The sequence below is a fragment of the Leuciscus leuciscus genome, assembly GCF_965113295.1.
Source record: "Leuciscus leuciscus genome assembly, chromosome: 19".
In the NCBI taxonomy this organism is placed as follows: Eukaryota; Metazoa; Chordata; class Actinopteri; order Cypriniformes; family Leuciscidae; genus Leuciscus; species Leuciscus leuciscus.
Window position 1 is genome coordinate 30,468,628 of NC_138743.1, and position 133,621 is coordinate 30,602,248.

At 38.0% G+C, this 133,621-nt stretch overlaps 1 protein-coding gene across 4 annotated transcripts; it reads left to right on the forward strand.

Annotated features, from left to right (window-relative positions):
• Positions 1-6,467: 6,467 nt before the first annotated feature.
• kif26aa (kinesin family member 26Aa) lies at positions 6,468-85,561 on the forward strand. Of its 4 annotated transcripts, none has more exons than XM_082148369.1 (15): positions 6,468-6,742; positions 9,734-9,985; positions 35,002-35,466; positions 43,710-43,870; positions 63,047-63,236; positions 67,351-67,542; positions 69,126-69,219; positions 69,901-70,163; positions 70,915-71,098; positions 72,271-72,430; positions 72,993-73,155; positions 73,945-76,966; positions 77,994-78,172; positions 79,567-79,717; positions 83,926-85,561. In XM_082148369.1, exons 1-15 carry the CDS (start codon positions 6,608-6,610, stop codon positions 84,105-84,107), a joined length of 5,793 nt encoding a protein of 1,930 aa, XP_082004495.1. In that variant the 5' UTR covers positions 6,468-6,607; the 3' UTR covers positions 84,108-85,561. The 4 variants fall into 4 exon arrangements, with proteins under 4 accessions (XP_082004495.1, XP_082004496.1, XP_082004497.1 ...); XM_082148370.1 differs by lacking the exon at positions 6,468-6,742 and adding an exon at positions 7,610-7,856 and having other exon boundaries at positions 83,926-85,560; XM_082148371.1 differs by lacking the exons at positions 6,468-6,742; positions 9,734-9,985; positions 35,002-35,466; positions 43,710-43,870 and adding an exon at positions 57,759-58,743 and having other exon boundaries at positions 83,926-85,560.
• Positions 85,562-133,621: the final 48,060 nt, after the last annotated feature.

Below are 133,621 nucleotides of genomic sequence, written 5' to 3' on the forward strand. Positions count from 1 at the left end.
GTAAATAATACATGTTTGGAACAACATAGAACAATCCTTTTAATGTCTTTATCAATAAATCATTGATAGCTTTAACTTGCAGCCTGAATATGTCGTTTTTATTTTAAAAAAAATAGAGGGAATGTGTCCGACAGTCAAAAATGTACTTGCACAGAAAAAGAGTGACCTGTGCCTGAGTGGCTCTTTTGGGTTTATTATAGCTGTTTGACACACATCACAATTAAGGAAAAAAGAGAGAAGACAACTGAATATTAGTCAAATATTACATAAATCTATACAAATAAAAATGATAATTTTTTCATCAGTGATTATTGACTAATTAATATGTCAGGAGTTCTCAACTCTGGTCCTCGAAGTGCACTGTCTTGCAGTTTATGTCCAGACCTGATCAATCTCACTTGCTCTTTTAACCAAAAGAGCTTGATTAGCTTGTCCAGGCGTGCTGGACCAGGGTTGCCTGTTTTACCACGTTCTTATGATCAAGCAATCAAGTCATTCCAACCAGCTGTCATCAATCAACAGGTCCACTCAATCAGCATGAGTTAAACCTATAAATATACGCAGTCGACTCACCCATATTCCTCGACAGTTTTCAGCATCCCTCCACCACCCCATCTTCTCACACTTACATGGTTATCTTCCTAACCAGACACGGGGGGAGTACTCTGGGTTTGGGTTGGGGCCCGATTTCCGAGCTCGGAGCCCTCCCCCCGGACAGCACGCCAAATACGCATAATCATTTACTCTCTGATCATTCGTAAGTGTGAACTCGTGAAATTTTATTTGTAGTTTTCAGCTCACTCATTCTCATTTGTATTCTGATGACATTGAACATTTTGTTAATACATTTTGTATATTGTGTACAAAGTTGTATGTCATGAACATGTCATCTCTGTATTTTTGCAAAAAAAAAAAAAAAAAAGAGTAGACTTTGAGCTATAAGCATATCCCAGTCGGGTAACTTTAACTTTGTCACAAACGTGTACACATTTAAGGGAACTGATTCCATTTTCTATTTCTCCTTAGACTACCTTGCAGAAATTAAGTCTTGCAGAAATTACAAGAGCTCTGTGAGAACCAGCAAGAAATCCTTACAATGCAGAGAAGAATACTGGCTGCTGTGAATGTGCCAGAGGTAGAGAAATTCTGGAAAATGGGACTTGTCAAACCGTAGAAGAGCTTAAATAAACAGTTTGACACAACATTAGAAAATAAAGAGAACAGGACAAAGATGGTAAGAAATATAGCAATTGAGCTTTTCAATGTTAGCAATTAAGCTGTCAATGTTTATTTACAATAAAATGCTCACTCAGCTATGGCATCATTTTGAACTGTAGTATTGTTACATTGTGAGTTTAAGTTCATATGGTTTTATGGTAGATAACTGTCATCTTGTTTATATATATTTTGGGTGAACTACCTATGCTCCATTGGGGTACAAATCCAGGGGCAGCTGTACGCACTGTTGCGTAAGGTGGCCACCAATGAAGCCCTGAGTGCCTACAGCCTGAAAAACAAAACTAGCCTTCCTAGACCTCAGGATTTGCTCTATTACTATAGGAAAGTTTTACTCTAGCTTACAATAAATCATTTTTAAAGGATTATAAAAAAGTAACTGTTTTGCATATTACATTGTAGAATGAAATACTTTGTATGCTTCCAAAACAATACGCTGATTTCACGCAGCCGTTATTTTGAAATCGAAAGCGAGGCTCAGGTGGGAAGAAAACCGGAAGTGTCGCCTTTAATCACAGGAGAGTCGTGAATGCGATGGCGTATTGTTGTTTAATGATGTTGTGTAAATTCTAAAACTGTACATACATTTATTTTATACTTTAGACTATATACAGTGAAATTCATTTATAAATACTTTTTTTATTTTTATATAATTCAAAAAGTAAAAAAAGAAGCAGGAATGAACTATATACATATCCTATATTGGATATTAACATCCAATAGTGTAAATCGCGGCAGCAGCTTCAGGTTGGTAGTCCAAAGGCATTGTTGTTTATCTTTACTTCCGGGGTTTTTCCCACCGGAGCCTCACTTTCGATTTCAAAATGGCGGCTGCGTGAAATCAGAGTATTGGATTATAATCTACCTTTAAATGTATATACAATGCACAGCTACAATGCAGAGATGATTTGTTATTTTACCAGAGATTATTTCATTCCATTTCTGGTCCTCATCCTTGACATTACTTTGATATTCCTGGCTTGCTTCTTGTATATTTTCCTTTAACAAGGAGCACCCTTTTTAAAGAGCACCCAATGATGCTTCAAAATCTATTTCATCAGAATCAAACTATTCTTTCGTCTTCCTTATCTTCTTTCTTGAATTTTTGAACAACCACGACTGACTTTACCAGAATGTCTTCGAATTCAGCCAGTTCCCTTTGTGTTTCAACCTCTTCCTGATCCACTTCTGCTCCATTATGATCTTCTGCTCCAATATGATGATATGACAGCATTATCTTCTGAGTGTATACTTCATGAAGGGGGAAAAAAAACAATTACAAACCCATCACAACATTACAAGACACAGACTGCGCTTGTCTCATAGTGCAGAATTTTTTTTAATCCTTTTACCTCCGATGTTTAGTTCATTCATCAGCTGCTCTGAGAAAAAATGTAGCTGAACTAGAAATCCAGAAAAGCATAAGTTTGAATCAGTTTGTCCTCTTTGGTGAATTTTACTTTAAGTACTTTTTGAAGTACTCATACTCAACGAAGCCTCCCTCTGAAGCGGCGTCCACGAGCAGCTTATGCTCACAGTCCATTGGAAGCAAGTTTACTTGTGTGCTCGCAGATCATTGAAGCAGAGTCTTTGACTTAATTTGCTCACTGCTTAGAGAAGCACAGTTTTTGACTTAATGCTCACTGAGAAGCACAGTTTTTGACTTAATGTTACGACTTAAGCCGCTGGTATTGGTAACAGGAGTGAGCAAGTATTTGACACGTAAAAACTCCATGAACACAGATGTAAGATGCAAACAGTGCCTTTCTCTATTGTGCTCTAATGAATAAACATTGCTTCCAATTAGCTTCCTGTGGTGTCTCATTCTTTCAAGTTCACACCATAAGTCCATATCTTGCAGATACAGCTCACACACATTGTCCATAGTCCATCTTGTTTCAGTGAAACATAATGAAACATGCATTAGCACGTTGCTGGATGGTCAAAAACTGTGTGCTTTCATTACCCAGGTGCCCTTAATATAGGCTTACATTTCAGAGCGCCACCCAATGGACAAATATATAATTACACTAAAATGGCTCATACAGCAATTAATAAACTCACAATTCTGAGAAAATGATTTATTACTATTAAGTATTTTAAATTTTTGGTTATATTATATTCATTGTTACGTATTTGCTTTATTTCCCCCTGAATTTCATGTATCTCTTTGCCAAAGTAACGTTCTTTTTAGGCTATTATCTAGCCTACTTAAAGTACAGTATGTTTTGTACATACTGTAAATGCCCAACAATCTTGCCAATAAATATAATTGTTTAATCTGATGTCCATGTAACCTAAGTTGCCTTTTTTATTTCTTTGTTAAATTTAGATGACTGTGGTGGAAGATTGAAGAAGAGTTTTAGCATTCTTTGTGCATCTTTTTGTATACTTGGTTAAATATTTTGTGTAAATATAAATGTGTTTCATGTTGTGCTATTTTATATCAACAATTAAACAATGAGTCGACAAAGACATGGATTGTGGGCTGATAATGTATTTATATAAACGTACAGTTTTTTTATGATTAAAGTTGTATACGAATATATAAAAAATAAACATGATGAAATGGTATAGGGGAACGTTAGAAAAACGTTTTACAAACCAAGAACTAACATTCTATTTCCGTTTTCCGTTATTCCGAAAGAATACTTTCCTGGCTAACCAAAAACAAACCTTAATTTAAGTCCTGGGAACCAAAAACTAACATTCTGGGAACCAAAAACTAACGTTCTTGGAACTAAAAACTAATGTTCTGGGAACCAAAATGTGTTAGCTGGAAAGGAAGTATGAAATCAAGGCCTGCAAAGGTCAGACAGTTTTTATGCATATATTAAAAATAGTAAGGGTTGTAGTTGTAACATCCTACAAGGTAAAAAAGAAGAAAAGGATGACAGCTAGTCGAGAAGACTAGTATTCACGTTAATCAGAAATTGATTGTGTCTGAAAACGCCCCATACCCTTATATCAATATAAAATGTATTTCTAGAACACAGTTCCAGTAGTGGGATTGAATGTGAGATAACCCAATAACGTCCACAATGGTTTCGGACACCCAAATGGCTGTTCCCTCAAATAGTGCCCTATTTAAAGTCTCTGAAAAGTTTTTTGGCCTTTAGTATGAATATGTGAGCCTTACTGTTATCTATAAGCTAGTGTGTTCCAAAACAATGACAAAATTCGCATTTAGAAGACCAAACCCAATGTTGAAAATGAAAATCAGGTTAATGTCAGAATCCAACGTCAGATTGACGTCAATCTCCAACGTTGGACAGACGATGTATTGTGGTTGAAAATGAAAATCGGGTTGACGTCAGAAACCAACATCAGTCGGGTTCTGACGTCAACTTGACTTTATTTTCCAACCAAAATCCAACGTTTGTCCGACGTTGAATGTTGACGTCAATCCAAGGGCGTAGGTTTGGCCTCAGCTTTGGTGGGGACATCCCCCTCCCCCTCCCCTGGAATGAGTTTTCTATACGTAATTAAATAATGAACAAATGAATAAAATACACACGTATCATAGTATGCATTCAACACAACAAATCCATTATTATTATCTATTATTATTATCCATGATTACAGTATTCCATTAATACTAAAATTGTATCTACTATTCTATATCAAATTCTATTGATATATTCTATTCTTAAATATTAAATTCTTAGGCTACACTCACTCACAAATACATTACATAAATAGAATGTAGAAACGAAAAATGTCTCAGATCCACTGTTTATGTTGACTGCAAGATTCTAAGTTAAGGTCAGCTAATTAACATTCAGTGACTTGCTAACGTAGCATTCTATCATGATAGCGTGACTTCTATGAGTCTATCAGTGTGAACAGCCTAATCAATACTCTTAACCTTAGTTGAAAGATTGCTGCTGCTAGGTTTAACTGTAACAACATGGTAACACATACTATCACCAATCAATACTATTTTCCACAGTAGAATCTGCATTTGAAAGCCTGGTCAGTCACTACTACTGCTAGTTTATTTGTGTGGCTAGTTATTTTGCCTACTTACACTCTGATTTATGAAAAAGCTTCGTATGTCCCCTTTCTTCTTCTTGGGTGGCATAGCTGATCTATCTACAAAGTACAAAAAGTGGCAAAAAACGGAATATTAAAATGTTTTACTCTGGCCTTTGTATGTGGCAGAGAGACAGCCCTGGTAACTTACCGTCGGCGTCGTCGACGCGCGCGCGCGCACGCACACACACACACACACACACACACACACACACACACACACACACACACACACACACACACACACACACACACACACACACACACACACACACACACACACACACACACACACACCCCACCCGCTCGCTGCCAGTGCAAGCACAAAAGTAGTCCCGGCCCGCGCGTGTAGCCTGTCAGATACACCGCCGCCAATCAAATTACGCCGTTTCTTGTACTGTCGTTGTTTTGGCCGTTGGAATCGATCCAAATAGCAGCGCAAATATCCAAATAGCAGTTCAAAGGAGCTTGCTAAATATTGGTGGGGACAAATTTGTCATCTCAAAATATTGATTGGGACTAGTACCTAGCGTCCCCCCCTAAACCTACGCCCATGCGTCAATCTAACGTCTGGTTCTGACGTCAACCCGACTTTCATTTCCAACCAAAATGCAACCCCTGCAACCAAAATCATCCCCTGACTGACGTTACTACTTTCTACTCAAGGACCTTGACAGAAATGTAGTGGAGTAAAAAGTACGATAAGTTAAAGTAAAAAGTTTCCAGAAAAAAAATTATACTCAAGTAAAGTACAGATAGGCCTACTCAAAAAGTGTACTTGAGTACAGTAAGTATATGTACTACTGTCCACCTCTGAAAGTCAAGTCAAGTCAAGTTTATTTGTATAGCGCTTTTCACAATACAGATTGTATCAAAGCAGCTTCACAGTATTAAATTAAAATAATACAAAAGTAAGATATGATGTATGAGTCCATTGCAATGTCGTAAAAATTCTGGCTATAGGCTAGCCTACTGTATTATCAATAAAATAAAATAATGGTAACAGGTGAAGTAGTGGGATATGAAATGAAAATAATTAATTAAACTCATTTGAGAATGAGAGGGAGAGAGAGGCGGAGGAGAGGAGGGAGGCGGAGACACCGTCGCAGCTTTGAATTGATCCACATGGTTAACGCTTATTTTGTTTGGATGTGCTCGCGCGTTTGGAGTAAGCACGAGCAAAAGACGGAGATGGTTAAACATACGCGGAAGCATCTGAAAGACAACATAGTCATTTTAAAAATCACAATTTATTCTGATGCCTGTCACATGGTTTAATTTTTATTTTGGTAATTAGAAATTGGCTTTAAACCCCAGATGAAAACAAGAGGTTCCCATGGCTTTACGTGATTCAACACAAAATGCATGGAATATACAGCAGATGGAAACACCTGTGGAACTTGACAGTCTCCTTTTGGATACCGATACAATATTTGGATTGACCAGTCATTATCTGAAGAGAAAACAGAAGGTAATAACTCCTTGTCCGTTTGCATGTTTTGTTAACTTCATAGCCTAGCTAAGAAGCCTTCATATAGCCTAGCTGTCAAATATCACAGCTTAGCTACCTTTCAAATGAAAACATGCAAAAATATATATTTCAGCACCATGAACAGCTCCCTCGAAAAGACTCATATGTGTGTCCACTGTAACCACAGTCTATAATGTCATGTTTTACATCTCACAGACATATAAACCACTTTCTTAACAACAGTGAAGTGGGGGTAAACACAAAGAAACTCATGTATACTCAAAATGTAGTCTAAAATAAGTCTCTTAACATTTCTAGACCAATTTACGCATTTTTTAGGAGTAAAATATTTGTTATTCAACTCCACCAAGAAATAAACTTCCATAATCGACAGTTTTATGGATATGCCATTGCTGATAATGGCCATGTGGTGGCGCTAAAGTAATAGTAAATAGCTGACCACCACACTGAAATTACACAACATGATGGTGTGCCTAGCGCGCGCTCATACAGTGCATAAACACACAAAATAAATTGTGACAGAAAAGAGAAAAATTATAACGAAAAACTAAGTGCCAGTAGGTTACTGGTAATAAATAATATTTGCAATATACACTGAATATAACATAAAATAAATCGATTTTCAGAAAGACATTAGGAACTTCTCTTGTGCAGCGAATAAACTCGTGAGAATGAACCACGACTCGTGGCAAGTTCTCATGTTCTCTTACATTTCTCCCCATACTCACAAGAGAAGGATGCGCCTTCAATATGAATCAGATTCAGGAGCGCGCTGTGTGAGCTGCGATTCTGCTCCGCCCCCCAGTGACTCAATATCAGTCTAACTGATCCCTGAGTTTAATTCATTTATCGTCAACATGGGATTGAGAAGCGCGCCAACTAGCAAGACTGGAAAACCTAAACTTTAGAAAAACTAAACTTTAGAGTTATAAATTACAATTAACATCAATGAAATGGATAATTTACAAATCTCTCAGTGAGTCAGAGCACATCAGACTCTGTCTGACACGCGGGGACATTTAAAGCCAGAAACATGCACTCTCATTATTGGGTTCAAGGTGGAGGACGCAGACCAGATTTCAGGAGGTTCACGGTGAGATAATAGCATGATGAAACTTTTCAGAATGTTTTTTATTTTGTTTTGTAAGTTCTTAACATTTGATTCATGAAAGCACGCATTGATTCATGAAATATTCTAATGTTCATTCATAATGTTTATCCTACTGGGGCAAAAATGCTTAAACTAGGAAACTTAGTTTGGTGGTCTTAGCTGGTCTTTTAATTGAAATGTCTTTATTGTCCACCGGAGTTGAAATTTGTCTTTTGCTCACCAACACATAAACCAACTACTTAGAAACTAAAAAGCAATAAAACAATATATAGACAATTGATCACATTACATATAAAAGTATAGTTCATGTCACTTTCTGTTACTTTACCAATCACTGGCAGAGTTAATCATTTTAATGGCATTTGGGATGAAGGACTTCTTGAATACATTTTTATTTGCCAGAGGAACTCTAGGAGCTCATACTGGGTGAAGAGAGGATGGGATTGGGAGGTATCTGCCAGAATACTCCTCACATTCTTCCTTGCCCTTATGTGAAAAGTTGTGTTAAGGACTTCTGGGGCTTACCAACTATTTTACATTCCATTGATACAATTCTAGAAAGTTTATTCTTAAACCTACAAGTGACCTTAGGGAGATGAAAGGTTAGAACACTCTCAACAATAGATTTATACACAAGTCTTAAGATATGCTGACTAACACCAAGGCCGCTGAGTTGTCTGAGAAGATAGTCGCCGTGACCATCTTTTGAAAACATGCTCTGTATTTCCAGAGAAACTCATCTGAAGTCCAAAATTGTACCAAGATATTTAAAGTTTTCTATAGGCCAACTAAGGCCATGTCATTAGGATATTTAAATTATCTAAAGGTTTTCTCGTTGATCATAAACTCATTAGTAAAATAATTTAGGCCTGGCCAGGTTGATCTGATGGCTGGTTTTAGAAGGCTTTGGGCATTTTTCAGCTGGTCAGGCTGGGAGAACAACTATCTTAAGTCCAGTGGCCAGTTGCATAAACTGCATAGACCAGTCATAAAATGTAGTCCTCTAATATTTTTCTTCAAGACTGGTCCTAACTTTTTATTTACTTACATAAAAAGGTAGACAGATTATTACAAAAATATTTTGGCCTGGTTTAACCTGTTTAAAAAGAAAAATACTATATATATATATATATATATATATATATATATATATTTATATATATTATTAGTTGGACAGTGTTTTTATGAGGATGATATTACAGTCTTACAGTTTTTTTTCTGGTTTTTACACACTGAAAAACATTATATGATCAATAAGTTATGACAACATATGTTTATATATTGCTTTAACTCATCAAAATAAGTTAAGCAATTATTATTATTTTTTAAATATAAGTTATACAATATTCAACTCAATTTTTAAAGTAAGTTTAATGCAATTTAAGTTGAAATTACTTAACGCTGCAGTCCGTAACTTTCTTTGTGTTAAAAATTTACTAATATTTATAATAAGCGAGTACATCCATTTTCCAAACTGTGTTTTTTGTCTTATCCTGAATCACTATGGTACACTTATAGTATGTGTTTATATAAGGACCATTTTAGACTGGTACTGGTCGTACCACTGCGGAGTAGTCCAGTACCTGCGTGTCTCATCATAGACAAAAACAGAGCAAAAACAGAGAGAAGTAGCTCCGACTACAATGTTCCTCCACAAGACGCATGCAGTTCTGTTTATTAACCGCTAGAGTGCCAAAAGTTACAGACTGCAGCTTTGAACATCCAAGTTGATTGTACTTAAAAAATAGGGCAGGAACTTTTTTTTTTTTTTTTTTACAGTTCTGTATGTAGTTTATTCCATCAACCTCTTTTCATTCATCTCTCAGTTTGAATTATTTTCTGATTTTTTCTCACACAAGGTCGTTGAGGTATCAGCAAGCAGTGAATCAGTGCAGAATCCAGCACTCAATCCTAGGAAAAGGATTCACTCGGCAGAAGAAGTGCAATGCGGCAGCCGGCCAAACCCGGAGGGTGCCGGTTCAGTGTCCGTAACGGAGTTAAGTTATTCCGAGGACAAGCACGGGAGGGAAAGCCTGTGTCAGCGATGTCAAATCATCGCGAACCAACTGAACAGGCAGGCGCGTGAGCTGGCCGAGCCAGGAACTCTGAAGGTTTGTGCATTCAACTAAACCGTTAAAGCGATTCGTCTCAGGGCCTGTTACACCATGAAGACAGTGACAGTGGTGTAGAAAGAATTGTTTTAACCTGTGCAGACTAAACTGTAATTGAAGGCAATACAAGTTCTAACAATGCCCACTACAGTCAGATTAACTCATTTAGGAGAGTTAAAAACATTTTAAAAAAATTAATAAAATAATCCAATCATCCTTTACTCAGCCTCATTTTGTTACAAACCTGTTTGACTTTTCCTCTTTAGTGGAACACGAAAGAAGATGTTCAGCAGACTGGCAGTCTCAGTCTCCTCTCACTTTTATTGTATGGAAAAAATATTAAAAAGAAAATGAATGGCGACAGAGACTGACATTCTCCCTAACAACTCCTTTGTGTTCAACAGAAGAAAGAAATGGCTGCAGAACAACATGATAGGCAGGAAATTATGAAAAAAAAAAAAAATTTTGACACACACTCATACACACACACACACACACACACACACACACACACACACACACACACACACACACACACACACACACACACACACACACACACACACACACACACACACACACACACACACACACACACACACACACAACCTTTCACTGTCATTAGAGTAGTGAACTTTCTATTCATCAAAAGATCCTGATCAAATTTGATCACAGTTTCCATAAAATATTAAGCAGCACAACTATTTTCAACATTGTTAAAAATAAGAAATGTTTCTTGAGCAGCAAACCAGCATATTAGACTGATTTCTGAAGGATCATCTGACACTGGAGACTGGAGTAATGATTCTGAAAATCCAGCTTTTAAATTGCACTTTAAAATATATTAAGATATAGAAAACAGTTATTTTAAATTATAATACTATTCCAGAGTATTACTGTTTTTTTAACCATTTTTGATCAAATAAATGGAGCCTTGGTAAGCATAAGAGACTTCTTACCAACCCCAAGTCCACATATAAATACAAAAACATCTCAAATATACAATATGCATATAAATGTTGCATTGCAAGTACAAAACAGCATTTGACATTGACACCTTTTGACATATCGCTATCATTAGGGATAATACTGATCCTCTGAAGATGAAAATGTAAGACAAAGAAAGACAGAGTATTTAGACTCGTCTGCCCACTGTGATTCCAAAATACCCCTAGACAAAAAAAGTCAAAAAGATTAGTGTATTTGACACAGCCACCAGCATTCACACTGTCCACAATGATTATTTTAGATGATAGCGAGAAATATTGCAGGTAAAACAAATTTCAATGACCAGTAGAACCGTCCAACTCAGCAGGATTTTATGGTCCCATTAATCTTGAGTGATGACACACTTCGAGTGGCTATATTCAAGAGAAGAACCGCTGAGATGAATGTAAGCAGTCATGCCTATCATTGATGATGAGCGCTCTGATGATATTAGCTGTCCGGGCAGTGCATAAAGAGAAGGTTGCAGCCCACCGTAGTGTTTCGATGAAGAAGCAGCTCAAACTAAACTGCAAGAAAGCTAGGTTTATGGCAGAAACTTTTAATGAAAATCTCCAGTGCCTTTGTGACTGGTAAACTTATAAATTTAATATTAAATTGAAGCCTCTGAGCTCATTATCTGGAGTTGGAGATTAAACATTGTTGTTGACTTTTAGATTTGACTCACTTGTTTCCTTTGTTATTTCTTATATTTCTTATGCAGTGACATCATTATTTATAGGTGTTTATATATATATTGTCTTGTTTCCATGCTTGTATACAGCAGCACTTGGTTGCTATTGTTCTTAGGAACAATGCATGTAAAAGGAGGTGTAGAAGTGATAGCATCTGAAAAGGAAGTTAAAGCAACCTAACTTTTACTACTCAATGAAAGTGTGATCCTGTTGGCTTGGTAATGCATTTCCTCAAATTGCCAGAGGCTGTGCATTCCTTCACGTTGACTGGGCATATAAAGTGTTGGACCTCCTGTTTTTGAAGATTTGTCTTTTAAACTCCCGGATAACAGGGAATGTTCTCAGAACTTTGGCTAACATTCAGGCAAGGTTATGAACAAACATTATTCCAGTAACGTTAATAGAACATTCAATCAAAGTTATCTGGTCTTTAATAATTTTCTCAAAACGTTTGCACAAAAACATTATACATCATTCAATGAACTTTTTTCCTGAAACGTTATAGTTGTATATTCGTCTAACATTTTTTAAATGTTAGTACTTGTTTCAGAAATGTTTAGAGAACATTCAAAAGTTACATTCCCATAATGTTTTGGAAATTATATAGAATGTTACCCTTAACGTTCACATAAACAAAACAAAAAACAAAACAAAAAAAACTTTAAAATGACTGGAACGTTCACGAAGACATTCAGAAATAGCATTAGCAAAAATTTTTTAAAACATATTTATGTTAGACCAGCCAGCACTTTTCAAAATACTGTATCCCAGTAGCATTTTAGCATCATCTTCTCTTTGGAAAGAATATGTGTTACTTCTTTATTATGGGAGGGATTAAATAATAAAAAAAGACCATGTTTAGCTAACACTGTAAGACAGTACCACAACACAGCATTGCTGGTTCATAAAGCTGAAGTGTGCTATTCAGTCACTCCCTGTTCAATCACAACAGATTTCAAGGTTTGTTTTGGGCATAGCCATTCACCCACTTGTTATGGGAAACTTCTGCTCTCTGCTAGTTGGATCACAAAAATGTGGTTTCTTTCCATTCCCTCCCTTATGGAGCATAACAGTTTCATCCCAATACTGTAGATCATCGAGTCAGCAAATCTGAGGACATTTTAGAGGTATTTGTTTTAGATTGCCTAAGAATATGATTTGCGTTGGTCAATTATTTTGCATATCAATTGTACATTAGAAAGGCAACGTGGTCTCATTCTGAATAGGTATTTAAAGATGACTCTTCAGACAGGTTAATTGAACTGTGAAAGATTTTTATTGCAACTATTGATTTCAGTGTAGCAAAATATATATCTAATAGTGTTGTAGTTGAGAGTAAAGACTAGTGTGTGTTAAGACCAACACAAGACCAAGACTATTTTTGGGGTTGAGACCAAGATAAGACCAAGAGTAAGGCAAGGCGAGACCAAGACCAGACCAGCACTCCTTAAATTTATCTAAAAGAATGTTGAGTACAACACTACTGTTTAGTTTGATTCAGCTTTATGAAGGATTCACTTAAAAGACAATCTACAATCTAATCTCACTTTCTTCATGAAATGTATGAGGAAGTCTAGCCAAGCTTCTATTTTCTTGAAATAGTTGCTTTCTTAGACTAATTACAAGCCTGCAGATAAGATGGGGGTAAGCTGTAAAATGTGCAAGGACATTTTCTTCTCAGCTGTCTCAGACAGAGTTAAATTGTTTGTCAGCTCAGACAATCAAGTCTGAGTCCAGACAGTCAGATTAAGCTTTAAGATACTCCTGCGAAGGCTGAGTGTTCAACAAAAGCAAGACGAAAGAATCTCAAGACACTTTTAGAACACAATGATGCTGTCAATACCAGACTCCATAAGTTTGCCTCATGGAGTCGTATCTCTCAGAAAGAGTTTAAATTAAAAAGTGTAATGGCAGTCTAAATCCATTCTGACCCATCAATGGAAAACAAATTGGATTAATGGAGAGATTTATCTCAGTTCAAATCATTATGATCACATAACTATCACTTTAACTCATAACCCTATGAGTTCAAGGGATAGTTCAACCTAAAACAAAAATGTACTCACCCTCAAGTTCTTCCAAACCTGTATTAATTTCTTTTTTTGTGCTGAACACACACACACACACACACACACACACACACACACACACACACACACACACACACACACACACACACACACACACACACACACACACACACACACACACACACACACACACACACACACACACACACACACACACACACACACACACACACACACACACACACACACACAAAACATACAGTATTTTGAAGAATGTTGATATCCAAACAGTTTCTGGTCCCCATTTGACTTCCTTCGTTTTTTTTATTTTTTTTAGATAATATGGAAGTCAATCGGGACCAGCAACTGTTTGGTTAGTTACCAACATTCTTTAAAATGTCTTCTTTTGTGTTCAAGAGAAGGAAGGTTTTTATGCAGGTTTGGAACAACTTGAGGGTGAGTAAATGACAGAATTAAATTTTTCTGGTGAACTATCACTTAAAAGAATAAATCATTGTGTAGCAGATCTGCAGGGAAGATTAAGGAAGATTAACTTTAAAGAGTTCTACTCATATGGTGATGGACATTATACTATACACGTATTTACATTGTAAACATAAAAACAGCCAAAATATCATAACATACACGTAAATAAAATGGGCGTGGCTACAGCCTATATAAGCGCCCCATTTGTTCATAGAAATCAGGTTTAATCGACTGAAGCGACAGACCTGAAGTGCAGCTCATAGCACGGCTGGCTATGCAATACTTGTTCGCTACTCTCAGGGAACCAAGGTTACGTTAGTAACCGAGTACGTTCCCTTTTCCAGGCAGGTATGGAGGGGGGTCGAGGCGGGTTAAGCCTCCTGGCCCCTTTAAGGAAGCGCACGACCAGGTCGTTCCTTCCTAAGGACTGGCCGGCCACAGAAGCGTGAAAGGCTACTATGGCTGCCACATATACTTTGAGCGTGGAGGGGGTGCGCTCTGCGTCCATCAGCTCTTGTAAAAAGGAAAGTACCGATGGTATGTCACACGAATCCGGGTCAAGATCCCGAGCTGTACACCAGCTGTCGAACACTGACCATTAAAGAGCATAGAGGCGTCTGGTTGATGGAGCTCTAGCCTCTGTGATAGTGCTTAAGACCTTATCCGGGAGGTTCCCGGGTACCCATTGAGGGGCCATACGTGGAGGGCTCACAATTCATGATGAGGGTGACATATTGTTCTGTTCGCTTGCATGAGGAGGTCCCTCCTCAGCGGTATGGGCCATAGGGTCTCTAGCAGCCGCGCCAACTCGGGGAACCATATCTGGGTCTTCCAGAGAGGGGCTATCAGTAGGGTCGCACACTTGTGCTCCCTGATCCGTTTGATGACCTGAGGAAGCATCGAGACCGGAGGGAATGCGTAAAGTGGGAGGCTGGGCCATTCATGGGCTAGTGCATCCCTGTCTTTTGAGAAAAATGTTGGGCAGTGAGAGTTGTCTTTTGAGGCGAAGAGGTCTAAATCTGCCCTGCCGAAGACACTCCAGATCAGTTGAACCGTCTGCGGGTGGAGAGACCATTCCTCTGGGCTGAATCGAGAGAGCGCAGTCTGGCGTGAGCCACGCTCTCATTTGGACAGAATTGATTACTGTTCCCAGGAAGGTTATATGCTGGCTGGGGAGCAGCATGCTCTTGGAAACATTGATCCTGAGCCCAAGGCATTCTAGGTGGCCAAGAAGCGAGGACCTGTGGGTTATTAATTCGGCCTCCAGGTAATTCAAAATGCGCATTCCTCGTTTTCTCAGGCACTCAGGAAATAACGGCTGTAAAAATCTGACTCGCGTAACTGTCTCGACGGCCCCTTTCGCTATTAGACTTAGCACCTCGGTACGGAGGACGTGAGCCATGTTGCTCCTAACCGAGGTTTCGACCACAGCATGAAAGCGTGGGGGCCTGCGAGCGAACTGCAGCGAGTAACCTCGTTTTATTGTGTTTAATTCCCATTTCAACACATCGGGGATGGCTTCCCAGTCCTTTGCCCGAGTGGCTAGGGCCGCCATGTAATAGGGACCCGGTCACCCTTATATTTTGGAGGGAGAAAGTGCTCTTTTAGTGCTTTATTTGGGTCGCTTTCTTTGGGGGTGGTCCAGCTGCAGCGGAACACCCCCCTTTTCCCTCCTGTCTTTCGACTAGGAAGGCTTCCAAAGCTCAGGGTCCAACGCAATCTTGGGTCGGGGGCCCTGACGCTCTGGGAACTGGAAGCGCTTGGCAGACTGTGAAAGCCGGTGAGTTTCAGCCGCTGGGCGGGGCTGAGATGCTTGCGGTGCTGGTTTAGCTGGCTGTGGGGTCTGCGTTTTCTTAGGGCGACCCGACGCTGAGCTTGATCGCTTCGGCAGGAAGTGCCGCATAGCCTGCAACGACTTTTGAGCCTCCGTGAAGTGCTCGGAGAATCCCTTTACCGCGGGGCCGAAGAGACCAGCGCTCGAGATCTGCGAGTCCAGAAAAGCAGCCTTGTCGGCGTCTTTGATCTCTGTCAAGGTGAGCCAAAGATGACCCTCTAGCATGACCAAGCTGGCCATGCTTCTCCCGATCACCTGGGCCGTGGTCTTTGTAGCATGCAGGGCTAGATCGGTGGCACTGCGCAGGTTGAGGAGGGCGGGAAACAGGAGGGCGCAAAGGGCGGTGTCGCTCTTTGACGTAAGGAGAGCTAGCCGCGAGCGCAGAGAGGCAAGTGACATGCCGCCTTGCTTGAGTGCTGCTTCCGCGTGTCCGAGGACCAGGCAGGAAACGCACTCATCGTGGCCATCTCAGGAATGCAGAGGGGCTCTGCATGCCGCACAGTCAGCACGTGACATTTGGAACAATGCCACGAGAAAATGCCACTTCTACAAAGCGCTGCCGCAGCACGCACGTGAAGGCTTTCAAAGGATATAATTTGCCGGATGGCCGCAAGGGAACGGCGAATCAGGAGAGCGGCGCTGAGTTGCTGAAAGCAGAAGGTCGCCGTCCGCTGAGCTGCAAGGCAGAGTTGCTCGTTCCACTGCTGGGCAAGTCGACGGCGAGGCAAAGGTTTCAGGAGAGTCAGCAAAGACGTAGTCGGTCGCTGAAGGAGATTAAATCTGATCTCTATGGCAAAATGGGCTGCTTATATAGGCTGTAGCCGCGCCCTGATAGGTTCGCACGTCCTTTCCGCTTCGCCATAGGTTTGTGCATTTCCCGCAGCCTAGCCAATCAGCACGCTAGTCAGCTCTGCATTGTGCTGGCTGTGCAGCTGCACTGCGTTTTAAAATAAAGGCTTCAATATTCTCGAGAAAAGGAGTTCTTGCACTGCGTATAGCTACGCAATACGAAGTGAACATTCTCGAGGGGGAACTAAAAATCTATATCTGGGCAGTTTAAGCTAGAAACTTGATATTTAGGTTTAAATATAGTGAGCACAATTTTTAAAAAAATCTGAAAGCCATTGAAAATATGATTAACATTTTTAATGTTTATCATAAAGTTTAGGCAGTAAATACAGCTGCTCGGTGCTGTATTAGGCATGTGATATGAAGTATTTATTGGTAAGACTAACCATAGCATTATTAAGTCAGCTGTGCTGCTTTGGTTTTCACTTTGGCACAATACTAGTATATGTGGCAGTTTTTTATCATTACAGACTGCAATAATGTAATTTTGAAAGCTGGAGAAACACATGATTTCTGGAAAACTAATTTTCCGAATTTTCTTTATGCAAAGGTATTCTACCATCTATCTGCTTTCCAAGTGATAATTCTATGTCGTGTTGTGCTTTTGTTTTCTCAATTTACTGTCATCATCCACTTCAGTGATTTTCTTTAATCTGTCCTGAGGCATGATGGGACATTTGTGTGAGTGCTGGCTCTTTGAATATCCCCTCAAATGAAAAGTAAAAACTTAAATTCAAAGGCTTCTAGCATATCGTGCTTTTATGTTTACTGATAAAATCACCCATAAACATTTTCCTAGCTGTGAGCTGTAGATGACACAGTAAGCGTCTGACTGCCCTGTGCTATATAAACATAGGAACATCCAGCTCAGACAATATTTACTGAAGGTACTGAGAGGACTACTTACAGAGCAGTGCATTCTAGGTAAAAAGGATGATTACTGCAATCAGCCAGGATCATCCGAAAGGAAAATCACCTCACTGTAAATTCACTGGGAAAGTCTCAGAAGAGGCCCACGGTGGTCTCACTGGAGGGGGGAAGCAATCTCAAAGAAATAAACTGGATGGAATGATGTGCTGGTCCATGTGATGAAAATTTAAACCTGTACATGTCCCTGCTGCCTCAGCAGTCAGTCTGCCAGGCATGACCGCAGTTTATAGGGGAAAGCAAGTGGGGTATTTTCCCAAGGGGAATATAGCTTCCTTTTTTACAGGCCTGAGCCTATACCTGTACCCTTCCTCCCTCTTTGAGATTATTCTTGCAGTCGTCTTGTCCTTGGCTTGCTAGCAGGTGACCTTTTGGCACGGCAAGTGCTCTTTTTAGTTTTCCAACTGTGATACATAGTAGAAGGCAAAAGACTAAAGCTAAAGCTGTTTCTGAGGATCACATTCCTCCCTCATGTGTATCTTTTCACTCGAAATAATCTGAGTGCTTGATCTGCCATGCAGTCAAATCCTCAGTTGTCTCCATCACTGAAGCGGTTCATTATTTAGGTCCATTTCCTTCCTGTTATTTTTCCTTTCAAAATCTGGACATGGAAAAGTGTGATTTACTCTAGTGAATAGGTAATCTTCAGAACGTGACCAGATGACATATCATCACCGTGCTCTTCTCTGTCACTCTCCTCCTTCCATCCTGTGCTGATTATGTCATGCCCTGAGGGGTCACAACTTGTCCATCACAGATCAATCCATCACACTGATGGGATGTGGTTGTCATAGCAACCTGTTTAAAGGATGGAATAAGAATCACAAGGCTTTCTTGCATTTGCTAATGCTTAGTCATCCACCCATCCTCATCTGTCTGCCTGTCTGTGCATCTACCTAGTGAATGAGCAACAAATATCTTTCTTTTAATTTATAGCATCTAAAGCAGCTGTCTGTTGATTCAAATATTTGATTGTGTATTAATATATAAATCTACAATCACTTGACAAATGAAAACAAACTGAAAGTCCATGAAAACTAAACTAAACTGAACTGAACGGTTACGGTGTAATTACATTGATGATCCACAGCTCTTTTTTTTTTTTTTTTTTTTTTTTTGTGATAGTTCTTCACGAGTCCTTTGTTTGTCCTGAACAGTTAAACTGCCCACTGTTCTTCAGAAGAATCCTCCGGGTCCCGCAAATTCTTTGGTTTTCCAGCATATTTTGTATATTTGAACCCTTTCCAACAGTGACTGTATGATTTTGAAATCCATCTTTTCACACTGAGGACAATTGAGGGACTCAAACACATCTATTATAAAAGGTGAAAACATTCACTGATGCTCCAGAAGGAAACACCCCGCAGCTCTTAATGCATCGCTCAAATCTTTTGAACAGGATGAAGATGTGTATATTTTTCTTATTTTGTTTAAAGATCATATTTTTTTAAAATTAGTACTGCCCTACAGTTACAGAATATACTTACATGTTTCCCAGAAGACAAAATAATTACAATTAACCCTGATCTTCAAATTAAAAAAGTTTAATGTTTTTAAAGAAGTCTCTTATGCTCAACAAGCCTGCACTTATTTGATCGAAAATACAGTAAAAACAGCAATAATGCGAAATATTATCACAATTTAAATAACTCTTTTCTGTTTTAATATATAGGCCTAAACTGTAATTTATTCCAGTGATGATGACCATTTTTAGCAGCCAATACTTCAGTCTTCAGTGTCACATGATCCTTCAAATCATTCTAATTAGAAAGTTCAAAAGAACAGCATTTATCAATGCAAATCATGCACAAATTGAATATATACAATGTTATGCCACTTTTGCTTGAGGTTCTGTGATAATTTTATCCCTTTTCATAAATCATACAGAACAAAATAAAACAAAACAAAATGTGTTGATGGCGTGAACAAAAAAAGTGTGCTAATATTTACAGATACTATAATACAGACTCAACTTTTTTAGCATTGCATGTCCATTAATCACATTAATGAAATGTTAGCATATCTGGCCACCATGGCATTTTTGTATGCTTATCCGGCCACTATGGAGTTTTGTCTCTGGTGAGTCCAAACTAATGAGAGTGACCTTTGATTCTCTCTGTAGTCGCAGAGGCAGGGCAGGTAAAGAGCGGCTACACTCCTGCAGCTGAACACTCCTGCAGCTGAGCACAGACCTCAGATCAATGCCGCATTTGCATTAATCACTCCAGAGTGCTCATTCACGGCTAATGATGACTCGTGAATGTGTGAGTGGGAACATGTGTGAAGAGTGGGTTATAAACCGCCCAGGCTATGGATCAGAGCCAGGAGCTAATCAGGGTATTGCACTATGTTCAGAAACCCTACAAATCAGCACCTGTGTGAGAGAGACACCAAATAAGAGGAGCTGCATGTTAAAAGATCCCCAGTTTGCCACCAACAGTTGTCATTCCACCCCACAGGACAAACATATCACATAATCAGCACATCTGGCATTAAGTGATCACACGCAGGCCCAGATAAAATCGGCAGACTTCTGTCTGATTTTCGGAAATTGTGGAATTCTGCGGAATGGATTTAAACAGAGAGATAATGACTGGTGTTGTTTATTGTACGTGTTTGTTGCCTTTTTGGACTTGTTGCCTTCCACCTGCACTGTCTCTTCCTCTGTCTCCTCCTCTAATGGGCCTACCCTTTTCGCCACCTTCTCTGGGCCAGCATCCTCTAACTTGGCCTTTTTAGGGGACTTTCCTCTCAGGGCGAATGAGAGGATGCTTAATTGCTTTTTACCTGACATCTTTGAAAGACAGATGCAATGATTAATGCATCCATGGCCAGGATATAATTATAAAATATGACATGATTTTAAAAGTAACCTATAACATCGACTGTGCAATACACTTTAATTTATTTAGTGCTAATAAAATTATTAAGCCTATTTGGAGAGAGAGATGTTCATAATGTGACAATATGTCAGTCAACGTGTGATAACGAAAATATGACTAGGCCTAGACTACTTGTTCTGAGCAGGTGTTGTCAGTGAACAGGCTGTAAAACTGCTGGCTAAGTTACAGACACTCGTGAAAAACTGATGCTAATTATCTGGGAAACATTCTCTAACAGCAGTCAAGTTGTCACTGTTTGTGTCAAACAAGTTGTGCATTTGTTGTAACATTAAAACAGGAGATCATGATTTACTCTGTGCTCAAAGTGATGCTCGGAGTGGTTTCCTCTGTGGGTGAACGAAACTTTCGGAAGACGTTGTAGTAGAATCACGTGAACAATTCCAGGATATGCTTTTTTTTTCATTGGTTGTTGCTTTAAATCTTACCCAGATACAATAGTGCTATTTTCTGATTAGCTATTGTGTAGCCCCTTTCTTTTTTTTTGATTGGCTGATAAGTGGCAGGCTCGACTAAGAATTCCAAGGGAGGCCCTGTCCCAAATGGCACACTCCGGACTTGTGGACTTCCTCAGAGTCCACACTTTGGTGACGTCATGTAGTGCAGACCTATAGGGCCCTTGGCGCGAGTCCACGAGGGCGCATTGAGAGGTATTTTTGGGACAGACTCGATCGGCATGCCGGAAATAACAGTCTGGTTGTTGTTGGACAGGAGAAATCACATTTTTGTGCTACACAGCCTAATTTTACAGTTCTATATTTTGATATTGTGCATATCACCTGGGCATTAGACAATAGATATATCATGCTTATTTAAATGATGTATACAGTTGTACATAATAATACATAATGTTCCATTTGAACTAAGATTACAATTTTAAAACATAATTTAAACTTAATTTTTTCAATTTACAGGTTTCAATATTCATACTATGTTTACATATGACTCAGTAAAGCCCTACCATTCGGTTCTTTTTATTTAATGAATCATAATGCGATCGTATTATTAAACGCGCTATTATTATGTTTGAGACATCAACCACTGCTCGATGACCATAATGTTTGTATAAACTGTAGGTAACAACTGGTAAAATGTACGTTTAGGTAAAAAAAACCGTAATATTTTCTTCTCAGTCATGTCAACAATTATCCGTGAGTGAAATCTCCTCCCATCTGTTGTCTGATTGGCCTTTCGCAAGGATTCCTGGGTAGTTAAAGTGCGTGGAGCCTGCTTCTATGCGGGCTTCGTGGAAGACCGCTTCAAGGGTACAAAGGGGGCGCTGCTGAGCACACTTCAGAGCGGTAAAATGCTGAATGGGACGCCCTACGGACTCGTAGACTCAGCGAGCACGCGCAATTCAAGTCCACAAGACCGAAAGTCCGCATGAAGTGCGCCATTTGGGACAGGGCCGGAGACACGCTTGATTCCTGCCGGTTCCATAGTGAGAGAGGCACGGCCAGAGAAATTTTGGGCGCTGCGGCATATTAAATATATTATAAATATTTTTCCCGCGTGAGAAATACAATGTGTGACGGGAGTGCGTGACAAAAGACCGAAATGAGTGACTGTCACGCTCAATGTGTGCCACTTGAGAGCCCTGCTACATTAACAACAATATAATCTTATTGGCAGCTGAAAGCATAATCAAATTAGCCAAAATATGGAATAAAACCAAACCCAAATGGCATGGAATATTTAGAGACTTTTTAATGATAGGTGTTCCGATTTCTATTAAAATCTGCTTTACATAATTCTGTGGGTTCAGATTCAGTGTGTACCTGATAATGAAAAATAAATAAAAACATAAAAAATAACAACATAGTGAAGATGCAGTCACACTAGGCTTTGAAAATGCTAAATAACTTTGGACAGCGCAAACTGAGGTCAGAGTATCGGTCTCTTCGATTTGTATGCTTATAATGTAACTGAATGGACCACGAAGTCTAGTGTGATCACACCGTGAGAAAAAAAGAAAGTCCAATGGTCAAAAGAGATCTGAAAGAATCAGTTCTAGGAAGATGTGAAGAAAACGGGTGCAAATCCAACTTAAGAAAGAGATATAGAGGTTTGTCACTGTGTCCTTTAGAGTTTGTCATTAACCTGAGGCAATAGGGGTCTAACAGTGCGGTGGGCTGGATCAGCTTGAGTATTTGGGACAGGTAAGCTGATAGAAGCACACTGAAATTGATTGAATAACAGGCTAAGTGAGCTGTGAAACAGATCAATGCAGTGGTTTGGTAGCCGTAATTCAGTTCTGTCCCTGAGCCTGCACCTCAATCAACTTTCAACGTCTGGCACTGAGATAAGTGCATCATATAAGTCACACTGAAAGCCCAAGTCACACAAAAAAGAAAAAAAAAGGCTTTTCTTCATTGACAAATATCGTAAAATCTTAGCACAAAGCAGGAAGTCGCTTAGACACTTTATCCTTTCACAGTGTTGCAGTGTAACTTCGGTGTAAAGTACGCTCAAGAGAATGCTTCCGTGCGGTACCACCACAGTTTTATGCACCAGTTTGTCCAAAGAGGCCCCATACGCCTTGTCAAAGCAGGAATATTTAAGTTCTCACTGGCTTTATAACCCTCACCACACTCATTTTCAAAAGCCACTGGAGCAATAAAGCTGCAGGGTTACGGCTCTCTTCTCATGAGCTCTGGAAACCAGTGCTGTAGTAGAGCAGGGAAGCTGTCCAGTGAAGCAGACACGGGACCAGTCATTACAAGTTTCCTGGTGTTATTCCGGCTACTTTGAACTCGTGATTACTGCTTTGGGAGTGTTAACTCGTCTTTGATTAAGTCACTTCCATCAGTTGTTTGTCCTTGTTTTGACTTCATGCAACCAGGTTGTCTATGCCTTACTTTCAACCGCCTTATCTCTTTTCCAGCCACAGCCTGCCTGGCGGTCACTCTTTCAGATTAGTTGTCATTAGTGATGGCTCTAAGATTGGAATGGGAGATTTTGGTGTTTTGAGAGACGCACAGCAGCTGTGTTAAGGAGATAGCTGTATTCTCGCACCTGAGACTGAGTTTAAGCTAAGAGTACAAAGTCAGAATGTCATCAAAAGGAAACTGTCTGAAATAATTAAAAAGTTTCATAGACTTCATAGTACTTTTCTGTTAGAGGAAAAAGACATGCATTGCAAATCTGGTGTATTGATTTCTAGATTGATATCTTGTAGATGTGCACACACCCTATTTTAGTGTTAAAAACACACAAAGGCTGAAAATCTGACTAACAGTGTACAATGGTAGATCCACTGTTTTAACTAAATGTCAAACAAAATGTATGAATTTCACTGCATTTAATTGGATACATTGGATACAAAATATTAAACCAAGCAACATCTGCGGGGGGGAAAAAGTTAATGATTTTCCCAGAACTAATGTATCTTCAGCCATTTCTTTAAAACCAAAGTTTTTTTTTTGTTTTTTTTTATGAATCTCAAAGTTCACACAGATTACTTAGCAAAGTATTTCAACCAACTGTATAAGTACATTTTAACAGTAAATCTATAGTTATTATATTTAGCAAACAGTTATGATTAGCTTCACTGTGCAATCAGAAATGCAAAGAACTTTAAAATGACCTGTAAGATAATAAATAGTTCATAAAACAGCATTTGTGGTGTGTTATGGGTTGTTAACACAACTTTGAGATCCCATTGTTATAAAAAAAAGTGTTCCCTTTTATTCTGTTGTTCTCAACCTTTTTGACACATTGTTCAACACCATATTTGAATTTGAACACATTTTACTAACAATAACTGGAAGTCTTGAAATATTCAATTTGTGATTCCAGAAATTCCAAGAACTGTATTTTTTTGAATAAAAGTTATTGAATGGGAAAACATTTATTTCATTTTCCATCTTGATTATTAGTTAGCATATTAATTTATATTATTTAAACATAAATAATTTAAAGTAATCATACTGCCCCTTTGGATCTTACTGAGCCCCCCTATTGGGCCCCCGTTCCCCTGGTTGAGAACCACCAGTCTAATTGCTTCTCTAATGTTGAGGTCAGTCACACTTTCTTGTGGTCAAGTATTTTGCTACTTATCTTTTACTGCACTTGCAAGAATCTTTTAAAGTAGAAATTCAGCTTGCAGCTTTTCTGTTTTATTTGACTGGGCCTAGTGTGACATTTACCTGCAGCATATAAAATAACTGAATGCTTGAAGTTTATTATCTCATTGACATTTCTAAACAGCTTTCTCTAAACAGCAAGAGTTTTATAGGTGATCTGGTGCATTATTGTTCATTTAGCCGAGACTTGCATAAAGAAGTTTCTCATACTAACACTTGGTGATAAGAAGGAAATGTTCTTGAAGACAGATACAATTGAATGTGAGTCTAGCAGAATGCACACAGATAATGTGAGAGCCATAGAGAGGAAACTCAGCTGGCGTCCTGCTGAAAAACAGAGGACACAACAGCAGAGCTTTAACAAGTAAAAAAATATTTGCCATAACTGTTTTCTTTAAAAGGAGGTACCATCACTGTCAATTCCATGTAAAAACAGGAAACTACAGGCGGACACAGGGAGGAGTGAAACTGTTCATTTGATCTCTGTTGACTGGGAGCCTGCTATATTCAACTTTGACCTTCTTGGCTCAAAAACAAGTTCATAAAAGACGAAACCTGTGGTGAGGTACCTAAAATAGGAACTTTGACTGCCTTGTTGACATGGAACATTGAATCGTTTCTCCTGCTGTTGTGGAATACTCTTAGGTTATCCATCCTTTTTTAAAACAGATTTTAAACTTGCTAGTGTTTTTTTCTTTTTCTCCAGCACTGAGACAACAGGACCTAAGTTGATAGCTGTTTGCAAACAGAACATTTATGTGAATACAGCAAAAGAAAACAATGTTGTGTCTGCTTTAGCTCATTTTGACTATATCTGTAAGTACTGTATTTCCATGGAAGACTGATAAATATATCAAAAACATTACCAAAACGTGGACATCACAAATAAAGCTAAATTGCATGTTGATTACACTTAATATGTATGTTCGGCACATGATTGATGAAAATGAAGAGCAAAACAGTTTAAAATGAATCATAAAAACAGTCCAGTCACTTTTTGACTTTTTGTTAAAAAGTCTATACTTGGAGCACTTTGACAAAATCAGGTCATGAAATATATAGGATGGCATAAGTGGATTACCCATAGAACTGAACCGAAGAACTAAATGTAGAAGTCTTGAGAAGGTTTTCTATAAAGGAGTGTATAGATTTAGTAACATGTAGATGACAGTATTATGACTGACTAATGCAAAGTCATTTCCAAATCATCTTTGTGACAATGCAGATACGTCATCATTCTAGAGCGTGACACTATGCTCTAGCAAATGAAAGTAATCAATTCTACAATAACATTGCAGAGTTTATTCTGCCAGTCAAATATCATTCAGTGTGCTCTGTGTGTCTGAAAGAATGTCACTTTAGAGAAAGCCAACATTCCCTTTTTATCCTGCATCAAAGATGTCTTTTTGACCAAAAGCACACTTAAAACTACTGCTGATAAAAATCTTTTCCCCACTTTAATCCCTGTAAGGTTTCAAAGTGCAATTATATGCTCATCCCTAATAACATTTTCTACACATAAAACTCTGCTGCTCTTGTGGCCAGAAGATACAAATAGTTAGAAACAGGCATATGGGAGTAGGATAATATTTATGTTGAAAGTATGAAATTATTTCAGCACCATCTGAAAAATTAATTTATTCCATTCATTTATTATGACTCATTCTGCTGAATGATTGTATTAATCATTTGGCTAATTGGCTTGGCTGATATGCATCAGTGGGACACTAATGATTCTTATGAGAGTGCTACATTTTTCAATAAGGGATGACATACTTGCTCCATAATCACTGCTGGAAGGATTGTGTGTAATGTTAATTAAGCCCTCTAAAGTCTCTTTATTTGACCACAGAGCTGAACCAAAGTGAAACAAATCTTTCTATCTCGATTTCGGTTTGTTTGAAACAATCAAAGTGGCACCACCAATGGCTCCAATTTTTTAAAACACAGCTTGTAGATTTGATTCGGCAGCTCTTACCTAATCTTTATGATTTTCTTACATTCTCATTTTACCTGTGTGTATATCAACAAGCGCATTATGCAATAACCTACACAGAGGCAGCATTCCTTTGAATGCATCAGTGATGTATGTGTGTGTCATGTCAGTTACGTAACATCCTCATTACATTGACAGGAACTCGGCTTTGATACGGATGACTTGGATTGCAAGAGAAACCCAGGATAAACAAGTCTTTGCTAAGTCACTGTGGTGGAAGAGTGGCTGTTTTCTTTTATTCCTGCTTCATCCCTCTATCCTTTACAGAACTAAATCCCTACTCTGGTATTCTGTCACTTACATCGTTTGACAATATATGGGATGTACGGTGAACATTTCTGTGACTTTGCTCAAAACAAAGTTGCAGGCATGCTATTCCCTTTCCCTTCTTAAGAAACTTTCCTTGCCGCACAAGTAATTTATGAACACTGCAGTAATTTTTTTAATATTGTCAGGAAAACATTTGTGAGTGACAATATTATACTAATTAAGAAAAATCTTTGGCATAAATTCTACCCACCAGGGAGACTATAATTGCAAACAAATTACTCAAGTAGCATGCTATAATTTGTCTATCTGCCATAACCTGTTTGTTTACAATTCTCTATGAAATTAGTCTTCTAAATGTAAATTAGACAAACAACGTCGGTAGAAATGTTTTGGGAGTCATAAAAAATGGCATTTCTATAGACGGTCACTTGAATGTGTAATATAGGCCCACCCACATGTAATCAAATGCTGTCATCATCTTTGCGCTCGCTCATGTTAATGGGAGATTATTGGGCGAGATGTTATCCTAATGGGGCATAATTGCTCTATTAAGTGCCATCATTACAATTTCTCCCCGCATCCCATAGTCAATTATGCCTGTGCCGTCAACGCCATTATCTTTGGTATCATTGGTGCCGAATGACCAATCAGAGACTGATGACTGACTGGGAAGGAAGTTTTTAAATGCTTTCACTGTCAAAGATACAAACTATACTCTAAAGACAAAAAATTTTTTAATAAAATAAAAAAGCCTTGATGAAAATCTGCAGTAGATTTCGGGAGGGATCCTGGAATTTATAGTAGTTACAGCAAGATACTACCAGAATTGGAGAACAGCAGGAAAGCAATTGTTTTAAAACTATAATATTCAATCAGAACTGGCCTGTGGGTCACGATTAAAATGTGATTCAATATCGATTCATTTTGATTCATTTTAGGTACAGTACATCTCTCTCAAACATTGTTTACAAGCTGTTTTTTCCATGGTTAAAAAATGTATGAGACATGATACATGAAACATGATATATTTCAGTAAGTTGTGTACTGTTACTTTCAACATATCTTCTTTCATGTTCATTCATGTTTATTTCATGCTATAACTAGTGGTAAAGAGGAAAAGATTATCTGTTCCCGTGTCGCTTAAATTGAGGTGCTACAGCGATCACGCCATATTAAAGAGCGCCAGAATGGTATTGTTTGAATTTCGTAATAAAATTGACAGATTTTAAAAGCTGAGAGTCTGTTTAATATCAACAGAAACCTGCTCTGTCTTGTCTGTCGGCGCGTTGTCAGTGTCTCTTTGCTCCACAAGATTTTATTAAAATTGAGGTTAAACCACTGGTGTCACATGGATTACTTTTATTATGTCTTTACTACCTTTAAAAGTGGTACTGTAGTTGCTTAGGCTGTCATTGGAGGGACAGAAAGCTCTCAGGTTTCATCAAAAAGATCTTCATTTGTGTTCAGAAGATGAATGACAGTCTTATGGGTTGGGAACGACAGGAGGGTGAGTAATTAATGACAGAATTTTCATTTTTTGGTGAACTAACCCTTTAATGTAGCTTGTATATAGCCAGTTCATGTTGTGGACAGGATCCATTTGCATTACTAATTAGAGTCTCTTATTTGAGAGTATTTTGTGACACATGCATAATTAGTTTTTTAATGAGTTTTTTTTAGGAACATACACTTCCATTGAGGGATGGAAGGTTTCAATGGGACAAGATTCATAGATACACAGGTGTTTGGATGAGAAGACTGCTGGTATAAATATGCAAAGAGGCAAATAAATGAGGGTTGTCTGGGGGGCAGCCCTCTTTCTACTACTTGATATAATCTCATCAAGTTTCATAATATTTAATACAGTATTTTTAATAGTACCTGCTCTTTTTAGCTTTTGTTATTAATGGTAACCTTTTTGCTGTAGTAATCACCTGGTATATCTAGTGTGTTGGACAGTTTACTTTAGAAATATTTGTAGAAATGTATTTTATATTTGTATTGTTTTAATTTTTGTACTGTGCATTATTGCATTATATCCCCCAAACTGAGTTCATGCTGCATTTGAGAGCACAATATATTCTCCTCTCAAAATGGATTTTTTAGCAAGGCATTTTGTTGAAATCATTTTGCATGACATTTTGAATATCTTCTCTTGTCTTTAATGTCTTGGTATCTTATCATTTTGAAGTTTAACATCAGGTCTTTTTGGCATTTCTGAAATAAGCTGCTCATTTCTAGACTTCTGATAGAGGAGGATCCAGTCTCCCCCCGACCTCCAGCATACAAAGCACTCCGTCTGTTGCTGCTTATGAGGATAATTCTCAATTGTGTGTGTGAAGTGATTTACAACACTGCTTTGCGAGTAAGTAGAATTGTCTCTGAGTTCAGTCAGTTGTGGTCTGACTGCATACCAGAAGCCGTGGCTTGAGAGATCACGAGAACTTGTAGTAGTCAAGAGACAGGACCAGTCAAGTTTTATCAGCCAGAATTATCGGATCGCAGGTAACTAAAAACCTTGTCTTTATTGTGATCGTTCAAAAAAAGTAAAAGTTCAGGATAAAGTATATAGATCTTGTGTTGTTTATATTTTTTGTCCGTTTTGCTGAGACAGGGTTCTGTTATAAGTGGGACGCTGCAATATCTGGTATTTTTGTTGAGACTGTGGCTTAGAATGAGCTTAAGAATGCTGGAGACACATCCAAATCCAATTTATCTAGCATAGATGTATCATTCACTGCCTACTTTATGAAATCCCACAATTTTGTGCGTGTGACTTGGCAGTTGGTCAAAAACAGGGTCTGCCACAGCTGTTGAATGGATAACATTTATGGATGTCTTTGACTGATGCATCACTACAATTCTTTTTAAGTGTCTTTTGCATGTTGAGCATCACATTTTTAGCTATTAAAGGAACACTCCACCGTTTTTTGAAATAGGGCTTATTCACCTTCTTTCCTACATTTAGATAGGTGGGCAAATGCATTTTTGTCTCAGTGCATGCATTGTTTTAGTTTGACAGGGTTGGTGCTAGCTTAGCTTAGCATAATGAATGGAATCCTTTGTTGCCAGCTAGCATGTCCTGAGTAAAAGTGATATAAAAAAAAAAAAAAAACACCTAATTACTTCTTGTGGCCCGCGTATTCACAACAAGTACAAATAGCGATGCAGATTAACACTAGGCGATTTCCTATGCAGATTTTGACTTGGGACTATATTAGGGGGAAGCACAGGCGAAGCACTGCTACTTGGGCGCAGAGATATCACGCCCAAGTAGCAGTGCTTCGCCTGTGCTTCCCCCTAATATAGTCCTTAATATAAAAGTCAATATCTGCCTAGGAAATCGCCTAGTGTTAATCTGCATCGCTATTTGTGCTTGTTGTGAATACACAGGCCACAAGAAGTAATTAGGTAGTTTTTTTTTTTTTTTTTATATCACTTTTACTCAGGACATGCTAGCTGGCAACAAAGGATTCCATTCATTATGCTAAGCTAAGCTCACGCCGACCCTGTCAAACTAAAACAATGCATGCACTGAGACAAAAATGCATTTGCCCACCTATCTAAATGTAGGAAAGAAGGTGAATAAGCCCTATTTCAAAAAACGGTGGAGTGTTCCTTTAAGATATACATTTTTGGGATTCAGAAACCTTTTTAAAAGCTGCTGTAAAATGCAGATAAAAACACATCTGTAATCACACATTGTGTATGAATGCGGGAAGTTTCTTGGTAAAATTATTTTAGAAAATATTTATTTGTGCATCCGGTTAAAATAAGGTACATTTTTTAAAATTAGAGGGTCCAGGTGTTCTTTTTCGTTCTACTGCCCCTCACATTTTTAAACATAAGAGTGTTCTGTGTGCGAACGGCCCATATGACTGTGTTCAGAACGTTTCATAATATGAATCTTCTCAAACTCTTTCCAGTCGCTCGAATGTGCCCTCTTACTGTGTTCTGTCATGTACACTGGATTTCGCCCAACACTCCTTACTTATTCCTTGCCTGCCTTCCTTCCATTTCCTGTTCCTCTCCTCTTTTTCTTTCAGTACCTCCATCATCTGTCTGTTACTTAACCGAACAGAAAATTGCAATTCACCAGCAATTTTCTCCTCTGTGGAGCATGGATGAAGCCTTCGAAGGAAGGCCTCAGTTCTCTCTTAGCCTCATATCTAGCACTGCATCATAGTCGACAGCCTCCGCGATCCTATCTTTTATTTAACTGTGTGTCAGTATGTCACACTCCTCTTTGTTTAAGCTACGCCTTTATTTATTTATTTTTGTGATCAGGGAAAGGTAGTCCATCACCAGTAATGCCTACCAGGAAGTTTTTCAGATTTATTGCAGGTGCAGTTGTAGATCTTACATTTTTCATCCCTTTCACTCTCCCCATTGTGCCTTATAAGGTTTGAAAAGAAAGTCACTGTTGGTGGATGGTTAAAGGGGTCATATAATGGTACATGCACTTTTACAAGTTGATTGTACTGAAATGTGTGTTGGCAGTGCCTGTACACAAATATCATAAAATGATAAAAATCCATCCAGTGTTTTTTTTTTTAAATCTTCTTATATGTTTTCCCCTCTCTCAAATCAAGCCGTTCGACCGTGTGACGTCACACGGTCGGACGCCCCTCCCACGATTGTTGATTGACAGCAGCGTTTCAACACAGACCCGCCCTCGCTCGTGAGCGAGCTGTCAATCATAGTCCGCGCGGTCATTGTTGATACGCTGGAGCACTGTCTATGAGCAGAATGGCATCTAAGCGATTGTGGTGTTCTGTTCTTGGGTGTAATAAGGAACACAGCAGTCATTTTGATGTTCCTAAATCCGAACCGCTGAAGACGCAGTGGCTGAGTTTTGTTTTCGAAGGGAATATTCCCCACGATCAACAGCAATGCTTTCATGTTTGCGCGAATCATTTCACACACCAGACTATTTTACAAACGAGGTCAGTATAAAGCTGGTTTTGCTAAGAAGCTGCTCCTGAAAAAAGGATCGGTACCAACTATTCGTGTTCCTGCTGCACCTCCAGAAGAACTGAAGTGAGTGTAACGTTTTACTAACCTTTATATTAATATTTATATTAATCTTTGCAAATCGCTTGCTGCACGCTTCACGATGAATGCGGCTGTTTACACTCAGGGTACATTACGGCATGTTTTCTATGTACGACGTTCTCAATATAATTCATAATCCCACGTTTATAATGAACAAAGCGTTATGGTTATTGTGTTATTAAAACTGTGTACGCACAGAACAGAGGGGCGGGGTGAGCAAAGCTCATCATCATTTAAAGACACATGCACTTAAACGGCGTGCTGAAACGTGTTTTTTTTTTTTGACCAGGTAAAATGAGTGTTTTCTTACAATACTAATGAGAATTTTTTATTAAAGTATATTACAAACTTTTAATTTAGACACTAAAGAATCATATTAGCTTGTACAAAAATGGCATTATATGACCCCTTTAAGGTGGGGGATATAATCTGTACAGCATAATATTGTGATAATTTGGACATATTTTGAAAAAAAAATCAGGGCCTGGATTTTGGCTTGGGGTTGCGAGTGTTGTGCAAGTAAGGTTAGTAAAGGATAATAAGGCTTTTCTTTGTAGAACTGCTTAAAACAGTAACACATGCATTGAATTGAATGTGCATACACAACTGTATTTTTTATTAAATTGCCTCTATTTTGCTTTTTTTAATATTACCTTTCATGCAGTGTGTAATATAGCTGTTTGTGAATGTAAAGTTTTAAAGATCAAAGCACATGACAAATAAAAATATTGTCTCCTAAAATAAAATTTTTTTTATCTGAACGGCTGAAACGAGTCGTCAGCAATTCCAGTCTCAATTCCTGTTACACACCTATGCAACAATGTAACTAATTTGCATATTGTCAGCCTATGGTTTTCATTGGCTGCCTGTGAACAGCATCTACTTTGACCCGCCCTCAAACACTGTAGTCGCAACTCAGGCCTGGAAGAGTTTGGTTCTTGTTGTCAACATGTCGAGAAGATGCTGTATTGACGGGTACAAATCTTTAATGTTGTTGTCATCACAAAGTGTGCCAGCTCAACCTCACCCTTTTGTCCTGTCTATCAGAATGCAGTGGCCATAGTAAGGCATTGACTCGTGAATAACCACGTGCGTGTTTGCCTTGGAGGACACCAGAAGCCACAGACACAATAAAGGATGCAGACGGCAGCCTGGCTTTAAATCTCTATACAAAGGAAGGTCCTCTCCAATAGCACCGTGGTGTGACTTGCACTTAACAAGTGCAGCTTGTGTCTGTTGAGTGGGTGGATGGACTAACACACGCCATGTTTGTGCTTCCATCCGTGTCATCTGGTCATTTTGCATTCTGCAGCTGTCATTTTGCATTTTTACAATTCACAGTGTTTAAATGTACACACATGAAGGCTGTTGCCTGAACTGCTCCAAAACCCTTAGACTCTTCATGTTTCTAATAGAGATGCAGAGCATATTTTTAATTTGATATATATATTTTTTTGCATGCTTTTATTTAATTTATTTATTTAATTAAATTAAATTTTATATTAGATGTATTTCAGGGAATTTCCTTTTACTGCAATTTATTATTGTTTATTTCTTCTTCTTCTTCTTCTTATTATTTTATACTTTTTGCCTTATTTTAACACTTTTAAGTCAGATTTGAACTATTCTATTCTATTATTCTATTCTATTCTATTCAATTATTCTATTCTATTCTATTCTATTCTATTCTATTCTATTCTATTCTATTCTATTCTATTCTATTCTATTCTATTCAGTCACAACTAATTCACTTTCATTACCAGCAGCATTAGCAGTATCATTTTCCGTACTCTCAGTCATCATATAATCAGTTTTTTGGACTAGGCTTAGGACTTCCTTGTAAAGAAGTTAGCCAATTCTATTAAACGAATAAATGTAAAGTCATATGCCCATAGGCAGCTCTAACAGGTTGGAGCGGTTGCCTGCATACCGACTGAAGCAGATTGCAGGCATCTGGCATGCCAATGTCGAATGGTTTCCCCCCCCTTAGTGAATGAACCTGCTGTAGAAGTCCTCCAGTCCCAGACAAAAGCACTTAATCATGGTATAGTGTCTTGCTGAGGTCGGGGCTTTGTCCCCTGACCTCCATTTCACTCCCGCAAAATATAAACTTAGAGTGTTGTCAGCATAAACTTATTATTACAATCCTTAAATCAAGCTACACACAATATTGCATGGAGAAAGCTTGGATTTTATGGTTTTTAAAAGGAGCAGCTGTTATAAGCGACATTTATTTAAAGTTCACCAAAAGTTTACCATAATTTATATATCCTCATCTAAATATTTTTATAGGGGCCACTAAAAGTATTTAGGGAACTTTTAACCAACTAATGCTGGTTCATAGTTTAGGTTTTCATTTTATTTTTGATTTAAGTTTTAGTCATTTTATTATGAGCTTTTGTAGGTTTTTATTAGTTTTTTTATTTATAGATTTATGTGTGACTATTTAGCTTTATTTTTATTTCAGTTTTAGTTAACAATAATATCACAAGAGAGCTGTTTATATTTATTGTCACTGTTATCGTTCTAGATCTCTAGTTATGATATCAGTATTGTATATGTGTAAAAGAAAATAATGAAAATATTTTTTTTTCCTCATGAAACATTTCATTTACATAGTTTAGGATGTTAAATGCTTGTTATTGTAGTATATGTCAACTTGTGGGCTTTGTTGCTGCCACTGGTTCTTACTTGAAAGCTTTTACAGCATCATACTGTGTTGCATATGATTGACAAGCCAATCAACTATAAATTAAGCCCAGCTTTCTGAATAGAGAATATTAATGCACAAGCTAAGAAAATATAATCAGTCTTTTAATTTAACCAGAACGATGCACGAACAAAACCAAGATTTATTCAGCAGCTGTGCTGTAATTACTTGTCATGTTGCTGACTTTCCTTGCAGGACCCGAGCTTTGCAGCATTCCTCCTTGACAAGCTCCAGACTCTGGAATGGCCTCCTCGGGGCTGCGGATCCCAGAGCAGCTGTGAAGTGTGTGGAACCCCCCTTCACCACCTGAGGCGCCTGGCACTGCACTCTGCCCTGGGGCTGGCGTTCGAGGACATGCCTGACCTGCAGCCCGGACCCCTTTCTGGCCTGCTGCCACCACGTGTTTCATTCCACAGTGCCATCTCACCCCATGCCTCCTGGGAATGGCCAACACATAGCAGTCAAAACCTCACCGGACATCCTTGTGGTTCCATATCCAGGGAGAAACCACAGGGTATGGGTTGGAGTCAAGAAGGAGCAGCGAAAGTGGGTGGCAAGCGAACCTGTTTAGCCACTGTCACACCACTTCCTCTACATGCACAACACTACCTGGAGGGAGTGTGGCGTGTGACAAGCGCATCAGAACATCTTCGTTCATTGGTAAGAGTAGCTATTGCACTCTGAAATAACCATACATGGAGCTTACAACGCCTAGTTTTACTATGCATATCTCATCTGCATATCATTTGCATATGCATATTCATCTACGTGATACCATGTTTAACGGTACAAGACATTAGGAAAATATGAGATACGGATGTGCCGTCACATTAAATTGCTAAAATTCATTTAGTAACCTATATCCTTGCCTTGTTTCTGAATAAGTAAATCAAATAGGATAAAATACATTTCAGAGAAAGTTTTTCTCAATCTTTTCCACTGGCCAGATAGTATTTTTAATTGATTTATATTTATGGAAACAGATATAGGCCTTATTGTGCATTATTTGTGCGAAAATATTTTCTCAGACAATCTGCTATTATCATGGTAAGCAATCCTCGCTGTAGTTAAAACATTAAAACACAGCATGCCACAGGAAAAGTGTTCAAAAGCATTGCATCCACAGCAAATATTTATATTTTTAATAGAATAAATATTTATATTTAACTTCTCAGTAATGATTTCATGTAATTTAAGTGCTTAACTCCATTAATGAGAATGGCATATTTAATCTAAATGTGTATATCAGATGTAAAACATAGTTTAAATCATTATTTTATTTATTTAAACTGTTATTGTGAACATGCACTGTATTTATGCACTGATTAGGACTCATAATGAAGATTTACGGGTTTCCTTCATCTGCCGTTAGATATGCTACAGCATTCAGCTTCACTAAACTGCCCAACTCGCTCGCTAGCGCGGACATTTAAGAAGGGATGGATGTTTCAAGTGATAGGCTAGAGTGAAATTATATGTATTATCTTGCTGTATATGTGTAATTTTCTTACAAAATTATGTCTAAAAGTGACCAAAAAGCCATTTAACTCCATTGGTGACGCCAAACTGCTCCGTCTCCAAAACGTTTGTACGCATGGGTCAGAGTTTGTGTGCAGGTGAGCAAATGTTTTACGCAATGGTTATAAATGAGGCCCCAGCAGTGTTGAAATGATCTGAAAAGTGGGATTTTTAAATAGATTAACCAGGCTCATGAATATTAATTATGTAGCATCAATGATGTAATAATTATTCAATAGTCCCTCTAGTTCTGTCTGATTTGCTGTATTTGGAGGCTTCTTAAAATTCTTATTTGGACTTTTTTTACCCTTCATACTTCATAGGTTGGTAAGATTTTTAAATGTTGAAGAAGTCAAGGCTATTTTGATCAAAAATACAGTAAAAACAGCAATATTGTGAAATTAACATAATGTAATGCAAGTTAATCCTGTGATGGCAAAAAAACTAAAACAGCAGTCTTTGTTTTCAGTCACATTATTCTAAAATAAAAATTATTCTAGAAATTATTCTAATATGCTGATTTGGTGCTCAAAAACACTTCTTACTCTTATTTATATTGAAAACAGTTGTGGTGCTTACATTTTTTTTTTTTTATTGATCAAAAAAATTCAGGATTTAGAAACATTTCAGGAATGTTATTTAATAAAAAAAAATGTGTTACTTCCCAAAATTAATTAAAATGTTTGATATCATGATCTGATAATTAACTGAACAATCTGAAACTCCTGTAAGAAGTTTACTGGGAACGTCTCTGGTAGTCCTTGTGTCCATTTCTGCACCAATGCCACATGGGGACTTTGCAGATACACAGATCTTTGTGATTATGGCCTAGTGATTTGGTTTATGGTTTTACCTTGAGCAGAGTTATGTATTAGCTTATATAAATGAGTCCCTCATCGCAGGGTTTATGTGACTATATGGCATTATGGAGCTCATGTCCAGTTCAGGGCCGAGGATCAGGCTGTTAAGACAAGACTCAAGTACGCTTCCAAAGAGAATAAGATATCACCTCTTTGATGGCAGTCTTAATTAGGTAAAATGGTAAGCATTATATTATTGATGTTTTTCAGCATATGAAATGCTTTTCTACGAGTTGGTTCAAGGTTATCATGGACATCTTAATTGATTTTGCATGCAGTAAAAATGTGTGTGGCAAATCAGAATGTCAAAAAGGACAACATTTCTTCCACAACCACAAATATAAATACTACAGTACTCTTAATTAAAGCTCCAAATGAAACTTTTAATAGTTCACCCTTGATATGTTTGTGTGCTGAGTGACTTAGCATTAGCCAGACATTATTATCAGGTAGATTAGCTGCTGCTTGTCTCCTATTGGCCTTCTTGGTTCTACTTGACCTTCCCGTCAGGAGATTGAGCATTAAGTCATCTTGATATGGAATGCAATTTGATGGGCATTTGGATGGCTCGCTGTGACCCCATTGTCACAGATGAGCCATTTGTCATGGCTGATGCTTAGAGAGATGAATAAGATTAAAAAAAACGTAAGCTCTGTGAATGTGAGTTACCCCTAGTTTTATGCACGTTCTGAAGGACGCAAACATGTATGAGAGTTATGGTAAAAGGACACAGTTGAGCTTGTGAGTTCATATCCTTCTCTTGTCAATGATAGTTTGGAATGTCAAGGTTTCCATGGAAATGCAGCATTCAAGTCATAAAGTCTTGATTGGACAGAGTGACCTTGCCTGCATGGAAGCATATCATTTTACCAGTCAATTTCACAATAGATTAGTTCTAAAGCAGGTTTGGTATTTGTGGTTATATTGTCACAGTTGTAGTGTAGTGATAGGTGCTCTACGAAGGAGATGCAAAAGCAAAGGTTTTATTATTTTATTTTATTTTATTTTATTTTATTTTATTTTATTTTATTTTATTTTATTTTATTTTATTTTATTTTATTTTATTTTATTTTATTTTATTTTATTTTATTTTATTTTATTTTATTTTATTTTATTTTGTGTGTTGTCTGTAGTCACTGTTGTGGTGGTTAGTGTTTTCCTGAGCTTTATGCATTTATGCATCATAAAGCTTTATAAGTTATGGATGCATGCAAGTTTATCAAGCTTAGCAATGTTACAACCCCCTGAAGTCCTTCATGTTTTTATATCCAGTCATGATTACAATGACTGGAACCTCAGGTTGAAAAACCTTGGATATAAAATATTGTTTCAAAAAATATAAAACAAATAAATTCTGTTAAAATATTGTTAGTGAGCTGTGAGTATAACATGCAATTCTTGACGGCTCCCCGCCATCATGTTTGTCGGAATGAATTCCAATGGCAACAAGTGTGCATTCGGTAGTCCTCCTGTAACACCTCTGCATAATACAGAATATTGCTGTAAGAAAAGCTGACTGGCCCTGTGTCAAAGGAACACAATGGATGCTGTCTTCCCCCTCATCTCACAGGGTATAAAAAGCAATTAGACCTTGAAAGTCACAGCACATCCAAGCCACACAGAAACACAAGGCTGTTAGCACCCTGGAGAACATTTCCACCCTTGTAGACAAAGACATTGTGCCATGAATTTCAATAGAGCACTTTCTTTGACAAAGTGTTTTGTCCTTTTTTTTTATTCCTAAAGGCGTATTTTGTATATTTTCAGCACTGTAAAGACCATAGCCTATAATACACCTTTAGCAAACCGCAAAGCTGCGTCAAGAAAATGGTATGGAAAGGATGGGATGGTCTTTTATCCATACATCCCACTTAGTATAATATCAGCTTGGAGGAAGCCAGAGGCATCCAGCCCATGTGTTTCTGTGGTGTAGGACGGGCCTCATTGCTTGTCCTCAGGCCTAAGTGCCACCCGCAGCCCACTAATGGGCCTTCTCTGGCAGCAGGGCTCTTTTAAGGCCTTGAGGAGCCCCGCACAAGCTTTATTTGAATGTGTGGAGGGAGCCAAAAGTGCAAATTGTCAACAGATGGGACTGCAGTCTCACCTGGTGTGAAAAAATGCCACCTGACGTCCATCTGGTTGTCTGCTAGACTGCACATGCTGCCCTGTTTTAACTTGGCAGTGGTCTCATCCTGTGAAGGACGTTAAGGGCCTCCTCTGCAGCTTTTAAAAACAGCCGACCAAATTTAACAATTTCATTTCCTTCCCTGTCCTGTCCTGCAGTGGAGAAACACTCATTACTTGCAGTGACTTTTAATAATAATGTGATCTGGTTATGTTTGATTTGGTAGCAGGGTTTAAGGGTTTGTAAATTGTTTTCGTGGCTAGCAGATTGCTGTCGTCTGACAACATTTAATATAGACTGATAATTAATAGCGTTTCAGAGGGGCTGCTCTCTCCTGTCACCACTTGTGCTAGTGAATGCTCTATAAATGTCAAAGTTAAAGTCCAATGTGACCTCTTTGCTGTCACTGAGCTCCATCTGCTGCTGGGTTTTATTGGAACACAGCTGTGCCCATCTAACACACACTTGTGAGCCTGTGTGTGTGTGTGTGTGAGAGAGAGAGAGAGAGAGAGAGAGAGAGAGAGAGAGAGAGAGAGAGAGAGAGAGAGAGAGAGAGAGAGAGAGAGCAATGTTGCACAATAAAGTAAAAATATCTGTATTGAAATGTTGACTACAGGGGAAGGTCATTATTTAATTTACCTTGATTTGACATAAACTAAAATGGATGGTTATGGCTGTCATACAAAACTCAGATTTGATGATGATTTGATGAATGAGCCTCCTTTTTTCTCGCTGGCTGAAGTATCCAAACAAGTATTCAAGCACTGTTAAAGTTATTCTAAAGGCGAGCACTGTCAATAATGCTGAAATAACCACAGAGTTGAATTATTCATTATTATTTTTTAGTTGTTTGAAGTTCTGCAACACAAGTAATCATCTAAACGCAGCTCTTCTATTACGATATATTCTTAAGTCGATCCAACATGCAAAGAAAGTCAGTTTAATTTAGTTAAAACAGTTTCAAATTACTATTTGTTTTATTTTTAAATGTAAAAAATGTATTTAAATAATTTATAAATATTTAAAATATACTAAATAGTATATTTTCGTACTAAAAATATTTTAGTTTTTTAAATAAAAAACATTTAAAAATGACTTTTTGTCATATTAATGCACTAATATGCTGGTGCTCAAGAAACATTTCTTGTTATTATCAATGTTGAAACAAGGGCTGCTTAATATTTTTGTGGAAACCGTGATACATTTTTTTTTCAGGATTCTTTGATAATTAGAAAGTTTATCTTTCTCATGGTATAATTTCATTCGGACTGAAAGAAGTGATTAAACAAACATTGTATGGTCCTATGCCTTCCACATATGATATATATTTATAAAAATACGTTTAGACGAATATAGTGATTGCTATCAGGATATGAGGAGACTTTCAACCAGCATAACAAAAAAATATTTTTGTAGAGCACCTATTGCACCTTTAAGTAAACAAATTTGACTAAAAAAATAAATAACAAAAAAAAATCCATGCAACCGTGTTGCCCTCATTTTTTTTTATTCTTAATTTGTACAAACACCTTTTTTTTTGTACAGTATAGTTAGTTTAAATGACTATAGCCTGTCCATTCTGATCTCTAAGCGTCCCTCTTTCGGCATCCTTCTGGGCTCTAATTGTGGCCCCTGACATGAGACTAATTACGGCTGGAGTGAAGGGAGGTAGATTAGCACACAGCCATGGTGGGTGTTTGAGATGAGTCTCTCTGGAGCTGAAGATCCTGCACGTGTGTGCTAGAGATTTTTCTGTGCTCGTTATCTCAACATCAAGCTGTCAGCAGATCACAGCTACTCCAGTTTTCCCAGATTCTGTTGTACCTACTCATGCCTTCTCATTTCCTCAATTTTTTCCACTTCTATCCCTGAGTACATGTGTATATGCTTGTGCTGTCATGTTCTACTTGTAGTCTTTTTTTTTTTTGCTGGAAAATTCTAATTAAAATTGCATCATGCACCTATTTAAAAAAAAAAAAAAAAAAAAATATAGGTGGGTTACTTGGTGCCCTAGGTGAAATAACACATGACCAAAGAAATTATTTGGAAACTCATTGGTTTACTTCATCGTGCATATTTAAGATTTGTTAGACTAGTGTTGCAGTTTTTAATTTAGCATGAATGGGAACTCAAATTGTACACTGTAAATATTTACTACAGTAAAACAAATGTAATTGTTAACTGTAAATTCTTACCATATATGGTGAAAGGACATGTGTAATTTTACTGTAAAATACTGCCAAATTCGTTTTTTCAATTAAAAAGGAATTAACAGTAAAACAGTAAAATGCCATTCCCAGAAGTGCCTGCATGATGCATCGCCTATGATTATATTTTATATAGATAATTTTGTTCTTGTCATAAGTTGTAAAATATGCAGGCACCAATTTGCCATTCCTTAAAACCTGAAACATTGTTATAGTATTTTTTACTGTGTATTTCTTGTGCCCACAGTTGCCATATATATATATTTTTTCATAAATGTAACAGAATATGTTTTACTGTGTATGTGTCATGGTTCTTTTATGTTTGGACTTTTAGTTTGTTTATCTTCAGTCACATGTTTCCTTTGTTCTAGTTTCCCCCCACACCCTTTAGCCACTTTGGTTATTGATTATGATTAGTCATTTAGTTCATCTGTGTCCTCATTAGTTCGCCTGGTCAGTCTTGGTATTTAAGTTCTTGGGGTTCCAGTGTTTGGTTGTTTGGTCTCATCTATGTCACATCAATGCTACTCTGAGTTTACTTGTCTACCCTGTTTGGATGCTATAAAAGACCGTTTTGAATCTTCATCTTCCTCCTTGTGTCTGTTCTACCACACAGTTGTGACAGTATGGAAAAGAGCAGCTTTGACATTTTCATAATAATTATGTTTGTGTTTAAAATCATACAAGTTCAGACAACTTGAGTGTGTGTAGATAATGACAGCTTTTTGCAAAGATACCAATATTTATTGCAGTTATCTTAAAATGACTGGGCTTAGAAGTATAAGGGGGATTGAATGACGCTTACTGTGTGTTTGGCCCCTGTACCTTTAGAGGAATTTGGAAGATTAATTTGTCACTATGTGAAAGCTCACTAGCTAGTCTTACATAACAGATAGCAGGTGCATTTGATCTGGAGCTACTTATTAAGCTTCCCAAGAATAGTTCCTTGAATGCCTTGCTCATGAGCACAAATATCTAGTGTTTTTCTTCGGCATTTGAACTTTGCTGGTTTCAACAATACCCACAAAGCAAGGAGTTATAGCTGTTATAGAGAGGAAATGGTTTTGTTATATTTATTAGTATGAGTGAGAAATGGCCCCATGTATAGTTCATGGGCTGCTTGGCTGCTTTTTTATTACTTCTGCACGAGTAGGCCTTGTATTTTTGACACCAGTATTTGAAAAGTTTCCCACAGGATTTCATTATTTTACAGCAGGCTGTGCTTGTGATATTATGGAATGTGTTTGTAATCCTGTTAGCCAAAGACTGAGTGTAGAGAAAAAGCACACTCTTCAGAAACCTACTCTCCTCCAGACACAATTATGCCATGACTGCAGTGTTTATCTGGTGTAAACTAGAGCAGTGACAATCAACAGGAAAGTGAAACGATTATAAGTAAATACTTTTTTTTTGTTATCATTGGAAAAAATATTTCGAAACAAATTTTCCGAGACGGCACGTATTACACTAGAATTGTGGCCGATTTTGCTTCATTTTGGAACAAACCAAACTATTCAGGATGGATGTAAAACATCTACAAAGTTCTGAATAGAGTTATGAAGTTACTTGTTCAAATAGTCTAAAAAAGTTGTCAAAACATTCTTGAGGAGCAAATCCGATGCTTCCTTCTACTGCGGTCTGCTCCATAGCTCCATAACATCTCGTGTTTTTCCCACAGAAACCTTACTTGATGGTTCGTTTGCATTGATCATCATTGTTGTCATATTCTCATCCTTATCTCATATTTAGTCATAGTTCACCCCAAAATGAATATTCTGTAGTTATTTACTTGTTTTTTTTATTCTGTGGAACATAAAATAAGACATTTTGGAAAAAAAATTCGTTTTTGCATACAGGTTTGGGACGAGGGTGAGAAAATTTAAATTTTTCTGTGCGCATATTTTTTTTTTAATTCATATGCTCTCGTAGTCTTTAATCAAAATAACTTCTCCTTCCTCCTGCGCCGACATCTCTTCTCTGATGATGTGTTACTGGCGTGACGGCTGGGCAACCTGTCACTCACAAACGATCCAATCGTTGGACAAAATGAAGTACTGCCCTACATTTTTTCAATCGGATATACATCACAATAAAGAAGAAAAGACTTATCTCAACTCCCTTTCCATGATGACTTTAAAGCAACATTTACTACACTGTTTTGTCATTCTAATAGTATTCCTCCCCCCCCAACAGAGTCCTACCATAGAGAAGGACAGTTTGGCAACTGTAGCCTCCAGGTCCAGTCAGGCCAGTGCTGTACCCTTGGTTTCTCCAGGACATAAACCGACCCACCATGACCAGCCAGCCATCCCACCAGCACCTCAAACCAGCTCAGCAGCCTCATTCTTCCTCAGGTAAGCTTAAAAGCCTGTACGCAGTGCACAGCCATCAATTCAGCTAATCGTGCTCGGTGGATCCCAGTTTCAATGACTTAGTCCCATCAGGCCCTTGCTCGCAAGCACCCAGAATCCTCCATTGCCTCTGGCAGTCACGTCACAGCAATGCTTTCTCAGCACCCGTGGAGACTGCCGTGATGTTGAGGGCAGTCCAGCCTAATGTGTTGAAATGTCATCGATCAATGCTCAGGCTTAACAGTCAGAGAGAGTGCAAAATCCAAATGGCAGAGGTCTCAAAGCTGGATTGTCCATGTATCCGCAGGGATAATAGTTAATCGCAATGTAGCAGACAAATTGTTTGCCAAAATTGTTCTTGAGGATTGATGGTTTGGTGTAACATTTAGAGGACATTCTATTAGTTTTAGAGAAATGCGTACATTGAACTCTTTCTGGAAAGAGGTCCAAACTTTCTTTTTCTGATATAGTACAATTTAAAAATTACATTTTAGAAACATTTTGGAAAGTTTTTAATTTCAATTTCAGTTTGAGTTGAATTATCGAATTAATTATTTTTATAATTTTTATTTTTAATTCTTTAAATGATACAAAGGGCATCTTGTACTTCAATGGAAGCAAGAACATCTGACCGTATGTACAAATAACTTCTCATAGTCAAGTTTGGTTATTGGATTAGTGCCATAGAAATAGTGCAGAATCTTTCATTTTTGTTCTTCATAACTTTTTGTGTCAACATTCTAAAACGTTCTGTTTATTACTAGGTTTAAATTACATTTTAAATCCCAGATTTCCAATGTGCTCTCAGTCCCCACTAAATATACATCAATGTATTGACAAAAAACAGAGGCAGGTTCTTAGGTGCACAGGGGAGCATGAATAAGGATATAGATATACAGAATTCTGTCTCTCTATTTGTCATCATTATTTTGGTCAACAAAAAAGACAAAGGAACAAGCGACAGTGGTTCACCTGATAAACACAAACAGGAATTTGTGTTCATGGCCAAATGTCTGGGAATAGAATGAGATGCTTAGAGGTGTGAGACACTATGTGACACTGCATACAATTAGCCTATTGACAGCAGAGCGCCTCATCTCTAGCTCACCACCTTCAGGACCACCTTCTGTAAATGACTGATAGACATCACCCCAGGGGGTTTGCCTTGGCCTATTAAGTTAGTCATGCTATTGATTTTAGACACTGATCACTGTATGACCTGTGCTTCTGTGCACATCATTAGGTATTACTGATAATCTTTTCCATTTGAGTTGACCCGAATCTAGTGAATTAGTATGCACTGTCAGCAAAAGGACATCTGTCTTTGTGATGCCCAGTGCTGATAAATAAGGTGGGTCATAAGGGAAGCTTTTGGCAGTGATTTGTGAGTACACTCAGTCAGTCCAAAATCCTGTGAAAGAAAGAATGTGTCATTATGTAAATGAGGAACAACTGACAAATAGACATTTTGAATATTGCTTAGACTGCCTGTGGCAAAATATGCATATTCATGGCAAAATGTTTTTCATGCTTTCCTCAATTATACAAGTCAGAGCAGCTCAAATGTCAGGCGTAGAAGTCCTGTCCTCTCCCTGGCCTTGACTTCCACCTGGAACTCACACCTTGCACAGCGTCTTTTAAAGCAAGTTGCCATGGTTGCACAGTTGTGAAAGAAAGAGAGGCAGAAAAGGCGAAATAATTACAAGAAAGGAGGTAGAGAGGTGATCAGAAACATATAATTTAGGAACCCCTGTTGCTTTTTTTCTTTATTGAAGGCATGTTTTGGTAAAACTGAATCAGAATATTTATATATTTCCTTTTTCTAATTATTAGCTTACCAATTGTTTGTACTTAGGCCTACAACAGAATGGGATCATAGATGATATGAAAAATAATATATATATATATATATATATATATATATATATATATATATATATATATATATATATATATATATATATATATATTATTTTTCATATCATCTATGATCCCATTCTGTTTGGGGAAAAAAATATTCTCAGTTGTTATTTTGGGGAGGAATAATGTGATGGGATCAGCATAGATCAACCAGTAAGTCTGCATGACTATACTCCTTAAAATGGGTCATTCTCAAAATATGGTGACAAACATTTCCCTAACCCATCCATCCATCCATCCATCCATCCATCCATCCATCCATCCATCCATCCATCCATCCATCCATCCATCCATCCATCCATCCATCCATCCATCCATCCATCCATCCATCCATCCATCCATCCATCCATCCATCCATCCATCCATCCATCCATCCATCCATCCATCCATCCATCCATCCATCCATCCATCCATCCATCCATCCATCCATCCATCCATCCATCCATCGGGCCTGTGCGAATCAAGGTTTTCAAGAGAGCCCACTGGAGAGGCATACTGCAGCTTCAGTGACCTTTAACCCCAGTTGTTTCCCTTACAGATATAGATCAAGGAGGGTTGTTGTGACAGAATCCCTTCCTCTCGTCTGTTTAAAAGTGTCAGTCTAGTAAACATGCCAGAGGGGGTGTAAGAACAGATATAGACACACACTCTCACTCACATTTGCCTTGGAGGTTTCAGGTATAAGGTTGTTTTTTATTTATTTTCTGATATAGCGCAGCATAACCTTAAGTGAAGAGGTAAACACTCAGCTTTTGTGATGGAGGGATTTTTACACTCTTGCAAACACTCTTGCAATCAGCAGCCCTGTGGCCTTAAGGATTACGACTGGACAAAGCAGATCAGTGATATGTTTTATAGCAAACATATATGTGTCATTTATTGTGTGTGATATACTTCACATCATGCATGATGCTGAATTGTGCAGAGGTTTGCAAAAAGCAAGTACCAGGAACAAGTGGGTTTTTACGACTGAAGGCCAGCTGTAATCTCGCCTTTAAAGATTTACAGATAAAAGCAGAGTGGCTTCTCCATGCCGTAGATGGGGACCGTCTCTCCCCGGCTTTGATGTTGCTTTGTGACTGAGGGGCTCTCTAGTGTGCTTTTCCATGGGCTTTCATCGGCACGCTGAGTGTGTATTATCTGCTGGAGTCATGCTTCGCATTATTGTCCTGCTGACTGCTGTGCTGAAATGCATAATCGTCAGGGAACAACAGAGACGACACCTGTTTGCATTGAATGAAAGTGCTCGTAATGAATGCAGGGGTTGGGAATGCATCATGTTGATGTGGCTGAACATGCTTTTTCTGCTTTTAACAAGTTCTGTAACCTGCTTTTAACAAAAGCTTTTATGTACAGTATGACAATAACCTCTCTCTGTGTGATACTATATGCACTAATGTGTCAGCCTATCGTGGCTAGGAAAAGTTATAGCCAGCAAAACGTCCTAAAAGCAAAAGCTTATATGTGACCCTGGACCACAAATGGGTCACATGGGTAATTTTTTTAAATTTGACTAGCTTTTTCCAAGTGACAGATGAATTAGCAGTAAAATAATGTAACATTGTGGCCTTTGAAATTAATAGAAAAAGGTATGGGAAGAGTTTTCTCCCTCATTTTAAAGGTTGATAAGCCTATTTTATTTACTACCCTAATGATGCTTAATTATGTGGTTAGTTGTATTTTATTATTAGCATTTAGCATTAGTTTTTCAGTGCTGTCCACCACTATCAGAACAGAAACTCTGCTCGGACTGTTTGCTGGGAGATTTGGCATCACTATGTATTATGCAATTACTTTTATGAATTCATCTAGACACCTCATTCTTGTCTCTCATCATGTTACTGATGAGGACGTTTTGTATAGAGTATCAGTGTGCAGGTCATGTGGTGGCTTTTGTTCCTCAGGTTGAGTGTGTTTTGTTGTTGTTTGGCATATAGCCATGTCCCCGGTCTGGCTGACTGTTGATTATTCTGTGCCAAAGTTTCAGCCCATGACCCAGTTTGTTTGCAGAGAGATGGAGCTGAATAAGTAATTGTAAAAGTGTGATGAGAAAGACCTTGCATTCTCTATCTCTCTTTTCCCCCATCACTCTATTTTTGTTTCTCATTCGCTCAATTCTCTCTACAATCACTCCCTGTCATCCTTGTTCCTCCAGCCGTGTTTTGTCTTGCTCCCTCACTCCTTCCTCATCCCTCGTTCCAGCACAGTAAGTAACTCATGACATGGAGTCTGTTTAAAATGCTATTTACAGAGAGAATATTCTCTGGTGATTTGAGCACTAAAGCTGGATGTCAGCGCTGTACTCACACATATGTGTGTGAGTGTATTTGTATGTATAGGCATGTAGTAATTAAACATCAGTCTGCGAGTGTGTGGAACAGTGACACTCAGGAAACAGCGAGAGAGAGAGAGAGGAGAGAGAGAGAGATGAAGCAACAGTGGAAACATCTTAACAGACTGAAAGTGAGAGAAATGCAGTGAACCTTCCTGTACTTCACCAAGTAGAGTTTCGTTTTATTTAAAGGTACACTCCCTTTAACTTTTCCTCATAAAAACATTTTGACACAGAAATCACCAGTACTTTTGAAAAATGTTTAAAATTATGGAACTCTCATAGGAGATAAAGGGGCCCTATTTTAACGATCTGAAACGCAAAGTGTCAAGCGCAAAGCGCAAGTAACTTTGTGGGCGGGTCTCGGCGCTGTTGCTATTTTCCCGGCGGGATAAATGACTCTTGCGCCAGGCGCAAATCTAAAATGGGTTAGTCTGAAGTAGCTTCATTATTCATAGGTGTGGTTTGGGCGTAACGTGAAATAAACCAATTAGAGCGTCATCTCACATTCCCTTTAAGAGCAGACGCGCTTTTTCCATAGCGGATTGCTATTGTAACGGCGGATTTGCCAGGCGCACGCCAGGAGCGGTTCACAGCCAAGGAGAGCAACGCTCTCGTCACGGCCGTAAAAGAGAGAAGTTACATTGAAATGGAGAAACCCACCCAAATTAACTTCGGTTAAACAGGCGTATGATAATTTGGGTAAATGTGTAAGCTAGATGTATGCTTTTATAATAAATTGTCTGTCTGTCTATCTATCTATCTATCTATCTATCTATCTATCTATCTATCTATCTATCTATCTATCTATCTATCTATCTATCTATCTATCGTAATAATGTATGATTTGCAAAAATGAAAACTGCTGCTTCTGTGTAGATGAGAGAATCAAAGTGTATGCGCGTTGTGCACACGCTACATTGATTTTGGCCAAGCATGCGCCCTTAAAATAGCATATGAAATAGCAATTGTTTTCTAAACCTGCAAAATAGCAAGAAGGAACGTTTGCGCTGAACCGCCCCCGGGAGCGCAAGTGTATTTCCTAACTTACCGACAGTGTTGGGGGTAACGAGTTACAAAGTAACGGATTATAGTAACGATATTACTTTTTGGGTAACGAAATAAAGTAACGCATTACACTAAAAATATCGGTAACTACACTACTTTACTAGACTATAGGAACGCGCTTTCCTGCGTTACCCAAGCCGTGTTTGCCTGCGTGTAAAGCTCTGATCTGTTTGTGGTGCGTGCATGTCTGTCTGTGTGTGTGTGTGCGGAAGGGGAGCGGGAAATGGAGACGGAGACGGAGACAGGGGGTTTCGGCCAGTGGCGATATTCACATTTCTTTCAGTTTATTGCTCGAAAGGACAAAAATATTCGCGTGAAATGCACTCTATGCCCAGGCAGCAAGTACTGGCCATCGGGACTACCGGGAGATTCCCAGTGGGCTGATGTGCCTTTTGGGCCTACATCATACTTTTTTTCTTTTTCTGTTTTTTTGTCGGAAGGAATGTGCAGAGAAATAGCGTGAAAAATAGACACAGGCCCTTCAAGCAGACGCTGTAAAATGTGTCAAAATGTTTTCTGCAGCAGCAGGACCTTCATCAGCTCCCGTGGCTGATGATGAAGATAGTGAGGAGGATCAGGACAGAGATGAGAAAGTGTAGAGCCTGCGGTAAGCAGAACTAACAGTTACTTTCAAAACACAATAGGCTTTGTCATGAGTGTAGGAACCCATTACCCAGTAACGCATTATTTCCACATCTGCATAGTTGACGATTACCGTAATTTACTATACATTTAATGAGACGCGTTTGTAAACCATGTTTTCCGTCAAAATAAAAGATCATGTGCTTATATCTCTTTCAAGTATAGAAATTAGTACAAAACTAATTATGAAAGTTTCCTTTATTTTTCAGTGCATTTGTTTTACAATATATGTCTATTAGTGTGCTATTATTATTATGGCCAAAATGCCAGGGCCGATTTTTTTTGTCCCAGCCCTGATGATTATGTATCTACCACCGCGGACATTTGTCCTTTATCCTGTTGTTTGTGGATTTTACAGTGAGGCATATTTCTTTGTGCAGACATGGATATTGTTCTTTCATATGGTTTTACATGCCATTTTGTTATAAACACTATGCGGACAGGCTAAGTGATGATAGGGCTATTATGTTTGTCCTTATCTACAGGGTAAATTAAGAAATGGGAAAGTAAAGTAATAAGTAGTTAAGTTACTTTTCAAATGCAGTAACTAGTAAAGTAATCTCATTACAATTTACAGAAGTAACTAGTAACTAGTAACTAATTACTTTTTTTGAGTAACTACCCCAACACTGCTTACCGACGTGCTTCTGTGGAGGGAAAAGTCCGCTTTGCGCTGGGTGCAAGATAGGGCCCAGAGACTCCAATCATATCAATAACTTAATAAAATATGTTTTGTTTTGATGGATCGGGACACCATATTCCATGGTAATTCACATTTCGGAAACTTCACCCCTCAAATTTTTTATTTTGTTAATACATTTTTCTGAAGAAAGACAAACATAAATAGTGATGAAAGCCAAAATATTCAAAGTAATGGATGTACTGTATATCTATTGAGTAATTCACTATTTTGTCGAGGGGGTCAAAATGACCATTTTCACCTAAAATATGGAGCCAAATTTCCGGGAGGGTAAAAATTATTTTAGAAAGATGGCAGCATCATTATTTTATTTTTTACAGAGATTGGTAGGTCTATTAGTTAAATCTGTTGACTTTAGCAATCTTTGTTGCATGATATGCAAATGGTGACAGTTAAAAAAAATGTGAAAAAGCACTTCGTGGGCCCTATTTTAACGATCTGAAACGCAAGTATCAAGCGTGAAATGCAAGTAACTTTGTGGGAGGGTCTTGGGCGCTGTTGCTATTATACCGGCGGGATAAATGACTCTTGCGCCCGACGCAAATCTAAAACGGGTTGGTCTGAAATAGGTTCATTATTCATAGGTGTGGTTTGGGCATAACGTGAAATAAACCAATCAGAGCGACATCTCACATTCCCTTTAAGAGCAGGCTCGCTTCTTCCATGGTGGATTGATATTATAACGGCGGATTTGCCAGGCGCGCGTCGGGAGCGGTTCACAGCCGAGGAGACCGACGTTCTCGTCAGGGAAGTAAAACACAGAGAAGTGACATTGGGGATGGAGAAACACACCCAAATTAGCTTCGGTTAAACAGGCGTATGATAATTTGGGTAAATGTGTAAACTAGATTTATGCCTATTTTTTCACATCTTCATGGACACAACAATGATTTCCATCATGTGTTAATATTTTTCCTTGTAATAATGTATGGTTTTCTAAAAATGAGAACTGCTGCATCTGTGTGTAGATGAGATAAGCAAAGTGTAGCCTATGCGAGTTGTGCACAGGCTACATTGGTTATGGCCAAGCATGCGCCCTTAAAATAGCATATGAATAACATGCGCAAGTGGCGGAATTGTTTTCTAAATCTGCTAAATACGTTTGCGCCGGAACACGCCTCCTCTTTGCGCTGAACCGCCCCCGTGAGCGCAAATGCATTTGCTAGTTTACCGACGTGCGTCTGTGGAGGGAAAAGTCCGCTGTGCGCGGGTGCAAAATAGGAATGATACATGCGGCATGTACAAAGTCAATTGCGCTGGGTGCAAGATAGGGCCCTTGTGGGTTTTTTTGCATGCCCGTAACTCAAAAAATATAAAAGAAATCTTAATATCGTTTTATATTTTTGGTTTATATTATATTTTTAATAAACATTTATTTTGGTGTCCTCATTTTAAAGGCCCTATATGTTTTTATTTAGTTGAAAAAATAAATAAATAATTGCCGGGAACCTCTGGTTGAGTTGACACGGAATGACCCTGTATGGGGGCGGCAATTTTGAAATAGCATGGTGAATCGATTCTTATTTTGTTTATTTGGATGGAAAACAGTCAGTTTCACAGTCTGTGTATAAAGGAAAACACATTCTGAAGAAATATAATTAGATCTTAAATAACTATATTAAGAAGTACTTATATTTTTGTTGCCTAAAAATAGCAGTGTTCAATATGTGTCAGTTTAGTCTGAAGACACAATTTGTTGTTAAAGGTCTGGTTCACAAAAAAAGAGAGATAATTCTGACAAAATCTACTCACCCCAATGTTCCAAAACTGTATGTCTTTCTTTCTTCTGTGGAATATAAAAGAAGATATTTAAAATAATGTTTTTGTTCACACAATGTAATTCAATGGGGTCCAAAATGTAACTTTCATTAAATGGACAAATTTATTTTGGTCCCTTTAAATCCCTTTAAAATAAACAACAGTCTGATCTTATTTAGGGCTCTCTGTTTTATTTTTCAAATCTCAAAATTATTTTTAAATGAGCCTATTTTTGTCTTGCTCTCTGTAATTCTTTACCTGTCTCCCCACTTTTTATGCCCTCTAATGATTTTGAGGCATCCCCTTAATCCTGCCTCTCTCATTTCACACCCCGTGCCATCATAGATGAATGCTAATAAGATCACTAGAGATTACCTGCTTTTCATTTTTAACCACCTCTTCTTTTGCATTTTAACCTCCTTTCAAGAGTTTTTTTCATGCATACTAGCTACTCATTGTCATTCAAAGGGGTAGAAAAAGAAGGGAGGAAAACCAATAAAGGACACATGGCAGGCAGATATTGACAGGGCCGATCCTCGAGTCTCTGAGCTGGACTATTTGATGTTTTCCAGTCGGGCAGTATTCCTTTGAAAATGAAAGGGGGTTGTGCCTCCACCCCACAGACTGAACTCCCCCTTCTCCATATTATGTCTAAGGGGGAAACGGGGGGGTCCAGGGTTTCGATCAGTAGAGCTTCCATGTCCTTGAAGCAGCTGAGCCCCGGTAGCTCCTGATGTCGCCAACAGCTCAACCTGTTGTTAGCCACAATATTAAATGTAAATGTTTGATTGGAATTGGTTTCTAGTGGCTTCTACTCTATCTTTGTTGTATTCATCCTCTGCCAGCAAACAGAATCAGAATATGTTCTGCCAGGCTGAATCAAAAGTATGTGCTAATAATCGCCAACAAACCCAGATGTAGAGCATTGTGTTAAAGAGCTGCCCCATAATTTGTGGAAGTAATGCCCCCTGGCACTACATGACAAAGGTTCTCGTGTACCTCAGGACAAGGTCGCAACGCACAATTCATGTTGCAGAAATCGATAATGACAAGAGCTCAAAGCAGCTGCCATACAACATTAAGACAAAGAGCTGAATGAGTGAGAACATGGTGGCTCAGCAGGTAACACAGGTGCCGGGAAGAAGAAAAAGGTGTTGAGTGATGTCGTGGTGTTTTGGGTACACCATTTAGATTTCACAGCAATTATTGAGCCCCAATGCCCTTTAAGCTGATCTTTTTCTAGCCATAGGCATTGAAGCCTCTCAATGGTGTTTCATATATGAATCAGTGGCTTCATGCTGATTCCAACCAAGGGAATTTAGTTGAAATGAAAGAGAACCTGCATGCCATGACTGAGGAGGACTTTTGTTTTCATAATTTAAGAGATTGAGTATATTCGATGAGATTTAAAGGAAAGAAACAGCATAGCGGATTAGTCTTGTTCAGTCACAACTGCATTGTGAGAGAATACCAATCACCATGGAGTCTTATGTTAAATTCCAGTGCCACCAACATATTGTACATTGTAGGATACAAAGAGTTAGAGATACCATGTTGGTTTTTCAGTTTTTTTATTTAATTAAAAGGGATACTCCACTTTTTTGGAAATAGGCTCATTTTACAACTCCCCCAGAGTTAAACAGTTGAGTCTTACCGTTTTCGAATCCATTCAGCCGAACTCCGGGTCTGGCGGTACCACTTTTAGCATAGCTTAGCATAGATCATTGAATCGGACAGGACCATTAGCATCTCTCTCAAAAAAATGACCAAAGAGTTTAGATATTTTTCCTATTTAAAACTTGATATAGTACCTAGCCATATCAGCCTAGAAAATCGCAACTTTACATTTTCCGTCGGTCTTAGTACACGATGTAACTACAGAAGAGTCAAGTTTTAAATAGGAAAAATATCGAAACTCTTTGGTCATTTTTTTGAGAGAGATGCTAATGGTCCTGTCCGATTCAATGATCTATGCTAAGCTATGCTAAAAGTGGTACCGCCAGACCCGGAGTTCGGCTGAATGGATTCGAAAACGGTAAGACTCAACTGTTTAACTCTGGGGGAGTTGTAAAATGAGCCTATTTCCAAAAAGAGTGGAGTATCCCTTTAATAAAATTTCTTTTTTTGTAGAATGTCATGTAGAAAAGTCTCATTAACATTGGTTAACATGAACTAATAATGAACAGAATTTATTGATCTCTTTTCAAATTAATTTATCAACATTAACTAATGCATTTAAAACCAAAATCACAAGTTATATCTGTTAACATTTGTGACTGCACTTTGAATTAACTTGAACAAACAATTAAGATTTGTATTTTTATTAATGAACATTAACAAAGATGAATAAATGCTGTAAATCAGATATTGTTAGTTAGATCTCCTTTGTTAACTAATGTTGGGACTACCTAATCCTAACTAATCTTGGGATTACCTTTTTTGTCGACTAATACAAACTTAAAGTTAATATTTTACCTGTAGCATTTAAAATGTTTGTTTTATTTTATTTTATTTTATTGTTATTTTTATTTATTTAAATAAAATATTGTGTTAATGGCTATAATATAAAATAATTATCTGCCAGAATGTCAGATCACTTTGTATAAAAAGTATTTAATAAATAATCAGACTGATTAAATGTCTTTATGGGTTGTATAAATCAAAGGAAGATGAAGATCAGGGTCAAAAGGCTTAAATATTCCACACAGAAGGTAATCTATGCATTGACGTTGCTGGACAAATGAGAACTGAAAAGACTGCAACTTAAATACAAAGACGTGATGATTCAATGAATCTCCATGACAACTCATACCAAAACCAAACAAAGGAAAACAGGTACTAATGAATACAACCTAAAAGTCCACGAAAGTGCAACTAAGACAAAGATAACTGATTGTCTGTGACACTATATTTAAAATTTTCTGTTTAAATTTGTAGAGCTCGGGTCATCTTTGCTGGAGGTCTTCAGCAGTATTCTTCAGTTTAACAGCAGCTTTTCAGTCCATGTAGTGACAACTGCCCAAAGTCATTTGAAACTTCTTTCCAACGTCAACTTGCCTTTTATTGATTCAGTGTGGGAATTTGTTATACATATATCTATCATGACAACACAAAAGATTTTTAATGGATATGACAATATTAATGTTTTTGGTTTTGGAATAGATTTGCTACGCTGCTGCTGTTTATAATTGGTGTTATTATTGCTGCTGCAGAGTAAATACAGGGACTTTCTACTGCCAATACATACACCAATGTGCTGCGGTGAACATGTAAGACATTCTGCTTGCACAAATAGCATATATAAAATGACCCATAGCAGATATACAGTATACAGGTGGAGCTGGGGAAGATGGAGGGTCTCAGAGGAACTTTGAAAGCACGCTGTAAACTGCTATGGTGAACGCTAACCAGCTATTTAAATGTTAAGCAGCAAGCTCATTGGCTGCAGATGCAACGGGAACCAATCAGTTTGTGCCATGTGGTTAACAATGTAAATATCATCAGGTTGCATTAAGGACCCGTCAGCCTGTGCCATCTAGAGTTTCATGACATAATTTGATATTTGAAATATAACTCTTTGCTATAATTAGCAAAAAGCTTGATTTTCCCACTCAGACTGAGGGTCAACAAGACTTCTTACCTATTCTTTTTCAGCTGCAGAAACCTCTGACTGCTTTACTGCTTTACAGAAACCTCTGACACTGTTTTTAGATTGATCTGCCGCCATGGTTTGCTTAGGATTTTCTTGATCAGTTGTCTGAAGTGAAGAGAATAAAGGAGAGGAATGAAGTGTGGGAAATGAAGATGTGTTATATGTCTAGTCACATAATGAGCTTCAAGACAGGCTGTAAGGGGATTATAGAGGTTGGTGAAAAATTGTCCTTAAGTAACTTAAAGGCTGTCTCAGCTAATGACCAGGTTGCAAAGTTGGCTTTTGCTTGACATACATTGACGAGACTCCAGTGGGCAAGAAGCCACTCAAAATTGACCTTTTTTTTACTATTTTAATGCATGTACTCTACTGTTCAAAAGTTAGGGGTCAGTTAAGAAAGAAATTAATACTTTTATTCAGCAGAAGTGATCAAAAGTGGCAGTAAAGATGTATAAGATTTCTATTTAAAAAAATGCTGTTCTTTTGACTTTCACAGTTTCCACCAAAAAAATATTAAGCAGCACAACTGTTTTCAACACTGATTCACATTATTCTTGAGCACCAAATCAGCGTATTCGAATGATTTACGAAGTGTTCATCTTTTTTTGCCTTTTGAATATTCTTCTTTACATGCATGTAAATCAAATTATGTGAATAAAATGGGCTGCAGTTGACATTTAAACATTTTGTCACATCTTTGTTACTTGTTAAAAGAAAAGACAAAAAAGGCTTTTTTTTTTATTTTGAATCCTTTTTAAAACTCAAAAACTGGGAAGATCAATACTTTTTTTGTTGTTGTAGAGAATCAAATTTGGAAAGGCACTGAAACAAACTCTCACCCACCTACAAACACAGAGTTATTATTGCATTGTCAGCTTGACCAATGGCCATATTACAAATTGTTGAGGGAATGGCGACTCAAAGCAGGTGAATCCACTATTGGACAAAGCTATCTGACTAAGTCCTGCAAGGCCATATGTCATACTTTCTGCTGGAACAGAACATCTCTCTTCTTTCAGTCCACCTCATTCCCCAATTCATCATCCCAAACACACACACACACACACACATAAATATTACATGTTAATTGGCACTCTTATTTTCCCCAAGCACCTAAAGGCTGGGCCTGCATAGTTAATAGTTAACAGCATTGTTTTCTGACTATTAGTGAACCAGTGGAGGTCTGTAGCTTTGCTTGCGGGCTAATGTCCTCATTAACATCTTGCAGCACACCTGTTTGTTTTATCTTGCGCCATTGATTTATCCATCAGTGCTGCCATCCATCCATCTAACCAGCCCTTATTTGTATTCTTCTAATCACCTTCCTAAAAAGAACAGTTCACCCAAAAACAACAATTTAGTCACCCTCATTTCATTCCAAATCTATATGATTTTCTTTCTTCGGTGGGACACAAAAGAAGACATTTTGAAAAATGTCTCTGTTTTGTTTTGTTTTTCCATACAAAGAAAGTCAATGGGGTCCAATGTTGTTTCGGACCCCATTGACTTTCACTGAATGGCAAAAATGGATTTAGAAGTACAGATTAGATTACAGATTTTCACACAATTGTCACAATATCATCTGTAATAGGTTTCATCTAAGCTCTTTGGTCTCTTTTTGTTATGTAAATAATAGGAAACGGATTGACACGTGTAAGAGCAGGAAGACACTATTATACTGTTTCCTTGCTTCTGTTTCACACACACTAACTCAGTCTCTTTGAAGTCCAGCAGAATGAGGAAAGGGGGCTCCTCGGCACTCATGAAGTATTCATGCCAGTGTGTGTGAAAGTGCATGCTTTGCACGTCAGCGAAGAGTGTTCGTGTGATTTGAAAGAGAGAATGTGTGTGTGCGTGCGCAGACAAGTGTGTGCGGAGCATGCTGCCTATCAGTGGTGCTTTGCACAGCAGCTGTGTACTGACACTGTGTCTGGGAGGGGAATGGAAAGGGGGCTGGGCTGAGGAGAGGAGAGGAGAGGGAGAGAGTGAGTGCAGCAAATCGAGAGGGAGAAGTGAGAGCGACTCACCAGATTGAGGGAGAGACGCGGAGAGTAGACGGAGAGGACCGTTGGACTTCTGCCAGGGTTTCCCAGCAACAGCAGAAGCAGGAATCGACTCTTTTTTCCCCTCATCCCAGGGGATTTGCCTGTTCCGCTGTCTTCCCTGGGAGTTCTGTCAATGGGCTAGTGGCAGAGAGGAACGCAAAAGAGTGGAGGAAAGGAACGCAGCAGAGAGGGACGATGTGCCCCCGCCCAGCCTCGATGCAGATGTGAAGTGAGGGCTACCTTGGAGGGAACTGGAAAAGAAAGATGAAAAGTTGATCGGTTTTGGGTTACGAACACATCAGTTTCCGACAGGTGAACGGAAGAGCTAAACTTTGAGAAGTCAACCATTGGTGACGCGCTCTGTGGAAATAGTGTGTGGCGGAAAAATGCTTCACTGCAGGAGCGCTACCTACCCGCCTGTTTCCGCAGAAAAGTTTTGGGGTCATCATGAGCGTTTTCTGACATCAGCTACTTGCCACTCTCATCTCGTCGCACCTGTACCCACTTCCTCGTCTGGGAATTTGCATTGAAATGGACCCCTGATGACAGTGACAGTAATCACATTGCCCCGTCCTCCAGCAGACACCTCTAGCCCCCCGTCTCCAGCACGCCTTCCGCACCCGCCCCGCCTTGCTCTCACATGTGCCGGGAGCCGTGGAGTGCTCTTACCAGGATCTGGAATGAACAAGTTAAAAAGCTGCTTTTCTCACTGCTGTGCTGATATGACCTCTGAACTGAGATAATGGATTGGAGAGAACTGTAAGTATAATGCACTCTTTTGAGTTGTTCGTTTACCGTTACATGTGTTGTGCAGTTTAACTGGTCCAAGGATGTGGGTTTTGATTTTTTTAGACTGTCTTTTTAAATGTCCTTCTTTCTTTTGCAAAACACAAAATAACATATATTTGAGAATGCTTCAATTGCTTTTCTCTATACCAAAACAACACTTTGGATATTTTCCAAAGTATTTTTTTTTAAATTCTATATTAGAAAGAAATTCACATAGGTGACAGGAGGGTGAGTAAATTATGACAGAATCCCTCTAATGTGTTGCTTCATTGTTCAATACCTAAGTATGCATCATTAAGGTTGTAAAAGTGCTTTAGTAACCACAGTGCATTGGTTTGCTCTCAGTTGCAACCCTAAAACCTCACCTGCAGTAAAACTGGCAGCGGTAGCAAATCCAGAGGGAGAATGCTCACTGCTGGGCAGAAAAGGGAGATTTAACAGGTGGGTGCATCTGGATAAAGCCCAGCCTAGCGTATCGGAGCTCACTCTACCATGCTACTTTTCTCCCACTCTGGTCACTCACCTCTGTTCGCTTCTGACTGATATTTCAATCTTTTGTGTGTGTGAGACTGTGTTGTGCTTCATAAGGAGCTTGTAAAGCATTTGTCGTGCAGCCAGACGCTGTGAATGCGGCTCTCTGCCCTACATGTGGGCGTAGGTCTCCTCTTTATGTTAGAGGAGGCGCTGTATGTGTGTGTGTGTGAATAGGTGAGGTGTGTAGAGGAGGAGGCAAAAAAGAGGCTTTGTCTCCATATGGGTTTAATATTAATAAAACCCTCCTCCTCTCACTCAAGTATTTTTTTCCAACCTCTTATGCCCCCTATTACAAGCTCTTCTTTTTCACTCTCAGTCTCTCTGCCTCATTCACACCCAGAGTCCAAAATTAACACTCGACAAGTGCCAAATGAGAATTAAAAAAATGAGAATTAAAATGTTCTGGCTTTGGTGAGAAAATATATTTTTTTATATAAAAAATATTTTCATTTGTTCATTTCTAGATTATTAATCATTTTATGAATGCTTTTTTTAAATTGAGTATTTTTTTCTATATCATTACATTGTTTAGAGCATAATAAACAAATGGAGGAAAATTATTATTATAAAAAATAAATAATAAAAATATATTATTATATTTTATTCTTATGTTATGCTATGTCCACTGTCGTGAACACCAGGACTTTAAAAGAAGAAGAAGAAGAAGAAAGACATAAAATGGCATGTATAGGCAAAAACAATGATATTTTTTTTTTCATTCACAAAATTGATTTTTTTTTTTTACCAAACTTTGTAAAAAGATGATTCTCAACTATGTTATGAAAGATATAACTGAATAAATTGATATACCATTTTACTTTATGCAATATGTAAAATGGCTGTAAATAGGTAGTCCCATTCAATACAATGTATCTACACTGTGTCTAATTTGCATATGTGTTCTTGGGGCAACATGTGACGAAAGAAGAAGTGTAATAATGAGAGTAATAATTGGCAACATTTTCATAATAATATCTAATATTTCATTGGAATATTTTTATATAATTTATTTTCCAATTCGCTTGTTTTGTTGCCCAAAATGCCCGATAAACATGATTTAAGTCCTGGTTTCCACTACAGGGGACATGTATGAAACCAATTCCCTGTTATGCAACAAAGTCATATTTTGATTAGAAACCCCATAACATTGTCCTGAGATGTTGACTTTGACAAACAATTTGAAAATGAGGTCAGATTTAAATGATAATTACAAAATATTATCATATTTCCATAAGTGTGATAAATTTGATCTCTAAATTAATTTCAGTCATTTTTAAAGACCAAGCAGAAGTTGTTGTCATGTTGAAACCTCTAAACATTTGATATCTCTGAAAAGCCCCTGAATGTGCTGTTTACAGGACATCCAGACTTAAAATTGTGTTTTAAATATTCAGTAAAATATAATGTCCACTACAGTGACAAAAGTCTATTCACTGGGTCACAGGAGGGTATTATGCAAAGTTTTACGGCTGTCAATGTATAGGCTATTTATTGAGGCTATTTATTGGCATTACATTTTCTCCATTTACCCAAAAATGCTAACTTAATAGTGCTTTATTCCCTATTTAAACATACACATGGGTGATGATGCTCAGTGATAATTTCTTTCTGTAATTTATGTGTGTTTGCACACACATCCACTCACACCTTATAATGCATAGCACATACACATTTCCTGTGGGGGCCTCCTCTTGTGTCCTTCATGGAGACTGTAATTACACAGTGTTCTGTGTGATTTTTTGACCCCTGAAGAGGCTGTGGTGAAGGAGCTGGAGAAAAGAGAGAGAGAGAGAGAGAGAGAGAGAGAGAGAGAGAGAGAGGAGAGAGAGAGAGAGAGAGAGAGAGAGAGAGAGAGAGAGAGAGAGAGAGAGAGAGAGAGAGAGAATGAGAGAGAGGAGAGAGAGAGAGAGAGACGAGAGAGAGAGAGAGAGACGAGAGAGAGAGAGAGAGAGAGAGAGAGAATGTGAGGAAGAGTGAGGCATTTAATGAGCTCAATCTTTTCTACTCAAGCCCTTCAGCCTCATGCTAGCAGGCATAAAGACATGAATGGTGAGCTGGAAAACACACAGCTTTAGGTAGCTTTTTACCATTACCACACATGTATGACCAAAAAGCACTTGGACAGCCGAACACCACACCAATATGTGCTTGTTGAACACTTAATTTTCAATATCGTGTCCTTCCTAAAAGGCTTCTACTACAGTAGATGTTGGAACATGGATGCACTTTTACACAGTAAGGGTCAGGAACTGCTGTTGAGTGATGGAGTCTGACTCACTGTTCCAATTAATCTCAAAACATTTCTGTATGGAAAAGGGTGCTCCACAATCTGTTGGAAGCACACAATTCTTGAGAATGCCATTGCATGGTATAACATTAAAGGGTTAGTTCACACCAAAAATGAAAATTCTGTCAGTAATTACTCACCCTCATGTTGTTCCAACCCCGTAAGACCTTCGTTCATCTTCGGAACACAAATTAAGATAATGTTGATTAAATCTGAGAGCTGGATCACTGCTCCATAGGCTTCTAAAGACGTTATAACTTGCTGGCCCAGAAAATGCATTAAAGACATTGTTAATATAGTCCAAGTGACTACAGTGGCTCAATCTTAAGTTTATAAAGCGACGAGAATACTTTTTGTGCGCAAAAACAAACAAAAATAACGACTTTATTCCCCTATTTCCTTCTCTCTGGGCCTCAAGTTTTTTCACATAGTGTTTTTGCGCAGCGCGTCTGTGTTGCACGTCACACGTAGGCTCACTATTGGCCGACGCTGGTCATGTGTGTGATGCGTGTCCTACGTGAAAAAACTCGAGGCCCAGAGAGAAGGAAATGAATAGTGGAATAAAGTCATTATTTTTGTTTGTTTTTTGCACACAAAAAGTATTCTCGTCGCTTTATATACTTAAGATTGAGCCACTGTAGTCACTTGGACTATATTAACGATGTCTTTAATGCATTTTCTGGGCCAGCAAGTTATAACGTCTTTAAAAGCCTATGGAGGAGTGAGCCAGCTCTCAGATTTCATCAAAAATATCTTAATTTGTGTTCCGAAGATGAACGAAGGTCTTACGGGGGTTGGAACAACATGAGGGTGAGTAATTACTGACAGAATTTTCATTTTTGGGTGAACTAACCCTTTAAGATTTAACTTAAATTGGAAAGCCAAACTTAGGAGTCTCCACATACTTTTGGCTATGTAGCTAATTATAATTATTTTGGCTAACCATAACCTAAAATAAAACATTTACTGTAGCATTTTTAGAAATAACAAAGACATTATGTCTTTATGAACCATTAACTATATGAGTTTTTTCCATAAAAAAGAACTAAGCAGTCCAACTGTTTTTGAAATTTATAATAATAATAAATGTTTATTGTGTGACACTGAAGACTGGAGTAACTGTGACAATTCAGCTTTGCCAGCACAATAATAAATTACATTACAAAATATATTAAAGTAGAAAACAATTATTTTAAATTGGAATAATATTTCACAGTATTATTGTTTTGACTGTATTTTTGATTACATAAATGCAGCCTTTAAGTATTTGTGTATAAGTGTAGTTTTATGTGCAGTTCTTTGCTGCTGGTTTGTCATAGACTTTTCAAAATGTGTTCATCTCAAATCTTTGGAGGACAGATATGAAGCTGTATAGCAATGCAGGGCTAATGCGGAAAGAGCCTTCTGGACATGACTCCTTGACCTAACTTTTTGTTTGCTGCTCTTTCCTAGGGCTGCCCAGAAGCTGAACCTCTCCAAACGGAAGAAGCCTCAGCCGCTTCCTTCTTCCCCACCTGACCCAGAAGAGCCGTTCTTCTACACTGATGGCTTCAGCTCTGCCCTGCAGCTCTCGCCCCCGCCTGTACCCCCATGTCTCCTCAGGGCAGGGTCAAAGGCCAAGGACAGCCCCGGGATGGGAAAGGTACAGTAAAGTCATACCAGTTCTTCAGAGGCTTTCTGATTTATAAAAAATGATCCAAACATTTTGTCAAAATTATTGTAATCTCAAAGTGAAAAATACGTAAAGCCATGTTAACATGAAAGCTTATACGTCATAATTGCAGAAACAAATTTTCTTCTTTATTAAAATGACATCATGTGTAAACCTCTGGCTGCCCTCTGCTCAAGAATTCTCAGTGGGTTTATCGATTTGGCTTGTTCTCGGGTGACCATCAAAGCAGACTGTGTGTGACAGCATGGGTTGGCCCAGTTGTCCTGATTCCCAGGCTGTTGGAATTCCAAGAAGCTCCTTCAGAATGCCAGACAGCATTCCTCGCTGCAAGTGACTGAGAGGCCGTGGGAGTGGGAAAAGCTATGTATGAAAACAGAAGTGTCAGAGAATGACATCAGGGGGCATTTGGATAAAAGACATATTTCTCTCTCAGAATAGGGCTGTTTATTAGTGCTGGACAGTATAGACAGTATAGAAATGCTTATGATAGTCCAGTGGCCATTTCTGGATTTCTCAATCTTGGATTATTTGAACACCAGAATTATGAGCATTACTTTTTGTCATCTGGATTATTGTGTTTGGTGATTCCCTATAAGTAAATGAAAAACAATCAACAGATCAGATGTTTTTTTGGGATTGTAAGTCAGTTTTAAGATAGCAGGGCTAAAATGAGCAAACTGACATCCCTGCTGGCCCATGCTGATTGTTTAGTCTCAATGCTGAAGTTTAGTATCAAAACTTGTCTGTTTGTGAGCATTACAGTGAAGTAGATTACACTAATAAAACTAATCTTCCTTAGGGATGCACAGTATTCAAATGCCCATATGTCTGATACGATAAGCTGATAATTATTATGGCTGACAACCGATAAATGCAGATATTAAACTTCTATACAATTTTGCCTGAATTTATAAAAGATAAAACACTTAAAACTAAAATAAATTGTTTGAAATTCTACATGTGAATTTTAGACATCCCAACTTATATACCCACAAATGTAATGTACAGTATGAAAATTATTTTTATTTTTGAGATTTGCTTAAGATACATTTAACAGTGTTTTTAAACTAAAATTGAACTTTAAGTGAGCGTTAAATGACAGCAAACGTAATCTAAATGTAAAAACAGTATTAAATATCAACCAATCCCAATTAAATGTTAAACATTTATAATATTGGCCAACGCCAATGAGCGTTATGGTGCCGATTTATTGTGAATTCCTATATCTCCCTCGTGTAGTCTCACAGACAATACAGGGTTGAGTTGACCATTTGTTTTGCCTCTAAAAACACCATAATTCTCAGTGTCTGGACAGTTCACTGTAATGCTAAAGCACACTGGTACCCATTAGGCAAAGCACTCAGGTCGCTCCAGGGGAACTATTACTGCAATTAGTGTACTTTGAGTCACTTTGTATAAAGAGCATCTGCTTAATATTAACCTGCTAACCATAATGATCTGAGGCCGTGTCTTTTGACTGTCTTCTCTGAAACATCTGTACATATGCTGCTGTATCTTGCCATGTAACTGACAGTTCCATATATATTCTCTCATGGGACTCTGAGCATCATGAGCATCTCAGCATGTTGCTGCTATTTTGGGTAACAAACTCATTCCTTTTCTTAACACCCCCAGGAGGTCTAAAAGACAAGGAAGATTGCATTGACCCATATATGACCCTCCTCCAGCACAGGTCATGCACTCTAAATAAATTCAAAGAGATGGGACCCATTCGACTCTGGTTTAAGATGACTTCTCAGTGGGAAAGTAAGAGGATGATGTGTGTTCTTAGCATTAGATGCTATAATAGACTGCTGACTCATAAACACCAGCAGGTTGTGCAGGTTTATTATGGCGTCATGTCTGCAGGGAGGCGATTCGCTCATTTAGAACAGTGAGGTCACCTGACTTGTTCCTCAAAATCTCAAGAGGAGTTTATTACATCATCATATCCATTGCAATTGGAAGACTAGGTAAATAAATCATTTTCCTTCCCTTAATTGTGCACCTGATCGTGTTGTTGCATTGTGCATACACAGCATTAGAAAATGTGCTCAATATGCATTAAAAGTTGTCTAAAGTCACACCAAAGGCAAGCAGCTGCAAGTTTTTAATGAGGTTTATCAAGAAAAATACAGTGAAGTGATTGCTAATAAGCCCCACTGAGTTGAAGTGTGTTGCCTGCTGATTTTGAGGCACTTTTGAAGGAAATGGGTATATGAACGCTTTCATTTTCTTTATTTTTGGAGGAAGGAAATGTCAAAGTGCTTAGAAGATGGCAGGTAGAGAGGAACAGGTGATTGTGAGAAGGCAGCGCTAATGGAAGTTAATCTGTGTGGAAATGACTGAATGACAAATCACTGGTGCTTTTCCACTCAAGGGAATTGTTTGATTTTCCATTTTTCTATTTTTATTGCGACTTCGTTTTTTGAATTGTGTCATTGAAAGCGACTTGCTTGAAACTCGTAATTTAAACACAAAAGGAATTTCTATCATAATGTCAAAGCTGTTCTTTTTAAACACATGGCGATCACTTGCTGTCAGATTCGGTTGCAATTAAATTACTTATTTTATTTATTTTAGTTTTTATTTTAATGTTGGAAATGCTGCTAAATGAAAATTATGGTTCTATACTAACACGTCTTAACAAGTTGTAAAAATGTTTTATTGTTGTAAAAGTATTTTATAGTTGTGAAAGTGTTTTATATTTTAATTTGGTCTTGTTTTATCTTGCCTAGGCAAGGCATCCTTTAAAAGGATGCTGATCTTATATCTATTTCTTGGAAGGGAAAGCTTAGTCTGTAACAGTCTTTATTAATGCCAAACGTGTCACTATGAGTACAGAACATAGTGTGATCAGGAAACAGAGATCCATATTGTCTGCCAATTGAATACTTTATCTCAGTGGAGGACTGTAAACTTCAGGGGCTGTTTGTTGCTGTCTACTCTAAAAGTGTCCCTAGTGGCAGAGCTATAAAATAAGGCGTTAAACACTAACAGTCAAGTACATTATTGCTTCACTGAGTAGGTGTGATAATAAACTGCTCTGCTTCAGTCGTGCGGAATGTGTTTCATTTTGCTATCGTTCATTTGCTTGTGTTTAAGACTGTAATCAAAATATAGATGTTGCATGCAAGTTTCAGTAACCCTACCTTCTGGAACTTTAGTGTGTTAAGTCCATCATGTGTCTCATAGTGATTATAGTTCATGTTACTTTATCAGACATGGCACCTAAATGAAGTTTTTTAATTTAATAAGGAAGATGGCTTCCTTATTAGAAAGCTTAAATGCTTTTAATAACCAAAAGCATTTATCTTAGACTGAAAATAGCACTGGCGCATAACAGTATCCCTAGAGATGGAAATTAACAATGGCCAACATAATAACCATAGCTTTACCACATTGCTATCGATGTAAGAAACTTTAGTCATGATTTTGAAGGTCACTTGTGAATGTCTGTAATTTTCCAAGTTCTTTGTGCCATGTTCCAGGTTTTGACTTCTGAATGCTTCTAAAGTACACTACTGTTCAAACGGTTAGGGTATTGTATTAAAAACAATACTATTGTGAAATATTATTACAATTTTAAATACCAGTTTTCTATTTTAGAGTTTAAACTGTAATTTATTCCTGTGATGGCAAAGCTGAATTTTCAGCAGCCATTACTCCAATGTTCACATGATCCTACGGAAACATTTCTTAGTATCATCAATGTTAAAAACATTTGTGCTCCTTAATATTTATGCTTGGATGATCAGTTTCATCTTGATTTGAAGTGTCTGGTCAGAACATGGCAAGTCTGTTTTGTGAATCCAGCCACACTTTACAGCAGGATGTTCCCTTGTGGGGACAGAAGGGCTTTGGGAATCTCGACATTCATCTTCTGCTGATTACATGCTTTCCAAGTTGCCAGTATGAGGGGAGTGCTTGGCAAGAGTTCTTGCAACAAACCACTCAATAATTGCGAGAATTAGCGGGTAGGATGTTGCAATTAAAGCCGTATAGCCGCAAGTTCAAGCTTGTCACAAATAAAATTATGTAATAATATATAATTATGATTTGAATGTAATTGTGTGCTTTGCAGGTGAAAGTAATGGTGCGGATATGCCCTGCCAAAGGATCACGAGACACCTCAGAATCCATGTCCTTTCTCAAGGTAGATGGCCATAAGAAACAGCTGACCTTTTGTGAGCCACCCACCTGCACACGCTCCACCTCTGCCACCGCCCCAAAGATGTTTACCTTTGATGCCGTCTTCACTCAAGATGCTTCACAGGTACAGTAAGGGGTGTAAATGCATACATTTTTGGCAATCGGAGTAATATAAGTGAGCATTTTGCAAGTTATTCCAAAGAGAATTCATCAATGTCCTGCCTGTACTTATAATTTCATTTTAAGCAAAAATATACATAGATTTGATTTCCAACTGGCAGGACATCCATGCTGAGATCAAAGCAATTCGTAAGGGAGCTATTCCGCTTTGCTTGGTTTGTGAGGGAGATAAAAGGTTTGAGTTGGAGAGTTGGGGTTATCATTCTGAGCCCACAGCGCCTGAAGTGATCTCAGAGGAAAAGATAACAGAGCTCTTTTCTCTGCTTCCTCCTGAACTCTCTGGGAGTTTGGAATCTTTGGGTTTCCTGTTCTAGAAACATCAGGTCTGATGATCAATGACTACCCCACATTGTTCAGAACAAAAGAGGCTTTGAGCGAGCACACATCAGAGGTTGTTCTTACAACAACTCTGTCAAATCTTTCCTCAAGCTGCAAAATACACACACATAATTCCAAGGTTTAAAATCTTCATCTGTGTCCTTACTGTATTCTGCATCTGTTTGGAAAGTTTGCAAGGACAAGCAAGATGTTACATAGGGAATTGTTCTCTATCGTTCTGGCTGTCTGTCTCATCTGTCATTCTATCTTTCTATCATTTTATCTATCAATCCATCCATCTATAGTTCTTTTGTTCTGTCTGTTGTTCTATTATTCTGTCTCGTTATGTTTTGTCTGTCATTCTATCGTTCTGTCTGTCTATCAGTCTATCCATCTAGAGTTCTATCATTCTGTCTGTCGTTCTATTATTCTGTCTCATTTTGTCTGTCATGCTATCTATTGTTCTGTCTGTCTGTCATTCTATCTATCGTTCTGTCTGTCTGTCTATCAGTCTATCTGTCTCGTTTTGTCTGTCATTCTGTCCATTGTTTTGTCTGTGTGTCTATCAGTCTGTCTCGTTTTGTCTGTCATTCTGTCCATTGTTTTGTCTGTCTGTCTGTCTCTGTCTATCTGTCTCGTTTTGTCTGTCATTCTGTCCATTGTTTTGTCTGTCTGTCTTTGTCTATCTGTCTCGTTTTGTCTGTCATTCTGTCCATTGTTTTTTCTGTCTGTCTATCAGTCTATCTGTCTCGTTTTGTCTGTCATTCTGTCCATTGTTTTGTCTGTCTGTCTGTCTCTGTCTATCTGTCTCGTTTTGTCTGTCATTCTGTCCATTGTTTTTTCTGTCTGTCTATCAGTCTATCTGTCTCATTTTGTCTGTCATTCTGTCCATTGTTTTGTCTGTCTGTCTGTCTATCTGTCTCGTTTTGTCTGTCATTCTGTCCATTGTTTTGTCTGTCTGTCTATCAGTCTATCTGTCTCGTTTTGTCTGTCATTCTGTCCATTGTTTTGTCTGTCTGTATGTCATTCTATCTGTCTCGTTTTGTCTGTATCTCTGTTTGTCATAATGCCTATTGATCTGTCTGTCTGTATGTCATTCTCTCTGTTGTCATTTTATGTATTGTTCTGTTTGTCGTTCTATCTATCATTCTGTCTGTCTGGTTTGAAAACGGTTTGATTTGATGTTTAAATTTGGGTTTGTATCCTCAGGCGGAGGTATGCTCAGGGACAGTGGCAGAGGTTATCCAGTCTGTGGTCAACGGGGCAGATGGCTGCATCTTCTGTTTTGGTCAAGCCAACCTCGGTTAGTAAACATCTATTTAAACCTAGTAGCCCACTTTTTTTCTTTCTTTTTTTACAGTAATTAACTTTATTGTTATGATAACCCACCTCCCTCTGTCACAACTCCTCATGCTTTGAAAGAAAATGCATTGTTCAGAATCCATTTTCAGATGGAGTAGCCATTACTCACATGAGGCGAAAGGCAAAGTGTTGCGAAATACACAAATGTTTTGGCTGCACTTGAAATTGCCTAGCAAGGAGGAAAACGCAGAGAGGGCATATGTGTTTGAGCAGTAATAGCAGTTTGTTGAACACAAAGTGCCCCCGTTTTACACTCTGTGTTTGAAAAGTGCTCAGTTTCTCTCTCTACTTTTATTGTTGAGCCCCTCACTGTGAGAGACTGTGTGCCTCCCACCGCGCTGCTTAAATCCCCCATAGTTAGCTTGGCTTCTCATTTGCTCTGCTTTAGCGTTATATATTCTCTCATGACTAACATCCTGTTGGGTTAATTTTATTAGCTCAGGGGCGTTTTACATGCACATTGCTAATTTTAACACAAATCTCATTATAGACCTGCTCTTATATCATTATGTAGTTAAGTCAAGCTAAGTTAATCAGGTGACAATGTCATAGTGTTGACAAATGCTGCTCGCTTATTTACATCAGCAATGCCAGCTCACCATAGTTCACCTTTACCTCACAGGCAAAAGCTACACCATGATCGGCAGGGACAGCTCTACACAGAGCTTAGGTGTGGCACCCTGTGCTATATCTTGGCTCTTCAAGCTCATTGAGGAAAGGAAAGAGAAGGCCGGCACACGATTCTCCATCCGTGTGTCCGCTGTGGAAATCTGTGGTAGGGAGGAGGTGCTGAGAGACCTATTGGCTGACTTTTCCAAAGGGACTTCCCAGGACAGTCAGGGAGCAGGAATTTCCCTGAAAGAGGACCCAGTCTGTGGATCCCAGGTGCATCAGAGTTTGTTTTTTAGCATGTGTAGGTCTACATAATGTTCCTGTAGCTCAAATAATAGAGCATTGTGTTAGCAATGCCAAGGTCATGGGTTTGATTCCCTGGCAATGCATAGCTTATTTCTTAAAAAATAAATAAAAATAAATTCTTTATAAACATGCCATTCAAAAGTTTGGGGTTGATAATTAGAAAAAGAAAAGTCTATTTTTCTCTCACCATGACTGTTATTTATTTATTTTTAAACAGTAAAAACAATAATATTGTAAATATCATTATAGTTTAACGGTTTATATATATTTATTACAATATAATTGTTTTCTATTTTAATATAAATTAAAACTTAATATAATCCTGTAGCAGTCTTTATTCCAGTCTTCAATGTCACAGTGTTCAGAATCATTTGAATATGCTGATTTGGTGATCATGAAATATTTCTTATTTTTATCAATGTTGAAAAAAGTTTTTGTGTTCAGGAATCTTTGATGAATAGTACATTCAAAATAACAGCACATATTTGAAAAAGAAATCTTTTTGAACTTTATGAGGTCCTTTAATGTCTGTTTTGATCAATATAGTAAATCTTTGCTTAAAAGGGATTAAATTCTTTCAAAAAAAAATAATAAAATAACGTACTGACCCCAAACATTTGAACAGTAATGTACAGTAAATTCAAGTCATCTAATTTACTGACAAGTTGTTTCTGTCTTTCTTTATCTCTGTCTCACTCTCACTTTAAAATATGTCCAGCTGCAGAACCAGAGCGAGTTACGGGCGTACTCTGCAGAGAAGGCGGCTTTCTTCTTGGATGCAGCACTGGCAGCACGCAGCACCAGCAGATCTGACTGCAAGGAAGAGGACCGCTGGAATTCTCACATGCTCTTCACCCTACATATTTCCCAGTACCGTATGGAGAAGAGCACCAAAGCAGGAAGTATGGCTCACTTTGTTCATTTTCACAACTATGTGTACATTTTGCTAAACAGCCATACTATAACATCCAGGCCTTAAAATGCTTTTACTTCAAAGGTAATTTACCTCAGCCTCACAAATTAAGTTTTACACCTCTTATCACTGTCCAAGATTTCATATCATATATCTTTATACATCATTAGTATTTTGAGAAGACTGTTACCGAGGGCAGACGATACCTGACTTTTCCATTATCATTCTCCCCATGTTCACAGAGAATATCAGTTACCTCAATTTAGCCCTGCTGATAACGGTTCTACGAGAATGCTAACAAGAAGGGTTAGCACATTTTCATTACTGGGCGTAGCCATCCTGTCAAATCAGCATGTCAACATTAGCATGATCATTAGTATTGCTCTCCCGTCACTGCATTGCGGGCTGGGTGCTGGTCGTTGACACTAGCTAGAATAGATTTTAATATGTAATGAGGTTGGAGTCTCTTCTGCAGAGGTGTTTATAGAGCTCAGCATGAAATGAGAAGCTCGTTTGCATTCCTGCTCCACTGAGGGTTTCAGTTCCGAGAGCTGGCTTTGTAAATCCTGCCGACGTGAGGTTAATGGCCTCGAATCTCAGTGTGAAATAAATGAATCTCCTGTAATGATCCTGAATGAATTTGAGTCTAGTGACCTACATGTGACTGTAATCTAACTAGCTGTACTTACTTTTATTGCTTGCTGTTTGATGGACTGCCAAGGATATTGAATCACCACTTAGCAAAGATGCTATGTCCAACTGCTATCTCATAAGGTCCCCAATGTGACCAGTGGCCTTTTTGATTACAAATGACTTTCTCCTATCTTAGCTTAATGCAAAGAGACAACTAACCATTCATAGGTTCATTTTTTTTTTTTTTTTTTACAGTTGCGCTCTGGCCGGACATACAGTAGCAACATTAGCTGTTTGCCTATTTTATTTTGGTACTGCTGATGGCTTTTAAACAGGACTGAAGTCTTACTTTGTGTAAAAATGGAGCTTTACATGTTTTTGTCCTGGATGTCTACGCTTTTTATATATTTCTGGAATGTTTAGGGTTTTGGAATAAAGACATGCACTGTAAACAGTCAAACTATGTGTTTTTTTACATTGACATTCGATGTCAAGTTCTGTTTTGACAGGCTGTGTATAACTTTGCAGTGTCTGGAAGTCGTAGCCGTCTGCATCTTCTGGACTTAGGCAGTTGTGAGTCTGATCTGAGCCATACACGAGATGGAGGGAGAGGCCAATGTCTGTCATTGAGTGCCCTTGGAAATGTAATCCTAGCTTTGGCCAATGGAGCCAAGCATGTGCCATACAGGTATGTGTTTTGTGGTTCTATTAACCGATACAGACCAAACTGGGAGATGATAGATCTCTGTTGAAGGTAGTAATATGTCACTGTTCACCCACGAGACCTCCTGATCTGCATCTACAAGGGTTTCATTCTCACTCCCCTCAGATCAATAAAGCCAATTAGCCAGCTTTGCAAAGAGAGAATGCAGCCAGTGTGAATTGCACTGAGGTGGGATATATTGAAAGGTATGTGGGTTGGGGAGTAACACATTTATGCTGAAAGAGATTTAATAAATACTCACCAGAAGGTGGGATAGGAAATACAGTGGCACGAGCAGGAGAAAAATAAAATCTTTTAAATGTGGCTTCAGAAAATAACATCCTCCACAACAGAATAAAATATAAACACTCTAAATCAGGTCACTAGAAAGTGAGCATCAAAAGGAGGGATTTCTTTTATTCAAGTATGATTCATAATCCTCTATTTTAAGACAACCTCTCAGTGGTCTTAGAGAGAGAGAGGCAGAACGTTGTAAGGCCTAGCTTCCTTTTTGGCTAACGAGAAGATTTTTTGATGTATAATTCAGAGACAGCAAGCTTACCATGCTGCTGAGGGAATCGCTGGGCAACATCAACTGTAGAACCACCATGATCGCCCACATCTGTGACTCGCCAGCCAATTATGCTGAATCTCTTACCACTGTGCAGCTTGCCTCCCGTATTCACCGCATGAGAAAGAAGAAATCCAAGGTATGTAATTCAGACTGATATATTGATCATTTGTGTATGCTTGTGTATTCATGGTCTTTTTTAAACAACTTTACAAAGCACTGATTCGTGGTACTAACGTAACCATACAAGATAGCAAGTACTGCACTAAACTTTATTCTAAAAGTAAAAAATGATGAAAAAAATGTTTTGGGCCATTTTTTTTATGGTGAAAACACTATATTTAAATAATTATAAATAATTTGAATTAACATATTTTATAGATCATTTTTATATATTTTTTTAAATAATTTATTTTGACCAGTACAATGAAAACATAAAAAGTATTTATTTTTGTCAATACATTTTTTATTTTGTGTCTGTATACATTCTACAATAGATCATGAATGTTATTTTATTACTTTTTGGCTTTCACAATTTAAATAATGATTTGTTTTTTTGTCAGAGAAACAAATGTTAAGGAGATAATTATTTAACTGCAAATTTTCTCAGTGACCTATGTCATGTAATCAACAAATGTAATCAATGCATTTTCTCCAGAGTAAGAACAGCATGTAACCTTTCTCATTACACAGGCAATTTTCACCACAATTAAGCTGTTTTGAAAGAATATATTAATATTTTATAGATCCAAAAAAAAAAAATCCTTTCCATGCCTAACTTTTTTAGCTTCTTCTTTGCTGTGCACTTTTAACTTTTGCTGATATTAACATGTTTCATAAAGGGACGCCTCTCTGAATTTATTGCATGCTGTGAATGAACTGTCTGCAAAGATATATTTAAGTCACTGTGGTTTGTTATTCTGTTCAGTATGCATCAAGTTCCTCTGGAGGGGAGAGCTCCTGTGAAGAGGGACATATCAGACGAAGATCCTTCCACCCTCGGACTGTGGCTCTTGACCCAGACCACCCTGCAATGTTATCCAGTGATCCAGATTACTCTTCCAGCAGTGAGCACTCATGTGATACAGTGATCTATGTGGGGCCTGGTGGGGCCCCTATCTCTGACCGTGAACTCAGCGACAATGAAGGCCCTCCAGCATTTGTTCCTATCATTCCCTCCCTAAACAAGAAGCGTGTAAAAGAAGGACCGAAATCTGATGGGGACCACCTCAAATGCAACACCTTTGCAGAGTTACAAGAACGGCTTGAGTGTATTGATGGCAGTGAGAGCACATCTGTATTCACCAGTGAAGAAAAAGGCCAACAGACGGCCTCCAAAAGTGGAGCGGACAAAATGTCAGAAGGTGCTTCTGTATCATCCAAGTCCCCTCTTCAAAAACTTGCACACCTGCAACATGGTGCCGCATCTGAAATTAACACGACTTTAAGGCAAGATTTAGAGCCTGTTGTGAGAGAGAAAGTCTTTAGTAGAGGGCCTATACAAAAACCCCATGCCTCGTCCTCACAAAACATCTCAAAGACCTCAGTTCCTAATACAGAGTGTGGCTTAGCCACACGGACACCTCCAGTGGGTATGAGCCAGCAAGCCCTAAGACAGGGAGAACGAAATGACTCCCCAATTACTGAAAGATTCCATCACCTCAGTAGAAGTCCTATAGAGGTGAGCCACCTACGTGCTACTTTGAGGAACAGGTGCCTTGATAGGGATGTTTTAAGGACTACAGTTACACTGCAGCAGCCGGTGGAGCTCAATGGAGAGGATGAGCTGGTGTTTACAGTGGTTGAAGAGCTGCCTGCTGGCCTGGTTCCAGACAATGGGAGACCCTCCAGCATCATTAGCTTCAATAGCGACTGCTCTTTGCAGGCCCTGGCATCTCGCTCACGGCCTGTTAGCATTATCAGCAGCATCAACGATGAGTTTGATGCTTACACATGCCAGATAAACAGGTCCCAGCTGAACCAAGGTGCTGCTTCCAAGTCACAAGAGGAATCTACAGATGGACATGCCACTGCACACTCTTCAATCAGCTCCTGGTCTTGCAAGACAAATATTTGTACCCCAAATAATGATGAGACTGAAAGGAGCCTCTCATCAAAGGGAGTGCGCAAGGGACCGGTCAGCAGCTCTATGATGGATTTACCTGGTGGGTTACAAGTTGAGTCTTTCTCCCAGCAAAGAACAAATAGTTCATTGGGTGACAGTGGAATTTGCTTTTCACAACAAGACTATGATTCTGCAACCTTTGACAAAAAGTGCCCTCTTTCTCATGACAGTACCAAAGCATCCCTCTGTGGTCCAAAGTCAATGAAATCTAATAGACTCTTGACTTCACAGTCTGCCCAGATCTCATATATTTCTACACTCCCTAGGAAGAGCACCCAAATTGCATCTTCTAGCAAAAGCTACACCCATGAGCTACAGCGCCAAGGTAGCAGAATAGATGAACAATGGAGCCACACTAGTAGTGGGATAACATCAGCCAGGAATTCTGAGTTTAGCTCTGTTGGTAAACCACCAAAAAATGGCATGAGTGGGATTCCATCTAGAAAGACAAGTGGGAATAGCAACAGTGTACCTCGCCCTTCCAAAATGCATGTGTCATCCACATCTCAAAGGGTTGTGGATGGTTGTGAGAAGGCCAGTTTTAAGAAAGGGGACCTAAGCAAGATGCCTCTACTCAAACGGGGTGCCACCACTCTCGGCATGGTTTCAGTGCCACATAGCTCCTCTGAGATGAAATGGGGTAATGATGCCTTGCACACAACTGGTAGCCTGAAATTCTCATCCTTAGGAAAGAGAGCTAATGGACAGAAGGGTAGTATGCTCCCTAAGTCTGGAAGCATGTCACCCCCTGCTCCGCCTGTTCGAAAGTCAAGCCTCGACCAGAAAACACGAATTTTGTTGTCGCCTAGTGCCTTAAAGTCTGTGGGTAAGGATGGAACAAGATTGTCTTCCTCCAAAGCATCGGTTTCTGAGGAAGACTTTGATGTACGTGTTAGGGGGGAATCCTTTAGCTTTAAATCATCTAGCCTGAAGACAGCATCTAGTCTCAGATCACATAGTGCTAAAGGAGACAATGGAAGGCATTTTGGGAGTCTTATGTCCCTTGAAAGGTGTGAGAGTTTAACCTCAGTGGGTTCCAAACCAGTAACCTCGAGGGAGAACAGTAATGTCAGTATCAGTAGCGCTGGCAAATCTGCTAAAATGGTACCAAAATTTGGGACTCCTTGTTCCATATCTACACCAACTGCTACTTCCCCTCCATCTACTAGTGGAATTTGTAAGCTTGGACAGATAAAGGCCAGTATGACTCCTAGAGGCATTGTTGGGAATGGAAACAAAGGAAAGTCCTTGTTGAGTACTGGTTCAAAGGCCCTTTGCTCATCCACCAAGTTCCTTGCCGTCACATCTGCTCGGAACACCAGTCTACCTCCAACTGGAAAACCTCCAAATCGCTCTGTCACAGGCTCCAATGTTAAACAAGGAAGGGGCACTATTATGGGCACAAAGCAAGCGGTTCGTGCAGCTAACAGTCGGGTCAGTGAATTAGCAGTTGGTAGCTCCAAGAAAAACCTCAGGGGCTCTGACCAAGCAGATGGCAACAATGATGCCCGAACTTCCAGCGAAATGCCATTGGCTGCTTGTTTACCCTCTCCGTACAGCAAAATCACTGCCCCTCGCCGTCCACAGCGCTACAGTAGTGGCCACGGTAGTGACAACAGCAGTGTACTTAGTGGTGAACTGCCCCCTGCCATGGGGCGCACTGCACTTTTTTATCACAGTGGAGGCAGCAGTGGCTATGAGAGCATGATCAGGGACAGTGAAACCACAGGCAGTGCATCTTCTGCCCATGATTCCATGAGTGAGAGTGGAGTGTCCACGTCCAGTCGAACAAAGGCCTCAAAATCTCCCAAAAAGAGATCTAATGGTAGGTTTAACTGTCAAGGCATTTGGGGCAATATTTACTGGTGATCAGTTCAAGATTAATTTATTAGATGGCCTTTAAAAGTTAGTCTCTGCAATTCACTCTTTCTATAGTTAATACGTTTAATGTATCTGTCCATTCTAGACATTTGACACAAAGGACCACAAATGATTATTTTAACATTTTAATATTTTCAAGCTCAAAACAGTTTCACACAATTTTGATAGAATGTCTACATTCGGTCATCCAGTACAATAGGACAATGGGGTCCAAATTCTGTGATGTGCATTATGATTTAACCTTATGCGCCAGAGAAACAAGCGGGCAGCCATCTTTAGAATATTGTCTTTGAACTTATGTTTTTTTTGGTCGCTCTGTATATTTCGATGGCATCACTGTCGAGGAGTAATTAGCTGGTGAAGTGGATTTACGTATTGTAAAGTTAACGAAAGTTATCATGAGGATTGTAATGGTTAAAGCAGATGTCTTAACAAATGTCAGTAGACCGGAAAGAATTTAAATCGAGCCGTTCATTCATAAATACGTAAGGTCGCTGTGAAAATACAGACCGGAAGACAAAAGACAACGAGCGCAGCGCTGAAAAGGGGCGGGGCTACATAAGGTCTATAAAAGACCAATGATGATGCAGAGTGTGCCGTGGCTTTTACCAAAGATACCACTGGGACAATACAGTACAGTCTGACAAGCAACAATTGTAACAGATCATAAAGTGTGAACCCACCTTAAAAAAATATACATTTTAGTTTAAATGTTGATTTCAAATCTGTATTTAAATACAGATTAATAAATAATAATCAATCATCCCATCCCATCAGTCTATTTAGTTAATTTAGATTTGGTGTTTAATATGCATTCGTCCCATGCTGTAATCTGCAGTTACTCAAAAATCACTAATGCTTTAAATGCTATAACCTTTTGCAAGCCTCATGCATATTTAAAAGCATACCCACAAAGTCTGCTGTTCGTCTTTGGCCCACATGAAGAGCATTGCCCTGTTTGACCCCTCCAGGCCTGCAGCGACGGCGTCTGATTCCAGCTCCTCTGCCAGACACCTCTTCTCTGGGTGCAGCAGGCCAGTGGGTTGATCTACCCCCACTGGGGGGTACTATAAAGGAACCCTTTGAGATCAAAGTGTACGAGATTGATGATGTGGAACGTCTTCAGAGACGGAAAGAAGGGTTGGCAGAGGTAAGTTGCTATTTGTATGCTATTTGTATCTCATTCTGCAGTATATACCAAAAGTCTAGAGAAATAAAAAAACTGTAAATGTTTTCAAGTATTTTATGTCATGCAATGCTATAAGCCATTGGTTAAAAAATAACTATAAGTGTTATTATGAGGCTAACGTAAGTGGAGTAGATATTTCCCCTTTATCTAACTTTTTAAATGAATATTTCTTCTTTGTAAAACAAAACTACAATGTGGCACAGTCCCAGAATGATGGAATAAAATCAGTTTTTCATTTATGCTGAACTCAAAAGCATCAGAGCATTAGCAACGATTCTGATGTCTCTCTTACATCCTGTGACAAGTGCAGTTGTCAGGAATGAAACTTATCTCTGTGACAATTACTTATGTTGGCTAATTGATTTTAGATTGCACTGATAACTTTAGTTAGACTGGGTGCTGTACTGGAAAAAGAAGTGGAAAGATTAGCAAAGGTCTTTTCAGAAAGAGGAAGAGATGGAGAGAGAGATAGAAGGAGAGAGCGCATTGGGGAATGGTCATGGGTGTCTGTGATGAATGAGGTGTGGCTCCACAATCTGTGGCCCGCCTGATCGGTCTTTATGGCTCACTCCACACAGCGTGTCCATGGGTCATTAACCGTTTCTCTGTGAGTTTCTAACCCTGTTCACACAGTCAATTGTGTGGAGAAGACGAGAGGAAAAGACATTAACTCAGTCGAATGGTGCTCTGATTTATTTTCAATTAAGAAAAAAATCTCAGCTCGCATATTAGAGTTTGGCAGTTTGCTCATGAAGAATTAGGCTGTTCACCCTCTTGCTTTATGCGAATCTGTATGTATGTGTGTGGGTTGGAGGTTGTATAACTTCTAGGTTTATTTATGTTTTGTGAAAATAAATCCTATTTTCTGTGGGCATACAGTAGTAACAACAGCTTGAATGAGTTTTTATCTCACGTAACTGAGATACTTGCAGATTAGAAAAAGTTATTTAATTTTAATTGTTTTTTTCTTCATTTGCTTTATAATGGCCGCCTGTCAATGACAGACTGCACATGACCGGAGGAATCTATCCTGTAATTCAACCTTTCAGTAACCAGTTCCTCTTGAACTTGATCTCACTTTTTAGTCCCTTAAGCAAACATGCATCTAAGAGAACAGTGAGTGTTTAACCTGGATACTAATTTTATTTCCAGCTTTGCCCTAATTAATCTGACCAAAAGGCTGTGGACCTAAATCCTCTTTACAGGTTAGCGATCATTGAATCAATTCAGCTTAAGCCACTGCACTTTAAATAGGCCCTGAGGATGGCCACACGTAGTCTAGCAGGTGCTTGAAATAGGTACAAGAGGTTTGAGGTTCACTGTGCACAATTCACACTGCTGTCCCACACTTGCAGGGTCTGCAGTACTTCAACGCCCGTCTTAGGATGCTGGAGAAGAGGCAGCAGGAGATCAGGGAGTTAAGAGCAAAGCACGAGAAGCTGAAAAAGGAGCTGGAGGACGCCAAGTCTCGTCTCATGCTGGACCCCAGCAAATGGATGGGAGAATGTAAGTTCCCAAGTGTATTATTGTACGTGTCAGGGATTTTTTTATTGTTTTTTATGCAACGACCCCAAAATTATGACTTTATTAGAGACCCCCTCCTTGAGGTATTATGGCAAATATATATTTTATGTATAAAGACCCATCTATGAACTCAACGTGTTGTTTTCCAAATTAAATGAATTTAATTTTATGTTATGACTGCACTAAAACCAAAGCGAATTATTAAGATGTTATCTGGAGAATATTTACTTTGTATTAAGCTGGCCAGTCTTTTTTCTATCCACTTATTTTTTTTAAACTAGGGCTGGCAATAGAATAAAATGTGCAATAATTTCTGTTTAAAAAAAATAATGAACATGATGTATTTAAAATTGTGTTAAGCATATTTCATATCTGAAGTTACCTTTGATGCCTGACTTATGCTAATTTTCCAGTGACGTCTTTGTGGCCCGTTTTGATCCATGTTTGAAACCCACTGATTTATTTGACAATGAAGATAGTCAAGTATTACCATGGTGTGTTTACAATATGTGTGCTGTTCAATTCTGATGACAATTATCACAAACAAATCTGTGTACAAAAAAGTGTGTACATTTTGTTTTTGTCACACTTTTGTTTTACTAAACTTAGTGGTGTGGTATACATGAGCGACTCTCCATGTTCACACAATTCCACATCCTTTTAGCCAAAAGGACTTTCTTTTGGCATTTTTATTGTGATGCTCTAGCATGAATCAATGACAGGAATTATTAATTTTACCTTGCATCCTAAACAACATGTGTTTCCCAGCAATGTGATGTAGACTAATGGTTCCCTTTATGAGTTTAATTTAAGTGTTTGAACTTAGTGCCAGTGGATTTACAAGAAAATGCTGAGGTAATGTAGCCTGGCTAACGTCAGACCACTTTCTCTTTGAGACGTGGTCTGGATACTACATGTTCATTTTCTCGTATTTGAGGCGTGGTTTACGAATGCCCAGAGCCGTTTATTGGGCGCTACAAATGTCTATCAAATGCGCCTGTACGTAGCTTATAGCCAATCGTTTCAAATTATACCAGATGACGTAAGTAGAGCGACAGATATTCAACGAAGAAGACGACGATGGGTCAGAGATTTATGTGTACACCAGAGAGTCCTGCACGGGTCCGATTTTGTAAATCCGCACCCGACCCGCTTAAAATAGAACCGACACCCGACCCGCACCCGAAATAAAATCAGTTTAGACTATCACATTATAGACACTTACAAAAATGTTTATTGCCAGGTCATACAGAAGTTACACGACAATTAACACAAGGACAACTTCAGCCGAAGCTGTCAAAAGGCCGGTACATTAAGAACATGGCTAACGTTACCACACAAATCGAACAGACGCGGCTACACCACTATATGCCACGCAATTTCGTCTAGCCTACATCTGACAATTTTGGGTTCAAACACGCCCTGCACACCACACATACTAACAGTGTTAAATATGAAAAATACCGTTCGATAGAACGGCTTTGTTACCAGTTATCTGCGTGCTTCCTCAGGGATGAAGTTCCACATTTGCGGCTATCCAACACGAAAATGTTTGCAGCAAAGCTTTTTACAATATTTTCTTCAGATAACTCCAAATTTCTCCCACACACTGGACTTGATTTTTGATGACGTATTGTCGACAACTTTACAATCTCCACTAGCTATTCTTTTCTTCAACTCCTCAGCATCCATCTCGACGACTGCAAGCAGATCGCGCGCGCGGTTATGATGAATTTTTAAAAGTGGAAGTAGCCTAGGTAACGTTATAGATCCTGGGAGGGGTGGCGCGTCGGCACAAATAAACTGATGTGGATTTTAAATTATTTTATCAACTTGAAATACAGGCATATTTTTGTAGATGTGTTTGCTTGCTAAACTAAATATGCATATATTTTTACGTCTGTCATGTTGGATCCATAGATAAACAAACTGCTTCGGTGTGTTGCATATACTTCGTCATCGTCTTGCTGCTCCCTCCCCGTTCTGTGATTGGTTCCCTATTTCAGGGGAAAAATTAGCCCATGGTAGCCAGACTACCTTGCAGCGTGAATAAAATCGCGCTGCTCAAGGCAGTATGGGGAAACCCAGGCTAGAGGTAATGGTGAATTCACAGAAATGTCTTGAGCATTGACTACTTTGAATTGGTGCTGAGACAATGTATTGCAAGGATGGATGACATTGGCTTTCCAGATTATTCTCCATAAACCTTAACTGTAAAAAGGTTTGAGGTTTTTTTTGTATTTGTAATTCTCCTTTACTGTTGCTGCCTTCAACGCTTAACACGTGTTAAGACACACAACCAATCCCCAACAGCAAACTGATGCCCCGTTCTATTTCTGATGTACTCCAAGCCCTCACAGTACTTCTGACACAAAGAACAAATAGATAGATAGCCTTAAGTCTCTTGTAGCCAGATGTTCAGATTGACGACAGAAGGTCTGGACTCCATAGAAGTGTAACTTTCCTAGGCCAATAAGAGCTGTGCGTGTAAACCTCACTCCCCTGATCACAAGAGGCGCTCTAGCGACTGACGCTAAAGGATGTGGTCTCTGCCTCCTTGTTAGAGCGCCCGCCTCCCACGCCGGAGACCACAGTTCGAATCCCGCTCCGAGCGGATTGAGTAGGATTGGTTACAGCAGCTTTCTTTGGCCAAGGACCATCCAGAGGCTGTGTGACTGACATGTCAAGTAACCAATCACAGTTCGCTTTTAGGGGCGCGAAATGTCAATGTCCTTACAATAACAGACCGGAGTGTAAAACTCTTGGTAGTATTTTAAAGAATCTAAGCCTTGAAATTCACATACTGAAAATACAGCGATCCTGATAAGTGCTCATTTTCACAGTTGTAAACACGACAGATTTCTTCTTCCACGAGAGGGCTTTGCTGTTACAGCGGGCTTCCTTCCAGGCGGATCGTTAAAGAACACGTCTCCTGGAAATCCTGTTGAATTCAACCAATCAGATGAAGACTATGAAACTCCTGAACTGTTTCCAATTTTTTGTGCCCTATGCATGTTCAGCCAATGGTCCGTGGGTGTGATGTATGAAGTTGAAACTAGACAGCCTCAAGCTGTTGTAGACATGGTGTTAGCTGTAAGAACGAACTCTGAACTTTACTACATTTAACCTTCAGGTTAACAATGACCAGAATCACCATAGCATACTATTCAGAAAACAGTTTATTATTGTAATTCAGGAATTTCTTAAACAAATTCCAAGGCTTTCAGAGTCAAATCTGAATCATGTTATTAGTGTTGTTTTCTGAGAATGAAAAAAGACCATTGCCAGCAGCAAAACATAGCTCTGCTGATTCTCCATCTTTGTTTTATTCTGTATTCATCCCTCAGTTTCAGTTATAAAAAAGAATAACAACTATTACAAAGGACAAATACAAGAACCTTGATACTGCAAAGTATCTGTCTCTGTTTTGCTAGAAGACACACTTTTGTAAACAAAAATCACAGGACGTAAAAGAATAATGTAGAGAAAAAGGCAGGCGCATGGAGAGAGCGAGTGTATATCCGTGCCTGTGTGTGTTCTTGAATCAATAAGGAATTATTTTTCTCTTTTGCAATCACTACCTGCCCACTGGCCAGGTGATGTTTACTATTCATCCGTGACTGCTGTCTTGGGTAAAGCTATGATTGGGGCTGTCATGCTGTATAAATCAGCTCCTCTTCAGAGCCCAGTAAAATGAGGATGGTGTTTCTGCAAGCCCATCTCCTACATCAACCAACTATCACCTGCATAGATTTTTGTTTATGTCTTGAGTGGTAAAACTATCAATCGAGGTGTGTCAGTGGGGATGCACTAATGGGGATGTGTCATACAATAATGTGGCTTCCTTGTGTGTATTTATTTTAGAGATGGTTTGATTTTTATATTTATATTCATGTTTTAATTAGGCCTGTCAATCGACTGTATTTAAAAGAAAATTAATTGATCACATTTTCCATGCAAATCAATACCTGCTGAGGGAAAACTCCTAAATAAAGATCATTTGAAACATTACATTAGTTATTGTGGCAGACGAGTAACTCATTGAATAAATGTTACAAAAAGTGATAAAAACTCAGTATATTTATGTCCATATCCATCCATCCATCCATCCAAATTCACATCCTTAGTTAATAATCAGAAAGTTTCAAAATGTCAACTTTGTTAACCTTTTTCCCCCTTTTTTTCTTTAGTTGATGTGGACTCTGATATGGACCAGGAGTCGCAGACCTACTTGGAGGCTCTAGTTCAAGCCACAGGAGACCTGGAGTTTTGTGTCAACCTATGCAAGTCTCGTGTAATGATGGAGACCTGCTTTGATATTGCAGTTCCCGCGATACCAGGACAGAGTGGACAACAAGAAATGGAGGTGTAAGAGACAACAAAACAGGACATTGTTTAGCTGCAAGTTGTGGCAAGAACATAAAAAAAAAAATGTTTGGGGTGGGGGGGTATTGAGACTGTCCTGCTTTGAGCAATGCAACAAGTGAAGGTTTTGAACTTGCATAGTTAGAAACTCCCTGAAATGCTGAGAAACAAAGAGACAGAATAGAATAAAAACAAGATTGTGTCCTGAGATCTTCATTAACGTTACCAGGAAGTGCCTTAAACCCCAAAAAAAAATCCCAAGAACTATCTTTGTTTTATGATTGGTGCTAGCATTGAGACCAACTTTCCCAAGCACACTTTGAAAAACGAAGTATTTTGCAATGCAGTGCGGTGTATAGTGTATTTATAAGAGCTAAAGTGTGTAAAAATATAGTTTTAGGTAATAAACACAAAAAAGTTGAGAAACAAAACTCCCCATACTATTGCCTTTTCTAATATCTAAATTACCATGATTAGACCTGTTCGACTTTAACATACAAAACTGTGCTTGCCCCTGACAGATGTGATGTCACTTGATTGGATAAAGATGCTGAAGCTGTGGCATTGTCATCTATCTCATTTAGTTACAGTTGCCCTGCATAATGACTGGCTCTCAGACCACATGTCATTTTCCCTTGATACAGATCTACTACTTTAACTGATTGTTGCAGGTGGCAGATCAGAAATTAGAGCTCGTCTCAAACACTTCTCAGGACATCGAACCGAAGTGAGATTGTGCTTTGTAATTTCAGTGTGTACTGTATGCATCATACTGTAATGTATGCATGTGTCTGTTGTTCTCTGATCATGCAACATCCAGCATTAAGCTGGTTTCTTTTAACGAAACAAACCCACTGTATCTACCTGAACTTCAAAAGATTATGCCTTTCTTCGCTGAAAATGAACTTTGAATATACAAATGGCTATCATCTGTTGACAACTTCACAGCACAGGACTTTCTCCTCACTGTGTCCAGTGATTTATCTTCAGCCTCTGATGTTTGATGATTTTTTTTTTTGTGTCATGTTAATCCTCAAAGTGTCTCTGCAGAGAAGTGTGACTGCTGTTTCTCATAAAGAAACAAATAGAAGAGATTATTTGGATTTGCAAAAGTTTTTAAGTAGAATTTGTGGCTATTTTTTTACAAAGTTCTTTTTGTTGTTGTTGCTGTTGAATGATTCTTTATTTAAAAGAGAGAAAAAAGACTCAGGCCTTTTTTTTTCAAGTTGCTGCATGACATCTTTTATTTGTTGTTTGTAAAATTAATTACATTTTTCTCTTCGTTTTATAAGTTAGTCTGTGATTTCTACTAATAGTTTACGTTTAACAGATTTGCCAGGCATTTAGACTTTTTCAATGTCTATGACATTTTATCAGTGTTCCTGCTTTATATTGTACAGTTTTTTATCCTTTTTAAAAATCATGTATAGACTCCTTAGTTTGCATTAACATAAAATTATGAATAAAAAGAATGTCTCATCTTTATAATTCTTTGTGCAATGTGGCTATTTCATTTGTCTACTGATTTATTTTAAAGTATTATTAATTTTTTTCTGTTATAAAGTCCAGAGGTCAAGTCACATTAAAATATTTTGCACAGGGAAATTAATTAATTTTGAATTAATAAAAAATTCTAACATTCTAACAAATTATGACTTTAAAAGTATCTGTGCTTCCACATATTTGTTGCATTTTATCAAGTTATTATATGTCAGTCAGAGCTTGTAATCATCAATTTTCAATAGGAAAATAAACACTAACGTTCAAACATTTGAGTCAAGTAAGATTTTTTGTTTAAATTAATTTAGCGAGGACACATCAAATTGATCAAATGTAACAGTAAAGACCTTGTTCCAAAGATTTTTTGTTTCAAATAAATGCTGTTCTTTTGAACTTTCCATTCATCAAATAATCCTGGGAATTAATAATCCTCAAAATTATTAAGCAGCCACTGCGTTTACATGGACTCTAAAAATTCGTTTGTAATCAGACTATTAGCACAGTCGGAATAATAAAGTCACATTTAGGCAAGGCAAGGCAAGGCAAGTTTATTTATATAGCACATTTCATACACAATGGCAATTCAAAGTGCTTTACATAGAAGAAATTAAAATAATGAAAAGAAATAAGAATAATTAAAACAGTTTAGAAAAATAAAATAAAATACAGTACTTAAAAAAAAAGAATATTATTATAAATCTTTCCTTCAAAGGAATCCCTTAAGACTTAAATCTTTCAACTTTCTTTTAACCTTCAATCTTCTTACGACTTCCATCTATCAACTTTCCTTTAACTTTCTTTTCTCCCTCATTTACTCACACGTTCTTTTTACTTTCTTTAGCACTGCGTTCACATTCTTTCTCAGACGAAAACTTTAATATCGACATTTAAATACTGTTCTACTTTCAAACCCACATTAATACACGTCACTTTCACATTATCACCTTCTGAGTGTGCATTTACAGTTACGGGCTAAATGCCCTGCTGACATAGGAGAAATTAAAATAATTAAAAGAAATAAGAATAATTAAAACAGTTTAGAAAAATAGAATAAAATACAGTACAGTAAAAACAGTCGGACGAACATTGGCACAGTGCTCATTCAGTAAATGCATAGCTAAACAGAAGTGTTTTGAGTCTGGATTTGAATGTGACTACTGTAGGAGCACATCTGATCTCTTCTGGAAGCTGGTTCCAGCTGTGGCTGGCATAATAGCTAAAAGCAGACTCACCATGTTTAGAGTGAACCCTTGGTATTTCTAGCTGATATGATCCTAATGATCTGAGTGATCTGTTGGGTTTATATTCAGTGAGCATATCTGCAATGTATTGAGGTCCTAGGCCATTGAATGATTTATATACCAGTAATAATACTTTAAAATCAATCCTAAATCTAACTGGGAGCCAGTGTAAAGACCTGAGGACTGGTGTGATATGTTCATATTTTCTGGTTCTGCTCAGAATCCTAGCGGCAGCGTTCTGTATGAGCTGCAACTGTCTTATGGTCTTTTTGGGAAGGCCAGTGAGGAGTCCATTACAATAATCCACCCTGCTGGTGATGAAAGCATGCACAAGTTTCTCTAAGTCTTGTCTGGAAACAAAGCATCTAATTCTTGCAATATTTTTCAGATGATAGTATGCTGATTTAGTTATTGCTTTGACATGACTACTGAAACTAAGGTCTGACTCTAGTGTCACACCAAGATTCCTGACTTGATGTTTAGTTGTTTGACCCCTGGAGTGAAGGTATGCGTTCACTTTGAGAACTTCATCTTTGTTTCCAAACGCAATAACTTCAGTTTTGTCTTTGTTTAATTGAAGAAAGTTTTGACACATCCAACTGTTGACTTCGTCAATGCATCGGCACAGGGAGTCAATTGGGCTGTAATCGTTAGGCGATAGGGCTAAGTACAGCTGTGTGTCGTCTGCATAGCTGTGGTAAGCAATTTGGTTCTTTCTCATTATTTGGCTCATTGGGAGCATATACAGGTTGAACAGGAGTGGTGCAAGGATTGACCCTTGAGGGACTCCGCATGTCATGGATGTCCACTCAGACTTATGGTCTCCTATACTAACATAATAACCTCTCCCATCTAAGTATGACCTGAACCATTTTAGGACTATCCCAGAAAGCCCCACCCAGTTTTCCAGCCTGTCAAGAAGTATGTTATGATCGACAGTGTCAAATGCAGCACTGAGGTCGAGTAGTACCAGCACTGATAATTTTCCTGAATCAGTATTTAAGCGAATATCGTTTATTATCTTTATGAGCGCTGTCTCTGTGCTGTGATGCGGTCGGAAACCAGATTGAAAATTGTCAAAGTATCCATTCGAGCTTAAGAATTTGTTCAGCTGATTGAAGATAACTTTTTCTATGATCTTGCCTATGAAAGGAAGATTTGAGATCGGTCTATAGTTGCTTAATATGGTCTTATCCAGATTGCTCTTTTTCAGGAGGGGCTTGACAACTGCAGTTTTAACCACGTCAGTCTGAATGAATTGGCCAAATTTCATTTTGGATTGTAAGGCGTGGTTTAAACCTTTTCTAATCTGTTCGATAATACATATAAACATCACATTTTTAAAACAAAGGAAAGATGCGAGGGAAAGGTTGATGGTAAAACTACTGTTTTTAACACTGATAATAATATTGATAATAAAAATAATAATCTTTCAAGAGCACCAAATCAGCATATTATATGATTTCTGAAGGATCATGTGACACTGAAGACTAATGATGAGTAAAGAGTAATGATGCTGAAAATTCAGCTTTGCCATCACAGGAATAAAGTAACTGTTTTCTATTTCAAAATATTTGAAAATGTTTTTTAAATGGCTATAATATTTCACAATATGAGTGGAATTTTTACTGTATTTTTAATCAAATAAATGCAGCCTTGGTGAGCATAAGAGAGTTCTTTCAAAACACTTACTAAAATCTTACCGACCTCAAACTTTTGAATGGCAGTGTTTATGTAATGTGTCCATATATAACACTGTACAATTCACCAGCCAGATGAAAAAGATCACATCTTCCCTTGATCATTCTATATTTGCAAGAGAAGAGACTGTGTAAAGTAATGACGGCTTGACATTAAAGCAGTCGTTCACTGTGGACTTGTTAAATTGTTACTGGTCACAAGAGGCAGAATATCATTAGCCACGACGAAGAGACCTGATAGCTTTAAAGGCCAACAGGGTAAATTCCCTTTATGAGTAATTCCATTGGCGGGTTATTCCACCTGCTCTCTCCTGTTCTCCTCAGCAGATGGTCTCGTCAAATGGATCGAGATGTTTTAATCAGTCTCTCTGAAGACATCTAGACATTTATGTCATAATGTGTCACTGAGAGTCACCAAGTGACCCTGTCAAATTTGCTGACTAGGAACACACAGAATCTCTTCCCGCGGAAATCTCCGGAGAATTTGATCACCCATCCTTCCTAAAGTTCTACACATCCCCCAATCGTTGGTCTCCTACAGTAAGAACTTTCTATGCATGTCTTTCTGTATCTGCCTCCCTCTGTTCATTACATACATGGATGGGGGAAGGCAGGTTCAAAAGCAGACAGTCCGACCCCCAGGCTCTGAATGTGATTGAGTTCTCTGTCACCCTCTGAATATGTGCAACAGAAACGGACAAAATGGAGGTGGAGTCCGTGCTATTTCAATTCCATCCTCTGTCACAATGCTACTTCTTGCATTTATATTGAAAGCTACCGTAAATGGGAAAACACTTTGAAATGCATGACAGAATGCATGAAAAATCAGGACAAGGGTGATATAAACCACACCAACCATAACCAAGTGTGCATATATATGAAACTAGTATTAATGCACTGAATAATAAAAAAAAGCCAATCTACAAACACCAAACTCATAGTTTATTCTAACTATTTTGGTTCAACTGGATTTTAATTCTGCTGTTTTCATGTAATGTGAAGAAATTCTATGTATTATAATAATTTCCACAAGAAAATAACCATTTAAAAAAAAAATTTGCCCTGTGTTTTGTTTTTCTGTGTATTGTTTCGCATATATTTCCTGCATGCATTTATCTTTTGGACAGCAAGAATGCTCGTTCTCAAAGCATTGCCTTCTATGATGATTGAGTTTGCCTTGACACCTTGATTGGGGAGCTGAAGCAGTGAACCAAGCAATGGGAAGTCATTTGCAATGAACAAGGCTTATTTCCTGCAGTGACAGTACAAACTGTGAGTATGCATTGGTGAATACAGTTTGATTGGCACATATCGGTGACAGGGTGAAGTATCTTTCTTTTGCTGGCACATGGAAATGTAAGGGTGAATAGTAGCGGGGTTAATTGCTCCAAGGAGCCAATGTGCCGCCTGTCACGCCTATTGCATTAAACCCATCAGAGGCAGCATGTGCCCATCAAATGCATGGCAACAGTTGCTGTGACTCCCATTTAAGAATAGCCTTGCCTATAGCCAGCGGTAATAGTTTTTAAATTCATTTTTAGTTGAGGTGTAGACTGGGCTCGGATATTTCCATTCTTTGTACATGTATATCATTTCGTGAAATAAGAGACCTTTTGGGCTGCCAGCTGTACTGAGTAAAATGAGGAGCACCCTGCAAAATAACAATATTGTACAAACAATAAACTCAAAAAATTTCACTGTCAGAAAGGTAGATTACATGATGCATATAGATCAGAGAAAGCTGTTTATGCCTTTACAGTTTGAAATAGATATTTTCTCATCCCAGGAGAGGAGACTATATATCATTTTTACTGTTTGGCGTGCCTTGCCAGCTCAGATGAAATGCGTTTATTGACTCATTTCAGTGCAAATTAGCCTTTGCTCTGAAGACGGCCTGGGGCGATCTATTTTGTTTTCCCTTCCTCAAACAGAGTACTTGTGCCGATTCCCTTTAAGTTTAATCTTAATTAAACTTTTGTCATATGACCACTGCCAAACTGTCTGTGTCAATTAGCTGTCAACTGCTTTAATGGTACAGTTCGTTCAGGTCAAGATCTGAAGGAAATGTTCAGCATATCTGAACATGAAAAAAAAAAAAAAAAGAGCTTGGGTTGCTTCAATGCAAATACAGGCAACAGGCAAGCATGACAGAAAAGTTTCCCAGTCTTCATATCCGTATACAAGCCTGGGACATTTTATTTGATAAAAAAAAAAAAAACTAATAGTGTGTTGCATTACTTTTTGGATACCTTTCTTATATGCTGTGCTCAACGAACATTTCTTCTTATTGTCGATTGTGCTGCTTAATATTTTTTGTGGAAACCATGATATATATTATATTCAACATTTTGTGATGAATCTTAAAGTTAAAGATAACAGCATTTATTTGAAATAGTATTAAAGTAAAAAAAGAAGCAGCACATATAATCTGCTATGAGTGTCATCCACACAAATGTATCATTATTAACATTTTATTTTTTCTTATACTTTTAGAACTTTAAAAAGTCCTGAAATCATAAATAGCACAAAAAAAAATATATATATGTTTACACATACTCCTGTTTGGGAATCACTCTGAGATAAATAATTTACAGAGCTCCTCATTTTATTTTAATTGTATTATGAACTCTAAATTAAAACAAAGAACTGCATTTCAGAAGCACAAACATGTTAGAATCAAGATGCATTGTGAACATGTGCACATGCACCAGCTTTGATTTTGCTTTCCTTCATCCTTTGCTGTAAAATGAAGATAGGCTTTTGAGTTTGCAGTTTTAAATCCGCGGACGATTCCCACATTGAGCCATTTCTTGTTCCAGCCCATTTACCATGATAATGTCTTTCGTATTGGAATGGGAAAAGCTGCTCTCACATTGAAGCCCACTGGGGTCCTCAAGGAATAAACATGCTTGGACAGACACATGCAGGGAGAAAATCCCTCAAATGGCTCTTGGGATCCTCAAGGTGGAAAACGTGGCTCCATCTGAGACAGAACAAGGTCAAATCCGAATGCTGAATGTCCCAAGTTCATCTCGTGTGCTTTTCATCTTTCCTCTGTATTAATATCCTCTTTTTTATTCAGTTGTCATTCGTCCTTTTCCGGTCCCAAATGCTTTGTTTGTGTTTTAGCTGGCTCATGTGGACTGATTACTTGGCTTTATTTCTGGTCTTGTATAATTGTGTCTTTAATGTTTTTTTTGTTGTTGTTATATACTGTAGTTAGGATTGCTTATTTTGTTTCAATGTCATTTTTTTGTTTTGTAAAGTGCCTTGACCTGCTCTGTGTAAATCTTTCTAGAAGATTGGATAATTTTATGTTATGTTCTATTTAGTTTTATTCATTTATTTAGGTTTAAAACTACTGAGTGCACCTTTAAAATAAGAATTCTAGCAAAAATCCTGGAGTAATGGCTTTGTAAAATCAAGGCATAATTTCTGTGCCTGGAGTCAAAAGACAGACTTCTGCCTCAGATATCAAACAAAGCCCTGGATCTAAGGAGTCTGCGGGGCCTGTCACCATCCAAGGGTCTAGAGCATCACAGCCTCCTAAACCCAGGAATGAGTTCAAAAAAAAGAAGAGTTTTATGGTTTTAAGAAGCTGTCCAATGTCTCTTCCATCCCAAAGTTCAAATGAACTTTCTCTGCAGGGGGTCTGTGTGTTCCTGCTTCCAGAAAGAAGTCTTTGTTTCTATTCAAAGACCTTGAAAGCATGTGATATTTATAAGACATGGCAGATGGAAATGAAGGCTAAACTGCGACAGGAAAGGGGTTGAGGACAATGTGGGAAGTGGAATTTGCCTTTTCCTTCCTAATTTTTTTCTTCTTCTGTTGTTGGCCTCCTTGGCAATGACATGACCTCTTTTGTTAGTTTGGAGTGCATCACTAAACTGCTTTTCTTTCACCTACAGAATGGATTGGCTGCCTAGTATCGACGGGTTGGTGTAACACACGTAGGCCAGTAAGAGCTGTGCATGTAAACCTCACTCCCCTGGCCTCAAGAGGCACACTAGCGGCTGCGGTCTTTAGCGTTCATGTTAGCGCGCCCGCCTCCCAGGCCAGACACCTCGGTTCCAATGCCGCTCGGAGCGAGTCGAGTAGGACTGGTTACACAAACAAACCTAATCATATTTGGTGTCCATTGGTGCTAATCGATAATTTGTTAACAAATCCATCACTTACAAAAAAAACCCCAAAAAAAACATATACAACTTTACATTTGTCTCCCACTTGATTCTTACACTTTTCATTCCATTGATTTCAATGACTTTGAAATTGAAATTTGCCTTGATCTTTTGTCATATAAGAGGTATTTGAACCATTAAAACATCCTGCAATTTTCATAGCTTAAAACATCCTCATTGTATAAAATGCACTTATTTAATCAAGCTCCAAAAACAGCTAGTTTTGATATTACACAGGCAAATACATTTGCATGTGACTGCCTCCAGAGCAAGACATCAACATATAGTTTTACATCATCACACCATAGGCCCCACCCACTGGCATTCAGTCACTTAGTCACACAGTTCAAACCACTTGTTTACAACTTTGTACAGACTAAAGAAGGATCCCAGCATCGGAAACAAGTGGATGGTTTATTTTAATGGTGTCCTGGATAGCGTTGGAGGATTATATGATTGTGCCTCATTTACCAAACAAAATGTTCTGAACAGTGTAATGCAAAGTTCGCAAAGAAACTTTAGTTGAAACATGAAGCGGCCAACTGTATTGGATCTTACAGAAGCTGCATAACAAACGGTAAGTAAATGATTTTGTAATGCTTTATCTGTAAATAGTTATTTTGTCCCCTCATATATTTGTGTTGTTTTTCGTTAGCACCTGACCAATTAATACTAGCACTTACCTTTTCTTTTCTTTTCTATTCTATACTATTTGTTTTGTTTTGTTTTTCTGATTAAAAAAATGCTATGTTTACTGTGTTAGACTAACTGAGACTTGTTAAAACACTTTTATACTGTTGTCCTCTTTCTGGTCTAATTGCTTATATTGTTCTCCTCATTATGTCACTTTGGATAAAAGCGTCTGCTAAATGATTAAATGTAAATGTACATAAGTGAACCTCAAGTAACATATTAGAATAATAATAACAAAAAAATCCAAGTCATGACCCCTTTAAAAAAACAAAGTAACTGTAATATGAGAAATTTTCTAGACTGACAGCATTCTTGGTGCTGCATCCTAGCACGGCAAGAAAATCAATAAGGGTTTGCTGTTCTGAGTGCTGCTCTGAATGACAAGAAGCTATTTTTTTATTAGAACCTGTACACCGTTGCTGACTTTGATTGGGCAGGACCCAAAAATGACACGAGGGCAAGTAAATATATGATCAGAAATGACAGCTTTCTGAAGCAGCTGTGTCTTCTGATAGGTGTACTGTCACTCAGTCCCCTTCATGCTCGGGCTGTCTCGACACCATATTGATTTGGGGACTCATCATTATCCCCGGTAAATGGCTCGGTCACTGGGTGTATCTTGCAATGAAGCTGCGAGTGATATTTGACCTTTTTTTGCCCGTTTTTTGCTAAGAAACTTCAGTCCAGGTACATGTTACCAATCTTCTTGACATCCAGCCCGAGAAGCATTTATTATAATCTTCACATTGTCAGTCGAAGCAACTGGACCCTGAACAATGTGGAAATGCCGCTGTACCTGCATTGATTCTGTCCTACTAGTGTGACCCAAACAGTTCCCGTCTCATTTTGTTTGCGTCTGTATTGCCTCAGAAGTCACTCTTAGGGGCACAAAGGAGCGGTGACTAAGAAGATAAGGCAACCATTACCCGCCACGATCCACCGAGCCATGAGGCTTTTGCATTCAGGACACGGCTGGCTATCCATTCAACCGTCCTTTTCGCCCGATGTTGTGCTGAAATAGATTCCCCTGTCTCCATCCCCCTGCACCTCAATTAACCACTGCGAGGAGGATGGTGCCGATGAAAAAAGAGAAGAGAAAAGCAGAGAGTTTTCATACACACTATCCCCTTAAAAGATTCAGCTGCTGCCTTGAGCTCAGATCAATCCTGGTTGCTCTCCAAGTCTCTCAGACAGCATGTTCTCACACAGGGCAGGCCTGTCAATTGCCAAGACAGCTTTAGTGAGGCTTGCATGTCCTGCTCAACTGTAGCATGAGCAAACGGTTTGAAGAGCAAAGGAGAAATAATTTATGAAACAGTTGAGGTCTCTCAGTATCAAAATCAATGAGAGCTGGGGCCTGAAATTAATAAGCTTCTGACATATAGTGGCCTCAAAAAGTCACTCCAAAAAGTATTTGGACATTGATACCAAAATTACAAACGTATAAATGAAATTTGCATTATTTCTTACATCCCAAGACACTGTGAGTAACTTCCGATAAACTGTAAACAATCAACAAAGCACGCTGTTTTTGTGAGTATATCTTTAAATGCAAATGAGCTACTGCTCACCGCCCCATCCAGAATGCTGTACCTTTACAGCTCGTGCCTCAGATACTCAAAAACGAACAAAACATCTGTTTGATTTTGATTATCTTCTCTATTGTGGTCAAGCTTACGTGAGATTGCTGTTCTTCGTCATCACATCACAACAAAATAAATTATGAGACACCGTTTCAGATATATGGGGAAAAAGACAATGGATGGATTTTTGCCACAATAGGGTTGCTGGGTGTACGGCGGACACATAAATATGTCCAAAAACTTTATAAAAGTGAATTTTGCATAATAGGTCCCCTTTAGAGGGTACGGACCTCATCCATTCAAAATTACTTTATGATCATGCAATTGTAAAGGTTTACAAAAAAAGTGGAAAGACTTAAGAAAAGCTTTAGCATTTTCTTTTTCAGATCTCGCTTGGTTTGATATTTTGTTTCTAATGCAGTGATATTCAGACATTTTTCTATGTGTCACTTAAGTGTACACATACTCTTTGAGGCCACTGTATTAAAATGTCTCATTTCATTCTGAGTTATGAGCATGCAAAGAAAATGCTTTTTTTCAAGAGGATCCATTACTGGTGTTACGAAATATACAGTAGCATAATGTAATAGACTGTATTTTAGCTCCTGGGTTGGAGTGAGAGCATTTGCTTTTAGAGTGGTTCCAGTGGACGTCACATCCACAACTGCAGTACTTGACTCATAGTTTTGGTACAGGATCGTACAACAGTGTGGCGATACAAGCTCACACAATCTCAATCGTTTGTCTTCATGCCCTGTCGGTTCATATGAAGCAGAAGTGATTTTGATGCTTGGGAAGGTTAGGAGTGCGTGTATATCTGCCCACAAGCTCTGTATGAGGATTGATCCAACCTTTTTCACACCCGTTTCTGAACATATTTAAGAAAGCATGTTGCCACTAAAACATGTTAGTGCAGTTTGAATAGAATTTGCAATGTGGGCCTGGATTGTGCACCATTCAGAATTGGATGGAGAATGCCTTCTACATTCCACTTCAGTTGGTAGAACAGGATGTATTCACAGAAATTCATGTATTTTTTCATACAATTACAGCAAAAAAGTTTGAAAGTAAATATTACTTAGGATTGTTTGTTTAATTTGGAGTAAGTTGGAGGCCAAAGGAGACAAACCCTGTAATATGTATAGGCAATTTTGATTAAATATTCAAAAGTATAAGTAAAATCTAGATAACTTTATGATGCTGGTGTTTAATTTAAAGGTTTTACATTAGATTTAGTCATTCATTCACTTTATTCAATATTCAAAGGTTTGATTTAACTTTTAACTTCTTTTTTTTCATTGAAATATACTTAAAATTGTTCAAAACTTGCAAAAAGCTCAATTAAGCTTGTCTTACGTGCTTTGTTTTTAATAGAAAAAAGTTAAATTCAATAATTTAATCAAATGGCCTGAAATTTATAGAAACTTGTGCATATATTTCATTTTAGTTTTTTTTTCTCATTTTGTGGACTGCCGGGACACTTAATATCTCATAATGCTCTATTTTACTTATCCTCAAATTGGTGCTAAATTATTTTTTGGCACTGTGCATACACACACATTTGGCAAAAGAGGACCCTAGAAAATAGCCTAGAAAAACATATGATAGCCACATTCCCTCTTATCTCAGGTACAGCCCGTATAACTCAGTTTAATTTACTGTCAGACAACTACAGACTCTAAATGAAGTCTAGAATTGATTTGTTTGCTTCAATTTACTTGCTCTTCTGTAATTACATTCTTTATAAATGCATGATATCGGCACATGCATTTCCATTATATTCAGGGTTGAATGACTTTAATTCCTTTAATCTGGGACTTCATGGCTGGATAACATTCAGGTTTCAGGGGGAGGAATGCATGTGTCGTGGTCAATATGACACTGGTCATCTAGCTCAAGAGAGTTAAATTGAGGTGACACACTGACTCTTTGTGGAGAGGAAGAGGTTAATAGAATGTGATGGCAGGTGTAAGTTACTGCCACTATTCGTCACTCTAGGGCATGTTTCGTTATGCTGTATAATTCCATACAGTAAGCATTATTTGATGATAACATTGAATATGAATTTTGATTTTGTTTTCACAATGTTCTGGACATTATAAAACTTATAGACTTATAACCTCTAAAACATCCTATTATGTTCTGATCTGGACTATGATTCCTCCTTAGATAACTTATTTTTAAACCATTGTTAAGTGAAGTTTTGGTTCACATAAATCGGCAGCTTACTATCATGTGGTCATTCTAATAGAAAGACCACATGATAGTAAGCTGCTTTATATTGAGTCCAGAGCAGGATGATGTAATGATAATGACATGGAGAGTAATTGGATAGGAGAATCTAATCAAAGCCCTTTCTTATAAACTATTGCAGTGTGTGTATGAAAAAATCTGACCCCTGGGTTAAACAGTAGAGCCAATATCTATTCTCATGCAAGTCTCTTCAAAGCCAGTCATTGGAAATATGATTTCCCACTGATTAATCCAGTATAATGGTGTTACGAGATAATCAGCATCTGTCTAGGAACTGGCATGTTTAATTACTTTGTTCACATGGTTTTTCTCTTCACTTTGACATTACACAGGAAAGGCAAAATATTTCTTGCCTGTCAGTTTCAATTCCCGCTTTTGGATGCAGTATAATATGTCCAAAGGTTCTCATTCGTTTGCATTGAAATGGAATATTTGGTGTATTTTCATACTGAACATGTCTCGTATTGCCGGCAAGGTTAATTTGGTGTAATTAATTCCCCTCTCAGTGAAACAGATCGTGTAGTCCATAGACAGTAATGAGGTTAGGTTCTGCTGATTGCTGCTGGCTGGACCAGTATACTAATTGCATTGCACCATCCGGCTGTGTTTCCTCTGTCTCCGCTGACAGTAAACTGTAAACATCACTATGAAGACTAACTATTTACAGAAACAGTTCAAAATTGATTGTTATGGTTGCTGAGGAAATAAATAGTTCTGTTCAAGTTCATAAAATAAAATGTTTGTTTATTTTCAATGTAGTAATTTCCATACAGTACATATCTGTTTTGTCATTTGTCAGGGTTATGTTTAGTTCCATTAGTGATGTACTAAATACGGAAACGTTTTGCTTATGTGTTTTCCACAATACAGACGACAATGTTGTGAAAACGATCCCCGTTCACACGGATCTAAAAAGACTAAAAGTGATGTGTTATGCATGCCAGGCCAGTAGTTGGCGATGTCACTTTGTAAAGAAACACTACGTGCCTATAGACTGTTAGATTTAGTTTTTTTTACACAGAGACGTTAACGGTATCGTTTTCAAAAACTTGCACTTTGAAACCCGTTTTGAAAATTTTAGTTTACGTTGCGTGGTTGTGATCTCCTGCGTGTTCCCTGTTGGATTTATGATTAAAGACCTTTTAATATTCTCTGTCGCTTTGCGATTACAGCCATATGAAATAATAATGTAACACAATCACTTTATTAATTCAGCACCATATACCTAATGTTAAATAAATAATTTCTACCATGTAGTTGTTCTTATAGTTTCTTTATCTTAAAGGTGAAGTGTGTAATTTCTGCACCACTAGAGGCACCGAAACAGAATTGCAAAAATAATTATCGTTTTGAAGGGGTTGCATTTTGGTTGGAAATGAAAGTCGGGTTGACGTCAGAACCCGACCTAAGACTGACGTCAGAAACCGACGTTTCTTTGATGTCAGAACCTGACGTCAGATTGACGTCAACATCCAACGTCAGACAATTGTGGTTGAAAATCAAAGTCGGGTTGACAATGACGTCAGAACCCGACCGATGTTGGTTTCTGACGTCAACCCGATTTTCATTTTCAACCACAATGCAACGTCTGTCCGACGTTGGAGATTAATTTCAGTCTGGCGTTGGATTACTTTTTACTTTTGATACTTAAAGTACTTCTGTTCTTTTACTTAAGTAAAAATCAGTCTTTACAACTTTTACTTGTAAAGGAGTAATATTTGACCAGTAGTAAATGTACTTTCACTCAAGTAAGGAAGTTGTGTACTTTGTCCACCTCTGAAAATGACAGATTATGTTATCAGTCTAAATATTCACTCCCCTGTAATAAACTGTAATAAACATTGTAGTCTGTGCTTGACCTCAAAATCAATTTGAATGTTTCTTTAAATACAACTTGGTGAGAAATAAGTCAAAGATTCGTTTACCAGACAAAAACACAGTGTTGTCATCAGGGTAAGCAACAAAAAGAAATGGATAAAAATGATAAAGAACGATGAAAAGTTCAAGCAGAAACCAGCTAATTCTCAACTGTAAATAAATCAAGGCATTAGCATCACACACAACAATGCATCTATGGATGATCTGCCTATAGGAACAACAGCAAATCCTGATTAAAAGTCTGGATGTGGACCTAACAATGGAACTATTGCTGGCATTTATTTATGCCTTTGAAGGTCATTTATCTGTTTAGCACACAAAGGCAGCAAACAATCACACCGCTGAAAGACGGAATAAAGGAATTTGTCAGGAAGTAATAGCAAACGTGATTTGAGAAGTAAATGATTGCTGAATAATTATTTAAGAGGGATTATTCTATACTTTCTGTTTACTGTAATAAAGTTAACTTTTAGATTTTAAATCCACACAAATCTGTCACATAAAATTGAAATGCCATCCTGCTTTGTTGCTTGATGCAATACACTGTAAGTAATCATGAAAGAGTTTGTCTGCTCTATTTCAGAATCCAATTAACTGTTCTTGTTACAGTAATGTATATGTAGAAAACATTACTGGCTTAATTAGTGTCTGGAAGGTGTGAGACAGAGGATAAGATGTGATCTTTGTTTGCTAAGAGGCAGTAATTAGCAGTTGTTCTCTTTAAAATAGTTTATAGGCCTATGTGTGCAGTCAACCTTTGAATATTCATGAATCTCAGTCTTAGGCAATAATAAGAAAACTCAAAACTCACAAATTGACTTAGCTTGCATGATTTACCATTTGAACAATATGCAAGAAAAATAGAGAAATCTTTAATATTGAAACTAAATTTAACCTGCAGTAAAGAAACAGGATGATCTTTTTAACCACTTGCAGTAGGTATTACAGTCCACAGATATGCAATAGCAGTCACACCGTTTAACAGTGTCGGTAGTCTTGATTGATTGCTTTAAACACCTGGTACAGCACGGCAGGGTGCGTGTTCATGCTGTAAATTCACTTAAGGCTTTACAATGTTGTGTTTATGTTGTAGCATCAGTAGTTTTATGGCAACACTTGAAATGGCAGGGAATATCACTCTCAGGAGACATGTTACATTGCGTTTATGATCGCCGTGTGTGTGGAGAAGAATGTTTAGGGCATATTGGCATTCAGTTGCTGTGTAAACCTGTCATGTGCAGCTGTGTTTGAGCTGAGGGGAATACTGAATTTATTTGATAGGACTCCTGGAATTTTCACAGAATTCATGAACTGTGTAGAAAATTACTCTCACAGCACCTAAGCACCTGATCCTGAAACAGTGTTATAGTTTCATATTGGCTTAACAGATAAATAGACTCTTAGAAAGGAGCAATGCCTCAACATAAGTACTAGCGAAAATGCTTATACAGAACATAAGTCATATGTACACATTTATGATATGTTTATGGTATTTTTGTGTCTTTTTTTTAAGCTTAAAAGCTCCAGACCCAATTTATTGTAATTTCATGGAAAAGAGGAACCCATACATTCTTCAAAATCTCACCCTTTTAGTTCTTCAGAGAGTCATGTAAGTTTAAAACATGATGAAGTACTAAGGGACTTTCATTTTAGGGTGATATCCCATAAATGGTTTAAGAATAAGTGCAGATTCAGATATTTCGTTGAAGATAGAAGGGCTTCAGATACTCAGGTGGACTTGGGAAGAACATTTACAATCACTGTACCTTGATGGTGCAAAGTTCAGTAAATAAAGTTTTTTTTTTTTTTTTTTTTTTGCCTCTTTCTGTTAGTAGTACCATGAGCTCCGGTCCTGAGGACAATTGAGATTGAAAGAAAAGTGGAGGGAGAGAGAAAGTGAAATGGGATCAGGAAATTATGCAGGCCGGAAATTAACATGTGAGCATGTTTAATAAAATCTGAGAAAACTGCATGAGAAGAGCATTATGTAAAATTGAAAATGAGAAGTGAATATATAGAAACAAGGAGAAAGAATGAGGTTGACGCAGAAGTTGTGAGAGGTGAATCAAATTCACATTCTAAACCACCGGCCATGGCGAGACCTGCCACTAGAAACGTCCAGAGGTGTTACTGAGTGTTAGTCCACAGTCTGAGTGATGTGAACTGATGTACCTGTCTTGTAGAAGTACTGGGTGTGCAGTTTCCCCTTGCTGCAGGAAAAAGAAATGGCAGACCGATCCCACTCTAAACACTGTGGTTTAGCTACCTTATTATGCAGTCACATACTGTATGAATTAGATATTAGCAAGGAAATACACACCACACAAGAATTTAAACTATAGTTAGATTTAATGTTTGCTTTTAAGATTTCATCCATCATAGATGCCAGTAAAGCTAGTTTACAAACACCAATGGCAACAACGCCGACGTCCAGCAGATGGATTTGTGTGTTAAGTTAACCCTGTTAAATGGAGAACAGGTTGACATGTTGATGCTTACATTGTTTGCATTTGTTACATGAACGAATCAAATGGAATAGACTCACCAATACACATGTTTATGGTGTTAAATTGAGTTAACTGCAATGATGAAATTTCATTTTCAAAATTCATTTTATTTCATTATTGACTCCAAGGACATTAGAGATATTACATAATGGTGCTAAATTGCAAAGTACTTGATTTAGAGAATGGAATGAAATTGTTGCACATAAGCAGGACTTCCACAATGGTCATTAAAAGGTACATTATGAAATTCTGGCTTCTCTATCACCATCTATGATTGACATATAGAATTGCATGGCACATGCGGTGGATTTGTTTTGTACACTGTAAAAAAAAAAAATCTTAAATTTACAGAAAAAATCACTTTAAAAAATATACTGACAATGTTTCAGGTATTACGGGATGGCAAAATTCACCATAAAATACGCTATCAATGTTTCAGGTGTTACAGAAAGTTTATTTTTCAACTTATGAGCCTATATGTCATTAAGTAATGTGATGTTAATATACCAATATACTGAAAGGGCACCGATTATGCCCCTTTTCACAAGATTTAAAACAAGTCTCTGATGTCCCCAGAGTGTATATGTGAAGTTTTAGCTCAAAATACCCAATAGATCATTTTTTTACAGCATGTTTAAATTGTCACTTTTTGGGGCTAAGAAAAAGACACAGTTTTTGTGTGTCTCCCTTTAATTGCAAATGAGCTGCTGCTGCCGCACAGGGGGCGGAGCTTCACGAGCTCATGCTCAGTGGCAGGACAATCTCATCTCACAGAATGATAATATCAAAACAGAAACTCTCATTAGCGGTGTTCATTTCGACCCGGAGTCGGACAATAATGCGAACTGGATCACGAACAGTTCGTACATCTATCCTACTGTAAAAATGGGAATAAATTAAGACTGCTATGTTCATTCTTACATCCAACAACAACACCTCAATCGCTTAGGAGACATTCTTGTCTTGTGTGCAGCTCACTCAGGGCGGGTCTATTCTAAAACTGCAGTGTCAGTCAACAGTCGTGGGATGGGCCTGTGCAAAAGTACGTCACATTGCCCCGAATCTGAGTATGGGTTGTTCTGAGACAGTGCTTAAGATTTATAGGGATTTAAAAAATAAGTACTGTGTGGATTTTTATCATTATAGGGTGGTTGAGTATACACACTGCCAACACACATTTATGTTCAAACACCATGTAAAAGTGAATTTTCCAGAATATGTGCCCTTTAAGGTAGTGAAGGGGGTGGATTCTGGAATCCACTGCTGCTTCAATGTATATCTAATGAGTGATAATCAAGGTAGTAATCAATATTTTTCCTTCTAAGGAGGTGTCTACTATTCCACCTTGGTCCTCTGTCGCTCCGGCTCCACCGCGGCCTTCTGGATCCCCACCTGCACCTCGGTCGCCAGAGCCGTCAACATCGCCATGTCCCTCGGGATCCACTGCATCGCCCTGGCTCGTCGGCTTTCCAGGCTCCATCCGGGTCTCCACTTCCACCTGCTCCGCCTCCGTCAGTCGCCGCCCTGGAGTTGTCAGCCCTTTCTCCACCATGGCTCCTCCCTCCATCGTCTCCTCCAAGGCCACCTGCACGGTCATCTCCGCCCTGGTCCCTCCTGCTTTCTGTCTGCCCTTCACCCACTCTTCGTCCTCCTCCTGAGCTCCCTCCCTCCGCAGTTGGTCTGTCTATGGTGCGAGGACGCGCCTACCGGGATGGGGGAGTACTGTCACGTGTCAGTGTATGTTTGGACTTTCAGTTTGTGTTTTGATTGGTTCCTGTTTTCTTTTGTTCTTTTCCCGCCACTCCTTCGTTTCCATGGTTACTGTCATTATCAGTTCAGTTGTATCACCCTTTTTAGTCAATCATTGTTATCTGTATCACCTGTGTTCTGTTAATCAGTGTCATCTGTGTTTGTATTTAAGTTCCGTCTGTTCAGTCAGTGATGGTCCAATCTCTGTTATATTTAGTGTGTTGCTACCTGTTCTGCTTTCCTGTCTTTTATTATTAATAAACTTTCGTTTGGAATTATATTCTCGTTTCCGTCTGCCTTCCTGCAACCCACCGTGACACTTGTAAGTCTTGAAGCTGACTTGTGGTGATGAAACTGCAAACTATATTCAGTAAAAAAATTCTTCAATTTATTATAATTCTGACTCCGGGTCTTCATTCATCATATCTGGTTCTGGGTCTTTGACTGTAAATCCCCTTACAGTAGATTTCTGATAATGTCCTTTGCCTTTTTTTTTCTTCTAAATTGTCTGATTTTTACTTGTAAAAAATTAATGGGATTAAACCATTTTTTCATTATTCATCATATATGGTCAGGTAACTTACCATTTACATAGTGACCTATTTAACCTACTGGTTTTTACTGTAGCATTTTTACTATACTTTTCTGTAAAAATTGTTTAAAAAAAAATCTGTGTATTGGCCATATAATTCATTTCTAACAAAAAATTTCTGTACTATTAATATCATCATAATTCAGTAAATATACCAGCAAATAGCAAGTTGAAAAGTGTATCATTTGTAAAACATCAGTTATTTTTAAGTTAAAATGATCAGTGATAAGTCAAGGCACTATCTTCCATTTTTCCCCTTTATATATCTCCAGGATGAGGACGTTTCTGTAAATGACCACAGAAGCGAGTCCACATTAATTTCTGTCTGTCATAACACCATGGGTTTGTTCAGTTCAACAGCCTCCTGCTGGGACTGCAGATTCCCCACAGTTTACTGATTTTTTGCCACAGAATGACACACTAGCAGACACACTGACAAAGTGAAGACACAGATACACACTCTTGCTTATGAACGGCTTGCTTATAAATCTCATAGAAGGTTTTTATTTCAATCCTGCTCTTCCTCAAGACTGCTTTACTCCGCTAGTTACATTGAGATCTTATTCCTGATTGGTTCATGTGTTGGAGAATGTGAGGGAGGAGATGCAGGCATTTGAGTTGCAATTTTCACACCCAATTATGCTAATGTGTTGTGCTGGTGTCTCTGTGAGCTGGGCTGATGGAGCTGTGTCCTTGAAGTAGGGTCCACCGGGACACACGCAGGGCTAGAACAGACGTGACACGCTGTGCATACTTTACCCAAGGGAGTACAACCTCCGGCTCCAAACAATCTGTAAACATGAGGGTTATTCTATGCACAACCTAGGAGGGAGTCTGACGAGACCTGGTCAAATAACCAAGAAAATGTGTTCTGAAATCTCCAAATTGTACTATTTTATATAACAGTATAAAAAATCTTATTTTATATAATTATTTTATATATTTGATATTTATATATTTTATATATTTGAGATTTACTATATATATGTATATATAGTAAAGTGGCAAAAGTTGGGACACCACTCCAAATCATTGAATTCAGTTGTTCCAATCACTTTCATGGCCACGGTTGTATAAAATCCAGCACCTAGGCATGCAGACTGCTTCTACAAACATTTGTGAAAGAATGGGTCGCTCTCAGGAGCTCAGTGAATTCAGGCGTGGTACCGTGATAGGTTGTCACCTGTGCAATAAGTCCAGTAGTGAAATTTCCTCACTACTAAATATTCCACGGTCAACTCTAAGTAGTATTATAACAAAGTGAAAGCAATTGGGAACAACAGCAACTCAGCAACGAAGTGGTAGGCCATGTAAAATCACAGAGCGGGGTCAGTCCATGCCAAACTTCATGTGGCCTTCAGATTAGCTCAAGAACAGTGTGTAGAGAGCTTCGTGGAATGGGTTTCCATGGCTGAGCAGCTGCATCCAAGCCTTACATCACCAAGTACAATGCAAAGCATCGGATGCAATGGTGTAAAGCACTCCGGCACTGGACTCTAGAGCAGTGGAGATGTGTTCACTGGAGTGACGAATCACGCTTCTCTGTCTGGCAATCCGATGGACGAGACTGGGTTAGGCGGTTGCCAAAAGAACGATACTTGCCTGACTACTTTGTGCCAAGTGTAAAGTTTGGTGGAGGGGTGATTATGGTGTGGGGTTGTTTTTAAGGGGTTGGGCTTGGCCCCTTAGTTCTAGTGAAAGGAAATCTTAATGCTTCAGCATACCAAGACATTTTGGACAATTTCATGCTTCCAACTTTGTGGGAACAGTTTGAGGATGGCCCCTTCCTGTTCCAACATGACTGTGAATGTGAATCAGTGCACAAAGCAAGGACCATAAAGACATGGATGAGCAAGATTGGTGTGGAGGAACTTGACTGGCCTGCACAGAGTCCTGACCTCAACCCGACAGAACACCTTTGGGATGAATTAGAGCGGAGACTTCGAGCCAGGCCTTCTCGTCCAACATCAGTGCCTGACCTCACAAATGCACTTCTAGAAGAATGGTCAAAAATTTCCATAAACACACTCCTAAACCTTGTGGAAAGCCTTCCCAGAAGAGTTGAAGCTGTTATTGCTGCAAAGGGTGTGCAGAGAGAGAGAGAGAGGGAGAGAGGGAGAGAGGGAGAGAGAGAGAGAGGGAGAGAGGGAGAGAGGGAGAGAGGGAGAGAGAGAGAGGGAGAGAGAGAGAGAGAGAGAGAGAGAGAGAGAGAGAGAGAGAGAGAGAGAGAGAGAGAGAGAGAGAGAGAGAGAGAGAGAGAGGGAGAGAGGGAGGGAGAAAGGGAGAGAGGGAGGGAGGGAGAGAGAGAGAGCTTCAATCAGCTTAGCTGCATTCTAATGTTCATAAAATCTATCTCTCAACCCATTCAGGTCAACACAACATCTTCACTACATGATATATAAGTCTGCTGTTTTTTCCCCACCTAAAAGATCCATTAACATACAGTAGATGTGGAGAAATAACTCATTCAGCAGAAAAAAAATCACTATCCCTTCTCCCTGAAAGGGACTGGCAATGGCATTTATCATTTGAATTCAATATATTTGTCTTTCAGCAGGCAATTAGACAAATCTCTCATATAGACGGGAACCTCTGAAATGCTTATTACTTACTCTTCATTCTTTAATGGAGCTTCTCCTGGGTGAGATCATCTCCCCTAATAATAGGTAATTAGAAAAACATTTTCACTTATTGGCATGGATTATTTTTTGTCTTCTTTAAAAAGACATTTTGTCTAAAAGTTATTTTGTCTATAGACTTTGTCACAATTGTGACAGATGATGCTTTTTCACCCTTTGAGAGAGAGTCCAACATGGACCACCCCAGTCAAGAAAAGAGCCATTGTGAAATACTGCCACTGAAACTGAGCCTCTGACAGTTATGGCTTGTAAAATGTGAACAAGCCTGAATCGTGAGGCATCTGGGAGGCTTTTAAGATTTACAGACACAGCAAAAGCCAAACCATAAATGGTTAAAATAAATTGTAAGTGATCTGAATGGGGGAAAGCATTGTTGCAGCATACCATTAGACTAGTAATATGCTACTTCATTCCAATAACATTGTTCACGTTTGTTAATATGAGAGAGAAGCAGCCCACTCAGAATCTGCATGAAGAAGACCGACGTCATTCATAAAGTTCTCCTCTTGCTATGGGGCATACGCTCCTGAACAAGCAAGTGGCATTTAGAATAAACAGCCTGACAGGCTGTCTTCATAGGCCCCAGAGCTTGCACATACTGTAACACAAGTGACTAAGAAAACAGTACAAAATACCAAACTCAGGAGCTGAAAGGTCAAAGTTAGGAGAGGATAACTCAAAACCTTTGTACTACTGAAGTAAATTTTGCCTGAGGCACCTTTTTCCCAAAAAAAAAAATCCCTATCAGAATCAGACAAAAATTGGATATTAGGATACTGAAAATTTAATTATGCATGCACATATCCCATACTTCACCTCCCCTAATATTTAGATTAATATTAAGTGAGTGTTAGATGACAGCTAAGTTAATCTTAAATGAATAAATAATGAATAACACTCTTTAAATGTAATCTGTAAAACAAAAAAATAATATCATATCAGTTTTAATATGGACCATTTGTCAGCCATGACATGACAATAATTATTGGTATTGAATTAAATTTTAATATTGGTGCATCCTTAATTATATTTTCCCTTATTTTCCCTTAAGATGTATCCAAGAAGTTCCTGGGTCAACATCCAACATTTCTCCCAGCTAATCATAGCAGGAAAAACAAAAGCTGTTCACGTTAGAACATGTCCTGTAACAGTGTAAATTACATTAAGCCTGTAGAGACTGTTGTGTCCTGTATCCCTCAGCTAATGTTTATTTTCATAGGTCTCAAAAAAGTTGCATTCATTTTTAAATTAATTTCAATTATTCATAATGAATAAATTAAATGAAATATGCATTGGGCTTTTTGATTTGAACTTTGGGACTCGACTTTGTGACCTCCTAGAGGATGCGTGGAGCAGGGGCAGAACAGCAGGTGGTTAGGATAGAGGAGTTACGGACAAATCTGCAGCCGAGCAGAGATGGATGGTCCTGGTTTGGACGGTGCTTAGATCAGCAGGATGGACACCTCCCTGCTGCTCCAACCACTCCAATCATTCTCATTGATCCATGTGCAGGCTTGCTTTGCTTTCTCTCTGAAGAGCTACCCTGTGAGCTTTTTCTTCTTTATTTAATGAGATGTCTCCGTAAATGATTTTCACATACACACAAATAAATGATGATCTAGTCAATATAGAAAGAGAAAGATGATGTAGTGTTGTTTATTTGATAAATTTAAGAAGGACAGATTGAGGTCCTGTTCTTCTTAAATCATTATTTTAAGACTGTAAATAGATGATTAGATGCATTTTAACGTATTTTTTTTTAATCTCGGTAACACTGGACTGATGTCCCATCACAAAATCTGATGTGATACAAATGTGATACAGTAAATTATTATTTTTTCAAAACACCCATGACATTTCTGAGGGATGTTTGTAAGCGGCATTTAATATTGATCATACTTCATTCAGTCCTCTGGGATATGGTGTATGCTTTCTCATCACACTTGGCTGTTGTACAATATAAGGATTTTTGTTCAGTGTGAATAACAGTAATGGCAAATATATTAAATCTATTTCTAAGCTTCATATAGTCCATATTTCAGCACAAACATGATTTTAAGGTGAAACAATGCAACTCTCATAAAAGTTCCAAATATGGTAATGCAATGTTTTTTCATTGCCATTTGCTTTTTTTTATTTATTAACACTATGCCAATCACTTCTTCAATAGTCTGGATGCTGAAAAATTCATTCAGACAAAAAATATATTTGAATAGAGTAAAATGTTATAATTTTGTAATTTTCTTTACAACTTTTACTTGTAACGGAGTATGACCAATAGTATCTGTACTTTCACTCAAGTAGGGAAGTTGTGTACTTTGTCCACCTCTGAGTATAAGCCATAAGTCAAAACACTGTGTGAAATGTATAACATAATACAACGAACAGAAGTATCCTGCAGCACCCAGTGTACACCAATGTACATATTTGTACACATTTGTTTTATGTTTGACTATTTTGCAATAAACTTCAAATATTTAGCATTTTAATTATTTGTAATAAAAAAAAAAATATTCGACTATGTAATTTACAACGTTTAACTGGCTTTAAGATGCAATGTTCAGTGTGTCTTAAAAGTCTTGTACTGTTGTTCTTCTTTTCCTTTTTGCTTCCAAGTTTGTGATGTTTAAGGAGCTGCTTGGTTTTCTTCATGGCTTAGAATGCTTTAGTGAGGATTTAGTGAGGAGAAAATTATAATACTTCTGGAGAAGCCTTTTTTCCATCAAATTTCTTAATGTGTAACTATTTTTATGATAAAAAGATTCAACAACTAAGACATAAACTGAACAAATTTCACAGATATTTGAAGAACAGAAATGGAGTAATGAGTCCCTGAACAAAGGGAGGGGGTCCTTTAAGTACTATAGTGCATCTCATCCTCATGGACTGCAACAGATTTGCCAGTTCTTGCTGTGAGACGTTTCTCCAGTTTTCCACAAAGGCATCTGTTCTCGAACACTTCTTTGGGGACATATGGTTCCACGTGGTTTGGCTCTGCAAGGACGATCAGCTGTCCTTCCTGTCTCCCTATAGCACTGTCTTAGGTGTCTAAATTCGGGATATTGCAGTTTATTGCACTGGCCACATCTGCAGTCCTCGTGCCTCCCTGCAGCAGGGCTATGGCATTTTCACGCAGGTGATCAGGTTCCCTGGGCACCTTTCTCCTGTTGAGTCAGTAGAAAGGTCTCTTAAGTGTCCTGTGTCCTTAAATGTCTACCACCTGTAAACTGTTAGTGTCCTAAGGACGTTCTGCAGGTTCATGAGCAATAATAGTTTATGTTTCATTGAACAAGCATGAAAAGATCTATAAAGCTGGATTTTACAAAATGATCTTTAAAGCACACTATCCTGAAAAGGGGACATTTCTTTTTTGCTGAGTTTAGTTGTATATGATGTGTGTTATCAAAGCAGAGAATCAATTACTCCATACTTCATGTGAACTGTATTAGAATGCATCTCTATTTTGTGATTAGATTCTAACCCTGCAAGTTGAATATTAGTCTACAATACAACCTAAAATATCATAGAAATCCCTTTTCTTTCAGTTTCTAAAGTATTCATCAGGCAGTCAGATCTTGTGCCATGACTGCACATTCTTTCAGTACGTGAATCATCTGAAGTGCTCCCACACAACGTTTTACTAAAATGATAACCAGTTTGCATTATTCATGTTGCAAGCAGTAAGTGCCCACAAATGCTAAGCACCTTACAGCATGCAATAAAGTTGATCGGTCCATTGCCAATGTTAAATCATTACTCACCTGCCTCAATGGGAACCAGGGGGCCTATATCCACATGTAACTGTACACATAAGAGAATAGTCAAGGAAAATTACACCATACGGTGTTCACACTCATGCAGAAGCACACATACAAACACATGCGCATTCTGTGATTTATTTTATTTTTCATTTATTCATAACCATTAATCCAGACCCAAGATGAAGCGTTCTGGGCAACAATTAAGAATGAAAAACACAACATTTTGTTTTATGGAGTAGTTTAGGTTTTCCTGGCTCAGAACGCTAAATATTTAATATCCTTCACCAGAACAAGCCTTTCATCCATAACCTTCTTAATATCTGTTTCCAGCACAGATAATTCAGTGCAGATCATTTCTATCTAGCACTCACAGATGAGGTTTCTCTTATAATTTTCTCATTGAAAATGACTTAGCACTTATATCTTTACAGGTTATAAGCACATTTTAGGGAACAGATATGGAGTCGACTTTTCATAAATCAAGCTCTCCTGGTCTTGTAGTGTTTTTTAAAAGTATTATTAGTATCCTGGAGGTAAAGTAATGAGCAATACCAATTCTTAACATATTTAGTTTACATTTAAGAAGTCAAGTTTGTGCACAGTTTGTTTATAATTATTACATTCATGCGATGAAAATACTTAAAGGGTTAGTTCATCATTTCCTCATGTTGTTCCAAACCCAAAACACTTGTGTTCATCTTCAAAACACAAATGAAGATATTTTAATGAAATTTGAGATGTCTGTCCCTCAATTGACAGGCCACGCAACTACCACTTTGAATTTTCATTTTTGGGTGAACTAACCCTTTAAAATGTCCATACTCTATTACAGTTAAATCAACAAAGTGAGTGGCACCCCTGATCTACAGCTTATTTAGCAAACTTGCTCTGAAAATAACATCAATAATATGAATGCATTAAAATGATGAAAAAGTATCAGCCGAATATTTCTGCAGGGGATCTGTCATTAGGGCGTAAAGACATCCATCTCAGCTGTCCAAGCAGAACACACTCTACCGCCCACTTGATTGTGTTTTTATCAAGCGCTTGCTAAATCAATATGTACCAGATTACTCTAGGATTATCTGCGGCATCAACTCCATCATTACTTCACTTTATGGATGTCTGAACAAGTTGGTAATTCATTCATTTGGCATATTGCATGAACTATGGTTTATATGTTTGTTGAAGCACTGGATCAATTAGACCTGTAGTTTAACGTAAAAAAAAATCGTACGCACCCCAAAACTGCATTTAATTGATCACTTCTATTTGAATATACTGTATCTGAAAATGTAATTTATTTCTGTGTATTTATTCACATTTTCAGCATCATAACTCCAGTTTTCAGTGTTTTTTGTTGTCCAGATTTTTCAGAAATCATTCTACAATGTTGATATTTTTGCTGAAATATGTTTTTGCAACGATATAAAAGTCTCTACTGTCACTTTGACAATTTAATGCATCCTTGCTGAATGAAAGTATTAATTTCTATTTAAAAAAATCTGACCCCGAGATAGATAGTATATCACATCACATCAGTGTGTATATCTACTTTATACTTTTTTTTTTTTAAATACTCTATCAATTACAGAAATATTTACTGATGTGAGATACACAGAAAAATGTAAGAGCTTATTACATTGTATTACATTTTTCCCCAGTCATCTCAATGGCAAAAAGTGTCCCAATTTACCTGAATTCATCCAACCTGACAGATTGTATGGAGGCATAAAAATTCAAGTTAAATCAAAACAAAGGATGTCAAACAAACAGAGCACTATTGACCATCACCACTGATACTGCAATGCAGACTTAAATAGTCCAAAACAGGAGTCATCATTGATCTACAGAGCTTAACGAGTTGAAACATAGAAACTAATTAAAATGCTATCAGCAATAACAGAAGAGATTTAAGCTGTTAATGCAGCAAATATCCATAGCAAAAGTAAATTAGCTCTAATGGCATCAGCACTTTATTTTTTGTATTATGTGAAGAGACTTGCTGGTCGAAATGACACTTTAGTTGTTTTGTGTGTGTGTGTGTGTGTGTGTGTGTGTGCGTGCGTGCGTGCGTGCGTGCGTGTGTGCGTGTGTGTGTGTGTGTGTGTGTGTGTGTGTGTGTGTGTGTGTGTGTGTGTGTGTGTGTGTGCATAAAAATGGCAGTGTATGAAAGAAATGGCAGTCTGGATCCCAATGGAACATTGAGTGTAAAGAAGATCAGTTAGCAGCAATCATGTTATGCATGAAAGCAGCAATTGTGACAGAAATAGAGCATTGCGGGTAAGAGGCTGAAGCCATGTCAGCCACTATTAATACAGCACGACCACTGGTCAGCACAAAGCAGCTACATAAAGCGAGATTGAGAGAGACAATAGAGAACGAGAAGGTATCTGGTACAGGATGAGCTCATTTGAACTCAGAGTGAAGGAAATGGTGAACTGCTTGCACCATCATAAATGTAAAAGCCACTGCCTCTGAGAACCTTTAGCAATGTCATTGAGGACAAGAATCAGATACACTTTGTACCCTTAATTTGCATCCTTCTGCAGTCTATGCACCAGAGAGCCATTGTGCGAATATACAATGTAAAAGTGGTCTCATACATGGTGTAATGATATGGATGCCTGATGCCCTTCTGGGATGATACACACACTAGGATGAGAGGCACTGTCTCGCCCCTGCATACAATTTAAAACATGAGGAAGGCTTGAAAAGAGAACCACGAAGAGGACGTACATGGCTTCAGGTATTCAAGGGAAAGGCACCAATAAAAGATTATGCATGAAGTCCATGAAAATCTGTAATTTTTATTCATGGAAGACTGTAGTGGAAACAAACAGGGGCGTCATATTGATATAGACAGTTTGCTAAGAGGTTCTAACACTAGACTGGAGTCCCTGGAGTGGCTGTATCGCTTCAAAAGATAATTGAGTCTGGTAGTTTCTCCTTTTTCCCTGATATTTGTGTATGGTCACATTATTTCCTCAAAGCTGAGATGACTGCGAAATTGCACTGGAGGTACACAGTTAGTAAGAAACATTCTTCATCTCTTCAGTTTTCATTCTCTTTCTGTTATTAATATATGTATATTCCATGGCGATAAGGAAGGAGTATTTTGTATTATATCCTACAAAGCTTCTAAATGGCTGAACATTTTAAATATTACTTTCCTCCATCTTTCTGGGATAAGGCTAGTTCATACAAAGAATGATAATTGTAACAGTCACCAGCTGGAGTGCCCTTGAGAGCCACCAGAGGGCACTCCACATAAGACTATTATCACTCACAAACTACATTTCCCATAACTCACTGCTCGGACTCATCATCACTTATCACTGATCACATTCACCTGTACCTCATTCACTGATTGCATTCACCTGTGTCACATCATCCTGTTAGTCTCAGTCTATTTATACCATGTTTATTCAGTCACTCACCGCAAAGTCTTGTTAAGTGTTACACTGCATTTCTGAGTGTTTCCCTGGTTTTCTTGTTTCTTGGTTTTTGATATCTTGCCCTGTTCCCTGGATTACTCTCTTGCCTCTGGTCCCTGCCTGTTTGTTTGTTTTGTTTCTTTCTTTGTTTTGACTGCCTGCCTGTGTATGACCCTAGCCTGTACATTGGATTACGCCTCTGGATTTCCCCAGCCAATAAAGCTGCATTTGGATCTAACCTTCGTGTCTTGGAGCAGTTCGTGACAATAATTATAATGGTTACTAATTAGCATCCACACTAATAGACAATAATGCTGTTTATCATAAGCATAACAATACATTTATAATAAGCATAATGCTACAGACGTCATCTGCCGCTTTAAATTCTTAAGCTTTTTAAGGTAACACTTTGTTTTGATGGTCGTCTGGTGTGTACAGAAGACCAGGAAACAGAGAGTTCTCTTTTTTTTAGCAACTTCGTGCTTATTCATTTACTCAAGATCAGCACACTTCACTTTCATAACAGAACAGACTTGACTCACAGACCCACACTTCTCATAGTGATAACCGATCAATCAACCACCATAGAGAACACTACAGATCCCTTTTGAACATTCTGTTACCAGTCCAGAAGTAACTTTGTAACTACATGTCAACTAACTCTCATTAGAGTATCATTAGAGTATCAGTAGACTGTCTGCTTAATATCTACTTATTGTGATGGTCCCCCAACTCATGTCAACAGTCTAACCCTAATCCTACCAGTCTACTAATACTACTAACAATCTAATGAGAGTTATAGACATTTAGGTGCAACGTTACTTATAATCAACAGAATGTGTTAAAGGGACCATCAAAATAAAGTGGAACCCTCTTTAAAGCTGGATGGATTCTGATTGGTTGTCGGTGATTTTTATTGTTCATCAGCTGGAAAATATTATTCTGAAAGTGATTACAACAATAGTGTTAATCTGTGTCATTATTCTTATAGTTGTAGTGTGGACTTCGATATTCTGATCAAATTATAGGTTATTAAAACTTTAGTTATAGTTATAGTTTACACTTGTAGTGTAAATGACCGCTGAGGACTTCTGTATATTAATATTAGGCAGGCTACTGTAATATTATTGCAATTGCAGGCACTTGGAAAAACACATTTTCTTATCTTTTTCACTCATGATAGACTCTGAAGTCATTTATAAACATAAGGCTTTCTTTGACATTTAAGGAAAATCTTTTAAAAAAATTCAAACGCTCTTTGAGAAATCTAGAAAAGTATAGAAACTGTGAACGATAAATTAACCTGTAATGGATTAACACAAAGCATACATATTGAAAGCCTGAGAGGGGGGAAATGTTAGTTCCTCACTCTGTGATTCAAGAGAGAGATTATGCGCTTGTGCCAGGTCCGTTAGAATAAAATGTTATTTCCGGCCTTCCAGAGATTGCTTTAATCATTTTCAGATTGGGTCCAGGAGATCTAATTCAATTTTGTGTTGCTATGGAACGGGGCCATGTGTATAAGTGTGTGAGTGAGTGAGTGAGTGAGTGAGAGGCTATGAAGAGACAAAGAGGGATTTAATCACACATCATACAAAGCCAGAGAGACAGAACGCGAGGGTGTTTGCCACTATCCCAACAGTTTCTTTGCCAATTACTGCTTCCCCTTTTGTTGTGTCCCGCCGCAATGGACGTGTGTCCAAAAATAAGAGATTAATGACAGCCCTTAATTATGCAGTTGTCTTGAACAAAGTATCATTAGAGCCAAATATAGTAAAGCAACATAAAAGTACTAATTTGAGAGCCAACTACATCCACTAGTATTTCAGTATTTCAGTAGTGATCAAAAGCTGTATGTGTTTTGTATTTAGTATTTTTTATTAGTGAATCACCATTTACTATTGAAAAACCAGTTGGGAAATGATTATTTCCATTTGATGACGCTACTGCAGAAATAACATACTTTTACATTAACTTTAATATGATTGTTGAAAGCAATAAACTTTTAGCTTTTTCTTGGGTTAGCGACAATATTTCCAACTTTTGAATTTCACTGCTTGGTTTTTCACGAGCAAAATATTTTTCTCAAGGTACTGTTATTTTAGTATTATTTATATACTATCATTTATTATTATGAATATTCTGAATTTGCATTTATATTTTCAGTTTTCATTTCAATTTTAGTTTAAATTTGTTGTAAGTTTTTTTTTTGTTAATAAAAAATACTGTTATTTATAATAATATTATTATAATTTTTTTTTTACTTTTATTTCAGTATTAGCTTTAGTCCAGTTATAGTTTTTTTTCCGCAGTAAGTAAAGTAAAACCAGTTATTTACCAAAGCAACACAATTTTATTCATTAGTTTAGTTTTGTCATGTAATATTTGTATTTTAGTTTATCTTTCAATTAGCCTAAAAAAATGGGAATGTTGTCTTCCCTTTTGCCAAATAGGTATGAAAACTTCAACACCCATAATGCACTGGGCATGTAGCTGTCCAAGGCCACTCCCATCCACCTGCTATGGATACACTTTCCAGAGTCAAATACCGCCTTGCTTTAAAAAAACGTTTAGTGGGAGTGAGTTACTTTCGCTTCCACTTTCCAGTGAAGTGTCCGCCACGTTGTAGACAGTAGCTAAAGGCTGCAAAGAATCGTAAATACAGAGAGAACACAGTATCAGAAAATCTGAAAAACTTATTTTTCTGGTCAACATTTCAAACTGGATGACTACGAACACAGTGTTCACAAAAACAAATGGAGGGGAAAACACAAATGGAGGGGAAAAACTGAAACTGCTGTTCTGTCAATTCTGCTCAACTACCCTGAAGCAAAACACAGTCAAAACTGCTTTAAGGCAAGTCTCCAACCAAGGTTGGCAGTACTCGTTCCCGTTATCTCAGGGAACTGATGTTACGTTAGTATCCGAGTATGTTCGCTATCGATACGGTTCTCTAGTAATGCATCACTAGATGCATTGGGGAATCAGTCCAATCGCGCCATGCTTATAACTGCGGATCGACAATCGTTCTACGGCCTTGGTCCAGGACACTTGAATAAGGGCCCAGAGGGTACCGAGGCTAGTTAGAGCGAGGTAACCGCCCGACACTAAGAGACTCAGACCGTATGTCGGAGCCACAAGGAAGGGCTCTAGTGGGTTGAGCTCATGTAGAGGTCAAAGTCCCGCTACACAGATAGGGCCCCTGCCTGTAGAGCAAGGACTTCAAAGTTATAAATCTGACGAAGATGGACGGCGAAGACCAGCCGGCCGCCGCACAGATGTCGCCAATGGACACTCCGCTGGACCATGCCCTGGATGAGGCCATGCCTCTGGTGGAGTGTGCTTTTACTCTGATGGGGCACTGTATGGACCCATCAAAGCATAAGCTAGTGCAATTGCATCCACTATCCAGTGGGAAAGTCTTAACTTCGTGACCTGATGCCCTTTGGTGCGGCCTCCAAAGCTCACAAAGATATGCTCCTCCGACTGCCTGAATTGGGCAGAGCAATCAATACTCTTAAAGGGGTCATATAATGCCATTTTTGCACAAGCTAATATGATTCTTTAGGGTCTAAATTAAAAGTTTGTAATATACTTTAATTAAAAATTCTCATTGGTATTGTAAGAAAACACTCATTTTACCTGGTCAAAAACAGCTCTGTTTTCAGCACGCGTTTAAGTGCATGTGTCTTTAAATGATAATGAGCATTGCTCACCCCGCCCCTCTGTTCTGTGGGGCGTTTTGCCACAACAACACACATGGAGTATTGCCTTGACAACAGTTTAGGGTATATTTTGAAGAATGGCAGCAGGAGTCTCTGAGGACACTGTGCAACCGTATCAATTTGAACCGGAGTCGGAAAACAGGACGTTTCTGAATGGTTGGTTAACGTAATGTCAGTTTGATCTATCTTTGTGTGTACTGGCAGGGTAGAGTAGTGAGATATACGAACGCTATGTGTTTACTGATGTATACGTTAGTTCATTGACAGATTGATGTTACAGCTAATGGTAATGAAAAACTTTTTTTCGGTAAATGTAGGCTTGTCAGTGATGCGTAACGTTATCTATGCAGTGTTAGGTACAACTGTCAGGGCTAAAGCACAACAATTTTACTGATCTGTTTAAAAAATCTCTGAGACTATGACAGTCATTAGGCGCATAAACAACACATACTCGGACAGGAGCTAAGACCTTTTTCAATGTTCTCGTTTATAAAGCAGTCTGGTGAAATGATTCGTGCAAACATGAAAGCATTGACGTTGATCGTGGAGAATATATTCCCTTCGAAAACAAAACTCAGCCACTGCATCTTCAGCGGTTCGGATTTAGGAACATCAAAATGACTGCTGTGTTCCTTATTACACCCCAGAACAGAACACCACAACTGCTCATAGACAGTGCTCCAGCGTATCAACAATGACCGCGCGGACTATGATGATTGACAGCTCGCTCACGAGCGAGGGCGGGTCTGTGTTGAAACGCTGCTGTCAATCAACAATTGTGGGAGGGGCGTCCGACCGTGTGACGTCACAGGGTCGAACGGCTTGATTTGAGAGAGGGGAAAACATATAAGAAGATTAAAAAAAAAAACACTGGATGGATTTTTATCATTTTATGATGGTTGTGTACAGGCACTGCCAACACACATTTCAGTACAATCAACTTGTAAAAGTGCATGTACCATTATATGACCCCTTTAAGGCCCGAAGGGAGTAAATGCAACTCCTGCTCGCCCTCAGAAGGGGGAAGAGCAAAGAGAGTGATGACCTGTCTTTTGCCTGTTTTGCCTGTATTTGACCTGTGTTTAGTTTGCCTCGACAAACTAAAAGTAAAAGACTAACTTAAGTCCCGGTACCTTCAAAATTCAAAAGTAACACAGAAACAATGTTTTATTAACTACTGTAAAGTAAATGCATTGCAATTCCTCTGTAATCCTCTGCATAAAATATTACAGTACACGATTTATTTTAACAAATTAAAATATGATCTGCATGCACAATAAAGTATAGTAAAATGTATTAACATCTCTCGACAGAAAGGTTTTAATGAAATGTTATTTAGTAGTCATAATAAAAATATTTCCAGTACGTGCCTTAGGCTTACATAGTATCGTCAACTCACTCTTCAGACTCCTCTGTAATCCTCTGCAAACTTCGACAGTTGGTTGAACCAGCTCATTCTGTTCTTTTTGAGTTGGACGTGGTACTCCGGCTGTCCGTCTTGCCTCATCCCCCGGAACTAAAGTTCAATTAAGTTCAATTAGTGAATCGGCTTGACCAGTTGCTTCCTGAGAACCGGCTCAAAAGAACAATTTGTTCAAGAATTGGACATCACTAATTTCCTGCACCCGACGCACCTGCCTAACTGTTTAGGTGTGTGAGAGGTGTTTATGGTATTTTGTTGAAAATTATACATTATTTAAATTTCAAAGGGTTGAAAATAATTGAGAGAAAACAGACTTGCAGACTGTGAGCCATTTTTTGTCTAAAGAACTTAACTTTCCATCTGCCCCTCAAATCCCTATAAGCCCCATTTTCTCTGTTATTGGCTTTGTCTTCATGAACACACACTTGCAGGCTGTCATAGGACTTGTGCACTGCATTTGTAGAGGTGATCGATGGGGAACGGTAAACAGAATGTCGGCTCAACATATGTTTGAAACACCATATGGTTGATTAATCTCACTAATCGCTTCCCTTCACCCAATCATTGACGAATAGCACCAGCAAATATGAAGCGACTGGCCTTTGGTGATTACAATGAATCATCTGAGTTATGTGAATGGAAGGTATGCATTACGGAATTACAAAAACTAAGGCTTATAATTTGTTCATGTAGTTGTATATAAAACACGATGATAAATGAAAAATCATACAGTAAAACTGAAATTCAGAAAGGCCAGGATATCTAAACACCTTTGGCTATGACTGGATTTATTCTTCATTACTGTATGGGTCACTTAGGGTAATTTTCAATTCTAACTTGTCAGATCAAAGTACAACTGAGTCAGCAATTATGACCTCATTCGAAAAGCAGGTCAGCGAAAGCGGAATATCAATCCGCACTCTATTAGATATAAGGCACAGAACATTTGAAGATTTACAGAGGATTACACAGTAAGAGTTTGTCCTGAATCACCTTCAGTTTCAAGCGGGGGGATTTTCTTTTTTTTAAATAAAATCTATTTGATAAAATGATCCCTATAATGATGATGATGATAATAATAATAATAATAATAATAATAGCAACAATTACAAATGTATTAAATATTTTTTTTATTTTATAAAATGATGATGATCCATATCAGCCTATCATATTTGTTATTCATTATACTTCAGCTTTAATAAATATAATTATAATAACTGCAATCACAACATTTAATAAGATATTTCAAATATTTTCAATAATAAGCAAATTAAAATGATAAAGTAAAACATAACAATAATTATTTCATAATAGTATATTAATAATACATTATATTATTAAATTAATAATTTATTAATTAATAATTTATTTGTTTAACTGATTTTATTTATTTTTTACAAAAAATATGTAGGCAAGTGGTTACACAAAATTAATGTATCATCATTTTAAACATATGTTTTATAAATTAGTGTTTTGTTACATCATCTCAATTATATTGAGTATATTTCAATATATTTAAGTCTGTGATTTTGAGTAAAGAACCATAAAAGTTTTACATTTATTTATGTAGTACGTCTAAAGACGTTCTGCAGCACAGTGCAAGTAGAAAATCATTCATGTCTAGTCCAACACAAATGGATTAAGTAAACTTAAATTTCAAACATTTTTAAGTGGATCGAAGACAATAAAATTAAGTTAGGACAAAATGCATTGCAATTGTGTTGGTTAACTCATTTTAATTAAGTAATTTGTACAAGCAGCAATTTAGTAATTTATAATTAATTTCAAAAAATCTAAAAATAATGCAGGATTTGAAATCCCATCTTCCCTTCTCACTTGCCATGTCTGTACTTTGATAAAAATGTTTCTACCCATAGAGCCTTTCAGCCTTCACAAAATGTTACAGCTCTGATTCAAATCAAGTCAGCCTTCAATTGTGTGTATACAATAGCCCTTTCTCCTCTGACCCTCTCAGCTATATACCTGTTTAAAATTAGCCCCAAACAAATATGACAAAGCCACACAAATGAACGTGGGATGGCGTATTGATAATGTCACATCACACCCCGCTGCAGCTCTGTCAGTAATGAGTGCCTTGGTACTATCTCTCTCTTCTACAGGTCAAAAGAGATTTACATGATAGCTTTGCACATTAGTAACACTCTGTCAGAACAAAAGCCTCAGTAAATCTGAATAACCCAACCCCCTCACCAAACATTTCCACTGCCTTTAATTGTGCTTTTCACCAAGCTTTATAGGTGCCGCCCATGATTACCACCTGTTTTGCATTCCCAAACACATAAATCAATGGAAGAGATATTGATCTGTCGACCTTACCAGCGCATTGGCCATCATCTATTGTTGACACTCCCCCAACCATTTGCAATGCTGATTGCCCAGGGGTATAGTAACAAATCCTGGGCTTCGGTGCACCCGGGGAAACGGTCCTAGTTGTTCCTTTCCTACAGTTGTGCATGTATATATGCATGGGCAGCTGTTTATTGGCGTCTTGATTGCCAGGATGGTGTTGCGGTTGCTTTAAGGCAATGAATAATGAGAATGGGCTGCAATTTTTTTATGCCACCCTACAAACGAACACATGATGAAAGCTGACATTGAATTGAAAAAAAGGGAATAAGCAGCTCTCCTGTTTTTTTTATTTTGTGTTGGATAGAACATGAAGCCTGAGACATCGATGAGCATCAGTGCCGTTTGCACTTAGAATATAATTGTTTTGTCATTGAAGTGAGCTAATGTGATTATCTGTGTCAAATAAGGGCCATATTATGAGAATCAGCTATGGTGAAAAGCAATTGTTTTGTGCATGGCCTCTTAAACTCTTTTTGAAGCCCCATGTTAGTAAGTAGATGCATCGTCATGCTAGTCAGGTAAACGCAGACGCAGTCCAAATACCAAACACAATACTGACAGCATGGCATTAATCCCTGCAGCTCTGAGATGAGAGCGGGAGTGATAGAAAGAGCGCGGGAGAATACATATGCTTCGTCCTTACTCATCAAGGTGTAACGATAATAATAGCCCCATTTTCTCTAATTACCGAGTGCAACCACCCCATGGATAGAACGAAATGGTGATGAAGAAGAGTAAGGTCAGAGAGGCAAAGAGGTTCATTACTTATGACTGAAGTAAATTGTGTGTTAATCAGTGTTTCTGTGAAAATCAATCTTATCTAGTTAGAAGTCTTGAAAATTAAACCGTTCATTGATAGGAATCATCTAAATAGGGAAAATGGAAAGTGTCAAGCAGGCAATATGTGGGTGTTTTTCTACTAAACTTTAAAATTGGATTCAAAAGTAACATAAAAATATGAAATAATATGATTGACTAAATTTGACAATTTTCTAAATGGCATTCGTAGACAAATTTTATATTACCATTTCAAAGTCTTAATTCATATCCTGAAATATAGAATTTTACTATCATTATTCTGAAAATGAGAATACTGCTGGAAGTTCCAGTTAAAAATGGTAACTGTGTGTTGGAACAACATTGTAACTGGTCCTCAGAAGGTCTATGGTGGTCATAAAGTGCTACAAGGTGGTCATTAACTGGCAGATCACCTTAGACCAGCAACAAACAACTGGTCAGGCTGTTTTTTTTTTTTTTGAACGTGGTGACCAGTTTAGACTGGTAACCAAGTCTCCATGTTTTAAAAGACAGCTTGACTACCTTAAATTGGTATCATCATCAGCTAGCAGTTGCTTTATTTTTGGTCTAACATGGTCTACCGAGTAATAATCAGCTAATGACAAGTTTAGACAGTTAATGACCAGCTTGGACCAACCAATAACCAGTTTAAACCAGTGAACAATGTTCAAAAACGTAGCTATCAGCTTAAGGTGGATTTTTTCCAGCAGGGATGGCAGGTTTGTGGGAGGAGACACAAACTACTGATATCCTCATTAAAATTGATCATAGGGTCACAGGTTCAGCTATTCCCTCAGCTGCTATATACAGGGTGACCCCACCCCCACACCCACACACACACACACACACACTCCCCCTACTTTTCATGTCCCGCCTGTATTATAATGACCCGTCCCCAAAGGGCAGGGCTCATCTCAGCATGGGCTTAAAGCCTTAAAGTGTCAGTCAGTTCGGTGTGCTTCTGAGCTCTGACACTGGTAATTGTGCTCATCACATGAGCTCATTAGTCATGACTGGTTTGGGATATTCAGGCATGTCAAACAGCTTCTCTAAATCACTGACAGAAGGGGCACTGAGAGACATTAGTATCATGTGATGGAGAAAATGTGCATTTGGTCTTACATTTAAGAATATGCATGGATGAATGAAAGCATTTAGCATAAATTTGATGTCAGTATGTGCATTAGAGACACATACACAGGCCGAGATTAAACCTCTCACATCTCAAGTCTCCTTCTCCAAAAATCGTAAAAACGTTGTGGGTGAACCCTTTATAAGTCTTCTAAGGAACAGGCATTAAACTATTTATTCAATTATTTTATTATCATTTTAATATTAGCAACATACTTTAGCTTTAGGTTTATTGTCTTATTCTTGTTAATCTAAGAACAATGTGATCAACTTGACTCTCCGGGTCAATAATCCAACCATGGCACAGCATAAAAACAGCCAGCTCTCATAAAAAAAAACAAAAAAACACGTGCTTGGAGGGATTTTTCTCACATCTGTCTTTAGATTGACTGCGCTGGATGTCTGCGGTCTATCTATGCAGCTCTAAATATAGCTGACATAAGTACCTGCAGTCATCAGAGACCACACATACTTTCACGAAAGTGAGGATAGGCATAAAAGTGCCAACATTGCCTCATTTTTCAATGTTTATCAGCCTTGACAGAGTAACAGAGAGATAGAGGCTAAATAACGTGTGTGCTATGCGAGCTGTGTGAAGCTGCCTCAGGCGGTGAGACTTTCACATTCGGGAGAGATTTTCTGCCTTTTAGTCAGACAACAATTAGACGAACGCTGCGTTTTTTCAGGCTGAAATGAAAATGCTTCGAGTTTGTGTAGTTTGCTTCAATTTCCAGTGGAAAAGGGTATGAGGATTGTAAATTGCCTTGCTGGAACCATCTATACACAGAATTTTCTTTCTTACGGCCATGTTGTTTTACTTACTCGAAGAGCAATACATTATCACATACAGCTATTGATGTGCACTATGCCATGTCCAACACATGATTTCATAGGAACATTGATTATGTGTCCTTTTTTATGTTGGACATGCTTTGAAATGCCCAATGAAATGAGCTGAATCCAAGAAAGATAGAAATAAATGAGAAAGGCACGCTTTATGAAAGTGATATTTCCATTGACCAGTGTGAATAAGCTTTTGAGTAATGACAATTTGATATTTGCAGAAAATACATGTTACTGCATGAGTGTGTAGAGATCGATGATTCAAACAGCCTGTGTTGACCTGATCATGTCTGGTTTATTCTTTTGTGCTTTGCACTCGGCCTCTCTTGCTATCATTTACAAGCTGATATTTGACAGCCAATGGGTGTGCAGATGCATCTTCTATTGATTCCTCTGTCGTAACATGCAAATATTAATAGGTTTATTATGAATGTACAGTAACCCACATATTCAATATTTAGCAATATCGTCTTGCTAATAAGGATGGATGATTTTCTTATAGTGTATGAACTTAATCAAAGACAAAGGGTCAATAGACGGTTAATGTAGACACGATTGAACTATGTAAGCCATTATAAGCATCAGTGTCAGTGTCACCACTCATTACTACTCATCACTTGCTGTGTGGTTGATTGTGTGCATTTTATTACTTTAAATGCCAGCATATATGCAAAGTATGGGTCAATGACATGTTTTTTTTTTTTAATGTTTTTTTTTTATTAGATCTAATAAAATTCTGAAAATGCATATATTTAATGACTTGAATACATCTTTTGTCTTCTGTTAAATTTAAGGTTAGTTCAAGTTGCAAAATGCCATGTGGTAAAGGCGAATGACATTTATTAATTAATAATTAATAAAAATATAAAATATTTTTTTTATATATATAATTTAAAATGTAATTTATTCCTGTGATGGCAAAGCTGAATTTTCAGCATCATTAGTCCAGTCTTCAGAGTCACATGATCCTTCAGAAATCATTCTAATATGCTGATTTGGTGCTCAAGAAACAATTATTATTATTAATGTTGAAAACAGTGCTGCTTAACATTGGAAAATATATATTTGTTTATAATTTGTTTGAAATAAAAATATTTTGTAACATTATTAATGTCACGGGTGGTTGCAGGAAGGCAGACGGAGACAAGGATATATTTTCCAAAACTACTGAAACGAAGGAGGAAAAGAACAAAGGAGAACAGGAACCAATCAAAACACAAACTGAAAGTCCAAACAAGCACTGACACGTGACAATTAATGTCTTTGCTGTCACTTAAAGGGACTCATCTGTCTATATCTGTCTGTCCATCTATACATATATATATATTTAAAAACTTGAAAATGAAAATAATATAGATGTGTACACTTATATACATGTATTTGAGGTGTAAGAAACATGTTGTTGCTTTCTACTTGATAGACCATATGACATTTAAATTTTAAACTTTGTTTTGATGTTTTAACACTTTATTTTGTGGTCCACTTTAGACATTGGACTAACTATAAGTAACTTTGCAACTACATGTCAACTTATTCTACAAACCCGAACCCTAACACCTAAACATAACCTTATAGTCTACCACAGTCTTCTAATTCTCTGAGTGTTCGTTGACATAATTACTTACATTTAGTAGAATTTCTAAAGTGGTCCATCAAAATAAATGTGTAACAAACTTTTATTGAAAATGATATGTTATTTCAAAAGCATATTAAATTAAATCAACATGAACACAAATAATTCATTTCTAAGAATTTGGCACGTGTTTTAAATCTAAAATTTCTTAAATCTTTAAATCTGAAATATCTTAAATCTTCTTAAATATTTTCATTTCAAAGATTAAAAGATTTTCCTTTTCTTTATCATGAACACTCTGTCACTGACCCATATGTTTTTTTTCTGTAGCCCTTGAAGTTGAATAGATTGGCTGCATTTTTCTCAGCACTGAAATAATAACCATTATCAGACTCCAACAGACTTCCCAGGAGCTGTGAGAAAAAGGTGTGAACCGAACTTTAAAATAACAGCAGAATATCAAGGTCCCCTATAGTCTGAGTATGGCAAGGTATTGATTTTGAAGACAGAGTGGTAAGTGAACATGAAACTGTGAAAACCTTAGTGGATGTGTCTGTATCATAGTGTATGTGGCAGGGGCCATTACAGAATCAAAGTAAAATTGTGAGCTGCCCTTTGAGTACTGGCACCTTTAAAAGCAATTTTCTACCAAATAGTCTTAGTTCTCCCGCAAATGGAGGAATTATGGAAATGGAGCGAGTATTTCTGTCAGTCTTTATCCGAGGCATGACATGAGAAATCGGGAGAGATCAAAAAGAGAACAGGGATATCAAAAATTACACATGAGCAAACAAACACAGTCAGGTCTGAAGATGTTGAGATAATATAGCAGTCTCTGGGTCAAAGTATGTGTCCACCTCTGGATATAACTAAGAACCTCCTGCATTATTCAGTGGGGTCAAAGTCATACGAGATGAGGAACTTGAGCTCGATAGAAAGTAGATCAGAGCCCATGTGTGATAATAGACTGAGAATATTAAGTGCTCAGCCTCTGAAATGGCAGTAGTATTGTGTGTTCTTACACTTGACTTCTGTCCTGCTCCAATGGGTACATTCATGAATTCTTCATTAGGTGCAGAAATCTAAGGACTGAGGTTTTCATAGGCTGTTCTTACCCGCAGTCCCAAGCTTTGCTATTTGCTGCAACACAACAGTCAATAATTCCCTTCAGGGGACCCTTTACAAACAAATACTTTCTTTTATTCTGTGAATTCATTTTAAAATAATGATCTAGCTCTTCGGGTTGAAATTAAATGTCCCTATTAAAACACTTTTATTGTTATTTGTGAACAATGCACCTGAGTGTGAAAGTCTGAAAACATATCAGAGCTCATTAAAGTATATTTCTATATTTAGTTATAACAGTGCAGATTCAAACACTAAATAGAAGTATATTTTTATATTTTATATAAAAGTATATCTACTTGCTAAATAAATATGTGGACATGAAGTATTGATTGGAGTTAACATTTTAATATTTTACATGTATACTTTCTTATAGCTTTTGTTAAGAAAAAAAAAAATCCATTACAAAATAAAACAATCAGCATAGTAACAAGTTGAACATTGTAACACTATTACATAATAATAAAACTGAAGTCTGAGGTAATTTCCACTACAATCGATTACTAACGGCAAGATGGCACAGAGTCCACAGACGAGCATCTGACCAATCAGTATCAAGTATTCCGAACATGTGAGATGCAATTATAAACATGGGCTGTATCCACTGTTACTGAATCATACTTTTGACACCAAATTTGGCAAAAAGACAAATTTGTATTTTGTTAGTCAATATATTAAAATGGAGACTTTAATGTTCTAGCTTTGAATTATAGATGTTAAGGCCCTGTTATCATGCAATCATTAATTTCAGCATTGTACTAATTAGTGGATTTCATGCACTGCAACTCTGCCCAGAGCAAAACTGTTTTATCTTTGTTTTAGCATGTTCACCTATGGCATTTTATTATTTTATTAATGAGTATGTCTAGCACATAACACCTAAAGCATGATTTATTGTGCATTGTTCGCATTTATTATTACTTTTAAAATGTTGAATACAAGTATTTTGCTAAAACAGACTATTTGCTGTATACGTTCTGTCTCTTTCATATAGAGGTTGTGAAGGACTCCATCACTTGTTCCCTAATTCATTGAGTTTCTTTCCATTCTTTTAACCTCTTGAGACCTGACATGCAATATTGACGAAATCCTTTCACCACTTTGCTCCCAAGCTCACCTTCACCAAAATGATATTAACAATTCATATCCAATTAAATGAGAACAGACTTGCCAGTGCTTCAGGATAGCCTCCACTGGTGTCAGAGATCTTCTTTTCATGCTTATGGTTATGAATAGTCTTTATTTTCAATAATTCTCTGTTCCTGAATTTTGCAGAACATAGGCTCAAGGGAAAAGCCTTTACTGGGGTCTGGTGCTCACATTGTCACTCAGCGTCTCTATGTTATAGATCAAATCTTTGAACTTAATGCTGTCTCTGTTGCTACTTGACACATTTTCAAGAATTCATAAATACAGAGAGCTGCATGAGGTGTTCATTATTTTTAAAGCTAAACTTAAAATGAACCTGCTTCCAGAATAGAAACTGCATTGGAATAAGCTAGTGTTGAAAACATTCATCCTCTTTTTGTATATGGATATATTCATAGAATCTAGGCGACCAAAATTGCTGTACTGTTGATTCCTGCATAATGCATTGAGAACTTGATAGCTAAATCATTAGGAATTACATCCATTTTTAGTCAATCACCTTTGCAATCACTGCAGATGAGGATACTGGGGTAAAGTAAAGCGCCTGTCCATTAGCAAGGGAATCCATAATAATCGCAATGGAATAGATGTGAGAACTTCATGCATGTGTTATAAGATTCATCCATTTATACCCCTTTCTGTGAGAGGATATTTGATTATATTATGTGTAATTTTGTCTCTGTGATGGGCAAAAATACCCGTTTATTCAGTAGCAGGGTATCTAAAAAAAATGTCATTTAAAAAAAAAAGACATTTCCCTTTCCCTCTGAGATAGTCAGAGGTATTGCATCCTGATATCATGCTTTTACTCTCAAGTGGGAAGCTTCATTCAGACAGCCATATTATCTGATATAGACACTCCACGTAAAGGCTAATTTGATAATCTTTATATATATATAAAAAAACTCTTTATAAGGTAGTACCATCTGGTGTTTTAAAGAGTAAATACATTTTTGTCCTTTGAAAATCTTCCAGATTTACACAAGTATTGCAAAAGAAGCTTCAGTCTGTCTAATATTATCAGGTAATGCTAAAAGCATGTGAAAGCCTGATAAGTAATGGGATTTTGCTCCGACACCATATAGTAAGCAGGTAGGTTTTTTTTTTGGTCTCTGTGGAAAATACAGTTTATAAAAATGATTCTCTGTATTCACATACAGTACAAACAAAAAATACTACACAGACATTGCTGTTATAGGGATTGTATTTGTAATCCAATATCATAAATATCCTAATCTTGTCCACTTTTCAGCATATTTGGCTCATATGAACATCAGACCATGTCTCACAAAAATGAAAGCAAGAATTTTGGAACTGGAAGTCTGGTGGTGTGTCGACAGTGCTTTTTGACCAATTGAAACGTAACTTAGTAGACATTATTTCCACTATGATTTGAGCAAGTTTGGTAACGGTGCATCTACAAGGCAATAGCTTTCCAATAATTTTGTCTGGAGTTACAAGCCAAGTATGATATTGGATGATTTTAAAATAGTTAAAATTACATTGTTTTTGCTACATTGAAAGCCATGCTTTGCCATGTTTATCAGGCTACATGAATTTATTATATTGACTTTTTGGCTCTAACATGAGCCTTTGTTTTGTGTGTCTTAAATGTGACATTGGCATAAATTAATCAGTCTAAATTGTTTGTTTTGTCCCATCAGACGTTCATAATGTGTTTACTGTTGTTTGTCTTTTTCTACTACTCTACATTATTGGCCTCGGGATAGCCCTGACTTGCATCTGACCTGCATATCTGATGCTCTTCTGCTTGACGACACATAAGATGATCCCTCATACAGTGAGTGCTATGTCTCTGAGCAAAAAAATAAATATAAGTAAAAAGAAACTGAGCTGATGGAAATCAGACCTCATCATATTCGTCTCGCTTCACATCTGAACAGAAAGCCGTTTTTTTCTTCGATTGTCAATTAATTCATTCTGTGCTAATGGTAAAGGACCACCCCATGACCCTCTCCTCCACTGGGTTTCAAAAGCTCCTCTGCATCAAGGGATTATCAAGTAAAAGATGTCATTAAAGAAGAAAGGAAAGAGCACATTACCCCTTCCCCCACCAGAAAAATGGTAGAAAATGGACAGAGAGATGCATAAGTGTCCTAAATGTATTCAGGGATTTTATCCCACTCCTCACAAACTGAAGCTCTTATTAAAAACGGCAAGAAGACCTTTAAGGTTTTAAAGTGCAATGGCTTCAAACAGCTTTGGGCAATTCTTTCAGGCTTTGTCTATCTCCCCAGTGCCTCTTGAGCCTCTACTTTTTATATTTTTGAAGAAAATGAAAAAATAACAAAGTTTCGCTGGTTTAATAGAAGAATTGTGACTGTATCTAATAAAGGTGATTCTATAATGTGATATAATAATGCGTTACCAATCCATGATTCCCCACTGATTTCACTCTATAAGTGAAATAATATCAAGTAGCTTTATATGATCAGATTTTATTTTTGACTTCATCTTATATCTGGTTTGTAGGCTACTTATTTATTTATTTATTTATTTTTCTTAATGTAATTTAGTAACACTCTTTTTATTTTATTTTATTTTAAAAGAGTATAAAAAGCTGAAATAAACCAAGCATCAATTTCTGTCAAGCAGGGGATAAAATTATTTGGTCTCACCTGCAAAGATAGCAAATAATTCGCTAATGCAGCAACAGTTGTAATCGAAATTATTCAACCCCCCATTGCAAATCAGGTTTATTGGCAAATTTACAGACTTTAAGCTGTTTGCAATGAACAAATCAAACAAAAGTAATTGCAATAGCTCAACACAACACATGTTTCAAGTTGTTTTCCCAAATTCTACTGAAAATGCAACTTTTAATGACTTCTGCAGTCTCAAAATTATTCAACCCCTTCATGGCAAGCATCTTTAGTACTTAATAGATCACTATTTTGTGCAAATTTGCTGCAAATGAGATGAATAACCAGACACCAGCTTCTGGCAGCATTTCTGAGGAATCTTAGCCCCTTCCTCATGAGCAATGGCCTGCAGTTCAGTAATATTCTTGGGTTTGCGTGCTGCAACAGCCTTCTTCAAATCCCACCAGAGATTTTCTATATGGGGTTCAAGTCAGGAGACTGTGATCGCCACTGTAGAATCTTCCAGGACTTCTTCTGCAACCAAACCTTGGTGGAATTTGAGGTATGCTTGGGATCATTGTCCTGTTGGAAGGTCCAATGATGCCCAAGCTTCAAAATGAATCCATCTTGCCTTCCACACACTACAGGTTTCCAGTGCCAGAGGATGCAAAGCAGCCCCAGAGCATCACCGAGCACCACCATGCTTAACTATAGACTATAGAGTGTTCATTTCAGCATTTGCTTCATTCTTCTTACTCAAGACATACCTGGCTTATATATATGTGATTTTGAGCAAATTGGAGCTGACTTTTTTTGGGTCAGTAGTGGTGTGCGTCTTGCAGTTCTGGCATGGAAACCATCTACTTTTAGTACGCGCCTTACTGTGCACACTGAAACCTCAGTGTCTGTTGCCACCAAGTCTTGCTGCAGGTCTTCTGCAGTCACTCAAGAACCTTTCAGAAATCTGCTGGCAGCCACTGATAGCTTTATTTTTCTGCCCCGTTCAGGAAGTGTAACCACTGTTCCTTTAACTTCGAACGTGCAAACTATGTTTCCAACTGTGTCTCTAGGAACATTTAGTGCATTTGCTATGTTTGTGAAGGGCGATGATATCTTGTCTTAAATTTTTGGAACATTCTTTTGACTTAGTCATATTTCTAACATGCAGTAAAACATGACACTCAACAAACCTAGCCAGTTCCGATATTTCATGTGTTCTAGCCCAACAATGAAGCCCTTGATAGGTTGCATCAGGTGTGCTTGAGACAACACCTGTTTTGCTGATTTGTGTTTTTGTGAGAGATCCTATTCAGGGGTGTCGAATAATTTTGAGTCTACAGAAGTCATTGAAAGATACATTTTCTGTTGAATTTGGGAAAACCACTAGAACCACATTTGTTGTGTTGAGCGAGTTCAGTCACTTTTGTTTGATTTGTTAATTGCAAACAGCTGAAAGTCTGTAAATTTTGCCAATAAACCTGATTTGCAATGGGAGTTGGATAATTTTAATTAACTGTAATTCTACCCATTCATTTACAGGTTAAACCAGATTATTGCCGGAAATCTGAAAGAAATTTTAATCAGCAGACACACAGAACTGTCCGCTAAAATGAACATTTCCATGTTTTGCTCTGCTCAGTGGGTGATTTATTCACACACAGTGTGAGTCAGGCCTCAAATGTTTTTTAGCCCATTTACTGTCAGCCAATGGCTCGTTGCACTTCAAATGGGGTTGACGCTCGGATTTTCATTGTTTTCGGTGTATATATCATTGGTTATACAGTTTTAGTGCAATATCTAATTTTGTATTGTCACATTAAAGCCTGTTGAAGGAAACCTGTGGTGCTCAATGTTTTCTTTTTTATGGAGCTTGCTAGGCTTTCCACAGCTCACTAATGTAATTAACTTTAGCGCCATCTGCTGGACAGGCAGTTTATTTTAATGGAAAATTAAAATTGGAGTTAAATGGCTATTACTTAATGACCACGAAAACAAAATTGATAGTTCTTATTTGTTATAGAATATTGCAGAGTTTACAAATAAGTTATTTATCCGTGTACATTATTATTTTTGAAAAATCAATGTGCCCTCATAATCTTTAATCAAAAACATGATCTCCTCCCCCTGGCAACAACATCTCTTCTCTGATTAGGCTATGTGTACATTGGTTTGAGGGAAGGACAATAATCTCACCTCTCCAGCAACCTGTCACTCAAGTGAGATCGCAACAATCACTTGTATATACGTCACAAAAGGTAAGGCAGGGTATAGGTCATTTGTTCCAGAAATTTTTTTGTTATGCTGGTTGAAAGTCCTGATATATCCACATCCTGATATAGCAATCATAGGTTAAGTGGTCTAAATGTATTTATTTGTATATATATCATCTGTGGAAGGCATAAGACCATAAAATGTTCGTCCAATCATTGCATTTGGTCCGAATGCAATGGTTCGATGTCCTACCTGCCTGTCAGCGTAAGTATTTCCATACCTACGCATTATGCAGTAGAGAATCTCTGGATCAAAACCGGCAAAAAAGGAGCAGAAACAAACGATAAAAGCGTTGCTTATTCATGTTGTAGTCTTTAGAAAAAAGGTGATTTTTTTCTTCTTTAGGTCAAAATATTGCTAATAATTGCTAAGTAAAAGCCATTTAACTCCAATTTAAATTTTCCATTAAAATAAACTGCCTCTCCAGCAGATGGCGCTATAATCCAATAGTGATTAGGCAAATAATCCAAAACATTTATGATTCGTCATTAACTCATTGCAACTGGCACCATCTTGTGTCTCTCAGTTATCGATTGTGGGGGAAATAAGCTTGCACCACTTCAGAATTAATGTTACTGTAATATTGTTGCTGTGTTCATCTTGTTCTTGATCTGTCGCTGTTTATTTAGCGATAATGAACGCTGTCTCTGTACAATGACTGTAAACCTTCTTGACTGTAAAAGTTTCTATTTCTATGCACAGTATAGGATCAGCAATAAAAGCATTTTGTTCCACAAAAAGTCAACAACCAAACAGTTTGCACCCCAAACTATTAAGCCTCTCATAAGCATAAGTC

Excerpts from the sequence above, each read along its gene's own strand:
- kif26aa (XM_082148369.1), top strand. The coding sequence starts at position 6,608 with ATGGCTTTACGTGATTCAACACAAAATGCATGGAATATACAGCAGATG. Across the intron at positions 43,871-63,046 it reads GCAGCCTCATTCTTCCTCAG|GGCTGCCCAGAAGCTGAACC; the intron begins GTAAGCTTAAAA and ends GCTCTTTCCTAG. Across the intron at positions 63,237-67,350 it reads ACAGCCCCGGGATGGGAAAG|GTGAAAGTAATGGTGCGGAT; the intron begins GTACAGTAAAGT and ends TGTGCTTTGCAG.